Source organism: Elgaria multicarinata, chromosome 10, assembly GCF_023053635.1.
Source record: "Elgaria multicarinata webbii isolate HBS135686 ecotype San Diego chromosome 10, rElgMul1.1.pri, whole genome shotgun sequence".
In the NCBI taxonomy this organism is placed as follows: Eukaryota; Metazoa; Chordata; class Lepidosauria; order Squamata; family Anguidae; genus Elgaria; species Elgaria multicarinata.
Genome location: NC_086180.1, coordinates 19,593,510 through 19,737,688, shown reverse-complemented (window position 1 = coordinate 19,737,688; position 144,179 = coordinate 19,593,510). Strand labels below are relative to the sequence as shown.

Sequence of the window (144,179 nt, the reverse complement as noted above, 5' to 3'; positions counted from 1 at the left end):
ATTATGTTGTATTTCCCTTGTGTTATGATCACCTGTGTGAACATTAGACCCTTGCCTATAATTTTTGTTTACTAACACTGGAAGTGGTTGCATGCATGCTTAGATCTAATTATGCAAATGACCCCCTTAGAAAACAGCTCAGCAGTGGCAATGTGTTGCTAACGATAGTTGAAGCCAACTGTTTTTAATGGAAAGGATCCCTATTAAGTCCTGATTTCGAGGCCCTGAACTCCCTTAACACCTGGCAAATTGCTGCATAATTTCAAGCAGTGTAAACTGTGTACTTTTACTATTGCCATACCCTCAAAACGCCAGGGGAAATATCTTCTACAATGAATTGTGGGTGCATAGTTTTGAAGCAAGGGGTATATGTCTTCATTAGGCAGGGTTGTGTGTTTTAACTGAACTGCCCATTAAATAGAGACATATGAACAGTTTTTTTGTTTTCAGAGCGCTGGAAGTGTACGATAGCATCATTATGGCGTGCATCAGCATGGGCCAAAATGGCGGACTGTAGAGTACTGGTGAGTTGCATCTTGAACCAAGGTTCCCAACACCAGGAGCTTAACTACAATGCTCTGTTGCCCTCCAAAGTCCTGTGCTTCAAGGATGCAATACTAGACTATGTGAGCATGCAATCAGTTGATACCAAAGGCCAATCCCTGTCCAGATTGTACAGGTTTTCATAGTGTTTCAAAAACCTGCAATATCTGTTTGACCAGAAATGGTGGTGAGACAAAAGAAATGGAAAAATGTACCATGGGGAGTAATACATCTTCCTTACCATCATGAACTCTTACCTTCTGCTCCAATTCCCCTCATTCTAATCCAATTCTCCAATTCTTTCCGTATCAGAAGCATCTTACTAGTATGTTTAAGCTGGCATGTTTAAAAATACACATGCCTGTACAAAAAAATGTCCCAAAGTCCAACTGTATGTATAGAAGTCTTTCTTCCCAGTTGCTTCCCTCAGGTTTTAGAAATAAGTTCAAACATTTTTCTGCTCTGAATCAAATCTACATTTATGTGTCTTCTTCATTCCTTATATGTCACATCGGCCCAGTCAAATATGTTTAACACAGTGCTATTCTTTTTCCCCTGACAGCACATTTGTTGTGTGTTCTCAGCAATGCAAATTGGGAAAAGGTTTCCATTAAGGAATGGAGCTTATTATTGTTCAACAAAGGTATCATTTGGTTAAATGATGAGTTCCGGTTAGTCTGCATAGTTTTGTGCATAGCATAATATTCCTGGCAGAATGATAGCTGAGCTCTTCAAAATGCAGATTATAATTAAAATGGGAACCACTGAGAGATAATTTTTTTAAAATTCAGTCACTGCAAGCTTCAGTAATTGGATAGATAGAATTTCAAATTGGAAAGTATTGCAGTCATTACAAAGAAAGGTTTTGATTATACATATTTATTCCGTGAAGGTCGCTAGGCCAGAGAAAAGCTTTTTCGGATTGCTTGCCACACACACAGAGGACAATAGAAAATTTGAAGCATAATTGTGATTGATAGATGACATTCAAAAAGTCTTTTACCAAACTTCAGAGACTTGATTTTTCATAATTTCCAAAGGTCACAATTATTTATCTCTTCCTAATTGCTCATTCTACACCAGAGGGACTTCACAGTTTCCAAGGCTTGCATCCATATGTGAACTTGGTCTGTTTCCAGTTTTGAGCTTTAGCACCAAGGTGAGTTGAAACTTCCACCTTCCTTCCATAAAGAAGGAACCATTGATGCTGGTTCCAACGGGAGCCTGTGAACAAGCCCTCCTCGTGAGATACCTCCAGATAACTTTAGCAGCTGTCCATTCTGACAGCTACTATAGCCAACCACAGCCAACCCCCTGATCACATTCTGTCTGCTGGCTTCTTCTTGCAGCAGCAGCAGGTGACTTGATGACAGTGGCATTGCTGAAAGCACTAGAAGGGGGCTTCCCATAAATGTCTATGCAAAGTTGTCTTGAATACTCTCCCTGATGAGCAGTAAAATACAAAGGCAGTCAAACCTGATGGCTGCCCACTGACATACAGCATTAAACAAATGTGAACTGCCATTGCAAATCTTTAAACCTACTGCAACCCCCAACCCATGTAGCTGTCTTTTCCTCCGAGGTGACTGTCCAACATACTCCAGACCATTGTCAAATACACACTCAGAGACCCTTTTGATATGTCAGAACTGTCCAAAATAACCAATGAAGTCTCTTTTAAAATTAACAGTCTCCTAGGCAAAACTACTGGCTCCAACAGGTGCAAGGAAGGTCTTCCTACTTATGTGCCCTTCATCTGATTGGTGGAACATGTTAAGCAGCCTCGCCCCTGACTACACAGGACAGATTTAGGGCAGTATCCAAACACTGCCACAATGCAACCAGAAACTGGCCCAAATTAGCACTTCCAGAATAAGATGTCAGCATAGCTCCGGTAGCTTGTCCCAATCCAGAAATGCCAGTTTGGGCTACTTTCCAAGTGCTAGTTCCTGTTGTGTAGTGTTTGCTTCCACTAGCACAATGTGTTTAGCACTGGTGGATTGCCAGAATTGGATACTGCCCAGAATAAATATAAAACAGTTATTTTTCCTTTGTCACTTCATTATCACCCCTCTAGCCATCCAAGGATGTTGTGCATTGAATCCACCCAGCTGATCCCTACATTAGTGTGACTATTCTCCTCCAAGAATTTAGTGTAGGTTAGCAAGCTTTTTTAATGTTCATTTTATTTTCCAAAGTACCTCTGGTTTTTTCCCCGTTTTTTCCTTATTTCTTCCTTTTAATAAAGTCTTTCTTTCAGTTTAGACCTAAGGTTTGAGAGCAAGTTACTAAAACCCAAGAGAGATGTCTCTTCCCACAAACATTACTTTAAATCTGTATCTACCACCTTCTTCTCCTTCTTCTTCCAATGTTACTCTACTGGGCTCCAATCTGAACCTTAAAAGTGCCGCTGTCCCCCATGCTAGTTCCTCATGTGAAGTAGCCCCCCTGCACCTATTCTAGAGTAAAAATGAAATAAAGGGGGGAGTAGCTGCTAGACACACATTTAATGTAGGACTTTTCTAAATAATAATAATAATAATAATAATAATAATAACAACAACAACAACAACAACAACAACAACAACAACAACAACAACTTCTTACCCACCTCTCCATTTTGATCGAGGCGGGTACATGAGGCTTTTAAACTGCCACTTTACCGAGGCATCTGCTTCTGGATTTTTTGAGGAATTAAGATCATCTCTTTTATATATTTTTTCCTTGAGGGTTTTCTTTCTCTGTTTTTCTATATGTTCAAGTACACAGCCACTAGATGGTGCTGTGGTATAGTGGAATTGCAGAAATACATGAGACTTTCATGCTGCCATTCATGGATGTACCAGACATCCTTGTTAGAAAAGATAATGCTAAAATGGGTGCAAAGAACAGGAGAGGCCCTAGAGGATGACAGCACCTTGTAAAGCACCTGCAAACTATCATCTGTAAAGAATCATAAGCACACCATAAATACCTTGTGCAGAAAGGTTTGTAATGCCTGTACTGGCATTAAGCAGCTTGGAGTTATTCTGATTACTTTCAAGATGTGCAAATCAGCAAAACTTGAGCTCACAAAGTTTTCCAAATTCTTTTTGTGAACCGCCCAGAGAGCTTCGGCTATTGGGCGGTATAAAAATGTAATAAATAAAATAAATAAAATAAATAAATAAATCTCAAAGCTCATTCCAAGTCAAATTCATATCAGATTGTGAGTTTTGTTTTGCATGAAAATCCATGTGTGTTTTCATGTACATTTTTGAAACATATGCATGAATTGTGCACATTCTTCTCCCATTGATTAAAGCATGCATTTTTCAGAAGTACATATTTTTTCAAATGTATGCATGCTGTCAAACACATTTGGGGGGGCGGGGTCCGCAAATCACATGTCAGGCTAGGAAATGTATGGACTTTGACTGCAGATTGCATCGGAGCCTGCAACCAGTCTGGAAGGTGCGAATTGTGTAAATGCCAATCAAAAACAAACCGAAACTAATTTCTCATACATCCCCAACCTACTTATGTCTAATGAGGCATAAGAGGAAAGCAAGCTGCCTTTCCACCATAGTGACAGCTGGTCACTCTCTCTCCTAGGCAGTTAATTATCTTAGAGTTCTGGATTTCCTCCCTGGCCAAAGCTAGAAAGGAAAAAGGAGGTGTTGTCAGAAACCTACTGATTAGATAAAAAGCACAAACAACTCACAAAGCAATTGCAGCACCAGTGGTGAACCAGCACCATAACAAACAGAAATGCATTTCCTCACAGTGAAAACACAACCAAAGAAACAATGGAGGAAAAGACTAACCACATATATACATTACTCCTGTATCCATGGAAGCTTCCCACACAATTTAGAACCAGATTGTGCAGGTTTTGAAAAATTGCACAAGATGCCTCCGCAGGGCTTTTGATTTTGTTAGTCACTTTGGAAAATGAAGGAAAGGCTGGGTATCAATCTTCCCCGTAAGTTACTGTGCTGCCCTCAAGAGTTCTGTCACCATGCTTGAAGTAAGATTTGACTACCAGTTCAGTCAGCTCTTAGAGTATACATGGAGGGTGGGGTCACACATACCCAGCACTGACAGAGTTCAAAACGCACCTGAGGGGTAGAAGAAATGGCAGCAGCGAGATCATATGCAGTTTGTTGTTGTTTTTTAACAAGGTGTGACAATTTGTTTCTTAGCCTGAAAGGTTCAGAGAACCTTCTAAACAGGCCCAACATCTCACCTCACAGCTGCTAGTGATGTTGGCTTTAAATTTGTCCGGGTTTTTGATGGCAAATCCAGGAGGGGGAGGGAAATCCGGATTTTTTTCAAAGAGCAGCTCTAATGGGAATTAACAAAAATGCTTATAACTCCGTCATTTTTTAAGATAAAGACATGAAACTTGGCACAATGGTAGTTCTTAGGAAGGGCTTTAGTCATACCAAATTTGAAACAGATCCGTTCATCCATTGATTTTTTAGGAATTTTTTTAAAAATTGAGGTTTTAAAATTATTATTTTTAAAATTGTCATTTTTAAAGAAAAAGAGATGAAACTTTGCACTATGAAAGGATTTAGCTAGAGCTTTAGCCACACCAAATTTGAAACAGATCTGTTCATCCATTGATTTTTTAGGATTTTTTTAAAAAATTGAGGTTTTAAAATTATTATTTTTAAAGATAAAGAGATGAAACTTTGTAACATGATAGGATTTAGGTAGAGCTTTAGCCACACCAAATTTGAAACAGATCCGTTCATCCATTGATTTTTTAGGAATTTTTTAAAAATTGAGGTTTTAAAATTATTATTTTTAAAATTGTCATTTTTAAAGATAAAGAGATGAAACTTTGCACCATGAAAGGATTTAGGTAGAGCTTTAGCCACGCCAAATTTGAAACAGATCTGTTCATCCATTGATTTTTTAGGATTTTTTTAAAAATTGAGGATTTAAAATTATTATTTTTAAAGATAAAGAGATGAAACTTTGCACCATGAAAGGATTTAGGTAGAGCTTTAGCCGCACCAAATTTGAAACAGATCTGTTCATCCATTGATTTTTTAGGATTTTTTTTAAAAAATGAGGTTTTAAAATTATTATTTTTTAAACTGACATTTTTAAAGATAAAGAGCTGAAAGTTGGCACCATGATAGCTTTCAGGTAGAGCTTTAGCCATACCAAATTTGAAAATGATCTGGGGCCAGTACCAAACCCTGTTAACAACAACAGCAGCTTGCAATGAGTGAAGATACAGTCAGAAAAGATATTTGAGGGAAGGGGAGAATGTAGCACAAAGAGTATAGCGAAAGCTTCAAAGTACAGCAAAACCTACAAAAGTAGGAGTGAGTGAAGTTAATTTCAGATACATTGAATCTCTCACTTGTTCTTTATTTCAGTGATGTTAACATTAAGATGTTATGTAGAACAGATTTGTCTTAAATGTGTGCTGTAAAATCAGACATCTGACCAAGGCTATGTTCGGCTGGGCACGCCCCCTTGGTACTGGACACGCCCCCTTGGGGGCAACCATGTTGTCCTCCTTTTTGGTTTCCAAAATATGGTCACCCTATTTAAAAGGCAGGCTGACAAAATTGTTGCTGCATTTCGTGAATTTTCTCTAAACCTGAGATGATTCACATGGTTACGAGCTTGTGAAAAGATCAATGTTGTACAGCTGGGCTGAGTCAGACACAATAGATGTCTATTTAATTTTTAACTGGATAGATGGAGGCATAGGAAAAACTCACTGTCAAAATACCTGACTGTTTTAAGACCTCAATTAAGGCAACAAAAAGCTCTTTTTGTACTGGTATATAATAGAAGCTGCTCTGCATTCCTTTACATTTGAGGTAATGTCAGCTGCAGAAAATGCATGTTTTCACAGTGAGTATCTGCCATCAATGGAGGCTGGTGTCAGTGAGGTACTGAATCCACTCCAGGTTTCAGTCAGAACCCTAAAGGAGATATCCTAGGTGCACCTTCGATAGCTCCTTTAGAGTTCTAACTGTTTCTGACAGAAACCCGGAGTAGATTCACTACTCCACTGACTTTGGAGCCACCAGCCTACACTGCCTGTCTTATGCCTACTGAGGGAAGTGGGAAGCAAAATACAGTATTTTGATATTTTCTCGTAAATCTGTTTCTTATTTAGAAAACTCTTGGATACTGTATTCTCCACCATCAGGTAAAATCCCAGAAGGAACCCAAATGAATTATCTGGGACCAGCAGTGAAGCCCTCAGCCATTTAGTCAGCAGGACAGGCCTAGAGCAAGATGGCTGACCTGTAGGGCTCAGAGCAAGTAGCTGACCCAGTTGAGATTAGTGGTTCCAACTTCGGCAGGGCTTTGATTCCCTTCTGGGTTTCAGTCAGAACCAGCCAGAACTATCCAAGATGCTGAATCTATTGGGGGGTTAAGGTTCAGCACCTTGGATTGCTCCTTTAGAGTTATGGCAGGTTCTGACTGAAACCCAGAAGGGATTCACAGCCCCACCAAAATCGGAGCCACCAGCTCTGCTGGGTTGACTTGAAGGGAATCTGTCACAAAGCCAAGCCCTCAGCAATCAATAGTGAAGGTGGTCAATGAGTTATTCTGCTATACCACAATGCCATGTAGAGGTTATATAGCAGAAAAGAAGGAAAGGAAACATTGCTCATGTAACCTGTGATCATGTAGCAGAATAACACAAATACACACATGGAAACAGTATTATTATTATTATTATTATTATTATTATTATTATTATTATTGCAATCAGAAATAATACCCCATTTTCCCTTTTCTAAAAAAACCCACCAAAAGTACTGTTTATTAACAGAAGCAAAACTAGTGGGTTATGACATTGTCTAAATAACCCATAAACAACTATGAGTAGGGAATCATGAGCACACAATAAATGCCTCACATAGAAAAGCTCCCTGAGTCTTGTGTGCACTGATAGAGTTACCAATTCTCAGATATTTTCCCAGTATATCAAATAATATATGTAATGTATTAATATATCTAATAATTAGTATTTTTGTCTTGGCGTGGGTAACAGGCATTTTGTTGAATAATACATGTATTTTGAGCCAGGCACACAAAATGCATTTTTTCCATTGACATTTCATCCTGATCCACCAGACCCTATCTCAGACCTGCCCAAATCCCACCTCACTAACCAGTAAAGATTCCAAACCCATCTCTGGTCCCAAGCATTGATCAGGTACTCTTAAAATCATGAGCTGATGCACTCTATGTAGAAGACTTGAAAAACTCACAATGTAGACAAAGCTTTACTTCCTCAGCAACAGTACTACTTTTCATAAATTACATAGTAGAGGGTGACTTCTTTTCAGCTGTAATGCCTGTGAATGTGTCTGAGAAAATCCACAGTTATGATTTTCTTAGCAGCTGATTCCATCAAATATGCCATTCTAAAGTATCTCCTAGTTTTTCTTCATTGTGTAAAGCCAGTGTGGTGTAGCAGTTAAGAGTGTTGGAGTGTCTTGAGATCCGGGTTCTAGTCTCCCCTCAGCCATGAAACTCATAGAGTGACTTTGGGCCAGTCACTGACTCTCAGCCTAACCTACCTCACAGGGCTGTTGTGAGGATAAAATGGTGGTGGTGGGGAAACATGTAAGCCACCTTGGCTGCCTTGCGAGAGGAAAAGAGGTGAGACATAATAAATGTAATACTAAAAGTAAAAAAGCATTCAGTTCTGAACCCCAAATACATTCTGTGCTTTTATTCTGGGTAGTTCTGTGTGATCAGCAGCAGATACTACAGTAAGAACGACTGCAGTTTATCTTTTCCGACAGCATACAGTTTGAATTGATTTCCCATGGACAGCTGCTGATGCCAATTCCACTGACAGCATATTTCATCATTTTCTTACCACCAGTAGCACCTAACCAATTCTTTCTCCGCTGCTGGTGAAAGGTCAAACAGTTATCCACTACTTCCATTCCATAGAAGGGAAGCACATCAGATGCAGCATGGAGAGACCTGCCTGAGATTTAGATTGCAAAACAAATCAAATCCTTTTACTGCTGGAAAGATATTTCCTACCATTCATGAGTAGTCTTGTCTTGGAGAGAGAGTCAGTGTTTCAAAAAGTATTCCCTCTCAGTTTGATATGCAGTGCGGCAATTTAGCCATGATGCCGGTGACCCTTTTTTTTTCTCTCTAGCAGAAATTGTTTGAGAATGACAGTAGGCTCCACACAGAATATCAAATGAAGTATGATTTATTGAACTCAAGATGAATGAACAGGATATGACTCACAATAAGGATGTGTAAGCTAGATAAAAGTTTCTCTTTCTCACACTGAGCTCCAATCAACAAGCGTTTTATTGCACGCTCATTACTGGGCACTCACGGATTTCTCGGAGGTCCCTCACATGACGTTGCCTACCTCCCGCAACCCTTCTGTCCTTCCTTGCGCCACAAGAAAAACCAGAAAACTCCAGAATATTTTTTAAACTGAAGTTGCTGCTCTCTCCTGCTGTGTGTGGGAGAAGGTCCGGGCCCGATTCAAAGTGCTAGTATTAACATTTTAAGCCCTAAACGGCTTGGGGCCAGGCTAAGGTCATCCTCAGGGGTCCTTCTCTGTGAGCCCCTGCCAAAGGAAGTGAGGCAGGTGGCTACCAGAAGGAGGGCCTTCTCTGCTGTGGCACCCCAGCTGTGGAATGAGCTCCCTAAGGAGGTTCGCTTGGCACCTACATTATATGCTTTTAGACGCCAGGTGAAGACCTTTTTATTCTCTGTGAGAAATAAAGAGATATGTTACTTTTTCAATAAAGTTAATGCCAATATATATTCAATAAAGCTAATGCCAAAATGTATATTATGATTTTGTTAGAGTGTGGGCCAATGGGGCAGGGTCTTGCTACTGAGAATATATGGTTGAAAATAGCTTCAGCCTGGAAACACTGATCTTCGCTGAGGCATAATTAATGGACAGGGAAGGGCCCAAACAGGTGCAAAGCGCCGTTAGACTATTCAGTTGAAGTAAAAGAGAATAATACGGAACTTGTGGTTAGACTAGTGGTCAGAAGAAGTGACAAAACTGAAACATACATCTGTTGTTTTTGAACTTATGACTTTTGTGGTTACCTGATGGGTGGAGGGATGATCAAGAGCAATAAAGTGGGTAGGCCCAGATAAATCAAACCTATATTTGGGCATAAGTAAATAGAGATGCGTGGAATATTAAATGAAATGAAAAAGCAAGTAATCAAAGGCGGGACAAAGCTGCGTGCCGGGATAGGCTGTAACCCCACAAGTCTCTGACCAATCACGAGACGGGGAGGGACCTCTTCGGCCGGGTGTAGGGTATAAGATGTCTTGACATGTGCTTAGAGGGTGTGCCTACTTTGCTGGACACCCAGACTTGCAATTCTGTATCAATAAAGGTAACAGAGTGCTTTCACCATTGTCCTTGAATCTTTATTTCAAATCGCATTTCTAACAATTTGGGGGCTCGTCCGGGATCAAGCCATCGTGGCTGCTGGCCATCGGTGCCAGACACAGGGAAGACGCGTCCTGCTGAAGTTTTGGCAGCCCCTCTGGCCAACACCGAGGGTCAGTGGTCTGACTGGCAAAATCCTGGAACATTTGGACTGGTGAAACCACTTAGGGATTCAGGTGTAGGCACTGGATCGACCAGGCAACTTCGTGCACGAACCAAGGTAAGAAAATTGACTATTAAGTATTACCTTGGTGGTCGGGATGGTGGGTGGATGGGGGAGTGGAGAGTCCTGACTGATGTTTGAGACGTGCCCAAGAGGCACGAAGCGAATGTGGAGTCTCGGATCCGCGGTTCCATTTCTTCGCGAGAAGTATGGCCGGAGAGAGACGAAGCGATTGAAAGATTGACTGTTGTGTGACATCTCCACGTTTCTTGGGTAGATGGTTTGTGGTTCGCGCTTAGCCCCATTTGGGTTGACTTTTGGCGACTCGCACTTAGTGGTTCGTGCTTAGCCCCATTCATTGGGTTGACTTTTGGCGATTCCCACTTAGTGGTTCGTGCTTAGCCCCACTTGGGAGACAGTTGGCGGTTCGCACTTAGCCCCAAGGAATATCCACACCCTGAGTGGACTATTTGCAGGAGTTGCTTAGTCCAGGGTCCGGGGTTTTACCATGGGAAATAAAGTGCCTAAAAAGGAGAAAGGACCATGTAACGATGAGTCTTCTCCAGGCCCACGACATTCCTCTCGATAGTCCGTTGGGGAGGATGCTAATGTCCTGGGAATATTTATCTTGTACAAAAGGAAAAGATAGGAAGAAGATGATTAAATATTGTTGTTTGGAATGGCCAAAGAAAACCATAGAACCCCCTAGTGTTTTCTGGCCAAAATATGGGTCTGATGAAGCCTGGGTGTCAGACTTTAAACTTCTATGTTAACAATAAAACTCCAGGATCACAAGAAAACGTATGCCTCTTGTTGGATGACTAAGGATAATAAGGAGCAGTTGATACCCCTAAAAATCCACAGGAAGAAGAAGCAAGTCAAAATACCAAAGACTCCTGAATTTAAAATCCTGAATTTAAAATAGGAACCGTTAAATTGCCTGCCTCCTCCTTATGTATTTCTGCCTAACCAAGCTAGTAACATGGTGTCAAATGCACCATGAACAAAGGGGGGGCGGCAGAAGAGGAGGGAGAAAAATAGAAGAGAAAGAAATAGAAACTCCAGGTGTGTGTCTGTGTCAAAACCTGGAAATTGCCATATGCATAAGCCCTGTATGTGGCTTGATTGTGGTTATAAGAACATTGCAGTTAGATTCACCAAGTTAAAATCAGACTGCCCAGAAATAGTAAAAACATTACTATTAACATTACTTATAAAGAAAACATGTAAAATTTATAAGATGCCATCTAAGTTAAAGTTAAAAAGATTAGTGACTTTGAGTCAAGAAGATTGGCCACTCTTCACCAGAGTAACCTACATTACCGTGGCCTGCCGAAGGTTTATTTGAAACAGATAGGCTCACGCACTTGAAATATTATTTAGAAGGAGTGGGGGGAAACCCTCTCCTTTTCCTGTACTAGCAGCAGTTGTGGTTAGACGGCCAGAGGTAAAAAGACTTCAAGCCAACATGCCAACTCCCAGAAATAAAAGTGCTAGGTTATTTGCTATCCCTTCGTCCATAAGAATTCGAAGGTTAAGCATACCCGATTTGAGTAGAGCAGATACAGAACGTAGAAAACTTTATTTGTCTAGACAGGTGGCCCAACCAAATGTGATGGGCTACTTGAACAGTGAGCTTGAAAAGACTTTGAAAAGCAAATGCAAGCTTTCTATTTGGACTTGTCATTTAGGAGTCCTTGGCCAAGATCCAAAGAGTCAGAATAGAAAAAGTGAGAAGTTTATTAGACTCTAGCATTAATAATAAATGCTCCCTGTAAATTGTTTCCTGTGCTAAAATTTTGCTGCCCCAAATCAAGCTCCAGTCAGAGCTTACCAGCTTTAGAATTCAGCTGATAATTAGAATTTTTGAACAGAAATTACTTAGGCCTTATGGTCTAGCTAGAAAACCCTTCCCCACTGGAGAACTTGTTTTAACAGAAGCAGACCTCCAGTTGTCAGATTTGTGAAAAGAAGAATAAAAAAAGCCACACCTAAAACCCAAAATTTCTCCAGCGTTCGAGAGAAAGAATGAGACAATATTCTTTTTTTTTAAAAAAAAAAAATTAATTTTGTCACCAAGAATTGGCAAGACGTGGCTAAGAAATTACAAAAAGTTGAAAGATAGAATGATCTAAAGCAGCCACCTGAAGCGGCAGATCTCGCCAGCCTGGCCCCCCTTCTCATGCAGCGGGGTGGGGGGCTCTCGAGACAGACGCTGGCTGGCTGGCTGGCTGCACGGCTCTGCCTCCTTGGGAGGGGAGGGGAACTCACTAGACCCGATCTGAAGAGAAAAAGAGGAAGAGGAGAAACGCTTAAAACACCGCGTGTGCGTGCGCAAGAAGCAGGATGGCGGGGGATGCTTGCCCTCTACGCCTGAGCTGGTCTCCTTAGGAACAGGGGTTGTCTAGGTCTGGGGGACTAGCTCCCGAGGAGACATCCCCCTTCGCAGATCGAAGGCGAAGGGACTGGCGTTACCCGACACCCCCTGCCCTTGTCGGTCTCCCTAAGAGCAAGACTTTGAGGAGTTAGATTCTTTTCTTGGAAGTGAGGGAAAGTCACCATGACTCTTTTTGTTTTTAAGGAGGGAAATGGAGTAAGAAGAAAAAAGCAGAGCCACCCCTTTTTCCCTTCTAAAGTGTTCAAGGAGAAGCAGACACCACTAAGGAAATGCCTGCTCCCCTGATATGTTTCCTGCCAAAAATGCAGAGAAGGGCAACTAAAATGATGAAGGGTCTGAAGCGTCTCCCTTACGAGGGAAGGTTGCATCAACTGGGATTGTTTAGTTTAGAAAAGGGAAAAGGGAAAGGGGAGGCTGAGGAGAGATAGGATAGAGGTGTATAAAATGACGCATGGTATAGAAAATATGGATAGAGAGACATTTCTCTCTCTCTAAAAATATTAGAACCCAGTGGAGTCATCCCATGAAGCTGAGTGGTGGGAGATCCAAGATAGAACTCACTACCACAAGATGTATTGATAGCCACCAATTTGGATAGTTTCAAAAGCAGGTTGAATAAATTCCTGGAAGTAAATAATAATAATAATAATAATAATAATAATATATCAATAGCTACTAACCCTGATGGTTGTGTGCTATCTCTAATATTCAAGACAATGAGCCTGTGTGCACCAGTTGCTGGGGAACATGGGTAGGAGGGTGCTGTTGCACTGTGTCCTGCTTGTTCATCCCTGGCTGATGGCTGGTTGGCCACTGTGTGAACAGAAGTGCTGCTGGATGGACCCTTGGTCTGATCTAGCATGGCTCTAGATCTTCAATGTTCTTATGTTTTAAATTTTGTGTTTTTTATTTTTTTCTATAAAACATCTGTTCTTAAAAATCAAAGTTACCAATTGGGGGGGGGGGTGCCAGTAGCTCTCTTTGCCTAAGGCGCAAATTAGTCTGGCACCAGCCCTGACTAGATACAAAATGGTTTAAAAATGAAAGTACTTCTAAGAACAGATCTAGATGAAATGTACTATCAAGCAAATAACTGATTTGCTCCTGAATGAGCCTTTCAGTGAAATTTTAGAGAAATCTGCACTGCTGCTTTTAAGGCATTTTGAAGCGCTTTGAAAACGTTCATTTGAAAACTGTATGTGCAGTGTGTCCTGGGCCCCAGCAGTTGTCAGAACTGTTGGGGAACACTTTTAGAATGCTTTGGAGCAGTGGTGTAGATCCTGCCCAGGTGCTAGGATGACATGCGAGGAGAGAGAGAGCAGTTAGAGCTGTGAACTAGGCGGTTGCAGCGGCTTCAGGCTTTTGGGGAGAAACCTCAAAGAAGCCAAGGAGATGCCTAAATGTTATTAGTGTAAAAAAAGAAAAAGAAAAGCCATTTCTAAAACCAGTGCTGGCTGGGGCAGAGAAGTGGGGTCAAAGTAAATACTGTCCTGAGACACAAGCCCCAGAGCCTAGAGATGAATAATCCCGAACCCCAAAAACTACACCCTCCAGTTTGGAGTGTTAGCATTTAACGAGGTTAAAGTGAAATCGAAGTTGAAATAAAACAACCCAAACCCCTACAATGAGCTTACCAACTTGCAGAGAATGATTTATTGAAATGGCTGCGGTGTGATTGTTCAGCAGCAGCCAGTGGCAAGTTTCCGCCTTGTCTGGGAGCAGGTACTGCATCTGCTTTGTATGTAGAAAGTTTTTTTTTATCAAATCAGAGATTGAATAGATATTGCATGGAGAATCCAGATAAATCTATTACCTTGAATCCAGGTATCTTGTTTTCTTTGTTGAGAGCAACATATCTGAGATCCACATGATTGAAAAGTTGAAACTTAAAAACCACTCCCAGGCAAGAGTGAGGTTGCCTTGATAACACCAGATTGCAAACAGGAAATGTTGTAGTTTCGTCAAGCTGACAGAAAAGAGGAAGTAGATACTTGTAATAGAGAATCATAGAATAGCAGAGTTGGAAGGGGCCTACAAGGCCATCGAGTCCAACCCCCTGCTCAGTGCAGGAATTCACCCTAAAGCATCTCTGACAGATGGTTGTCCAGCTGCCTCTTGAATACCTCTAATGAGGGAGAGACCACAGCCTCCCTAATAGAGGTTGTGTTTGTTCTGTCCCAGGTATGAAGCATAAAATAGATTATTTTTGATAAAGCAAAGGGCTTGTCTATAAATATCCACACTAACGTTCAATGTTCCTTTTCAATTTGCTACGTAGCTAGACTAATTTGTAAACCTAAGAATTTCAAGACAGCTGTGGGAGGCCCAAGGGCCAAATAGCCCTCTCATTGAGAAATTGTTTGAAAGAATCTTAATTTCAAAAATATAGTTGTCAAAGAAAGATGGAAAAATAGTGTGTGGATATCTTATGGTGTTAAGCCAATTGCATCCTGAGACTTAATTAAGAATTATGTAATATGTATAGAGTTTTTAAAAGTAATTGAATTTACTAATGCTGTAGAGAGACTTGAATGTTCAGTTACCTTAACTACTTTTGTTATGGTAAAATAACTGATTTCCCCTTACCCCCTTCGCCCAATCTCTTCTCTCCCGTCCTTCTTCCAAGATTCCTCATTTTCCTTTCCCAAAATGCCACCCTTGGGTGATTTCTAAGTGATTTAAAATGAATAAAATAGACCCCCTGCTCCCAGGTGGGAGAGAGGGGTCCCATTTGCCTATTTGGGTGGGGTCGGTTGCTCAGGGTTGGGGACAGGCCCTAGCTGCTGGTTAAAAAAAACCAGGCGCTTGACACACACACACACACACCTCTTGTTTCTCCTTCCCCACAGCTCAGTGGGAAACCGGGAAGAGAAATAAGAGGTAGGAAGCATGCCCATTGGAAAGAATGTCAAGCACCAAAAAGGGAAACCGGGGAGGGAGTGGTTAACAGGTATTGGTTGAGGATGGTGGAGTATGTGACAAGAAGGTCTCAAGATTCATTGCTAGGAGAATCATGTAATGGTGAAGTTTGCAAGGTTGATGGGTTCATGCACCCATCTGGGCATGTTGGGAGGGCAGGGAAGAAGGATCAGTTGTGACGATCTAAACAAGCACTGTTCTGAGTCTTTTCCCTTACATTGCCAAGGGGGGAGAGAGACCTTTGTATAAAGTGATTTTTTTTAGTACCACCTTGAATCTAAGAAACTAGTTTTAATTCTTTCCTGTCTTAAAATAGACTGAATAGAAGACAGAGTGATTTATAATTAGAACCATAAGATTGTTTGATGAGAAATCCCAAACTAATGAGTGTGCAAGAAGATTTCTTCACAGGTTTTCACAGCACCAGACCTAGAAGCCACAGGTCTGCTGCCTGATACCAAATTAAAACAACAGAAGTTATGAGCTGGAAGCAAGAGAGTTTGGACCCTTGTTCCTGACTGACCACTGTAATTGTTCAAAGCACTTGAACAACTGGCAAGTATTTGACTGTCCAACACATATAGAAATGTTTGGAGAATCTATAGCTGTAAGACTGTCTCTATCAAGGAAGAAATAATCTGTTGTGTTCTAAGCCTACACAGACTGATAGCCCAAATCTAAAAAGTCCAAGCAACATATGTGAAAAGCTGAACCTTGGATGCCATGGAAGTGATCCAGATGACCCATTTGTACCAGAGACTGAGAGTTGTCCAAATCTGATCGAGAAGTTAAAAGACGAAGCAAGCTGCCAGGAGGAAGTTGGAAAGCCCCCTGTGAGCACTAAAGACAGGTGTCCAGTGGAAGGAGATTGCTGAAGAGCCCCCTCCATGGAACGACATCTGGTCAATCAGCATGGCTGTCTTTGTAAACTCAGATCAGAGATATTCCTGAGATAACGAGGCATAAAAATCCTCGCAACGAAAAGTAAAACGACTTAGGACAACGCCATGGCATTCTTTAACAGTGAGAGTGTGTGCATAGAGATAAGAAATGGTCTAAGAACATGTGGTCCAGTCAAGAATACATCTTTATATACTGTGGTGAAAAAGATAACACAGGGTGAATAAAGAGGAGGGATTTGTGAGAAATAAAGAGATATGTTACTTTTTCAATAAAGTTAATGCCAATATATATTCAATAAAGCTAATGCCAAAATGTATATTATGATTTTGTTAGAGTGTGGGCCAATGGGGCAGGGTCTTGCTACTGAGAATATATGGTTGAAAATAGCTTCAGCCTGGAAACACTGATCTTCGCTGAGGCATAATTAATGGACAGGGAAGGGCCCAAACAGGTGCAAAGCGCCGTTAGACTATTCAGTTGAAGTAAAAGAGAATAATACGGAACTTGTGGTTAGACTAGTGGTCAGAAGAAGTGACAAAACTGAAACATACATCTGTTGTTTTTGAACTTATGACTTTTGTGGTTACCTGATGGGTGGAGGGATGATCAAGAGCAATAAAGTGGGTAGGCCCAGATAAATCAAACCTATATTTGGGCATAAGTAAATAGAGATGCGTGGAATATTAAATGAAATGAAAAAGCAAGTAATCAAAGGCGGGACAAAGCTGCGTGCCGGGATAGGCTGTAACCCCACAAGTCTCTGACCAATCACGAGACGGGGAGGGACCTCTTCGGCCGGGTGTAGGGTATAAGATGTCTTGACATGTGCTTAGAGGGTGTGCCTACTTTGCTGGACACCCAGACTTGCAATTCTGTATCAATAAAGGTAACAGAGTGCTTTCACCATTGTCCTTGAATCTTTATTTCAAATCGCATTTCTAACATTCTCCCAGCATTTTAACAGTCTATAAATAAATTTTAACTTGGTGTTCTAAATTTGTAATTTTGCATTGCTGCTGTTTTTATCTGGTTGAGCTTTTATATTGTATTTTATATTATGGTTTTATACTGTTGTTTTATACTTTGAATGTTTTTAATTTTTGTGAACCTCCCAGAAAGCTCCGGCTATTGGGCGGTATAGAAATGTAATAAATAAATGAATAAAGAAATAATAAGCAGCATGATTACAACGCCCAACTGTATGGGCCTCGTGCTCCTTCTTTACTTCCTGTTTTCAATGCCGCAATCTTGCTCTAACTAAGCAAGTCTCGGTCTGATCAGTGCTTGGATGGGAGATGATCTGGGAACCTTATTTTGTATGTCAATTGAGTTCCTTGGAGAAAAAATTGATATATTTAGAAAACAAAATTAAGATAATTAAATTGTAGTTCCATATGAACAAGTCCTGGGTTTGCTGTTGTGTTTCAGTGGTATTTGAAATGTAACAGAGAAGATAGGTCCACCCTATGTGCCTCTGGATGTTACTCATTGGTTGCTTCTGTTACTTACACAGCTATCGTACATATCTATAGGTTGTGGTTGCCACAAAAAAGCTCCTGGCTTTTCTTTCTTTCCACTCCCAGCAACCATTAATTACTGCACATTTTCATTCATTTATATTTTTCTTCCAGCATTCAGCCAAGGAGCTCAGACTAGTGTATATGGCTAACCCACCCACCAACCCGGTTTTCCTCACAACATCTCTATAAGGTAGGGTGACCGTATAAAAAGGAGGACAGGGTTCTTGTATCTTTAACAGTTGCATAGAAAAGGGAATTCCAGCAGGTGTCATTTTTATGCATGCAGCACCTGGTGAAATTCCCCCTTCATCAAGCTGCTGCAACCCTGCCCTCTTCTGTATCTGGTCACTCTAGTATAGTTCCTGCAGCTTTAACTGTTGTGATGAAGAGGGAATTTCAGCGGGTGCTGCATACATACAAAGGACACCTGCTGAAATTCCCTTTTCTATGCAATTGTTAAAGATATAAGAACCCTGTACTCCTTTTCATATGGTCACCCTAATCATGGCTGAGTGGGATTTGAATCCAGGTCTCCCACACCTTAGTCCAATGCTCTATTCACTACGCCAGACTGGCTGTCATACATAAGTACTAAATGCAATGTCTAGCTCACTCCATCAAAGGAGGAAAACACAAGAACCCCTCCTCACCACTATGCAGGTATTGTAACAAGAAGTGCTTGACATAAATGTCTGTAAACACGCAAGCCCAATTCATGTGATTGCTACCCTCTCTGTGCTAACAAAAGGACGGAGGAGATGTACGTGCCTTGTCCACCACATAGAGAGGATCTCCAGCTTAATAATTATATAAACTGGGCCAAAAAAATACACGAGCATGAGGTAATTAACCGCTGGAGAATCTCTCTCTCTCTCTCTCTCTCTCTCTCTCTCTCTCTCTCTCTCTCTCTCTCTCTCTCTCTCTCTCTCTCTCTCTCTCTCTCTCTCTCTCTCTTCCCCCCCACCAAACCTGGAAGATGGAAGGCTGAGATTGTTTTGACAGGCTGATTTATTTTATGAGTACATGCCAGGAAGCAAGAGGCAGAGAACACGCTCGTCTTACCAATGAGCCTGGATGCAATGATGCATTTCTCTATTGTACACAACAGCAACAAGCCATGCATCAAAGTCAACAGATTCCAGACTTGTCCTGTAGCGAGGTGTTGGCAGCTAATTTCACTGGTGGGCCAATCGAGGTCTGCTCACAGGAAAGTATGGATTAACAGCACAATCCTAAGCATGTCTACTCAGAAGTAAACCCTAGGTAAGCAGACATGTGTGGCCCAGAGGCAGTCATAGAATCACAGAAACATAGAATAGTAGAGTTGGAAGGGGCCTATAAGGCCATCGAGTCCAACCCCAGCTCAATGCTGGAATCTACCTTAAAGCATACCTGACAGGTGGTTGTCCAGCCGCATCTTGAATGCCTCTAGTGTGGGAGAGCCCACAACCTCCCTAGGTAACTGGTTCCATTGTCATACTGCTCTAACAGTCAGGAAGTTTTTCCTGATGTCCATCCGGAATCTGGCTTCCTGTCACTTGAGCCTGTTATTCCATGTCCTGCACTCTGGGATGATCGAGAAGAGATCCTGGCCCTCCTCTGTGTGACAACCTTTCAAGTATTTGAAGAGTGCTATCATGTCTCCCCTCATTCTTCTCTTCTCCAGGCTAAACATGCCCAGTTCTTTCAGTCTCTCCTCATAAGGCTTTATTTCCAGACCCCTGATCATCCTTGTTGCCCTCCTCTAAACTCCCTCCAGTTTGTCTGCATCCTTCTTGAAATGTGGTGCCCAGAACTGGACACAATACTCAAGATCAGGCCTAACCAGCGCTGAATAGAGGGGCCACTGGAAAAGAAGATGGTAGCATATCAAGGATCTCACTTTGGTTTGAAGCAACCCCAGCGCCCAGTAAGAATTTTTGTTATTTAAAGAAAAAGAAAAATCATGGCACCTTAGATAAGGCACCACTGCAGATGCCAAAAAAAAGGTATCTGTGCCACATTGCCCACCCCTGGTTTACGAGAAATGTGTGAAAAATGGGAAAAGATTGTACAAAAACACATGGGAAATCACTTGGAAAAAATGTGCATCATTGGAAAATGAGTACAAAAATGTGTATATTAAGAGAAATGCACACAAAATATGTATGGACCTTTTAAGAAAAGAAATCACAAAGTGATGCAGAAACGGGACAGAACAAACTCAGTGTTGGGGGGAAATGAGAAACTGAGCAGAATCAAAATTTAACATTATATCTAATCAGCTACTTTGCTTACATAGTTATCCAGAAGAAACAGACACACACACACACTTACACCTGTGGCTTATAAACTGAAGGCCAAACACATGTTTTGCCATTCTCCATTTCCACCTTCCTTTTCCTTCCTTCAATTGAAAACAAAGGGAAATTCCATTTTTTTCACCCTCAGGTGACCTTTTCTTCATTTTTTTATTATCCCATTTTTCTTTCTGTTATTATTGTGCAGGGTTCCATGGCCCTTACTATTCACCATGAGATTTGATCCTCCAGGATGCAGTGACTGAAGCAAGTGCTTGGTCTTAAACCAAATAGGTTGCTTCTTCAGTGGGCCTTTATCTTTAGGTGAGCCATTTCAACAAGTTCATCTTGTAATGTAACCAGGACCCAATGCTTCCTAGGGACACATGAGGAGTTCCAACTCACACAGCAGGTTAGGCTTGTTTTACATGACTCACTATCCTTGTATAGGGCTACCCACTGGTAACTTATTCAATCTTCTGTTTTTGCTGCCTCCCTGGGAGTGCAAAAGAATGACAGGGGGGGATGTCGAACATCTGGCAGGCGAGTTGCATTTAACTTGGCGAATTACAAGGTAAATCCAATAGGTGACTCAAATGATGAAGAGTAAACATGCTTTCAGCTCCCTGACACAACAGCTGTAGGAAGCATTAGCAACAGGTCCTCAGGGCTAGTGCTAGCGCCAGGAATGGGGTGCGGCCTTGGGCACTGCACTCTCAATGGGACCCCTAACCTGGAAGAGATGGCACATGGAAAACTGAGTATTCACCTAGGCTTCATCAGAAGTGAAAATGGCAGCACTGTTCAGGCAGTGGGCCCCCTACTGGTCTTGGGATCCTGGCAAATGCCCAACCTTGCCAACTTCTGGATCCAGCCCTGCTCAGGGATGACTCCAAGGGGCAGCAGGTGTTCTCCCCAAATAGCTCCCACTACCTCATTGTTTTGGTCCCACATTTTGGTCACAGGGATAAAATTCCTCCTCTTCTAGTAATAATGAAAAATGCCTCCCCTAAAACTTGTTTTGGAGTCACCCCTCAGGGCCTGCTTCTTTCCGGAAGGCCAGCAAATCAGGTTTCTGACAGATGCAGCAGAAAGAGAAGCTCCAGAGTTGGGCCACTGTGGAGCATGTCCCACCTCCAGCTATTAATTCTCATGAAGTAGCTAAAGGGAGACAGGATGCCTAAGGCAATTGTGTTCTATAGCAGCACATGACATGACAAGCTGTCTATTAACTAAGAATGATACTTCAAATTCCACCCCGAAGCAAACAGCAAAGCCAGTTCAGGCGAGGAAGCACAAGGATCAATGTAAGCAAGTGTAAAGTGATGTGCATGGGGACAAAAAATCCCAACTTCAAATATAACCTGATGGGATCTGAGCTAGCGGTGAACAACCAAGAAAAAGATCTTGGGGGTTGATGAAAGTGTCGGCCCAGTGTGCAGCTGCTGTAAAAAAAAGGCAAACTTTATGTTAGGCATAATTTGGGGCGGGGAAGGCTGAGAATAAATCTGCCAGTATCATACTTATATAAATCTATGGTGTGACCACACTTAGAATACTAGGCACCAAGACTCCCAACAAGTTTCATAACGGGGAGCTGGAGATTTCGTTCTGGTTTATGTACTGATCTAGTTCCCCACTCGTGAGTTCTTAACGTATGTTAATACGATTTTTATCTTTATATTACATTTGTGTTCATTATTTTCATTTTACTTTATATTATCCATTTTTAACCTACTTATTTATTTTAGCTTATCTTTTTACTTGTTTTTATTATTTAATTTATTATTTATTTATTACATTTTTATACCGCCCAATAGCCTCTCTGGGCAGTTCACAAAAATTAAAACCATAATAAAACAACCAACAGGTTAAAAGCACAAATACAAAATACAGTATAAAAAGCACAACCAGGATAAAACCACGCAGCAAAATTGATATAAGATTAAAATACAGAGTTAAAACAGTAAAATTTAAATTTAAATTAAAATTAAGTGTTAAAATACTGAGAGAATAAAAAGGTCTTCAGCCGTCGACGAAAGGAGTACAGTGTAGGCGCCAGGCGGACCTCTCTGGGGAGCTCATTCCACAACCGGGGCGCCACAGCAGAGAAAGCCCTCCTCCTAGTAGCCACCTGCCTCACTTCCTTTGGCAGGGGCTCACGGAGAAAGGCCCCTGTAGATGATCCTAAGGTCCGGGCAGGTACATATGGGTACACATACCCATACAGGTACACGTTATGCCGAAATGTGATGGCTTATCACTTTTAGCAATAAAGATTTCATTCATACTGTTCTGGTCACTAAGGCAGGATCTACACTACTGCTTTATAACAGTTTATAACAGTTTTGACAACCGTTCAGGCACAGGGCACACTACATATACCTTTTTCAATGTGTTATATTCTGCTTGGTGTAGATCTGGCCTAAACCTCAGATATTGAAGAGCTGGAAAAAGTGCAGAAAGGGGTATGTGTGTTTTTCCATGTGTATATTTTCCAGAACGCCGTATGTCTCAGCAGAAACTTTCGTATTTTCCTATGAATAAATATATTTCAGGAAAGTTTTTTTTAAAAAGTTCCGAAAGTCCACAGGTTCCACGTGTGGAGGCCAGTCTGCAGTGGATTCCATAGGTCAGATTCTTAGAAATCCAAACTCATTTTAATGTCTCCTGATTTCCCAAGCATCCCTAGTGGTGGGCAGAGCCTAGGTTCCCCCTCCCCTTCTCCTCTCTCTCTCGCACGCATAAACATACACATAACCACTCAAGCCTTCTCCCCAGTTTCTGGTACACACACACACACACACACACACACACACACACACACACACACACACACACACACACACTTCCCCGTACAGGAATGGAGAGAATTCACCCTCAAACAGTTGTGCGTATCCAATGAAAAAGTGGGGAAATGAGCAAGATGTAATGAACATACTTGGAGTGCAAATCATTTTGTTTTTCCTTGCAGCCTAGATGTACCCTAAACTGATCCTCCACTATAATTGCATTGCTACATTATATATCCTTCTCCCTCCTGTTCTTTCATTAGCGATAATTATTTCAAGGCAACAGAGATATTTGCCTTCTCTTTCCTTTACGTCACAAGACAATCGCCTATATCTCATGCGAACGACAGCCATAGCTGGAAATGGAATGTCTCCTTTGGCCAGCGGAGCTGAACAAGTATAATTAAATCCCAAGGACCTTCTGCCAGAAAGCCATGGAATTTATTTCATACCCTCAAGGTCATACTAATGAAATTCATTGGCTTTTCCAGATTAGGTCGCTTGCAGCGCCGTCGCACATGCACACGGTTGTGGCCAAACACCACTCTAATCCTCTCTATATCTTTTTTTCATTATCTCAAAGCCACAAAGGTGTGGAGTGTCACATAGCTCTTGTTTTCTCAATTGCACAGTTGTTGTGAGAACCCAGAACCTGAATCAGGTAGTCAGAGATGTGGCTAGCTCAGCTGCATCATTCCAAGGCTGTGAGTTCAAGGCCCACACTGGCCATATGGGGTGGGTGGAAGCCAGCAGAATGTCCTTTTTTATATGGGGAGGGGACATATCTCATGGATGCATGTGGTTCCAGGTCCGATCCGTGGCAACTCCGAGTAGGACTGGGAAAGACCTGCCAGAAACCCTGGAGTGCTGCTGCTGGTCAGTGTGTAGACCAGTATTCCCCAACCTGGTGCCCCCGGATGTTTTGGACTACATCTCCCAGCATTCCTGACCATTAGCCATGCCAAAACATGGTCCCAAACATCTGGAGGTTCGTGCCCCAGCTGGAAGAATCCTCTTCAGAGGACGAGATAGCGATTCCAGGGACAAACATCAAGGAGCAGAGACCCAGAAAGTGCCTGCCTTCAGGGGTCCACCCCCACAAGAGGAGGTAAACTCTGCCTCTGGGACAGAGGCTGAGTGACCACTTGGCCCCAGTGAAATATCTGCTCTGAGAAGAAATGCCCATTTTCAAAAGAAGGCTCCTCATATATAAAGGGCTCCTTATGAGGAAAGCCCTCCTCATGAGGAGGAAGTCTCCCAGAAGCCTTCAATGTGCTGCAGCTGAGTTCTGGGTAGCCACTGGAAGGTCCAGCTCTTCCTTTGAAGAGGTTTCTTCCAGTGGGGGCGTGACATGGAGGGCACCAGGGTGGGAAAGGCTGGTGTAGATAATCCTGAGTGGGATGTACCAATGGTTTGATTTAATATATGTTCCTAAGTCTACTCAATGCCTGATTTGGCTTTCAGGTGGCATCGGCAGGCTTGGGAAGGAGGGGTGTTTGCCATGATGCACCAAGAAAAGCCAAATCCTATATACAGTGGTGGGAAAACAAGAGACTGAAAGAGGTGGTCCGTAAAGAAGTATTTAATTATTGCTGAACTGTATTTAGTGCATTAGAATGTAAGCCTATGCGGCAGGGTCTTGCTATTTACTGTTTTACTCTGTACAGCACCATGTACATTGATGGTGCTATATAAATAAATAATAATAAATAATAATAGAGGTGGGCAACTTGTGGCCCATGGACCACATACAGCCAACAGCGCCCTCTGCTGCACCCCCATTGCCTCCTCCCATTTTTAACACACACATATGGCATCTGGAGCAATTACAGATCAAGCCAAGTTTGACCCTTTGGGTGTTCCATAGCTGCTCCAGATAGCATTTTAAATTGCTTTTGGTATTTTTGAGCAGAAGACCTCACAACCACACCTACACAACTGAGTTCAAGCAGTTTGTCAGCACGTCCATTCAGTAATATATATACACTGCCTTTTTCAGATAGCAGGCAGGTGCTACATCATCATCACACGGGCCCAGGAGTGAACTAGACCTGAGCGATAAGCCGAAATGAAAAGGATTTGTTGTAGTGCACAGAACCAGAGACATTGTAACAGACCAATAGTTCTTCGTTAAGCATTGGAGTATCTAAGATTGTTGAGACATCTGAGGGTGGACAGGAATACACTATTTGATTGGTTGGTGAATCAGGAGAACTAGTCTCTCATTCATAAATTGTATGGATTTTCCAGTGCTTCAGTTATGGAAGAAAATGTAGGGAGGAATCTATATGGATTGTGTCATTATATGGATTTGTCAGTAGGTGGCATTGGCTTAGTTGTATCTGAGTAGAGTAGGAGTTTCCTTTTCCTATTCTTCTTTGAGACTAAGGCCAGATCTACACTAAGCAAGATATAACACTTTGAAAATGTTTTGAAGACTAGGGAGTGTGTCCTGGGCCCCAACAGTTGTCACTACTGTTATAAACCATTTTAAAGCAGTAGTGTAGATCCTGCCTAAGAGTGTCTATACATTAAGGAAAAAGAACCTGCACCCTCACCATTTCATCTTCTTCTAGGGTCTTTCCATGTTGACTATGTCTCCTTTAGATGACAACCACGTGATTTGTAATTGAAAACTTCCTCTCTTGGCATAAGATTAAATGAAACACCACCATCCTGGGACCCACAATATCCCGTTGTAACAGCCCGCCAGGACTCACCAGCCCAAGTCATTTTCCTTCAGTTGCTAAAGACTCGCAGGCAGAGAAGCAGCAAACACAGGAGCCTGTGCATAAAGTTAAAAGGGAGCCCTGTGTGGGAAGGGCTAGAGCTGATAAGGGCATCCCAGCTCTGCTGTGGGAGAATGAAGCCTTAGCAACAACAGCTGGGTCTCATGAAGGTGCTGCTATAAGGCTCAAGGAAGGAGCAAGCAGAGGGGGAAAGGGGAGGGTATTTTGTACCAATGTGGATGTGTGGCTTACTTGTAGCTACCCCCAAGTCTTCCTTTGTGAGGAGACTTGGAAATTCCTGGCTGGCAATCCCAGTGCCTTAGAGCCTGGGGTTAACATCTCTAAGGCACTGGAAGAACCTAACCTGCTACTTGGACAACTTCCTATGAAGGAAGATGAGGAACAGTTTCCAACTGAAAGGCCAGTAGTGAAAAAGGGGAGACTTGGACATTTTTGTAATTTAAAGCTGGGAAGGAAGAATGCATACTTCCTTGCCCTGATTTGGAAAAACTGTTGTTTTTATACTGTTTTTATGTGTGTGTGTGTGTTTTTAAATTGTGTACTTTTAATGTTTACTATTTTTAAATGTTGTAAACCGCCCAGAGAGCTTCGGCTGTGGGGCGGTATATAAATGTAATTAAATAAATAAATAAATAAATAATTTATGCTTGCTTTGCCTCAGTGTTGTAACTGGAGGCAAAGACTTACAAATAAAAACTTCCTGTGCTTATAGGTGGACTCTTGTGATTATGGAGGCTATGGATGAAGGTAGGTTCAATGTACCCCTTCCAAAAGACCTGTGCACACCTGTGAAAATTTTAAATAGTGCATTATCTCTGATCTTTCTCAAAGCGAGATTATCAGAGGACAGTGCAGGAGATGTCCTGAATGTTGACAGCATCATGTAGAGGACCTGCAAACTTCTTTGAGTGACCAATCATGAGCATGCAATAAATCACTCACGTAGAGAAGCTCACAATAACATTCTTGTTTAGTTTCCTTATTAGTGTTTCCTTTAAACTTCCATGGCAAGAGTCTTAAGGCCCCCCAACCCCCCCCCCCCAGTTTTAATAAACTCATGTTCTGCTTGTCCTTCTAAAAACAATAACTAAGGGGTCTATCACAAAAGGTGAGGGATATCCCCAGCCCCTCTTTCACCATTCAAGCACTGGGATAGTATATAATTAGGGGATTCTGTCCATAATGCATAGAAAAGGTTACTGATGGCTACGTCTCATAAGAAATGAAATCTCAATAAATAACAGCAAGAGTTTACATAGATGATGGGTGAATCACAGATAATGTGTTTGCCACTTTGATAGATGGCATGAATCAATATGTCCTCTACTGATATAGATTGACATTGCCATCAATCTAACACCGTTTCAATTCAGCATTATCTGATGGGGAAATGCTCATAAGCTGAGATTCATGACATTAGTGTCCTATTTTCCCATGCTTGCTATATTTAGTTATGAAAATCACTGGTTTGATCATCAAAATAAATCAACTGTTATCTCCCCGTCTCCAAAACACACACACCTTCCAACCCATTTAGAACAGTATTTCACAAACTTCTAACAAAAGGCATGTGTGTTTGTTTTTCTACTGAAGGAGGCATCCTTCACTTTAAACTGTTCAAGTTTATTGTGCAGAATGTGTAGGAGCAAGGCTCCACAAATTTGCTTACAAGCCAAAGCGGCCAGCTGGGACTGGCCCTCATAGCCAAAGTGATAAGAACATAAGAAGAGCTGTGCTGGCCAGACCAAGGGTCCATCTAGTCTAGCATTCTATTCATACAGTGAATTCTATTCAAGCAGCTGCCTGTGGGAAGTCCACCAGCAGGACATGAGTGCAACAGCACCGTCCCACCCATGTTCTCCAGCAACTGGTGTACGTAGGCATACTGCCTCTGATATTTATTTATTTATTTATTTATTTATTTATTACATTTTTATACCGCCCAATAGCCGAAGCTCTCTGGGCAGTTCACAAAAATTAAAACCATCATAAAACAACCAACAGGTTAAAAACACAAATACAAAATACAGTATAAAAAGCACAACCAGGATAAAACCACGCAGCAAAATTGATATAAGGTTAAAATACAGAGTTAAAACAGTATAATTTAAATTTAAGTTAAAATTAAGTGTTAAAATACTGAGTGAATAAAAAGGTCTTCAGCTGGTGATGAAAGCAGTACAGTGTAGGTGCCAGGCGGACCTCTCTGGGGAGCTCATTCCACAACCGGGGTGCCACAGCGGAGAAAGCCCTCCTCCTAGTAGCCACCTGCCTCACTTCCTTTGGCAGGGGCTCACGGAGAAGGGTCCCTGTAGATGATCTTAAGGTCCGGGTAGGTACATATGGGAGGAGGCGTTCCTTCAAATAACCTGGCCCCAAACCGTTTAGGGCTTCAAATGTCAATACCAGCATTTTGAATCAGGCCCGGACCTGGACTGGCAGCCAATGAAGTTGTAAAAGGACTGGTGCAATGTGATCTCGCCAGCCAGTCCCTGTTAGTAAACGGGCTGCCCTGTTTTGTACCAGCTGAAGCTTCCGGACCGTTTTCAAAGGCAGCCCCACGTATAACGCATTGCAGTAATCCAAACGAGAGGTTATCAGAGCATGGATAATATATATAAAGATATACTGATGATAAAAGATATACTGTATAAACATAAGGACTAGTAGCCATTGATAACCTTCTCCTCCATGAATTTGTCCAATCCCATTTGAAATCCATTCAAATCGGTGGCCATCACTACTTCTCATGGAAGTGAATTCCCTAGTTTAACTAGGTGCTGTGTGAAGACGTGCTTCTTTTTATCTGTCCCGAAGCTCCCATCTGTTTCATGAGATGACTTCGGGTTCTGAGAGAAGGAGAACAGCGTCCCCCTATCTACTTTCTCCACACCATGCACAATTTTGTGCACCTCTCTCATGTCTCCCCTTATTCACCTCTTTTCCAAGCTAAACAATCCCAGATGCCGTATCCTTTCCGTGGCCAGATCTACATCAAGCAGGATATAACACTCTGAAAATGGTTTGAAAACTGAATATGGAGTGTGTCCTGGACCCCAACAGTTGTCAATACCATTTTAAAGCAGTAGTGTAGATCCTGCCTTTGGTAGAGGAGTTTCTCCAACCCCTTGATCATTGCGTTACCCTTTTCTGCAGCTTTCCCAACCCTGCAACATCCTTTTTAGTGTGTTGATTAGACCTTTTCACGGTATTCCAGGGACGTCCAACTGAGGTTATACCTTCAAGTATAACCTGAGCTAATGGTGACTGACCGAGCAAGAAATCTTGGGTGGACAGCTGGATGAAAATGTCCACCCAGTGTGCAGCTGTTGTAAGGAAGGCAAACTCCATGTTAGGCATAATTAGAAAAGGAATTGAGAGTAAAACTGTCAGTATGATACTGCTTTTATGCAAATCGATGGTAGGACCACACACAGAGTACTGTGTATAATTCTGGTCACCCTACCTAAAAAAAGATATTGACTAGCTGGAAAAAGTAAAGAAAGGGGCAATTAAAATGATCCAGGGGCTGGAGCAGCTCCCCAATGAGGAAAAGTTATAACAGATAAATAACTGGAATAAATTAGTAAAGTTCCCAGAAATTTGAATGTACTTCTTCACTAATATTTGTATGTATTAGCCATAATCCTGTGCATGCTTAGGCAGAAAAAAGGGCCTACAATTTCAGAATGCCCCAGCCAGCATCCTAAGTCTCCTAAGTAAACTTGCCACAGTAATCTTTCTCCCTCTGACTTCATAACAGGGTCTTCTTGGTGGCTGCTCCAGGGCTCTGGATCTCTCTTCCCAGGGAAGCTAGACTGGTTCCCTCCTTGATGTGCTTTAGGAGGCAGGCAAATACTTTTTTGTTCGGACAGGCCTTTGGTGAATAATTGGGACCTCTGTCTGTGCCAACGACTTTTACAACTGTCATTTTGTATGTTTAAATGTTTTAATATTGGAATATATTTAATATATTTTTAACTTTATATATTTCTATTTATAGGTTTTTAATGTATGTGTTTTAAATTTTGTAATGTCGCCTTGAGGCCCAGTATTGGACAAAAGGCGGGATATAAATTAATAATAATAATAATAATAATAATAATAATAATAATAATAATAAATATGGGAATCCTGCCATGACTTTACCGGGACAAGGAGTTCCTGCCTTCTGGAGTGCCAAGCATGGCTATGAAAGCTTAGACTTTTGCTAAAATTGGGCTTCTCCCCCCCCCCCCATGATTCATGTGCCTTCCCAAAGCTCTTCCTTGCATTTGGAGAGAGAGGTCAAAGCGTGGTGGATTTCCATTGGGTTGCATTAAAAACAACACATTTCCATTGCTGTACAAAGAATAATGGGACCATGCTCAGTACTGGAAAGAGAGCCAATTTGAACAGATTGTTTCTTTGTCTCCGGGATAGCCTTCAGCAGCAGGCATCCAACACATTTCTGTTTCCTGTATATTGTGTATAATTCCCCTTCCAGCTGCCTTCACACCACACACATGTGCACAAACCAGCTTAGCAGGCCAGCCCACAACTTTTTTCCTCCATATTTCATTAGACGGTGCCCTGATGCAATGGTTCAGTCAAGTATGTTTAGACCCTCGACTCAATGGTCTTATGTGGGAGCGGGGGGAGGTTAGATGGCCACGTGTGCTACTTCAGTTGTGAAGCACACAACACACACTCCTCTTCTCTGCCTCGTGCATTTGCCATTCCATCCTTGACAGCTGCTTCTACATCCCTGATACATTAGAGCAAAAAGCAATAGTTTGCCCATCCTGATTTGTTTGTTTTTTAAAAAGCAATACTCTGGGCATGTGCCGATTTTCATTTTAAACTCCCCTAAATCCTAGCACCATCCTGGGCTGCAAGAACAAAAAGGAGCTTGCTTTTGCTGCCCTGATGCTAAATGCATTTATTTGGGAACAAGCACCATTTTGTCATAGTGAAGGATAATATCTCTTTAAAGTAAATGATAAAATGAGAATCTGTCACCATGTACATGCCCAATGAGCTGGTTCTCTGCCTGCCCACCCCCAACTATAAAGTCCTTTTTAAAAAAATACCTAAAAAAGGATGCTGTGGGTGAGCAGCATCAGGCCCAATGGACTCCAGCATGGCCATCAGGCCCAGGTGCTGATGCCAGGCCTGTTTGCCATCACCTGCTATTCTCTGGATGATCATTGGGGGGGGGGGGGTCCCCTGGACTTTGCCCCCAAGCACCATCTCTAGCTGCACTACTTCCCTTATGCTAAATACTTATTTTTCTCAAGCAATGCTGGCCATTTCATCCCCTCCCCCTTTCATGCCCTCCCTCCATCTCTTCTGGCTCCACAGAGCACATCTCTAATTTACTAGGCCACCGCCGTTTTTGTTTCTTAAAAGCGGAGGGGTGAATTTGCGTTAGTTCACAGCTAACATAAAAGCATAAGAGCCCTGATGGAGCAGAGCAAGGGTCCATCTAGTCCAGCAGTCTGGTCACACGGTGGCCAACCAGCTGTCGGCCAGAGATCCACAAGCAGGACATGAGTGCTTCCCCCATTTTCCCCCCCTAGGTATTTCCTTTCTCTGCCAGTTCTCTGTGTTTATTTATACAGCCACTAGATGGCACTGTGATGTAGCTGCAGTTATAGTGTAACTCTGTAATTACACAGACTGATTCAACCCGCCATTTTAAAATAATGCATTTTTCCCCGAGACAATTAAAGCCGCTGAAATGATCACAAAGCTCAGGAGAGGCCCTGGAGGTTGATGGCATGATAAAAAGAACCCACAAACCTCTGATCAACCAATCTTGATCGAAGGATAAAAGCCTGGTGTAGAGAAGCTCTTCGGCTCCCCCTATGAAATCAGGCAGTGTAGGCTGGTGGCTCTGATTTTGGTGGGGCTTTGAATCAGAACCAGCCAGTATTCTGAAGGTGCTATCCAAGGTGCTGAACCCAGTAGGAGATAATGATCTAGCTCCCACCCCGCCGCAATGCCATCTGCCTTTTTTGGCAGTGTCATGTTCAGGCGGGGTGTGTGTGTGTGGAATTGAGCACTTGCCTATACCCAGAAAACGTGCACACATGAAAACATCTTTAGCTGGCATCTAAATGACAGCAGCATGGAGGATTGTCAAATGTCTGACAGAAGTGAGTTCCACAGCTGGAGTGCCACCACCAAAAAGAATGTGGTAGCCCCACATTCCTCAAGGATACCACAAACAAAGCCACAAAGATGACAGGGTTTGCACTATTCCACACTTGGGGGTGGGACCACTGTGAAGGCTCTGTCCCTTGTCCTTTTTCATAATTTCCCCAGCAGTACACATTTCCTACCAAGTTTCCTTACCAGGGGGCAGAATTTGAAACCTGGTGTTTTAATCCCTTCTTTTACTGTTGGCCTTTATTCTATTGAGATTTTTTTAAAAAAAGTGTTCGAAGAAAAAGTACAAATAGATTGAGGGATGTTTAAATGCCTTTCTGGATATCAGTCTATGCCCTTAACCTTGTTGGTTTTTCCCCTTTCTTTCTTTGCGTGCTTTCTGAAAGGGCAAATTACCAGGAAGCTCAGGAGGTGGAGTTCTAGCTTCATCATGCAGTGATAATTTTAGGGGATTACGCTATTTATGTAGTTAACTGCTCATGCTGGTCAAAGATTATTGATGCTTTTAAAAGCTTAATAAATAGAGCTTGTCAGGAAATGCTCAGCTGATCTTCCTACAGGGGCAAGGTGTCAGCTGAAGTTGCCACTGCAATTTTGCCTGGAGGAAAATTTATTACAACAAGAAAATATCACCTCACGTTGCTGCCATAGGGGAAAGAATCAGACATAAAGGAAAACCGTGTGAGTCACTATCACTCTCGAATTCAGAATGGCAAAAGCCTACTTGCCTGTGACAATGAGGAAGTCATCCTCTACCCCAAAAATGGACTGAAGCGTAATGGTATTTTTTTCCCCAAACCAGAGCTGGATCAAGCCTTTATTCATGTTATTTACTCCAAACTAATTTTACTTTTCCATAACTGATGTTGAGCTAGAACTGCAACAGGATCTAAATAAATAATTCTCAGTACAGGTTCAGAATAAGGATGGGGGGGTCATTTATTTATTTATTTAAAGCACTTTTACTCCACTATACAGCTGAAAAGGCTATGCTGGTGTGCTACACATAAAAAGGAGCATGATTTTTATCCAAAACTCTTAATCACATACATTCATATGCTATATAATATCCTGCAAGGTCATACAAAATAAGAACACCCAGAAGTCCAAAAAGTCTCTCTCTGCATACTGCACATCCTCTGCCAGCTATTATTATTTATTTCTATATCATTACATATATTCCACCTTTTTTCCTCCTTAAGGTACTCAAGTGTAGTGTACATAATCCTCTTCTCCATTTTATCCTCACAACAACAACCCTGTGAGGTAGGTTGGGCTGACAGTCTGACTGGCCCTAAGTCATCCAGAGAGCTTCATGTCCGAGTGCGGACTAGCACCCGGATCTCCCAACTCCCACTCTAACCACTACACCACACTGGTCATTTCTGGGCAGAAACCAGCAATCATTAACTCAATATTAGCAGGTGAAAAGCAGAGATGGACAAATCTGTAATTTTGAGCTCTCTCCCTTATTGCAATCTTAAATTCAGTTGTTCTCAAACTTTGAGAATTTCTCCAGTCATATATTCAGTTTGAGATTTATTTATTTTTAAAATTGGCATGAAACATCACAAGCATTTTTGTGTACATTTCTCCTAATATTATTTATTTGTTTGTTTATTACATTTATATGCTGCCCCATAGCTGAAGCTTTCTGGGCAGTTTACAAAGATTAAAATCAGGGAACATTAAAAACAAATATTATTATTTATTTATTATTTATTAAATTTGTATACCACCCCATAGCCGAAGCTCTCTGGGCAGTTTACAAAAGTTTAAACCCATAAAAAGCATAAAAACAGACAATACCCATTTAAAAACTATTCTAGGGTCAGTTAAGAAAAAAAAACTCAGCATATGCCTGGTATAAGACAAAAGTCTTGACCTGGTGCCAAAAAGATAACAATGTTGGCATCAGGCAAGGCTCGTCACGGAAATTGTTCCATAATTGGGGGGCCACCACTGAAAAGGCCCTCTCCCTTGTTGCCATCCTCCGAGCAGGCACCCAGAGGAGGACCTTAGATGTTGAGTGTAGTGTACGGGTAGGTTCATGTCAGGAGAGACATTCTGTCAGGTAGTGTGGTCCCAAGCCGTGTAATGCTTTATAGGTTAAAACCAGCACCTTGAATCGGGCTCGGAAACATACAGGTAGCCAGTACATGTATTTTGTATGCATTTTTGCCTAATATATGCAGCCCTTGAAAAATTCTGCACAATTCAGCCCTTGGGCTGAAAGTTGTTCTCCACCCCTGTCCTAGACAAACTTCTAATCGGATTGCATTTCCTGTCTTCCTATTGTCTGCTTCCAAGCAGAAAAAGAGTACAGTTTGACTGAGATTTCTGCTGCTCTGAATTTGGTTTGGGGTAACCCATCGAAGAGTGCTTCTAAACAGAGGGTTCTGAGCACTACCAATCAAAAAGCATTGGGCAGCTCTTCAGTCTTTTCCTACTTAATCGGTAAGAGAAAAGATGTAAGACACAGAGGGAAAAGCACAGGAAGAATGTAAGGCCAGAGTCTCTATCCCTATAAAATCCCATTAATGAGACAGGGCACTTGCACAATCAAAGCCTCATTTGGAAACACCCCAAGAATCAAATGTTCGAAGGGCCCTCATAAAATGGAACCAGCGCTTCTCTGAAAAACGTCTGAAGGGCCTTCACAAAATGTCTGAAGGGCCTCCATCAAAGGGGACCCACCTCTGAAAACTCCATCGTTCCCGACAGTAGCCAGAGAAAAATAGCCAATAAAAAAAGCCAGAGAAGATTCAAAGAAATTGTATGCCTGTGTTGGTTTTGTGACATACTTACCGGCAATAGTGACCCACGGGCTGTCTATACACAGCCAAAACCCCACAGTGGCTGTGAATCTGCATCGCATTCATTATATGACACAGCCGCAGATTCGCAGCCACCGCGGGAATTTCCCACGAAGCTGCGCAGAAAAAAAAGTCAGGCACTTATCCCAATTTTTTCAGTGGAAGCAAAGTCACCCCAGCTCTTCCACCGTGGCCGATCCGAGGGGACAGTCCTGGTGAAAGGAGACTGGCAGTTGGTCATCGGAAACCAAAAAGAGGGCATTAGGATTACTTGATTCCATCCCAGGTAAATAAAAATGCGAGATTTAGGGGGAAGGCAGCACCAACTCAGCACCATGAAGTGTGGTATAGTGGAGAAACAAGACTATAAGCTCCATCACACCTAGGAAGAAGCGCTGGCTACCGTCGCTTCTCCGTCGTCACTCAGTTACTTCCTGTTTGAAAACAGGAAGTAAACAAGGAGCGCGAGGCCCATTCAGTTGGGTGTTGTAATCACACTGCTTCTCCCACACACAGCAGGAGAGAGCAGTAACTGGACTTTTTCGGGGGGGGGTGTTGTGGTGCAAGGAAGGCCAGAAGGGGCAGAAGGTGAGAGGGAGGCAGACGATGTCACGTGAGGGAACTCCAAGAAATCAGTGAGTGCCCAGTAACGAGCGTGCAAGAAAACACTCATCAGATGGAGCTCTATGTTAGGGCAATTGGGTTCAAATCACCCATGAAGCTTAGCTCTCACAGGGCTGAAGTAGAGATAAAATGGGATGGCTCCCACACATGCCACTGTGAGGGCCGTACTAGACACTCTTCAAATCACGCAAAGCAGAGCTATGCACTGATTCCAAGGGGCTTTCTTTCCTTTCGTTCTTTCTTTCTTTCGCTCTTCCCCTCACCCCACAGACAGTGTGGAATTACAGGATGAAAATGATAGGGGGGGAGCTTAAATCCTCCCTCCTGCAATGCCATAGTCCTGATCCGAATCAGGGCCACATGCACTTACACTCTCGTAAGTAAGCTAATCATGCACAGCCAATAACTCAGCTAAGTATGCATAGCTCTGCTCTGCATGGTTAGCAGAACATTTAGTTTAGCCCTGAGTGCTTTGGAAGAAAGGCCAGGATGCAAATGTGATTCATAATAAAAACAAAGGGTAGTATCCAGTGTTATCTGTCCATTAGTGCTAATGACATTGCGCTAGTAGAAACTAATTTCCTATTGCACTACCAACAAGCATTAGTTACGGTTGGTTTCCGCTAATGCAATGTCATTAGCGCTAGTGGACAGACCCCGTTTAATATTAGCCAAAGTAATCACGTTCTGAAAGGGGGAGTTCAAAACCTTTTTGAACTATTTTATGGACAGTCTCTCCCCAAAATATCCTTCAGTAGCTGCCTAAAAACAGACCAACTTTTTTTTTTTTAGCATTATAATGGAAACATTGACATTATATAACCAGCAGAGCCAACAATAACTATGTTTTTCTCCTACTTGTCACATTAAATCTCAACAGAGCTGCAAGGCAGCCTTGCCAAACTAACCAGCTGTAGCACATCTTTAATTGTATAGTGTCACCTACAGTACAGTCAGGAAAGTGCCGCAAACAGATCTGCTTCTTTTTTTCCTTTCTTGACCGCTTTCATATGTATGTCAAAACCCAATAGCTGCAGGCATACAATTTTAACTGTCTCTTACCTATAAAAGCTGCCCCCTTAGGGGAGATTCTCATATTGCATTCCTGATCTTAATCATTTGCACAAGCATTTGAGCAATATTCATGTCGCATGACTAAAAGCTAGCATACTATTTTTAGACATTGTTCTGGGCTGGCATTGCTGTTTATATGCATTATCATAGATAAGAGCTTACTGAACAGATCAATGTTCTGCTTTTATCCAGATAATGTTTTTCTTCTGCAATTACGATGCTCCTCATTATGGAATTTTATGGGGAAGTCCAGAATATCATTGCCTTCCATTTGTAACTCTCCTGCGTTTTCCCATTGCTTCTCCCATCTTTTTTCTTAACAGGTAAAAAAAAACTCGTTAAGGAAGAAAAGTCAGAATCGACTTTTGTTCATTAGCTCTAGGAACCCTCCAATTGGAAGCTCCTTATATGTCCACATCAGAAATAGCAAGGCTGTCACTCCGTTGACAGTGAAACCATGGCTCCCAAGAGGATTGTTTTTTAAAAAAGAGTTTTCTCTGATCATAGTCACGTTAACAATTAGAGAAAATACTAAAATCTTCGAATAAACCTGAAAAAGAAGAGATAACGACATTCACTTATAAAATATATCAACCACTTCCAACCTAGAACCTTCCAGATGAGTTGGACTGCATTTTCCATGGCTGCCAGCCTGCCAATGGCCATGTTGGCTAGGAATTATGGGAGATGCAGTCCAACACATCTGGAGAGCACCAAATTGGGGAAGGCTGAAACACACACACACACACACACACACAGAGAGAGAGAGAGAGAGAGAGAGAGAGAGAGAGAGAGATCAGAACAAGTCTTCTTTAAAAAAAATCTGAATTCAGAACGGGAAACTAAATAATCAGAAATGAAAACATGACAATGCCATAGATGCTGAGTTGATCTCACACTATTCCCAAGGGTCCTTAACTCTCAGGAGCAGATGGGGGGCTGGGGGGGGGGCTGCTTAAGGAAGGGGGCGGCCAACAAGCCCAGTTATGTTTTTTCTGTTGGAAGTTAGGATCCAAGCCAAAATCTACAAAGAAAAGCTAATGGCAAGTAACAAACCAATGATCATTTCAAGAATGATCAGTTTCATGTGCATAAGATTCCCTTTTTATATTCTATTAAGAGAGAATATCAGACCACATCCCTTGAAGAGGCTTGAAATACATTCCATAAATTACAGGAGATACATTTTTTCCTACACCTACTAAAATGTGTATCTGTGTGGTTTTTCTTTTCTTTTTCTTCATTCTAGGGGCCACCGCATGTTCCATCCATAACTATAAGCATGCTGTAACCCAAAAGGGATTCATGAGTTATCAATGATGGTCATCATTGTTGTCCATTAATACTAGACCTGTGTCTTCAGCTTGACATATTTCTTTGTCTTGTGACCTGATGTTCTTTCACAGAGGTGCAGTCTCACATTCAACTAACCGCAAAGTCTTTGGTGTGAGGACATCTAAAACTAATCTGCCTTTGAGCCAGAGCAGCTTTTGTTCTCTAAAAATGGATCCCAGCTCGTTTCTCAACCAACTATCTGACATGTCAGCACACATCTGCCCTTGATCTAGGGACGCCACTTGTGAATCAAAGAAGACGTGCATCATTTAAAAGAAGAAGAAAAAAGGTCAAAAGAGGGTACTGATTTGCATAAAAATTGCATATGCTAACTTATATGTATGGATCCAAATGTAGAAATTATGATGATGATTTAAACAGAAATATACTACATCTCACCACAGTATGGAAAACTATGACCAACCTGTATGCTTTGCTCAGCCTGCTGTCCAGGTGCTATCAATGGACAATTTCAAGGCTCCTGTACTTTTCCTTCTTTTGGTTCTTTATCTTTCAAGCAGACTTGGAATGCACATTACTTCAGATAGAGGAAACCTTCAAAATAGAGGACAGTCCTCTGTAAAGGGGGTAAATGGCCACCCTATGCTAGGATATCCTAATAACGAAGCCAAAATACCATTGTCAAGCCTAACTACTTTTAAGGGCCTCAAAATGGCCGAGATGCCTTCCCAGGTAATAACACTCCAGCGTACATATTGTACAAATGTCGTTTGGCTTATCCATTCAAGCAAATAAATGGGTAAGTTCCAATTCCCCCAAAAAGCACTATTTCACACCAAGAGGCTAAAATAAATGCTACATTTTGCAGGGTGCCATTTTGAAAATTGTCCCATTTGCTGGGAATGGAGCCATTTCGAACTCTTTGCACCCCACTTTCCTGTGTAAGACATTTTACACACAGAGAGGAAGAAATAAAATAAAGCTGGGAGAGAGACAGCTTGAAAATAAACACCTTCCAGTGCTTGCCAAGCGTGGACAAAATTGCCTCCTGAAAAGAACAGCAGGGTCCAAGGAGGATATTTATTAGAGGCTGGCCTTTTTGACTCAAAAAGCAGAGGGTTTCTTTAAAAAAATAATCAACCTGGAATATGGTTAATGTACAGTAGCACATAACTCATAATCATTTTAAATTCAAGTGAAGCTATTCAAGTGTTTTCATGCTTTTTACGGTTTTAAATTTTGTATATTTGTTGTTAATGTTCCTGTTTTAATCTTTGTAAACCGCCCAGAGAGCCTTGGCTATGGAGCGGTATATATAAATGCAATAAATAAATAAATAAATAAATAAATAAATAAATAACATTAGATGAGGCAACTGTGAAGCTATCATAAGCATAGTAGCTTAGCCTGCCCAAAATACTTCGCTATACATTTCAATTGCAATCTTTGTCAAGGATATACTACAAGTGAGAAGGATCTTGAAATTATTGTAGAACACTAGCTGAATATGAGTCAACAGTGTGATGTGGCTGCAAAAAAAGTAAATGCTATTCTGGGCTGCATTAATAGAAGTATAGCTTCCAAATCGTCTGAGGTACTGGTTCCCCTCTATTTAGCACTGGTTAGACCTTATTTTATTATTATTATTATGTGTTGCATCCAGTTCTGTGCACCACACTTCAAAAGGATGAAGACAAGCTGTAGCGTGTTCATCGGAGGGCAGCCAGGATGATCAGGGGTCTGGAAACAAAGCCCTGTGAAGAGAGATTGAAAGAACTGGGCATGTTTAGCCTGCAGAAGAGAAGATTGAGGGGAGACATGATAGCACTCTTGAAATAGTCGAAAGGTTGTCAAACAGAGGAGGGCCAGGATCTCTCCTTGATCATCCTAGAGTGCAGGACACAGAATAACGGGCTTAAGTTACAGGAAGCCAAATTCGGGCTGGACATCAGGAAAAACTTCCTGACCGTTAGAGCAGTATGACAATGGAACCAATTACCGAGGGAAGTGGTGGGCTCTCCCACACTAGAGCCTTCAAGGGGCACCTGGACAACCATCTGTCAGGTATGCTTTAAGGTAGGTTCCTGCATTGAGCAAGGGGTTGGACTCGATGGCCTTATAGGCCCCTTCCAACTCTACTATTCTATGATTCTTTGATTCTATTATATTATAAAACAAGCAGACGTAAATTACCATTACTGATATAGGTGTGAGGTTGGTCTGCCTGATTCTTCAGGGGTTCCTTACAGCCTGCCTTAATGCAGATTTGGGGATTTTGGCCCCAGGTGGTGCATAGCCCTAGCCAATAACATTAGCTGCCCTGCTAATCATGACTACAACCTACCAGGGTCTGCTGAGTGCTGACCTGAGAGGGAAACCCTTTGGGGTATGGAAGCCTGTATAAGTACCCCACCCTGGAACTGACAGGTAAATATTATGCCTCTCATTGGCACCATTGACAGTTCAGGCAAAAGGACTGGAAGGGGTGGAAAGTATTGCTGAACAGTTGTGAAAGGAGAGTTCTCAACTGGGCTTCCAAGGTGAGAAGAGGAATGTAAAGCCTTTGCAAAGAGCATCTCTAGAGAGGAGAAAGCCTTATCATACCCCACTATCAGGAGCTTTCTCACACAGTGGTGAGGCTAGACAGAGATAAACACCAGCCAAAGATCTAGGAGAGTCAAGACAGTGGTGGGCAGGCGTCAGAGCTTGCCACCTAGACGGGTCTGTAAGCATTTTTGCATATCCTCGCTTATCGTAACATGTGGTTCCAATTCTTCCCTTGCGGTTTCCAAGCCTTCTGCATCAGTGTGAAGGGATGACTAATGAGTTAAGAGATGAGTAATGATTTGCAGTAATTTGCTCACGTTAAAGTTTTTTTGCAGGGATCTGCAGATAGTTTAAGACAATGGCTACTAGATTTTGTGTTTCTCATTCAAGTAATTTCTCAGAACAGTTGTGAAAGAAGGGCTGAAAAGAACTCACATCCTTTTTCGTGTTCAGCCCTCAGTCATCTGGCCCAACTGTCTGGTGAAATAAGCCAAATACTTTTGATTGCATTGCCACGCTCTTAACATCTGCTTCCCATACATCTGGAGAACAAATGTGGCACGTTAAGATGGCATAAATCAGAATTGGTCTTGAACTGGGCCAGTTTGTACAATGCAAAATTACCTTTTGAACTGAATCAGGTATTCCTTTGTCACTCCTAAGACTCAGGAGGATGGGCTGATCAGCTCCTTGCTATGCAAATACACGTACACAGAGTCAATTAAGCAAGCCAAGAGTGAAGCAGATTTTTTTTGCCAGCAAAGAAGGATTTTCCAGAGATAAGTCAGGGATGGAGCCAAGGTCAAGCACACAGAACAGCAGATGAGTATAATCAGAATCCAGAGACAAAGTCAGGCAGAAGTCCTTGGTCAGTAATACGAAGGTCCAAACATGAGCTAAGGTCAGGATACAATAAACTGGAGCTGAGAACCACTGCTGTTCTCAAGTCCAGATAGAAAATGCAGGTTATTTCCAGGGCCTCCTGAGCCCCACCTATGGCTCAGCTGCTGTATATTACCATACATACTCCTGAAAAGTTCTTTCTTGAAGCTGGGCACTTCATCTTAAAAGAGTGTTACTAATCTGCCTCTTATGGCGACAGCACTCTCTGGAACTTGATGGCTGTTTAGTCTCTGCCTCTGACGCAGAACTCTCCTCTTCTACCCTGAGAGCCCAGGCGGCCCCATGTTTTCTGACAAAGATGGCGTCATCAGTATCAGGGAGTTCCAGCTCTTCAGAAGAAGATGGCCTTTTAGGCCCCTTCCAACTCTACTATTCTATGAAGAGGAGGATACCTCCATTGGGGCCATGACACCTAAATCTATTATCAGTGCTAGATCCAATGCCTTGGACATAATGTTTTGGATCTAGATTTATTCCTACTTGGAGTAGGCCCATTGAAATCAATAGAACTTGGTCATAACTCAAGTCCCACTAATTTCAAGGGTCAACTCTAATTATAAGTAAATCTGGATCCAACCACATACATTTTAAAATGTATTTTGTGCCTTTATCTTACCAAATTAGAGGCAGACTATCACAATAACAGGATACACCAGAGGTGGAGAAATTGTGGCCCTCCAGATGTCAGGGATGATGGATGTTGTGGTCCAACAACATTTGAAGGTTCCTCACCCTGGGCTATGCCATTAAAGTCTTTAAGATATTAGAAACAGCTAAAAAGCACCGATATAAGGCATACTATAGACCTAGATCTACACTACTGCTTTATAGCAGTATTGAAGTGCACTGATAACTGTTGCGGCACAATCCACATTCCATATACTGCTTTCATAGTGTTATATCCTACATTCATAATGATTTGACACAAAGTGTAGATCTAGACAGATTTTCCCTCTGAACTATTGTGCTGTGGGGAGGGGATGCTAGGGGTCTCTACTAGATAAAGCTCAGTACTTGGTCAAATTACAGTTACCAGGATTCTTTGAAGGAAGGCGAGATGGTCTAATGGAGTAGAAAACAGGTATGCGTTTCGAGTGTGTAGGTCACCCAACACAATAGCAGTCATCAGATACCCTGGAAAGCCTGCTTATCATCATCAACAACAACAGCAGGATTGTATAACTTCCAAAAAGCCTTCAGAGCCAAAGTGTATTCTTGGCAGCTGCCAGCACTCCAGCACTTGGAAAAAGCCCATGATTGACATCTGCCCTGAGTACCTCTAAGCACATTTTCCACCATTTTAATTTCCCACAATGCCCCAGAACAATACTATGTTGGGGGCATTGTGCAAAGTTTAAATGGTGACTCCCAGATCTTCACTGAGAGCTGCCTGGCACTGATTGGAGTGCCACTACTAGGGATACCCAATGCCACCGCCAGATAAGTCCACCAAGAGGTGGCCCACCATAAGACATTTTGCTGAGGGCCACCTCAAACTTGGCTGAAATTAGCCATGAACCTATTTTGGAGGTCAGTGCGTAGTACCACAAAAGTTCAGTCCAACTGGACAACTTGAGTAGTGCCCTGACTTCATATTTAGAATGTACCCCAAAGAGTTGTATTCATGGCCTGCTGTGCCACAAGAGTATCCATTTAACTGATGTAACCTAGCAATACATTCTGTCATCATCCTAAGGAACCAGCAAGGAACAAGACACTGATTGATGCCGTCTCAGATATCTGTAGACAGGAAATAAGGGATTATGCTGTGTCCTATTTTCTTTTTTTGGCCTGAAAACTTTTGTGACTATATTGTACAGCTCCATGATTGACAGCGAGACTGTCTTTTCTACATTGCAAGTTCCTATCAGCACCTGAGATTTATTTGAATTCATTGTCCAATATTCATTGTCCCGGCAGCCTGTGATCATTTTGCACAATCTAACCTAATTCATCTTCACAGAGTTTCTTGAATGTCCAATTTAAGACCACATTCTGGAGACTGGGCTTTTGGACTTCTACCATGCTCTGAATCACGAATGGGTTTTTTTCCCCTCCTACCCCCCACCCACCCTCCTGTTTGTTTGCTTAACATTAAGCCCGTTGCTTTGTCCTTTCTTTATGAGTTTTGGTATCTTCCTTTGTTCACTCAGTCTCTACAGAAATCCATTGCCAGACTGTTGCAAGCCACAGGGTTTTTTTTATGTTACTCTATCTTTGTTCAGAACTGATTTGTCACCATTTTAAAAAAACATTTAAAATGCAACTGGAACACCATGCAGTCCAGTATGGACTGGCAAGATGCATATGGAGGACTTTCTTTAATTATCAACTTCCTGCTTGCAGCTTTTGCCCCTTTTATTTCTTCCTGTTCAGCGTGGAAGCAGTATTACTGATGAATAGTCCCTTAATTAATCTGTTCATGTTCCCTGTGGAAGAGCAGCTTTAATTACTGGTTTCCTCTTTGTTTATTTTAGCACTACTTTGCAATAAATATGAAAAGAAGAAAATGAGTGGAAATCAATCATTTAAGCATACCCGCACCACTGCAGGGTACTGGACCCAAGTACTTAAGGTGCAATTTAGAGTGCTTCCAGACAAGGCTTATATTGTGCAACGGCCATGTCACATTCATGGACTTTTATAGCGCATGGGAGGAGGGGGCAGATCATACATGGTCATCTTCCATGTATAACCTTCCTATATTTTCCCATCACTTCTTCCATCTTTTTTCCTACCACAAAAATAGCACATAGAGTCTATTAATCAGTAAGCCTGCTGACATACTGAATAGGAAGTAATAAAAGGACCAGAATCTTGAAGGAGAGGAGAAAGCTACTAATTGCAGATGATCTTTGCGAAACACAATTTACTTCTGAGTTCGCATTATGGAAAGATCTTGGCCTCAGGGAAGGGTATGATGGATAACTTTGAATTAAGGTAACTGCTATATGAAGCCACCATTTCAATTCTGCTTCCAGTTGATTGCAGGAAAGCAGTGCGGAAACTGGTGCAGAAGCTACCAAAGCTGTTGTCCTGTTAGGGGATTCACATGAACCCCTCACACATTGAAAGCACATATGAAGGCGTCATATGGCTAACCCTGCCCTTCCCACACATTAGCCATGCACTTGGTGGCTGAGTGAAGCAGACTTACAAGCATGCTTACATCCAGGGGTAAAGGTCTTCCATGTGAGAGGGAACACTGGACCAATCAGCAATACTACAAATGAGAAGGATCTTGAAATTGTTGTAGATTGCAAGCTGAATATGAGCCAACAGTGTGATATGGCTGCAAGAAAGGCAAATGCTATTTTGGGCTGCATTAATAGAAGTATAGCTTCCAAATCACGTGAGGTACTGGTTCCTCTCTATTCGGCCCTGGTTAGGCCTCATCTAGAGTATTGCGTCCAGTTCTGGGCTCCACAATTCAAGAAGGACGCAGACAAGCTGGAGCGTGTTCAGAGGAGGGCAACCAGGATGATCAGGGGTCTGGAAACAAAGCCCTATGAAGAGAGACTGAAAGAACTGGGCATGTTAGCCTGGAGAAGAGAAGATTGAGGGGAGACATGATAGCATTCTTCAAATACTTAAAAGGTTGTCACACAGAGGAGGGCCAGGATCTCTTCTCGATCCTCCCAGAGTGCAGGACATGGAATAACGGACTCAAGTTAAAGGAAGCCAGATTCCAGCTGGACATCAGGAAAAACTTCCTGACTGTTAGAGCAGTACGACAATGGAATCAGTTACCTAGGGAGGTTGTGGGCTCTCCCACCTTCAAGAGACAGCTGGACAACCATCTGTCAGGGATGCTTTAGGGTGGATTCCTGCATTGTAAACCGCCCAGAGAGCTTCGGCTGGGGGGCGGTATATAAACGTAATAAAATAAATAAAATAAATACATTGAGCAGGGGGTTGGACTCAATGGCCTTGTAGGCCCCTTCCAACTCTGCTATTCTGTGATTCTATGATTTTTCTCCCAAAGGAGGAGCCCTATATCTGTATATTAGGGATCTGCTCCGCTTCTAATCGGACCGGCGAATTAGAAGCGGAGCGGGGTGCTTCGCCTCCCCTTAAGGCGGAGGCGAAGAGGATTGGGGGGCCGGCGGAGCATGGCGAAGAGGATCGAGGTGAAGGCGGATCCTTCGCCTCGATCTGGAGCTCCGCTGGAAAGGTAAGTGGGGTTTACCGGGCCCTGCCACTGTCGCTCATGCGGCAACAGCGGCAATGCCCGGTTGTTAGGAACTGTGAGGTATCTTATGAGGAGGAGTCTGAGGATGAAGAGCCGCAGGCTGGACCCAGTACCAGCATGGCTGGGCAGCAGCCAGCAGAGGCTCCCTCCAGCTCAGCCTTAGAGGAAGAGCAAACAAACATCTTACCGGTGCCATCGTTCAAACAACAAAGGTCGGAGAAGGAGGCGTTACGCAGATCCAAACGTATTGCTACTAAACGCCAGATAAACAGGGAACAGCTGTGATTCTGGGCTTGGGTATTTAAGTAACAGTGAGCAGGCCAGGATCTTGTCAGACTTAATCTGGTTTGCCTGAGAAAGCTCTGGACCTTGAAACCTTGGCCTTGTCGTGTTCCTGCTATACCGGTTGAACTACGGACTTCTTGGACTCTGTGACTCTCTCCTGCCCTTTGGAACTCGGACTGGCTTTGTGGACTTTCGTGACCCTCTCTCCCGGACCCCTTATGACAACTGGATGGATTTATGGACTGGCTTTGACTTCGGCGTAAGCACAGAAAGACTGTTCTGTTTCTTTATGTTTTGAACTGTGTGAGAAATACAAATTGTTATCTCTTCATTTGGTGTGTTTGCTGGTACCTGGCGGTCTTCCCAGTCTGGGCACACCGCCCATGTAGATAAGTTAAAAAGTGGCTGGTTGCAAAGCTGCTTCCGCAGGACACTGGTAACCCCCCCTCCTCTCCCTTACCTGCCTCCGTCCGCAGTCCGTCGTCTTCTTCAATTGAGCCCGCGGTTCAACCAGGAAGTCTGGGCCGCAGTGCGGCCCAGACTTCCTGGTTGAACCGCGGGCTCAATTGAAGAAGACGACGGACTGCGGACGGAGGCAAGTAAGGCCCCCCTCCCCCTTGGTCCCTTATCGGGCTCTGCCACCATCGCCGCATGGGCGGCGACAGCGGCAGGGCCCGGTAACCCCCCCGCTCTCCTCTCCCGGCCTTACCTGGCGCCACTCCCCTCCACTGCGGAGCTCTGATTCGGAGCCGGAGCTCCGCAGCGAAGAGGAGCGGAGTACAGGCGGAGCGGCGCGGAGCGGGCCGATCTGAAATTTTCAGATCAGCCCGCGGGGCGGAGCGGGAGGTCCGTGCACACCCCTACTGTATATATTGGTATGCCTGGAGAAGCCCAGTGCATACACATCAATATGCATGGAGGGCCACTTCATACAGCCACTGAATGCTTGGCTGGCTGGCAGCATGGCTAGTGTGCACATCACCAGGAGCAAAACTAGCTGGCATGACTTGTGACCCTTTCATGCATTGGAGAATTTGCCTATGCCTTCTCCTGTTGGTAAGCTATTTAATTGGTCATAGTTACCATGCACACCGGGGCTAGATCTACACTATTGCTTTAAAGCACTTTATAACAGTTTTATAGCGCTTTAAAGCAGTTGTAAACCGCCCAGAGAGCTTCGGCTGTGGGGCGGTATATAAATGTAATTAAATAAATAAATAAATAAATAAATAAATAAATAAATAGTGTAGATCCGGCCCGAGAGTGCCAGATTCCATTTCAGAGAAGCTTTCAGGGGGCACATTCCAGCAGTGGGTGGAGCCAAAGACAAAATGGGTGGGGTTAAAAGTAACAAAAATACCAGCAATCTTTAGCTTAATGTTTTTGCTGCCAGTTACTAAACCTTAGGGGAGGCATTTCATCCTTTTCTAATGGGGAAAGAATTGCACAAAAGTTCACCCTATCTACACCAAGCAGGATATAACACTTTTTAAAAGGTATGAAAAGAGTATATGTAATGTGTCCTGGGCCTGAACAGTTGTCATAACCCTTATAAAACCGTTATAAGCAGTAGTGTAGATCCTGCCCAGATGGTTGGGGTAGAAAGGGGGGCATCTAGAGAAGCTCGGAGGGCCAAATTGGGACCCTTGAAGGGCCGAATTTTCTCCCTGGGCTGAAGGTTCTGCACCCCTGATATGCATTGTCATAGCTCCAAGAGTTCAGACAGATAATAGATTTTGCAGAGTTTTGAAGTGCAGCAACAATCTTTTTGACCGGAGACAATAATGACACAGAAGAGCAGGTGAAGGAGAGGTATAGAAGCCACACTCAATGCAGGTTCAGGCATACCATCTTCAACTCTCAATTATTTAGATAGAAATATAAGCATTTATAAATCTCCATATAAAGAATTATATATCGCTATATAGAAATAGATCTTTATATAGGGCCTGTTCAGACAACAAGCTAAGCCATGATTAAACCGTCAACGCTTTTGCCGCAAATGGTTAGTGAGGATGTTTATGTAGCCACCATGGTTAAGAATGGTTCACATGACACACTAAGTCATATTTCACACGACATGCTAAGCCATAAAGTTTCGCTCAAAATGCTTAACCACTGTGGCTTAGTGTGTCATCTGAACAGGGTCATAAATATTTTTTTATAAAAGATCAATTTCTATATAGATGCATATTAAATGTATACTTTCTTGTCTTCAGTCTAAATTGGGATCATGTTTTCATAAAACCACTAAGTGGCACTGCATTCCAATGTTGAGGAAATGGTGAATGCTGAAAGCATTCTTGGGCGCTTCATCCCCGTGAATTACAGCTGGAAGAAGAGAAGAGGCTCATTTGCTATGAACTATTAAGCGGCTGGAGTCGTCAAGGCCCAGGTGGAGCCCTTTCATCCTTCCATGCCTGGGATGAAGGCAGGCTGGCACTAGAGAGCAGCAAGGTTGAGCATTTGCCAGGGTCCCAAGATGAACAGAGGGCCCACTGCCCTAACATTTCTACTTTGTGCACAGTGTACATGCAAGAAGATTGGCCTAAGAGCTTTCTCAGTTTGTGTACCCAGGTTAGATGCTATGCTCAAGGTTCTCACAATCCTGTAGCCAACACCGGGGGACTCCAAATATTTCACACTCACTTTCCCCATATGCTCCCCCAGCTTTCAGTCACAGTATATTCAGATTTACATAGCATGGATAAAAACTTTTCTCGTCTGATAAAGTTGTTTGCTCTACCTTTATTCCCCCAAAGTAATTTTCTGAAATCGCTCCTGTTCCAATCTTGCAATGCTCTACGAATAAAGGGGTGTGTGGGTGTTGTGGGTGTGTGTGAGAGAGAGGGGGTTTATGGGGCCCAAGCATATCAAAAAGACCAGGGATTCTTAGTTCTATGTTTGACTGCCAAACTTTGCATACCATGTGTTGCTGTATTTTGCTTTGAATTTTGTTGCTGATGTTAATCTACTGGTGCATTTTGAAACCTTTGTTTTGAATCATGTGAAAACATCATCATCATCATCATCATCATCACCATAATTTTTCCTTTACTAAAAATCTTGCCTGAAGTGAGATTAGGAAAACATTGTGTCTATTTGGAAGTAGGGGTGTGCACGGACCCCCCGCTCTGCCCTGTGAGCCAATCCGAAAATTTCGGATCGGCCCGCTCCGCACCGCTCCGCCCATACTCCGCTCCTCTTCGCCGCGGAGCTCTGGCTCCGAATCGGAGCTCCACAGTGGAGGGGAGTGGTGCCAGGTAAAGCCAGGAGAGGAGGGCGGGGGGGTTACCGGGCCCTGCCGCCGTCGCCGCCTGTGCGGCGACGGCGGCAGAGCCCGATAAGGGACCGAGGGGGGCCTTACCTGCCATAGGCAAGTGCCGCCTAGACTTCCTGGTTGAACCGCGGGCTCAATTGAAGAAGCCGACGGACTGCGGACAGAGGCAGGTAAGGGAGAGAAGGGGGGTTTACCGGGCCCTGCCGCTGTCGCCGCATGGGCGACAGCGGAAGGGCCCGGTAAACCCCACTTACCTTTCCGGCGGAACTCCGGATCGAGGCGAAGAATCCGCCTTCACCTCGATCCTCTTCGCCATGCTCCGCCGGCCCCCCAATCCTCTTCGCTTCCGCCTTAAGGGGAGGCGAAGCACCCCGCTCCGCTTCTAATTCGCTGGTCCGATTAGAAGCGGAGCACATCCCTATTTGGAAGAACCATATTCTTAACACATGGGTTCGCCAATAAAGAATTCTCAGTTCCTTCAACGTTCCCAGAATACTTTGGGGTGGGGGGCATGATAGTTTAAATGGTTTTACCAATGGTTACAAAGTAGACAGGAGGTTTGAGGCTGCGTGGTGTGTGTGTGTGTGTGTGTGTGTGTGTGTATATATATATATATTACAAATAGTGAGTACATATTGACATGCACTTCAAAATGTTTCACCTTTCTTATGGGTTTCTCTCAGCCACAGGAAACAGGAGTGAAAATTAGGTAAAAAGGAGCAGCCAGCCTGATTCTAGGCAAAGTAAGAAAGTACATTGTGTGTTTCCCTGTGTAGGTATGAGACAGACACAGACAGACAGACAGACAGACAGACAGACAGACACACACACACACACACACACACACACACACACACACACACACAAAGAGAGAGAGAGAGAGAGAGAAAGAGAAGCAGAAATAAAATGTCGTGTATATTTTGAAATTCGCAGGTATGGGGGTTGTAATGAAGAGTTGGTTTTGAAACTGGACTCACAAATGCTTGAAACAGCAGACAGTTCTTATTACCAGTATATTCCCCTCACATCATATATGGTTCATAGGGTCATTTCAGGATCATGGACAGGGTGTGCACTGGTGAATAAGGTCGTTTCCAAGCACAATCCCTCCCCCTCAGCATGAGTGGTGCTCACAGTAACACCATTATTAAAAAGCCAGGAGATGAGTCACATCTTAGATTCTGATTTCTAAGAACGTAAAAGGAGCCCTGCTGGATCAGAACAAGAGCCATCTAGTCCAGCACTTTGTTCACATAGTGGCTAACCAACTACAAGCAGGACACAGTGCAACAGCACCCTCCCACTCATGTTCCCCAATAATTGGTGTACATAGGCATAGTATCTCTGATACTGGAGGAAGCATAGCCATCAGGACTAGTAGCGATTGGATAGCCTTCTCCAGGGATTTATCCAAACCCCTTTTAAAACCATCCAAACTGGTGGTCATCACTACATCTTGTGGTAGTGAATTCCATAGTTTAACCATGTGCTGTGTGATGAAGGACTTCCTTTTCTCTGTCCTGAATCTCCCACCAATCAACTTCATGAGATGACTCGGGGTTCTAGTGTTATGGGAGAGGGAGAAAAATGTCTCCCTATAATCTGTTTAGACTTCTACATCCAATATCCTTTTAGTCGGAAAAATCCAGACATTCATTATGAAAGCGTTTATCTGAACAGTGGGAACTTTTTCTTTCCTGCCTCTCCTCCCTGGTCATTCATCCCTTTAAATCTTGTTCGAGGAACGTTGCTCAGCTCTTCCGTTGCTACCAACACTAGGCCAGGAGGCATAAGTTGTTGCCAGAAACAAAGAAGGAGCATTCAAAAGCTATCGACAGGTGTCATATACAGTACATAATGTTCTGGATTTCCCATTCCACCTTCACTGTGAATCTTGTATTGGTTTTTCCCCTTATGAAATGGGGAAATGAAATTAAAAATTCAATACTGAACGTACACACAGCGTTTCGCTTATACTTTGTTTGCCAACGTCTCGTGTTTACTTTACCGATATAAACCTTTCCAGACACTGGCCGCTCCTGGCGTGATACCTAAACATTATCTTTAAATGGAAGGTCTACATCATTGCAAACGTAATACTGTGAAATAAAAGACAACTCATAATCGCCATAAATAACAAACAATGGTTTATCAGTGTAGGGCTGTCAATCACGCAGTATGCTTTCAAGTGATTGAGTGGGAGTGTTTTGACCTCAAACTGTATGTAGATGAATAATCTTCTCAGACAGCTGATAAAGTCTACTTGAAACGAAATCTGGTTTTGTCGCTTCTACTATATTTTGTAGAGTTCCATTTCCTAGTTTTTCCCCAAAATTAATTCCCATGTAAGGTTGTGAAAGATGCATGAGAACATGGTCCCATTCCTACCACTCATGAAACAGGGTGAGACACCTGTATGAGGCTGCAGAGCTGGGAGGGTGGTGAATTGTGCTGTTCCCCCAACTCCAGCCTGGGGAGACCACAAAGCTTCATCCCACGTACCTGTTTCTCTTGAATTATCCCCTACAGTGCTAAGCTGTTGGCGTTGTTGTTGCTGTTGCTAAATCACACCCCGGGCGGCAGCGCTCCTAAGATCCTTTGCAAAGGGTTTAAGGGGGGAAAGGTAAAAAAAATCATAAAAAATCAACGGATGACCCAATCCGATTCAAATTTGGTATGCTTAAAGCTCTCCTTAATATCTATTACTGTGCCAATTTTGAAGTCTTTACCTTTAAAGCTTACACAGATGTAATCATTTATTTAATTCATATCAAATCGTGCTCCTGCGCCCCAGTGGCCGCTTGGAAAACACGCTCGGAAACTAGTAGAAAATAGGGCGGGTCTAGTAGAAAATAGGGCGGGTCTTTTCCCTTTATAGCACAATTAAAGCAGGATGCATGGGAGTACTTCACAGTCAAGCAGATTATAAACTGGAAAACTTTGGAGTCCTTTGCACGCAATTCGCAGTGATTACACAGTATAACGCTGGTGTAATAAAGCTCTACCTCCACCTCCAGTGGGTGCTCCACAGAGGTTATTATTATTATTATTATTATTATTATTATTATTATTATTATTATTTATATAGCACCATCAATGTACATGGTGCTGTACAGAGTAAAACAGTAAATAGCAAGACTCTGCCGCATAGGCATACAATCTAATAAAATCCTAGTAAAACAATAAGGAGGGGAAGAGAATGCAAACAGGCACAGGGTAGGGTAAAACTAACAGTATAAAGTCTGCACAACATCAAGTTTTAAAAGCTTTAGGAAAAAGAAAAGTTTTTAGTTGAGCTTTAAAAGCTGCGATTGAACTTGTAGTTCTCAAATGTTCTGGAAGAGCGTTCCAGGCATAAGTCTGCCAGCTGCTTTCGCGCCGTGGCATTTGCTGCAGCGAGAAAGCAGCTGGCGGGATTGTTTGTAGCAGCTGTGGGCCCTCTGTTCCTATGGGGCTACAGGGCTCTCCTGAGATCTCAGCACATGGCTGACACCTTACAATATGTTGGCTGTGTGCTGAGATCTTGCAAGAGCCTGGAACCACCAAGATCTCAACCCTCCCTGCCTGCCTCCCGCTGCTGCTACACAACCCTCCCTTTCTGCTGCTTCCGGTCCCAGCCCAGACAGCCCACCACCTTTCCTTTGTTGCCAGGTTTTTTTCTTTTCTCCAGGCTGGGGTTGGTAATGGTAGCAGGGAGGGGGGTTGTGCTGCAGAGGTATGGAGGCTTATGTGGCAGTGGAAAGAGGGAGGGAAGGAGCGTGTTATGGGTGGGTGGGCGGGCGGGCAGGCAGGGAGGGAGGGAGGGAGGGTTGCACAGCGGCACCATGGGTCCTTCTGGTTCAGGCAGCAAAGGGGCTCACGCTGGGCCTAGGCATGTCACGAGGAATAGAAAAGGGGGTTCAGGGAGGGATGGAGAGTTGCCCGGCGGCGGAAGGAGGGTTGCACAGCCATGGCACAAGTCCTGCTTCAGGCGGCAAGGGAATGTCACAAAGAATAGAAAAGGGGTGCACATGAAAGCTAACGCCCCTGTTCAACTCAATTTCTCATGCAAGGAGGAATTGGTCAGGGCAAGGAGGGCCCTCCTCAAAGCCCCCACACGCCCCACTGACCCCAGCTCAACACCAATGCACATAGCGGCCTCCCCAGCCTCCTTCCTTCCCACTCCGCAGAGCTCTAACTAGGCAGGCAAAAATGCCTGCCAAGCAAAAGTCGTCACCTCCATGCTTCTCTCACTCTGCATAACATAGTCGTCAGCCTCAGAGTTTGGAGGCTGATGGGCGTCCAGATAGAATTGCGCCCTTAGAATGCCAAAATCTGGATCCAACTCAATAATTTCTGTCACACACATATCGATCCATATGCACATCCATCCACTTAAAAATGACACTGACTCTCCTGAGACAGTTTGACAGATGTGACTGCCCCCTCCAATGTGATAACATTTTAAACACACACATTATCTAGAAATTGGACAGAGAGAGACCTTAAGGTATAAATCCCAAACTTCCGGCCATTCTTCTTCTGTCAGAGTTGAGGCCAAACCTATCTCCCAGTGCGTCATGCAGCTTGTTTTGTTGTCAAGTATTGAGCTTTATCACACCAGCGTTATACTGTGCAATCACTGCGAATTGCATGCAAAGGACACAGTTTTCCACCTTATAATCTGCCTTGATTGTGAAGTACTCTCATGCATCCTGCCTTAATTGTGCTATCAGAGTCAGCTGAGGAAGTGAAGGTGCTGGACCAGTGCCTAGAGACTGTAATGGGCTGGATGAGGGCCAATAAACTGAAGATGAATCCTTATAAGATAGAAGCTCTGTGGATTGGTGGTTCCCGAGTCTGGGAATTGGGTAAGCGGCCTGTTCTGGATGAGGTGGTGCTTCTTTTGAAGGAGCAGGTGCCTAGCTTGGGAGTACTCCTAGATCCGTCTTTGTCACTGGAGGCCCAGGTTGACTCCGTGGCACGGAGTACTTGGGGTCAGCTTCGGCTGATCCACCAGCTACGCCCTTTCCTGGACAGAGACAACATAGCCACAGTAGTGCATGCACTGGTAACTTCCCGATTAGACTACTGCAATACACTCTACGTAGGTCTGCCCTTGAAGACGACTCAGAAGTTGCAGCTAGTGCAAAATGCAGCAGCTAGACTGCTGGTGATTACATCTTATAGAGACCACATAACACCGGTCTTAAAGGAATTGCACTGGCTGCCTATATGCTTCCGGTCGGAATTCAAGGTGTTGGTAATGACGTTTAAAGCCCTCAACGGCTTGGGACCGCAATACTTGAGGGAGCGCCTCTCCTTATATATGCCTGCCTGAGACTTGAGATCTGTTGGAGGAGCCCTTCTCCACATCCCACCAGCACAACGCATTCACTATGATGGGACAAGGGAGAGGGCTTTCTCTGTTGTGGCACCCCGAGGGAATCTACACGTCGTACTGAAGGCGCTTGCATGCGCCCCCAGTACGCCCCCAAAACGATGGTGTAGATTCTTGCCTACCTGCAGCCCAGAAGAGACGGAGGAGGCATCTACAGTGAGAGCGACCCGGGTCGGAGAGCTTGGCGGAAGCAGAAGCCGAGCTCTCCGACCCGGGTAGCTCTCACCCCAGCAGCAGGAGGCCGGCGGGGAGGCGGCGGCGGCAAGGACGCGGCCGGATTCCCCAGCCGCTGCCTCTTCCGTCTCTTCTGGGCTGCAGGTAGGCAAGAATCTACACAATCGTTTTGGGGGCGTACTGGGGGTGCATGCAAGCGCCTTCAGTACGACGTGTAGATTCCCTCCCTGACTGTGGAATGCCCTACCCTTGGAGGCTCGACTGGCGCCAATGCTGATTTTATTCCGGCGCCAAGTGAAAACATGGATTCTTAACAAAGCTTTTAATGGTTGAATTTACTAGGCACATTGTTTTAACTGTTTTAATAGTTTTACTGCTTTTAAATTATATATTGTTTTAACTTGATTTATGGTTTAATTTGTTTCTAGCTGTGTATATTTACTGTTTTTATACTGTATGCTTTTATCTGTACGCTGCCCTGAGATCTTCTTGATATACGGTGGTATTTAAATGTTTTAAATAAATAAAATATAAAGCAAAAAAATTCGCCATATTTAGCCCCTACTTTTTGAGCATATCTTCTGAGCCGCCGCTGGAGCGCAGAGCAGGATTTTAAAGAAATGCTTACATCTGCGTAAGCTTTAAAGATAAAGACACCAAAATTGGCACAGTAATAGATATTAGGGAGAGCTTTAAGCATACCAAATTTGAATTGAATTGGGTCATCTGTTGATTTTTAATGATTTTTTTACATTTTCCTCCTTAAACTCACTTCCTGGTCTGCAAAGGATCGCTGTCACCCGGTTGCAAAAACAACAACCATGAAAGCTTAGCGCTACGAGGATAATCCGAGGGAAGCAGGTACGTGGGATGAAGCTCATTATCTGTAGTAACACACGATACATAGTCAAAAGCGAATCTTTTGTGTCAACTTGAATGGTTTAAACTCAAGTAGATTCTCAAAAGGGTCTGCTGGCTATCTTGGCTCTTCTGTTAATACTCTTAGTGTAAATGTGGGGTGTAGGAAACTGCAAACTTCAGAATACTGAAAATTCAAGATTTGTTCCAGCCTGTTTGCTTCTCTGATTTAGTGGTATGGCCCAATTTGCATGTCACAACAACTCAGTGTCGCCGTCCCCACTTCATCATCATCATCATCATCATCATCATCACCATAATGCTGTAACTATCACAGGTAAGGCTTGTGAGGTTTGGGGAAGGGGCACAATGTTGGGATAATAGTGGCAGGATTTCACACCAAATAAAGGTGCAAGCCAAGGGTTCCTTTGTTCTTGAAATTACAGCAGGTAAAATAGCAACTTTCACTGGGGTTGCAGAGCTAATAAACAGCTCTGCATGCTCAAAGAGCCTTGAGCATAAACAGGGGTCACAAAGGGGGGGGGTGTTTCCTTGCAGCCAGGTGGAGCCAAATAAATTTCCCTTTTAGCCTAGGTTTCTTGTGTAGAAAAAGACTAGCATGTTCAGTATGATCTGTAGTAGTAGCAGTTTCATTCTGTTAGAAGCCTGGCCAGATTTGCTCTGTTGTTTAATACTTCTGGCTGCTTAACCAAGAGGACTTATATACTATTATTTTTACATCCAACCTATTGTAGCAGTTTTGTTCAGCCCATCTGTTTATGACTCAGTAAAGCTCACCAAACCCTACTGAGACAAGCCCATTCAAACCCAGAAAAGTTTGTGTTGTTTTCATTTTGTTTGTCTTTCATGTTCTGAGCGTCTTCTCTGGGACCTCTTTGAGGAAGTATGCAGTGGGATAACAATCTTAAAATAAATAAACTATGGGGGAAATGTGCTGGTGGATATCATCATTTAATCTTTGTTTTGAAACCTGGAATAATTTATGGTGCTGTAGTTTAAGTATTAACCATCAAATCTCAAAAGAAGAAGCATGGCTTCTTCTTGTTCCCGTTTCTCACCAAACTTTGCCCAGTTCAGTCTCGGGGTGGGGGACAGGCAGGGTGAAAACTGTGGGCTGGTTGAAAGTCCTCAGTAGTTCAGTTACTTCAGATGTATTTACGGAGCATAGGTAATGCCCCACAAAGGCAAGGTCTATACTACTGCTTTATATTGGTATTTACAACTATTGAGGCTCAGGACACATTCATATACCGTTTTCAAACCGCTTTCAAAGTGTTATATCCTGCTGGGTGTAGATCTACCTGACAAGTAGCTCTGTCCTTAGGGTGACCATATGAAGAGGAAGACAGGGCTATTTATTAAAGGGAAATCAGCAATGCAAGGGCAAATTACATCACAAGTGCCTTTTCAGTCTATTTAACTTGTGTTGGTTGGTTGTTGCTTTTATTGTTTTTATTATTATGTATTTTTGCATCTTTTATTCTAAACCACCCTGAATATTTTATAGAAAGGTGGAGTATACATTTTGTTTTATGATGATGTCATACTGATAACGATAATAATACATTTGGGGCAGTATCCAGTTGTGTCATTTCGCTAGCGCAAATGATGTTGCACTGGTGTAAACAAGGTTCTGAACTATTCACAAGGGAACAATCTAACTAAAGTTACATTTCTGCAAGTGGGGTTGCACAATTTGTTGCAAAAGAGTTTGTGCAACGTAAAGATTCAACAGAGTTTCACTAGCGCTACTTGAGTTTGTGAAATGACACCCAAAATGACTGTCCAAAATAGGCTAGGTTACTAAAAGATAGTAAAATATAATAGCAAGAGTCTTCGTGCACCTTAACGACTAACAAATTCTGGCAGAAGCTTTCGTGGACACTGTCCACTCCATCATCAGATAAATTAATGGTTCATCTCAAATTGATAGATTTACATTGGTAGTTTCACATACGTGTGCTGGGGGAGGGAATATAAACTACATCGTCAGAGGGAATTGAAATGCAAGAAGTACAGACAGTGATAATTACCTTAACAGCTGCCCTTCAGAAGTTGAGTGATGTGAAACAGATATTGCAAAGGTGAGCAGATTAGTTGTGTAAAAAGACAGGGTTGTATGTCCGCACCACCATAAAATGACTGGTGTTTCTCTCTGCCGGACCAGCAGCAGCCCGTCCGTCTCTTGGCAGCAGATATAAACCACACTGATGCCACACTTTTGGCATTTCTGGAGAGGCTAGGCTTCGAAACCGTGGCTCTCACTCAAGGCTGTCCTGCCACAGTGTCCATATCCAGAGACCTTCATGAGTTGCCGTTGACAAGACAGTGTTTTCATGGCCCACAGCAACTGTGTCTTTCCTCATTAGCACTTCGGTAGGATAATATGCCTTTGGTTCCCTTTTGTTGTTGTTTTGTAATATTGGGATGAGTTTGTCTTTTGAAACATTGACGGTCAAGGGGTTGGGAAGTGAATTACGGTGCAATCCTATTCATGTTTAGACAAAAATAAAGTCCTACAACCCCCAGCATGGCTGGCTGGGGAATGCTGAGAGTTGTAGGACTATTTTTCTATCTCAACATGCATAGGATTGCACTCTTAATTTGAATCACAAATGTGATTTATTTTTTAAGACGTGTCCTCTACCGCACGAATTCCCAAACTGCATGAGAAATACATTCATTTTTTTAAAAAAATGAGAGTTTCCTGTGAACCTGACCTACCTACAGAAGAGATTCCCCGTTTTGTTTCTGCACTGCTCGGCCACGTCTCCTTCCAGCCAGCTTCCTTTGAGGGGGAATAAGCTATATGCCTTGGGAAGGAGTTGGCAGGATCCTGAGGTGCAGAATGGATTGTACCACTTTAGACTCCAGGTGGGGGGATACCACATTTGAATGCTCCCTATATTCAAAGAAACAAACACTTATCTCCCTGACAGGAGAAAACTAGCATATCAGGCAGAAGGTGGGGAAGGAAAGGTTCTACCCCTATTCTCTTCCTGTTTATCTAGTTTTCTATTTGCAGGGAATTTGCTTGTTTAAAAAGATGATCTCCCCGCTTGAGATCTGTAATGGTGACTCCGTTCAGGACTGTACCGCCTCATTCTGCTGCAGGTGTAAACCAACCCATGGTCACCAGCCCTGCAAAAGACTCTTCCAGTGTTTTGAGCGGTTGGTTGCATTCGCGGGGTGAAGTCAATGCAGAGTCATTTTTTGCTGCCAAAGACAGAGCAGCAAATAGTGCTTCTCTGCTTACCGCCACCCCTGAGGCAGAAAATCCCATCAGCTCCTCTCCCCATCCCTCTTAGTAAAAATGCAGCCACCACAACAATCCTGTAACCTAACTACCTGGGAGCAAGCTCCATTGAACACAATGGGAGTGGACATGTGAGCATCGTGCTGTAAAAAAATTAACACCTGACACCCAAACCCAGTGGCCTGACGGCACGACCACTTGGCTCCGCCTAACAGTAGGGCCGGCCCTGCATTCCTTGGCCCAGCTGTTTGATTCCAAATATCTAAATCCTGCCCTGCCCCTTCTCTTAATGTTCTGGCACTAAGGAGACATCATGGCTGTAGTGGCAGGCCAGGAGTTATTTTTATATCTTTTTATGAATTGCAAAAATAAATAAATATGAAGACTCTGCACCGGAAGCGTCTCCCAGCTACAGCATAGAGTCTTTCACTCCCAATGAAGCCAGACAGTTGCCTCAAAAGGCTCCTTGCTTTCCCCCACTCCATTTGTATGCAGCACACTACACCCGTTCACGCTCTTAAGAGTGTGACCTACACGAGAGTGTGTGAGAGCGCAGCCAATCCCTGAGCTGCCTTGGAGGGAGAGGGGGCCAATCAGGAGCCTGTGCTGGTGTTTCTAAATTAAGCAACAAAACTGGAGCTAGAACAGACGTAGGAGCAGAGCTCCATAAATCAAATTTCCCTGCTGTGATGGGGCCATGATGCAGTGGAGGAGGCAACTGCAGCCCCTCACGAATCCATTCACATGTTTCTGGCCTCGTGTCTCATCTCCTCGGCACAGGCACTCTCTCCAGAAACTAACACTGCAGCAAGCCACGTTTGCTCAGAGAATGTGGCAGGTGTATTATTAGCCCTGAGCTCGTCAATGAAGGCAGTTGATCTTGCTTAATGTGTTCTCGCTATATCCTCAGGCAGCGCTGTAGCGAGACACGTCGATGCCTGGGGCAAGGTCCCAATCCGGCATCTCGGCCCCTTCTGGGATGCGGTGCTTGGGACAAAAGGAAGATACGCAGTTGCCACCTTTTAAAGCAAGTGGGGAAAACTTCACCGGGGGGGGGAGGATTTCCACCCCCTGAATCACTGGGGGCTGCAGACCCGCCCCTCGGTTGAAATTGTCGCTTCCAAAATTTGGTGGCAGTTCAGCGGCAGCAGAAAAGCCACGTCTTCACTTCCAATTGCCTTGTTTTAATGCATAATTGTGCTTTTAGAAGTCACCAAAGTTCAGTGATAATTCAGTGGAAGCAGCTTGGATGTGGCAGGGGCTATGAAAACATTGGGGGGGGGGAGGGTTGTGTTGCCTACCTCTTTTCTAATGAATGTCTCAGAACCAGTGTCCATGAAGCAGAATGAGGTGGAAGAATGGACTTCCATCTGCAGGTGGATGTGATATTATGGAATGTTTTCCTATGGCGGTAACTCTGCAAATAGAAAAACTGGCAAAGGGAACAGATAGTTTGCTGCCTGAAGTGAAGGACAATATGGCTCCCTTCCCCCATTCCACATACAGAAGGCAACTGGACTGGGGCCCTTCTACACGTCGTCCCCAGAGCGCATCTATTCAACCCCAGTGCACTCTGAGGACGATCGTGAAACTTCCCTGTAAAAGAAACGATGAAAAGACGTCCTCCGCGCCGGCGCCGCTACCCAGCTTCCTGCTTCCCGCCCGGAATGATAGCTCGGCGGAAGAAGGCGGAGGAGAGAGTGGGAGAAGCTCTCTCTCCCAACGTCTTCAAGCAAGCTTAAGGGGCATAGGGCAGGCTGTGAAGGAAACAGAGCTCTGCCCTCCAACAGACAACCAGGAGGAACAGCTGGGAAGGGGTACCAACATTGCCTCACAAGCACACAGAACATTCACAATGTAAGATGGCTGCCTCACTCTGCCTTACGGTAGGGCTGGCCTTGGATGTACCCAGTGGAACATTGTTCAGCTGGCTGCCATTTTTAATTTTCCAAATTGTCCCTATAGGGCACCATCGATGCCTACCCTGGTGCTCCATTCAGCGCCAAGGGTAAAATCCAACATAAATCCTACTTAAAGTAGACCCATTGTAAAGAATCGGACTTACGTTAATCACAAACAAACTTAAATCCTGTTCAATTCAATGGGTCTATTCTAAGTACACCTCGTGTTGGGTTTTACCTCACATAAATGCTATTTTATTTGCCTGCAATGCGCCAAGAAAGATGAGGGCATTGTGGGAAAATAAAATAGGAGCCATGTGAGGTAAAATCAACATGAGACATACTTAGAGTAGACCCATTGTAAAGAATGAGACTAGAATTAGGCTGGGACAGAGCAGTTATTAAGTCACGATTAACTTAACTCCCATTCATTTTGTCTACTTTAAGTAGGACTTATGTTGGATTTTACCCTTGGTACTAATTGGAGCACCAGTGCGGGCATCAATGCTGCCCTATTAGGATGTGGTCGCCCTGGCAGCTGCTCAAGAATACTGCATGTTGGTGCCCCTTGTGGGAGCCAAAATGCTCTTTTTAATCCCAAAGTTATTTATCTGTCTGAAGCCAACCCATGAAGACAAGGCCTAAAACTCCAAGGCGGGGTCAACGTAACACTGTTCATTGGCTTCAGAGAATCGACATGAGATCCTGTGATTTGAGGAAACAATGAACTGTCATCCCTCAAGTCATTCATTCATCTCCAAACATGTCACTGAAGGGGACCTGAAAATGTATTCATTCAAGTGGATTGCTCTGCAACCCCTTGTCGTATAAATGGCTTTGCATTGAACCTAGCCATGTGCAGCATATATATTCCCTCCCAGAAACTTGTCAGAAATAAATCACTGCAGTTTATCAAATAACTCCTTTTTCCACCTGACGAGCACTTAATAGCTACCAATCAGGGGAATCTACACGTCATTGTGAGGGCGCTTGCATGCGCCCCCAGTGCGCCAACACAACGACTGTGTAGACCGAGAAAGAAGAGACGGAGGAAGAGGCGGAGGAGGAGGAGGCGGCTGGGGAACCTATAGGGCACCATCTAGATCCATTTCAATCGGGCTTCAGGCCTGGTTTTGGAACGGAAACTGCCTTGGTCGCCCTGTGGGATGACCTCTGTCGGGAGAGAGACAGGGGGAGTGCGACCCTGTTGGTTCTCCTGGACCTCTCAGCGGCCTTCGATACCATCGACCATGGTATCCTTCTGGATAGGTTGTCTGAGCTGGGAGTTGGAGGTACTGCGTTGCAGTGGTTCCGCTCCTACTTGGATGGCCGATTCCAGAAGGTGGTGCTGGGGGATTATTGCTCTGTGCCGTGGCACCTAAGCCATGGGGTTCCACAGGGCTCTATCTTATCCCCTATGCTGTTTAACATATACATGAAGCCGCTGGGGGAGGTTATCCGGAGATGTGGACTGAGGTGTCATCAATATGCGGATGATACCCAGCTCTACCTTTCCTTTTCATCAAACCCAGGTGAGGCAGTGGCTGTTCTGAACCAGTGCCTGGGCACGGTAATGGACTGGATGAGGGCTAATAAACTGAAACTCAATCCAGACAAGACGGAGGTACTGTTAGCGGGTGGTTCTTCTGTCCGGCGAGGTGATGTTTGCCCTGTCCTGGACGGGGTTGCACTCCCCCTAAAGGATCGGGTCCGTAGTTTGGGGGTGCTCTTGGATCCAGAACTGTCACTTGAGGCACAGGTGAACTCAGTGGCAAAGAGCACCTTTTATAAGCTCAGGCTGATATACCAGCTGCGCCCTTATCTGGACAGAGATAGCTTAGCTACAGTTATCCATGCTCTGATAACCTCTCGTTTGGATTACTGCAATGCGTTATACGTGGGGCTGCCTTTGAAAACGGTCCGGAAACTTCAACTGGTGCAAAACAGGGCAGCAAGGTTATTAACAGGGACTGGCCGGCGAGATCACATTACGCCAGTCCTTTTACAACTTCATTGGCTGCCAGTCCAGGTCCGGGCCCAATTCAAAGTGCTGGTATTAACATTTAAAGCCCTAAACGGTTTGGGGCCAGGTTATCTGAAGGAACGCCTCCTCCCATATGTACCTACCCGGACCTTAAGATCATCTACAGGGGGCCTTCTCCATGAGCCCCTGCCAAAGGAAGTGAGGCAGGTGGCTACTAGGAGGAGGGCTTTCTCCGCTGTGGCACCCCGGTTGTGGAACGAGCTCCCCAGAGAGGTCCGCTTGGCGCCTACACTGTACTGTTTTCGTCGCCAGCTGAAGACCTTTTTATTCACTCAGTATTTTAACACTTAATTTTAACTTAAATTTAAATTTTACTGTTTTAACTCTGTATTTTAATCCTATATCAACTTTGCTGTGTGGTTTTATCCTGGTTGCACTTTTTATACTGTATTTTGTAATTGTGTTTTAAACTGTTGGGTGTTTTACTGTGGTTTTAATTTTTGTGAACCGCCCAGAGAGCTTCGGCTATTGGGCGGTATAAAAATGTAATAAATAAATAAATAAAATAAATAAGGCAGTCCCTGGGATTGAATCTGGAATCATCTGCTTTACCACTGACCTGACATATTATCCTTCAAAACATGCTGTGAGAGTCCCTCAGAAGCTCTACCACTTCAGTCTCAAGGGAGAATTCCATTTTTATATACTCACTCCTTTAAAATCATCATCATCATCATCATCATCATCATCATCATCTCCCTGCATATAGAAAACTAGCACCTCAGGGGGAGGGCTAAGCTTGCACTTTCTCCCAAGATGGGCTAATATTTTTGAATGAAGAGCACCATTTTTGCAGAAAAACATACAATACAATCCCCTACTTGCCTACTTCCCATCTGAAGTGGTGCATTGCTGGAAGGCCTCTACCATATGATTTTGCTGAATGTGCTGCTTAGCTCTAGATGTCCCATAGCTAGGATGTTGTCTTCATTTTCTTCAGTTAGGGTCTCCAGAATATAACTCTGCAATGTCATTTAATTGCAACAGAGTGAAATGACATAAAATGTATGTTTATTTAGCATTAGCATCCATTATGTACATTAATGTCTAAATGTGAATGGAGAGAATGTCCAAATACCTGGAGAAAACGTCTTCAGTTTCCTCCTCACTTTAAGACCAGTATGGCATAAAGGTGGTGTTATTTAGACTGAATTGTGCATTCATTTGTGAGATGCCTGAAACACTCTTTTAAGTATGTGGAAAGCAAAAGGAACCAGGAGACCTGGTGCAGCATGTGGAATGAATATTTACTGTGTACTCAGGTTGCACGGAGAGAATGCGTGATCGGGGGCAGGGGGAATGCGCACGCACACACGTCGTTGTCACATTACTTTCTATTTTCATCGTCAATACCGCTGAATCTCTAACTGTCCAATTAACCACATCTTCTGAAAGAGCTATGTAATCTGAGAGGACTCTGTCATCCTCTGAGGGCACAGGAAAACAAAGTGGTTTATTTATTTGTTGATATTTTTCTGGAATTAAAAACTATGAATACAACAAAATGCCTATTCTTTGGGGATGTCTGCATGCATACTACAATCCTGTGCAGATCTACTCAAAAATATCTTCCATTGGGTTAAATGGTACTTACTCCCAGGTAAGTGCCGATTTTTGCATCTTTCTCTAACAAGATGTCTATTGATTATAAAAAGGGGGAGGGGGGAGAATAAGGTTGGAAGCCTGTGCACATTTACCTGGCAGTAAGTTCCATTAAACTCAGTGGAACGTACTTCTGAGTAGATATGCACAGGATTGAGCTGTTTATCTTTACAGGCATACCATAGTTCAGCCATGATCATACCTCCAAAATTACTCTATACTACTTGTTCATAAAACAACCTACCATACATACATATTTCCTTTCCATGAAAAAATAGCAATATTCTCATAATAATATATCCAGTGGTTCATTTTGATTGAAACATATAGAAGATTCAATTTCCAATAAAAGTTCAGAAATTATTATTATTATTAATAATAATAATAATAATAATTCCTGCTACACATGCTTCACTAAATAGCATAAACAAAAGTCTGGTCCCTTATGTGGAACATACAATCTACTTAAAGGACCACCTCCACCCACTTGAACCTCCATGTCAGTTCAGTTGTTCATCTGAGGCACTTCTCCAGGTGAGGCAGGCTGCAACCAGAGTCTTTTTTGTGGTTGCCCCCAATTGTGGAATTTCTTCCTTGGAAAAGTTCTCCTGGGATTGTCATTCTGTCATTTAGAAACTAGGCTACATCCATACTGTTTGCCTGTGCTTTTAATCACATCTTGAGTTTTCTTGGGCTGTTCTGCTTCTTTTTTATGTTTTGTTTTCATTGTTTTTATCATTGTTATTTACAATGTTTTTATTAATCTTGTGAGCTGCTTTAAGAGCTTTCTACAGTGGGAAGGTGGGGAGAAAGTCCTAAATACTACAGTTAGACAATTGGATGGAAGAAAAAAGACAGCAGAGAAGAAAAGAGAAAGTGTGAAGGTTAATAAGAAATGGATGTGAGCAAATGGAGTCACACAACCTCATTTTATACCTGGGCCTCACCAGCATCAGATGACTTGTGTCTGGGAAACACCACTAGAGACTCACATCATTGAATACTTATACGTATATTAAAAAGGACTCTACCCCTGACTTGGTCAGTTTTCAATGTGTAGGAATCTTTATGTGGGGGATATTCCCATTGTGAGCCCTCACCAGCAGTTTGAAGCCCAGAGATTTTGAGTTATTTCAGGGCAGGTGGGGTGGGGCGAAAATGCCCCCTTAAGATTAGATTGATTTGCGGGGAGAATTACAATTAAGTATTTTCAGATGGAGTAAGACTCACCTTTAAAAACAAGGTGGCTAAGGGTTATTTCTTTTTTCTTTTAACAGTGATCAGTGGAGACAGCCATTTTTTCCACCAAAGAGGGCCCATGTGAATAACACATGATGATGATGATGATGATGATGATGATGATGATGATGATGATTATGATTCCCATCTTTATTTTTAACTTGCAAGGAACCCAAGGCGGCTTACATGATCCTCCTCTTCCTAATTTTTATCCTCACAACAACCCTATGAGATAGGCTATGTCGAAAGTCAGTAACTGGCCCAAAGTCACCCAGTGAGCTTCACGGCCAACTGGAGACAAGACCCTGGATCTTCTGAGTCCCTGTCCAACACTCTAACTACGATACCATGCTGACCCCACCACACCATTGGGATGATGACCTAGCATTGTTCCAATGGGGCATTCAGTGGTACCCAGTTTTAAAGGGGATGCAGCTGGACTGCTGAGGGCAGCCAAGCCACAAACATCTGGAAGCAGCAGCAAAGCTTTTTTCTACTTAAAAATGATAAAAAGAACCCATGGCCACCTCATCTTTAAATGTAAGCCCATCCCACCTGAAAATTCTTTCATTCTTCCCAGGTCCACCCCACCCCGCAAAAAATATCAATATTCCCTCCTCTCTCCACCCCCCACATTTTCATGGCAGACAAATCGTTTCACCACACAGGTGGGAGATGTTCGACCTAGCTAGGGCTGAGTCTGAAGTGCCACAGTCAAGATGCAGTTTCTCATCTTTTGACCTCATTTGGGGTGGGTGGGTTCATAAGAGATTTTTATTTTATTTTGCTGAGGAAAGAGAGAGGTGACACTGTGTTAGGTGTCCTGGGAGAGAGTTTGAGGTAGAACAGGCAGCAAAAGAGCATACTAGTTCATTTCCTCCACCACCCCTGAGAATATTTAAAAGCAGAAGCAAAGAGACGGAAGAAAGTGAAAATATTCAAAATGAGAGCCCTAGGGAATATAAAGATGTCAGAAACCATCCTGTTAAGAGACTACAACGTACCATGCTCTCACAGAGCATCCACATCAAAGAACTTGGATTGTTTCTGCTTGAATAGCAGATGAATGACTGTTATGGTGTTTGCAGTTGTAAATTAATATTTAAATTAGAATATCATGAGAAGCTGTGCTGAGGGCTGGCCCTTTTGACTGAAAAGCAACCTAAAAATTCTAAATAAAATCTCAGAGGGGCTAGTGTAGGATGTCCTGGTGGATTGGATCCTTATCAATTATCAAGCACTTTTCATTTCCAAATGCACTGTAATTGTAAGAGAGAAAGGGGGGAGTATGAATTCGCAGAAGGCACCTTGAGGGGATAGGGCTTGTCTCCGGAGAACTGCATTGTACAAGTGTCATCATGCTCTAGTTGTATATTAGTAAGGTGACTATATGAAAAGGAGGACTGGGCTCCTGTATCTTTAACAGTTGCATAGAAAAGGGAATTTCAGCAGGTGTTGTTTGTATGCATGCAGCACCTGGTGAAATTCCCTCTCCATCACAACAGTTAAAGCTGCATGAGCTATTCTATAATGACCAGATACAAAAGAGACAAGGGTGACAGCAGCTGGTGACAATGACAGTCAGAAGGTAGATCCACTTAGGGAAGAGAACCGCTGAGGTTGTCTTGTCCAGGGGGCCCTCAAAAACCTGGAGCCGGCATGCAGCACCTGGTGAAATTCCCTCTTCATCACAACAGTTAAAGCTGCAGGAGCTATTCTATAATGACCAGATACAAAAGAGACAAGGGTGATAGCAGCTGGTGACAATGACAGTCAGAAGGTAGATCCACTTAGGGAAGAGAGCCGCTGAGGTTGTCTTGTCCAGGGGCCCCTCAAAAACCTGGAGCTGGCATGCAGCACCTGGTGAAATTCCCTCTTCATCACAACAGTTAAAGCTGCATGAGCTATATTATAATGACCAGATACAAAAGAGACAAGGGTGATAGCAGCTGGTGACAATGACAGTCAGAAGGTAGATCCACTTAGGGAAGAGAGCCGTTGAGGTTGTCTTGTCCAAGGGGCCCTCAAAAACCTGGAGCCGGCACTGGCCAACCATCCCAGTTGTGTTCCCTAATAATTTTATTTATTTATTTATTTATTTATTTATTTATTTATTTATTACATTTTTATACCGCCCAATAGCCGAAGCTCTCTAGTAAACTCTCTAGAACTAGTAAACAAAGTCACACTACCTTTAATACTGAAGGTAATATTTATTTATTTATTTATTTATTGCATTTATATCCCACCTTTTTCCTCCAAGGAACCCAAGGCAGCATACATAATCCTCCTCCTCTACATTTTATCCTCACAACAACAACCCTGTGAGGTAGGTTGGGCTGTGAGTCTGTGACTGGCCCAAAGTCACCCAGTGGGTTTCCATTAGGGTGACCATATGAAAAGGAGGACAGGGCTCCTGTATCTTTAACAGTTGCATAGAAAAGGGAAATTCAGCAGGTGTCATTTGTATATATGGAGAACTTGGTGAAATTCCCTCTTCATCACAACAGTTAAAGCTGCAGGAGCTATACTACAGTGACCAGATTTAAAAGCGGGCAGGGCACCTGCAGCTATAACTGGTGTGATGAAGAGGAAATTTTACCAGGTTCCCCATATATAAAAAAATGACACCTGAAATTTCCTTTTCAATACAACTCTTAAAGATACAGGAGCCCTGTCCTCCTTTTCATATGGTCACCCCATGGCTGAGTGGGAACTAGAACCCAGATCTCCTGACTCCCAGTCTGACACTTTAGCCACTATACCACACTCCGAACAGCCCTGCTGGCCGCTTTGTTGCTGCAGCTAATGCTATGGCAAGAAAGCAGCTGACAGGGCTCTCTGGAGCACCCGTTGGAGGTGGCGGTGGCGGGGGCATGGCATGACTTGCCACTCTGTGGGCACGTTACTCTCTTTCATGGGTGGGCCAGACCTTTGAATTAGGCTAATACCCTTTTAAATCTTTCCGAATCAGTAGCTATCACTACATCTTGTGGTAATAAATTCCATAGTTTAACTATGTGGTGTGTGAAGAACAACGTCCTTCTACTTTCAGCTAAAGGAAACCAGGTCTGAGTAGTAACTGACACTGGAACTTCTTGACATTTGGAGAAGTGGAGGTCACACAACGAACAGAACTCTTTCAGAGCATATTCATTAGTGACTTACAAATATTGTGCCTAATGTCTCTTTCCTGTTCCACCCATTCCCCTTACAGCTGACCTAGCTTCTCAGATGTTGATCCCCAATTCCTCTCTTGTGAGACCTACCAAACACAACCTCAACTGATTTGATGTGGAAGGGAGAACCCACTGATCTCTCCTAGCAGGTAGGTCTTAATACCTTTCTTCTTGTTGTTTACAGAACCACCTATTGACCTGGCTCCTTGCAGCTTAATGTGGCTGATGCAATTGCAAGATTGAGCTCATAATGCTACATCCCCCACATTGGAGCTTCATTAATCCCCCCCCCCATTCCAAATACCACAAGGCTGTAATGTTACACATGTTTAGACAGAAAAAAATTCCTACAACTCCCATCCTTACTCAGCCAGTCATGCAGGCTGGGGAATGCTGGAAGCTGTAGGACTTTTTTCTGTCTAAATATGCATAGGATTGCACCCTAGGACATGCAATATATTTCCAAGAATTAGCTACATCTTTCTTAATCCTGTGAGGTCTTTCTGGTCAATTAGACATCTGCCATTGAAAGTAGAGAGCTTTAAAAGCAGAAATGTTCACAGAACTGACTGTTCTGGCCATGTTACAATAGCTCCATTCCTACATAAACCGGAAGCTGCTCTAAGTCAGGCTATTTGTCCATCTAGTCGGAGTAAACAATACTGGGCAAAGTAGCAGCTCTCCAGGGTTTCAGGCAGAGGGCTTTTCCTTCGCCTGGTATCTGATCCATTTTTACTGGGGATGTCAGGATTTCTGCATGCAAAACATCCACTCTACCTCTGAGCTACAAACAAACACAGACATAGAATCATCCCCAGTGAATTCTCAGCTGGTGTAATCTCCTCCTCCTCTTCAGATGTTTAGTAATGGAAATAGTGCCCAAACGTTTGCACCGGAGAGTTATAAGAACATAAGACGAGCCCTGCTGGATCAGACCAAGGGTCCATCTAGTCCAGCACTCTGTTCACACAGTGGCCAACCAGCTGTTGACCAAGGAACCCACAAGCAGGACATAAGTGCAACAGCACCCTCCTACCCATATTCCCCAGCAACTGGTGTATATAGGCTGGCTGCCTCAGATACTGGAGGTAGCACATAGCCATCACAACTAGTAGCCCTTGATAGCCTTCTCCTCCAGGAATTTATCTAACCTCCTTTTAAAGACCAAATTAGTGGCCATCACAACTTGTTGCAATAGTGAATTCCATAGTTTAACTATGCGCTGTGTGAAGAAGTACTTCCTTTTATCTGTCCTGGATCTCCCACCCATCAGCTTCATGGGATGACCCCATCCATGTTCTAGTATCATGGGAGAGGGAGAAAAATGTTTCCCTATCCACATTCTCCAGACCATGCATCGTTTTGTACACCTCTCTTCCATTACCCTCCTTTTTTCCATGCTAAACAATCCCAGCTGTTGCAGCTTTCCCTCTAAGGGAAGATGCTCCAGTCCCTTGATCATTACAGTCTGATGCTGTACGCACTGAACATATGTGGAGCTTCCTTTAGAATGCCGTGTGAAAATGTACTCAATTAAGAGAAGCGAAATGAGAATAAAAGTGGGGAAACACCCAGGCATGCTGGAAATAGAAGACAGATTGTGCCAAAACATTTGAGCATGTGTGCGCTGTGTGGGCCTCAGAGAAAAAGAGATCAGGAACATTCTCTTCTAAGATCCTGCCTCATCTTGCAGGATTCACGGGCAGAGCCTTCCTTCCACCTATTACTGGTGTGCTCAATTGCACTGCAGGGAAGAGAGAGGTGAAAAAGAAATTGAGTATATTCTGTAGCTGTACCTACAAACAGAGATCCTAAAATATCATGCTGTTACTCCATCACAGCTATGCTCAAATCCAGCTCTGCCCCAGGAAGACCAACAAACCAAACCAAATGAACCTGGAAGTTGGGCAATGTGTATGAATCTAATGATTACAAGTCTCTGTTTTCTATACTGGTTTCTGATCATGATTAATATGCACTTACTTACACACACACACACACACCATGTTTCTTGTGAAATCTCAAGATCAGATGTAGAAAAACACACACACAGGTTCTATTCCCCTCCCTCTCTCTACACACACACACACACACACACACTACTCTTTCTTTCTCTTGATAGGTCCAGATGTAGAAACAGAGAGAGAGACAGAGAGAGAGACAAAATGATCACCTGAAAAAAACTTGTGTCTGAAATGTCTCTGGTAATCTCTCTGTGTGTTTGAATGATATAGGAAAAGACCATCATAGAGGAAAGGCATTTTTAGTCATTGGTATGTTTTTGAATAAACAGAAGGAGATATTGTGTTTGATATTACTTTGTTAAATTCATCTCTGTTACCCAAATCCTAGATGAGACTCTACTACATAAAACAGAAGCTGATGTTTATGGATGCTGCTGAGATATAAATAGATTTCTGATGCCAAGCTGTGTAATAGGTTTTCCATTTTCATAATTCAGAGACAGTCAAAGAACTTGAAAGTGAAGAAACTCAGAAGCAAATCCAAGGCCGTTACTAGACGAGGCCCGGGCTCCCTGCTGTGTGTGCAGACGACGCACAGGGGATCCTGGGGTCAGGCCGGGCTAAACCCTCCCTTGACCCGGGATAACCAGATCCATTTATGGCTCGGTTTTTCTGCAGCCCCGGGCTGAGCCCAGGGCTGCAGAAGGTCTAGTTACTTCCTTGACTTCTCGCGAGTAGCTGGGAGGAGGGGGAGATCACGGATGGGGGGGGCGGAGGGGGCATCAGCGAGTCGGCGAGCGAGAGGGGAGTGGTGGACAGGTGAGCGGGGGTGGACGGGCGAGCGGGACGGTGGACGGGCGAGCGGGACGGTGGATGGGCGAGCAGGGGGTGGACATGGCAAGCGCGGGGGTGGACATGGTGAGTGGGGGGTGGATGGGCAAGCGAGTGGGTGAGCGAGCAAGGGGGCGACTGAGGGGCGAGAGGACGGGCGAGTGAGGGGGCGAGCTGGGGGCATCATACATTGTGGGGGGGAATCGGGGGCAGGGGGAGCGGGGAACCCTTTTTTTAAAAAAACAAGGACTTACCTTTTCGTTGGTGCGCTCCTGCGCACATGGCCCTTTAAGGTTTTTTTTAAAATGCAGGACGCAACGGGGCTTTCCTTTCCCCGTCGTGTCTTACGTGTAGAAAAGGGCGACGGCCCGCGCTAGCTGTAGTGCGGCCCCGCTCCTTCTCTCTGCATTCACTGGTAGGTCTAGCAAGGCCCCAAGTGTGACTCAAGGTCACATGTGCAATGTTGGAACAATGTATCGAAGTTCATAGAATAGTAGACCTGGAAGGTGCCTAGAAGGCCATCGAGTCCAACCCCCTGCTCAGTGCAGGAATCTACCTTAAAGCTTACCTGAAAGATGGCTGTCCTGCTGCCTCTTGAATGCCTCCAGTGTGGGAGAGCCCACAACCTTATTTATTTATTTATTTATTCATTCATTTATTCATTCATTTATTACATTTCTATACCACCCAATAGCCGGAGCTTGTCAGGAAGTTTTTCCTGATGTCCAGCCGGAATCTGGCTTCCTGTCACTTGAGCCCATTATTCTGTGTCCTGCACTCTGGAAGGATAGAGAAGAGATCCTGGCCCTCCTCTGTGTGACAACCTTTTAAGTATTTGAAGAGTGCTATCATGTCTCCCCTCAATCTTCTTTTCTCCAGGCTAAAATTAACAGTTTACATTGTAGATTTTTAAAAGAACACCCAAATTCCATGATAATAACAGTAGATTTTGCAAGTTTGCCACACATAAAACAAATTAGGAAAGTTACATAGATTGGGTGTGATGAATTAGTCAGGGAGTGATTGATCTATTATACTGTGAATGCAAACTATACAGCATCAGTCTCTGCCATCTGAAGGTTTCCTGCTCCCACAAATTTATTTATTTATTTATTTATTTATTACATTTCTATACCGCCCAATAGCCGGAGCTCTCTGGGCGGTTCACAAAAATTAAAACCATTCAAAGTATAAAACAACAGTATAAAACCATAATATAAAATACAATATAAAAGCTCAACCAGATAAAAACAGCAGCAATGCAAAATTACAAAAGACTCCACCCTTTCACTTTTGCCACCTTGTATGCTTGAAACTGGCTCCCAGAACACCTGAGTGATGCCACTCATACTGGCTGGGGATTGCTGGGAGTTGTAGGACTTTTTTTCTGTCTAAACATGCACAGCACTGAACCCTTAACAGCATTCACTCGGCAGCTTACAATATCAATTTTAAAAGTGTTAAAATACAACAATCAGTCATAAAACAAAACACCAGATCTAAACAGAATTTAAGAAGTTAATGACATTTTAAGACCTTAAAGCGTAATCCTGTGTCGATAGCCGGCAGCTTCTGAACTCAGAGCTTCATCACACCAGCGTTATACTGTGCATTCACTGCGAATTACATGCAAAGGACTCCGATGTTTTCTACTTTACAATCTGCTTTTATTGTGAAGTACTCCGATGCATTCTGCTGTGATTGTGCGGCTTCCCTAAAAGAAGCGCCGAAAATAGAATCGCGGAAAGAGCGACTCTTCTTACTCCCCCACAATCCCAAGGCTAATTTTAACATACTTCCTTGTCCTTCTCCGAGCGGCCACTGGGGGTGCAGAAGGATGATTTTTAAACTTCAAATTAAACAAATGCTTACATCTGTGTAGGTTTTAAAGCTAAAGACATCAAAATCAGCACAGTAATAGATTTTAAGGAGGGCTTTCAGCATACCAAATTTGAATTGGATTGGGTCATCCGTTGATTTTTAAATGATTTTTTACATTCCCCCCCAAACCCTTTTCCTGGTATGCAAAGGATCTTAGCTAAATCGGGATGTGATTTAGCTAACTACTACTACTACTACTACAATGACAGCTTTACACTATGGGGATAATTCAATGGAAATAGGTACATGGGATGAAGCTCTCAAAGGCTACAGAGTATCCAATGCAGGGTGGCCAAAGCGTGGTGGTGATCCTTGCCTCCACACTCTGGCCACCCTTCATTTCTGTTAGATGGGCAATTTCGCCCATCTAGCAGCAGTGCTTCAGAGGGAGTGAAGGAACCTGGGGCAGCCATAGGGTTCAACATAACGCAGCTACCCTGTTCTTGTCTCCTCCCCTCCCTATCCCTGGGAACACTCCCTTTTCCCCATCTCTGCACTCCAATATATAAGCACAGAGAGGTAGATGGCGCAGAGTTCTCTCCATGTTGGCTACGTGGAGAAGGGGGAGGGAAGCACAGCTATGAGCTTGGAGCCAGGGCTTTGACCTCGTAGCCAGGTAAACAAACAATCCTATGCCCCCTTCCCCCAACCACTGTCTAGGGCCATAGGATTGATCTCTATAGGGCCTAAGAAAATAAAAAGCGTATTGCCTGGTGCCAGTCAAACTTCTTTGGGGAGATCATTCCACAACTCAAATGCCACCACCACAAAGGCCCCGTTTCTAGTAGCCACGCATCTCAACTGGTGGGGGCACTTGGAAAAGAGCCTCTGAAAGATGGTCTCAAGGTTTAGGCAGGTACATATGGGAAGTCACAAGAGAGTAATGAAATGACCCAAGAGAATGGCTGAATTGACAGAATTTTAACAGGAAGTGGGAGAGAGCTGGAGTTTCAAATGGAAGAACAGGAAGTTATGAAGAGTGAAATGCCAACTTCAGGAAACCTCACTGATAGAGAAATCCTATCCATACCTACTCAAATCATGGGTTCAGGGGTGCTTGCTCCCAGGTCAGTGGGTATAGGATTGCAGCTTGAGCCCCCCTGCTAGAAACCTCCTCCCCCCAAGCAATATGAAGGCCTTCCATCCATATCCAATTTGCCTCCCTTGTCATAGACTTACTTAACTCATTATGAATAACAAAGATGTATTTGTGGAAGCAAAGTGCCATGTACATTGATGGAATAATAATAAATAAATATTATTTTGTGCTAGTTTCTTTGCCATGTACATGGTAATTTGTCTTACAAAGCTTTCACTTTCCCGCAGGGAACACCGCTATTGTAGTACTATAACATTTACTAATCATTATTGTTATTACATAATGCAGAACCCTCCACATCATTTAATTTTATCAAAAGAGCTTCAGGGCTCCAATCTGACTCTGGAAGCTGCTATTCTGAATTGAAAGTGCCGTCTCACAAATTCAGATGCATTTAGGCCAGCTACAGTCATTATATGGGGGAGGGAGGGGAAACACTCTGCACGTGGGCAGAGATGCGGCCTTCTTTACTTTTCATTTATGCATGTTTCAGGGCCAATCTTTAATGTTCTCGAAAGGTATCAAGTGAGCTCAGATGCTTTCTTCTAAAATGGGGTGCATTTACGGGAGGGAATAGAGGGAGACAGGCTTATTTGACATTTGTTGGGGACAAGAGGAGACACAGAGATATAGAGAAGCAGAGCAGTGTTGCAGCTAGGTAATTTTAGACCCTGGATTTAAGGGTCCTATATGGACCTCCTTTAAGATCGCCATGTGGTATTACTTCAGTAGTGAAGCACACATCATTTCTCTCATGCACACATACAGCTGTTCTATGCTTCACAACTGTTTCTCCATTCCTGATCTGTTACACCAACACGACTTTTGCCAACTCTGATTAAAAATCTTATATAAGAATAAGGTAGCGTAAGTCTTATTACTTGAGATCTACCAGACCGATTTTGCTCATTTTTGTTTTAAACTGAAGCTTGAGCAGCATAGACATGCAGAAAATTTTGAAAGCTCAAAGAAGTTCAAAGCTCAAGCTTTAATAGCAATTAATTTCCTCCACACCAAGCAGGCTGGGCAGCCCCTATGCAAGTGTGATGACAGACTGCCCCACTTGACCAATCAGTGTGGTGCAAAGGTGGGTCCGGGGCTGGTTAGTCTGCAGTGGCCAATGGGGGGAGGGGTAAGGGGATGGCCAATCAGGATGCATGAGGAAGGGGGAGGGGCCGTGCTGCATGCACATTTTGGAGATGATTCACTATGCATGAGCCAAATTTATATTATCCATGAGCCTATCTGTGGTGAAGTGGAAATGGAACAGGCCTACTAGGGGCAAAAAAGCAGGAATGGAAAAGGCCTACTAGAGCCCATGGTGACATGGGCTTTACACTATCAATAATAATCTGAACGTCGGCAGTTTTGCATTTTTCTTTTTTTTATTACTATTTTTAATGATTTTCAAGTAAGGACAAATACAATAAACACACAGAGTAAAAGAAAATACTCAACAACAATATAAATGTTCCCACAGCACCACTATAAAAAAGCATGGGTGTTCATTCCTTCAATAAGCACTTGGTACCAGAAAAAGATGCAGGTTAAGTTAGAACCTCTGACCAAAAGGATTCCTGAGTCATTGGGGGGGGCAGTTTTGCATTTTAAACTCACTTAAATCCTAGCACCATACTGGAATTAAAAATAAAACAGAACTTTTGCCCGAAGGTCTGACCCTAGTTGCACAGTACGGTAGCTTTCTCCTGCATCAGGAAGCTTTTCAAAACGTGACTGGAGATGGGATAAGGGACCGGACAATCGCCCCACCCCTCCGTTCCCCCACCCCAACCAGCAGGGCTCCTGCCCGACCGTCGGGGCTGCTTTGCCTCCCTTTCTATTCCTCCCGCCGGCAGTGCGCGCCTATGACGCGCCGGTGCGTTTCGCCTTGCTCTGCTCCAGCTCGAGAGAGCGAGCTCAGAGCGGCGGCGGTTCCGAACGAAGCCAGCCCGCTTCGGGAGCTGCCAGCTGCGGAAAACCCCAGCGCCACCTCCGCCCTGCCCGGATCGGGGAGAAACGCCCCCCCCCCGGGGAGGCACCTGCACCGCCCCCAACAGCGCCCAACCCTGGCTGGGAGAAGCCGGAGCGGCGGCGGCGGCGGCTGCAGCAGCGGCGGCGGCGCGTCCGACTTGTGGCTCCTTCTGCTCCTCCTTCCTCGGTGGGTTTCTGGAAGCGGCGAGGCGCCTCGTTTCGCCCGCAGAGCGGCCGGTGAGCTCTGGCTGGAGGCATCTTCTCGAGATCCTGGGCTGGATGGTTGGGTGTTTTGCTTGCGCGCCAGGCTGCGAGAGGGGAGAGGCGGCTCGCTTCCTGCTCCGGCGAGGGATTTCTCTGCAAGGTCATCTCTGTTTTTGCCTCTCTGCTGTTGCTGCAGCCGAGTCCTGCGGGCTGCTGGCGAGGTAGGGGGACCCGCGGCGGCTTGCAGACAGTCGGGTTGCGTTGTGCGTCTGGGAGCGCGGAGGGTAGACACAATACATTAGAACGGTAATAATAAGAATAATCATAGGCGTCGTGTGTGTCTTGGTAGAAAGGCGAGATTTATACATGGCCAGAAGGTTGCATCCAGTATCAGCCCCTACCTAGAGTAGACCCATTGAAATAATAAAGCCTAGCACTGGATGCAACCCTGCGGTAGCAATCCGATGGCGGCCATCCCCGGTTGGATTCCGGCTTACTCCCGAGTAAACATGCAATGCGATCTCACGACACGGCTGCAATCCGTAACCCACCTACCCACCCTTTACTTCGGGAGCCGGCGCCATTGAACTCGGTGGGATTGACACCTGAAACGAGAAGACGTTTCGAAACCCAGCCTGGTTGTTTCCCGCCTTGCTCGTTCTCCCCCCCCCCCCCGCCCGTTTTCAGCGTGTAAACAGCTCCTTTTTCGAAGTAGCCCTGGCTTGATCGGAAGCAGTCGCTGGCGTCCTAGAGGTGAACTTTGCAAAGAAGTTCATTCGTCCTTGCATTGCTTGTTCACCTCTTCTTTATTCTTCGCATTATTGGCTTTCGCGTGGTGAGGCGCAGAAAAAGGGTTGCCCAGGCTGTGTTGGGGAGTTGGGACTGGAGAGGTAAATATCTTTAATCTATTTCTTATTTTTCTTCTCTGCTGATCTAATTTGCATGAGCTGCAAATTCGATCAGGCAAATATACAAGCCATCATTATTATTAATAATAATTTTGGTTCCACTCCATCCGTGCGTTCCCCATCCGGTGGTGCCTTTAGGGTTATTATTTTCCCCTGGAAGGAGTTTGAGGGCAATTATAAATACGCGGACTACCGCAGGGAAAAATAAATAAACGGAACAGATTCGATTGAGGCCCAGATGCGTGAGATGTGTACAAACTGTTTATGAATAACTTCGATGGCTGGATAATTTATTCTGAAAACGAAGCACACGAGGGAACTTTTCCCAGACGCAAGGTCAGGGTGAGAGGCCCTGACGCCTTCAAGAGGCCAGTCGCTTCTTAGGCTCTGTCCACACAAAGCGGTGCTCCGGGGACTTGAAGATCTGAACTCGCTTTAATTCTGCTTCAGCTGTAAAAGAGAAGTAAATCCAGGCCTGCATGGTGTTATTTTGAGGACATGCCACCATTCTGCATTCTCCATTCATAAGTGCACGTGTGTGTGTGTGTGTGTGTGTGTGTGTGTGTGTGTGTGTGTGTGTACAATGCAAGGGAAAGATTTTTAACTCCTAAGTAGGCTTTTACAGGAGTGGTTAATAGCTTTGCCTTTGTTTGTGTGAACGTAGCTTTGCTGTAGTTATATATTTAGTTTGGTCACAAGCACCTGTTTCCGTATGCATGCTGAATCCTACTAAAGTAAAATCACCACTTTCTCTGGTGCAAACCTTCTGCTTTATTAATTTTGCCCCTTTACCCACCAAAACTATTTAATTTAGGAACATGAATAGAGCTTGGGGGAGGAGAGGAATTTTGCTCAGAATGAGTAGGGGAGGGGTTCAATTGGGTGCAAAGTTTTGCATCTTTATCTTTAAACAAACACGTTGGTTTCCTCTTCCTGTTTCCAAGGGTGTTTTGTCTAGAGACAGACCTGACCAGCGCAAAGCAAGGTAGGTGGGGCGAGAAGTCAATTAGCTTTTGGTTTATGGACTTCCTGTTTATTCCAGAGGGTGTTTTTCAGTGCTGTCTTCAGGATGGTTTAAATACACACACACACACAACAAACTAATAGGTGAAAGTCAGATTTATTTATTAACAGTAATAACAGCAACATGGCCAGAGTTTGGGCTGTATCGTTAAAGGATCTGCATCCTTAAAATGTCTGGTCGGACCATCTCCTGTAAATACCCCCATTGAAATGAATGGGAGCTGCACATGAGCATTGTGCAGGAGAGGTTTCCATTAGAATGTGCTCTTTGTCATTTTGCTGCAGTGTGTTTTGGGTTTGGTGGTGGTGTGGGTTTTGGGGGAGTTTTTTGGGCCATCCAGTAGAGAAGAGTCATTACCATAGCAACACCACTATCACAACGTAGAAATACTTCCCCTGCACAGGTGATGGGGGAAACAAGGCAACAGCCTCAGAAAAACAAAATGAGGTCTTGTGGAATCTTTCATTAATTCTCACATGTGTTATTGGTAGTTTCAGACCTTGATTGAATGGGGAGATTTGTGTGTTGGGTGTGTGTGTGAAAACAGGAAAAGCTGTGTCTATATTTATGCCCCACAAGTATTCTGTTTTCTCCTGTCAGTCCGTATATCTCTTGGCACATTGCTATTATTTTTGCCCTGTGCGAAATTTACCCTTTACCAAGACCATTCATTCATTTTAATTTGTTCATATTTCGGACTGCCCTGCTTAAGCATTTTGTGAAATTCCCTAGAAGTGTGGTTGGGTCATAGGAAGACCTAAGCAGGGCGATAAGGTACAAAACTGTTGGATAGGCCTATGGGATATTTGAGTTGGGGAGGGGCTATGGCTAACGGGTAGAGCATATTTTTGTATGCAGAAAGTCCCAGGTTCAATCCTCGGCATCTCCAGGTAGGGCAGGAAAAACTCCTGCCTGAAATCCTGGGGAGCCGCTGCCAGCCTGTGTTGACAATACTGGGCTTGATGGACCAATGGTCTGACTCAGTATAAGGCAGCTTCCTGTGTTCCTATGTCTCTGCTCAGCTAAGAAGCTTGCTTGAGTGACATTGGTCAAGTTAATGGCTTGTCATGCTCACCGACCTCACAGGGTTGCTAAGAGAATAAATAGATTCCCTCCCCCCCTTCCTGGCAGTTTTGTGCTGAAAGGAGGGTGAAGAACATTAAAAAAAAAAGACATTGCACCAGACTGTTTGTTCATCTAACCTAGCCTTCCCCAAACTGGCACTGTCCAGATGTGTTGCACTACAGTTCTCAGAATCCCCTAGCAGAGATGCTATGGTCTCCATAATTTCTGACTGGGGATTCTGAGAAGTGCAGTCCAATACATCTGGAGAAGTCTGCTCTAACCAAATGTTGTCTCTTCGCAGTGGCTCTCTAGGGTCTCAGACAGTGGCAAAAACCTAAGAAGTGCTATGCTAGCTCAGACCATCTAGTCCACCACTCTGTTCACACAGTGGCCAACCAGCTGTCGACCAGGGAACCATAGACAGGACAAGGTGCAACAGCACCCTCCCACCCATGTTCCCCAGCAACTGGTGCACGTAGGCTTGCTGCCTCGGATACTGGAGGCAGCACATAACCATCAGGGCTAGTAGCCATTGATAGGCTTTGCCTCCAGGAATTTATCCAATGAACATAACATAAGAACAGCCGTGCTGGATCAGGCCAACGTTCATCTAGTCCAGCATTCCGGGTCTTTCCCATTGCCTCCTACCAGAGATTCAACTGGGGCCTTTTGCATGCAAAGCATGTGCTCTACCACTTAGAACTTTAGAAGAGCCACCATGCTGGATCAGGCTAAGGCCACAGCTAGACCTAAGGTTTATCCTGGGATCATCCAGGGTTCACCCCTGCCTGAGCACTGGATCCCCTGTGTGTCACCTAGATGAACAGGTTTGACCCCTGGACGATCCAGGGATAAACCTTAGGTCTAGCTATGGCCTAAAAGTCTAACAAGTCCAGCAATCTGTTCACACATGGGTCAACCAGCTGCCTGAGGGAAACCCACAAGCAAGACGTAAGTGCAAGAGCACCTTCCCACCCATGTTCCCCATCAACTAGTGCACACAGGCATATTGCCTCTGATACTGGAGGTAGCATATAAACATCAGGGCTAATAGCCACTGAAAGCTTTCTCCATGAATTTGCTTAAGCCCCTTCTAAAGCCATCCAGATTGGTGGCCATCACTGCATCTTATGGAATACATTAATTCCATAGTTTAACAATGCAGTGTGTGAAGAAGTATTTCCTTTTATCTGTCCTGAATTATGAGAGAGAGAGAGGGAAGTATTTCCTTTTATCTGTCCTAGCATTATGAGAGAGGGAGAGAAATGTCTCCTTATCCACTTTCTCTGCACCAGAGCTCCTCCTCTAAGGATAGTCGAGAAATGTTTAAATGCTTATGAAGTTGAGCTTGTTGGTCCTTTATGCATCTCTACTGGTGCTCACAGCCCTCCTTCCAACTTAGCTCTCTACTCATGCTAAAATGAACAATCAAAATGATTCATGGAAATGCTCCAGTGGCTTCTTCTAACCCTTTTCTGCAGCTGGTAATAAATTCATTAAAACAGTGATGGGGAGAGGGTTCATCCGGATCTACTGGCAGATTTCTGGGTAGTTTGCAAGGGTTTTTGACTCCCAATAGTAACATTTTTAAAACTCCCCTGCTCAGTTATGTTCCTGAAAAAGACCTGGTGTGTTGGGGGGGGGGGTACTAGGGGTGGATTTTTGTGTGAATGGACTTGTGAGCTTTGTTCTGCTACTGTTCACAAATTATTGGGCTGAGCATGTGCTCAGAGGCATCCTGTTCCTCGGTTTTTAGCATATGCCTGTCCGTCAAGGCCAGTATTTTGCACATAGCTCCAGTTGGTGGACCTCAGAGTTCTAGTAAAAGTAAAGTCGATCCAGCAAACCTGACATCAGCTCACCCAACCCTACATCAATGTGTGTGTGTGTTGTGTGTATGTTGTATTCATAATATTGTATATTGTATGTCTATTGTGTCTATTTTATAATTTTTCATATTTTTTCTCCCACTGTGGTTCTCAAACACTTTACCAGCTCCCCTCCCAGACATGTTTATCAGGTATGACCACAAAGTAAGCTAATTGTAGTTTCTTGCTAATACATCTCCTTCCGGGTAGGATGGGGCTATTGCGCCAAGAAGGGCTGGAGGAAAGGTGATGGGCCTCTCCTATTGCCCAACTTTTAGCTTTGGGTGGCCTGATCCTGCAGCAATACTTGCACTGCAGGAAGATGAGGCAGACAATCCTTTCCCAGGCCCTCTTTCAGAGCTGGGGGGGAAAGTAACTTCTCTAGGGTGACCATATGGAAAGGAGGACAGGGCTCCTGTAGCTTTAACAGTTGTACAGAAAAGGGAATTTCAGCAGGTGCAATTTGTATGCATGCAGCACCTGGTGAAATGCCCTCTTCATCACAACAGTTAAAGCTGCAGGAACCCTGCCCTCTTGCATCTGGTAACTCTACAAAAGAGGGCGGGGCTGCAGCAACTTGAACTGTTGTGATGAAGAGGGAATTTCATCAGGTGCTGCATGCCTACAAATGACACCTGCTGAAATTCCCTTTTCAATACAACTGTTAAAGATGCTGGAGCCCTGTCCTCCTTTCCATATGGTCACCATATCCTTCACCTTTTCCTGCAGTACTAGAATATTTTGCAGGTGACAATGGAAATGACTCATTGTTTATTTAATTCTTTGACAGCCCTAAAACAGCTTCTGGTGCAGTGGGCAGGATGTTGAGAAGGGAGAGCTAGTTTCAGATCACTACTCAGTTGTAACGCCCAGTGCATGACCTTGGGCCAGTCACTCTGTCTCAGCCTAACCTACTTCACAGAATTGTTGGGAGGAGAAAATGCAGGATTGTGTATAGAGGGGAGAAAAGTGCATTGAGCGATTTTATATTTATTTATTTATTTACTTATTTATTAAGAAAAACTTCCTACATTTAAAAATTGCACTTTAGGAAAAAGGGTCCCAGTGTGGTGTAGTGGCTAGAGTGTTAGAGTTGGGAGATCCAGTTTCTAGTCCCCACTCAGCCCTGGAAACCCACTGGGTGACTTTGGGCCAGTCACAGACTCTTAGCCCAACCTACCTCACAAAGTTGTTGTTGTGAGGATAAAATGGAGAGGAGGGGGGTTATGTACGCCGCCTTGAGTTCCTTGGAGGGAAAAAGGGTGGGATATAAATGCAATCAATCTTACTAATTCATGAAATCTGAGTCACTTGTGTGTTTACAATAGGTAGGCAACACGCAGCGCACAAGCTGAATGTGGCCGCTTTTGCCACCTGCTATGAAAAAAGATAGAGAGGGGGAGTACAGTTTGCTGCTGAAATTGGGCAGCAAAGTGCTTTGGAGGCTTAGAGTAGATCAATTTAACTTGAAAACCAGCTACATTTGTCCATTCTAAGCCTCTGTAGCAAGGAAGCATTAGAGCAGACAAATGTAGCTCAATTTCAAAGTACATCTGTCCATTCTGAGGATCCTTAATGGCTTGCCATTGACGTTCAGTAGCAGACTGCTAGCTTTTTTTGCCACTGTTGCCACCAGATCTTGGTGGTGATGGTGGGAATGTGGCCCATGGCAGGTCCGGTGGGGGCACGGGTTTGCTTCCTGCACCGCCTGAAGTTGTCCACCCCTGGTTTACAGCAATCAAAGCAACTTAAATTCCATTGAATGAAAAGCCAATCCTTCCCTTGCTGCATATGCAAAAATGCCCACCCCCACCCCTGCCAGGAACCATTCAAGTATGTAATATATGTACCCTCCCCTTTTCCACACATGTATCAGAGACATGAATTGATGGAATCTGGAACAACTATGCCATATTTGTGTAGTACAGCCCCCTCCAGCCTGATGCCCTCCAGATATGACTACAATTCTATCCCTGTCCTGCACTGCTTGCAGATGATGGGAGTTGTAGTCCATCACAGCTGGGGGTGCCGGTTGGGTAAGGCAGTTGTAGTGGACTGACCCTTGATTGGTTTATAAGGATGCTTTGTTGTCCTGTCTAGATAACGATGCTATAGCAGTGTAACACTGGTACTTGTTCAGTGCGCTAGCAATTTCCTGCTGTCTTAGAGCAGCCTTAGATGGTGGACCAGGGACATGTTTTCCCCCAAAAGCTGCCAGTCGAGGGCTATCGCTCATAACCAAATTGGCATCTGAGCTGAGTGGATCCATGCAGGTTTTGGCACACGGCGAAACCATCCAGCTTTCGCTGTGTGCTCAACCTGCAACGCAATGAGCTTTCAGCCACTCTCTGTAAAGGAGAGTGATTTGCCAGCTGGCGGCCCAGAGAAAACACAGCTGCTTCGCTGTGTGTTGAGTTCTGCCCAGAATTGGAGATTCACTGACTCTGTGTTGTAAAAGAACATGCTGATTTTGATCACGTGAATTGGCTCAAAACAGCGGCTTTTCTGGTACTGATGGATGATGGTGAAAGAGTAAATAAGCACATGGGGGACTGGAAAAGAAATGACGCACTGTGGGTGTGCCTGAGCAAATAAAATGTAAACAAAAACAGGACAGCATCCTGTTCTTATAAGTAAGCAAATTGTGGTTGTGCCACAGGACAGTTGGAAGGAATGGTTAGTTCAGGGGTCCCCAACACAGGGCCCACGGGAGCCATCGTGCCCGCGGGCACCTCCAGTAGCACCCACAAATGGCTACCCAACATAGTACCCAGGAGCCCCTGAAGTTTGTCTTCAAAGTTGTGTCTGATAAAGAAAAGTACACACAAAAATGCATATATTACACAGAAATGCATGCAAAAATGCTTTATAATGGGAAAAATAGCTTGCAAGAAATACATGTAATTTGAAGAAATATGTAGGAAAAGCATACATTTTACAAAAGACACGTGAAAATACATATGAATTTTCATGCAGACTGAAAAATAAATTGTAGACTGATACAGAAGGAGCTTAACGTTGAAGAAATGAGTGAAATCAAACTTGATAGATTTGTGCATCCCTAGACAGCTATAGCCTTGCTACATTCCCCATGCCATAGTCATATACAGACTTGATTGCTGCAATGTGTTGTTCATGAGGCTACCTTTGAAGATTACTCAGAATTTGATTGAAAATGCAGTTGCCAGTTGGAACATATCTCGTTGCTATTAAAATATCTCTTCGCCGGCTTCTAGTTGCTTCTGGGGATAATGCAAGGTGCTGGTTTTGATATATATATATATATATAAAGCTTTAAATGCCTTGGGACCAGGGGCTTGTCTGTATGCCCTGTATACCCCTTTGAGGCTGTGCAGTGGCGTTGCATTGTTTAATTAACACAGCTGCCAACTCACAGCCACCTTGGGCTCACCCCCCCCCCCAAACTGTGCCTTTTCACAGTGTTGTTTCAAGAGCTTCGGCTATTGGGCAGTATAGAAATGCAATAAATAAATAAATAATTGTTTTCCTGTGACTTTTTCAGTTGCTCCGAAGCATCCCGGGCAGCCAGCAAGTCGAAGTCACAGCATGCTTCTGCTCTCCGTTCAAAATGGAGCAAAGGTTTTAGAAACTTTTGCCCCGCCCCATATGTGTGCCCCCCCCCCCGGCTAAATCTGACTCTCTCCCCCACCACTGGGGGGAAAAGATGAGGCTCCAGCTGAAAACAACTTTCTGCTATGTATAGGGTGACCATATGAAAAGGAGGACAGGGCTCCTGTATTTTTAACGGTTGTATTGAAAAGAAAATTTCTGCAGGTGTCATTTGTATATATGGAGAAGGAAAGGAAAGGAACCTCTCATGCAAGCACTGAGTCATTACTGACTCTTGGAGGGACTCCAGCTTTTGCTGTCGTTTTCTTGGTAGGCCTTATAGTGGTGGTTTGCCATTGCCTTCCCCGGCCGTTATTACCTTTCCCCCAGCTAGCTGGGTACTCATTTTACCGACCTCAGGAGGATGGAAGGCTGAGTCGATCCAAGCTGGCTACCTGAAACCAGCTTCCGCTGGGATCGAACTCAGGCCGTGGGGAGAGTTTCAGCTGCAGAAACTCCTGCTTTACCTCTCCGCGCCACAAGAACCTGGTGAAATTTCCTCTTTATCACAACAGTTAAAGCTGTAGGTGCCCTGCCCTCTTTTAAATCTGGTCACAGTATAGCTGCAGAATAGCTCCTGCGGCTTTAACTGTTATGATGAAGAGGAAATTTCACCAGGTGCGACATGCATACAAATGACACCTGCTGAAATTCCCTTTTCTATGCAACTGTTAAAGCTACAGGAGACCTGTCCTCCTTTTCATATGGTCACCCTAGCCATGTAACTCAATTGGTGCTACTTCGCAGTAGCAATGCTGTGGGATTTGGGGGGAAAGGGGAGGCAAAGTGGCGTTGTATAGACACGGTCCGAATCAGTTATAGAATTGGCTACTCCCTATACAGATCTGTCCATGTCAAAGATTTATATTTGCTGTGTTTGTGGATGGGAGTAGGGGATGTTGCTTCAGGTAATCCTGCCTTTAGAAGTTAAGTGAGTGCTGACTCGTCACAGGGCCTTTTCAGTGGTAGCATCTTGGTTGTAAGCACTCCCCTCAAGGACACTAGACAGACAATAGCTGTGCTGGCTGGGAATGATGGAAATTGCAATCCAACACATCTGGAGAACACCAGGTTGGGTAGGGCTGCTCTGTTCCATGGGTTTATAGGTAGGGTGTCCATATGAAAAGGAGGACAGGGCTCCTGTATCTTTAACAGTTGTATTGAAAAGGGAATTTCAGCAGGTGCCATTTGTATATATGGAGAACCTGATGAAATTTCCTCTTTATCACAACAGTTAAAGCTGCAGGTGCCCTGCCCTCTTTTACATCTGGTCACTCTAGTATAGCTCCTGCACTTTAACTATTGTGATGAAGACGGAATTTCATCAGGTTCTCCATATATACGAATGACACCTGCTGAAATTCCCTTTTCTATGCTGTTAAAGAGAGCTCCGGCTATTGGGTGGTATAGAAATGAAATGAAATAAGTAAATAAATAAATAAATGATACAGGAGCCCTGTCCTCCTTTTCATATGTTCAGCCCATTCTCTGGAAGATTCTTTATTATCATTACCCCATTCATTTTTAACTTTATTCCATTTTTTAAAACAATTTTTTCTTTTTCTTGCCAGCAGCCAAATGCGAATATATTTCCTAGCTCCACAGCTTCCTTGAATGCTGTAGGCACACTCTCCAATATCCCTCATTTTTCCTTTGTTTAAAATACTGAGTGGGCAACAGGCCTCCTAATTTGCTGAGGTGAGCACAGCAGGTCTCCAAGTTCTGAGCTTAAAAGATTCCAAGCAACTGAGGCACCAATGCGTTCGTTCCCCTGGGTTTTATTTTATCCATTAGCTAATTAGGCCTGGTTAAAAATCTACATCTCATATCCACTTTGAACATCACTTCAGTAATTTCCATCCATTTGATCTTAATCTGCCTTTGTCTGCCAGATAGGAGCAGGTCTCTCTCAGGTATGGTACTTTCTCCCTGCACAGGTAGACCATGATTAAATTGTTTCAGAACCATCAGTTTGAATCCGTCAAGGAAACAGTTTGGGGACAGGCTGTAATTTTGATTGCTTTTTTCCAGTTGTCCTTTTGAAAGTTCTGTCCCCAAGACAGGGCAAAATGGTGGGGGTGGGGGGCAGGGTAAAATGCTTATTTTTCTCTCTGCATAATAAAAGTCCCCACTAGCCATTTGGTCATCCGCTTATGGTCCGGCTTTTCCGCAGCCCCGGGCTGAGGCTGCGGAAGGTCTAGCAGGGTCCGTGGCTTTTCCCAGCTGTTCGCTTACTCGCGAGTAGCCAGGAGAAGTCACGCACTGGGCACAGCATTCCATAGGAGCGCTGTGCCCATCGGGCCGGGGGGGGGGGGGAGATGGGGGCCAGGGGAAAGAGCGGACCCGGCAGGAGAGGGGGTGGAAGAGGAACGGGGACAGGCATGGCGGACAGGGACAGGGCATGGTGAGCGGGGACGGCATGGCGGACGGGATAGGGCATGGCGAATGGGGACAGGCATGGCGGATGGGGGATGGGCATGGCGAGCGGGGGGAGGACGGGTGAGCGAGCGGGCAGGGGGGAATCAGGCATTGTGGGGGGAAATCAGGAGGAGCGGGGAACCCTTTATTTTTTTAAAAAAATACTTACTGTTCCGTTGGTGAGCTCCTACGCATATGGCCCTTTAAGGGGAAAAAAATGGAGGATGCAACGAGCCTTCCCTCGGCCCCGTCGCATCTTACGTGTGGACGGGGCCTACAGGCCGCGCTACTTCTAGCGCGGCCTGGCGCCTCCTCCCACATGGATTATCTGGTAGGTCTAGCAAGGCCCTGTAACATCAAGTAACGATTCTCATGAGCTATCATAGATTTTCCAGCCTCCAGTCTGCAGTTTGCAATTTGAAGAGCAGCTGCAAGTAAGCTCTGCAGAGAAGCAACATTGATTGGTCTGTTTGAATTTCAGCATCTGCTCCGCCTCTTTTAGGTTTTCCAGCCTCCAGTCTGCTGGAGGCGCGAGCCTTCGGCGTGAGCACAAGGGCTCTCGGCCTGAGGCTCTCTGCCGTGGGCGCGAAGCCGGTCAAGCGGAACTTCTACTCCGGAGGAAAATCCCAGCCGCGTTCCGGTCGCTGCTACTTTCTGATTCAGGACACAATCTTCTCATTTCCTCCTCTCAATTCTTCTCTCCTCATATCTGTTCCTTATGGCTCGTTCCAAGTTCGTCTCTCCCAACTTAGTTCCTATTCAGTGTCTCCCCTCTTCTCAGCTGCCTTTTTTGTGTTCCTTATGGAACTGTCGCTCTGTTGCTTCTAAGGCCCCTGTCATTCAGGACTTGTTTATCTCTAGGTCTCTCCACCTCCTTGCTCTTACTGAAACCTGGCTTCCTGCCCATGATACCGCCATCTCTGCTGCCCTCTCTCTTGGAGGACTCTCTTTCTCTTACACTAGTCGCCCAGAGGGTCGGGGTGGTGGTGTGGGTCTTTTATTATCTAGTTTGTGCCAGTTCCAGATTCTTTCCATTCTACCTTCACATTGTTTTTCCTCCTTTGAGGTACATGTGGTGAGGCTTTTCGCTCCATTGCGACTGCGGATTGCAGTTCTGTATCGCCCCCCAGGGTCGTCCTCAAAATTTATCTCTGATTTTGATTCGTGGCTGTCCTTTTTCATCTCTGATAACTGTCCTACTCTTATTTTGGGTGATTTCAATATTCATGTGGATGACCCTCAAGACGCTGCAGCTCTACGATTCCGCTCCTTATCTTCCTCTTATGATCTTAAGCTTTGGTCTGATGTACCCACACATTCCCTTGGACACTGTCTGGATCTTGTTCTCACTCGGAATTGCTCTGTTTTGGACTTTTCTACTGCTCACTTTCCGTTGTCAGATCATCATCTAGTTTCTTTCAATATTACTCATAATCCTCCTCCTTCACGTCCCGCTTCTTGCTCTTGTCGTGACTTGCAATCTATCAATTATGAGGCTTTTTCTCAGTCTCTAGCCTCCTCTCTTCCTTCTGTCTTTTCGGCTGTCTCCTTGGACTCAGCTGTCTCCTTCTTTAATTCCTCCTTATCTTCAACTCTTGATACTCTTGCTCCATCTACAACTCGGATAGTTCGCCCTTCTCAACCCCAACCGTGGCTCACCTCTTTCCTCCGCTACCTTCGCTCTTGTTCCCGGGCAGCTGAATGCCTTTCAAATTTGTACTCTCCTCTTTCTCTTCTGCCATTTCATTGGCCAAACAGCAGTATTACTCAACGTTGATCCAGTCAAATGCTAGACATCCTCAGCGGCTCTTTGCGTCCTTCAATTCTCTCCTGAAGCCTAATCCATCATCTCTCCCCGCCTCTCTGTCTGCTAATAACTTTGCCTCTTTTTTCAATGCTAAAATCCAAACTATTCGCTCTAATCTGGCCAGCTCTGCTCCTCTTCCAGTTCCTGTTCCTCATCTGTCAGTTCCTCCTGCAAATTTCTCTACGTTTCCTTCGGTCTCAGCTGATGAACTGTCTACAATACTGCGCTCCTCGAAGCCCTCCACTTGTTCTCGTGATCCGATTCCCTCTCACGTCTTTATTAACCTTATCCCTGCTATCCTCCCTTCCTTGCTTCATATTATTAATTTTTCTCTGTCCTCTGGTTCATTTCCTTCTGCTTTTAAACATGCTACAGTCTCTCCTATTCTCAAGAAACCTACTCTCGATAGGCTATCTCTGTCTAACTACCGACCTGTCTCTTTGTTGCCTTTTGTTTCAAAGATCCTGGATCGTGTGGTCTACTCTCGTTGTCTTGATTTTCTTTCTAGTAACTCTGCTCTGGATCCTTTTCAATCTGGATTCCGTCCTTTGCATTCCACTGAAACAGCCCTTACTAAGATCACCAATGATCTTCTTACTGCCAAGTCTAAAGGCCATTATTCCGTTCTTATTCTCCTTGATCTAACTGCAGCCTTTGACACGGTTGATCATGATCTTCTTTTAGATTCCCTTCATGACCTTGGATTTTGTGGCTCTGTCTATAACTGGTTTGCCTCCTATCTAGCGGGTCGCTCTTTCAGCGTGTTGGCTAATGGCAGCTCGTCTTCTTCTTTTCCCCTTTCTGTAGGGGTTCCGCAAGGCTCGGTGCTTGGTCCGCTGTTGTTTTCTTTATACATGTTGCCCTTGGGTAATCTTATTCAATCTCATGGCCTTCAATATCATCTGTATGCCGATGATACACAATTATATCTTTCTTCTCCGGATCTTTCTCCTGATGTTCACGATCGTATCTCGGCATGTCTCTCAGATATCTCAGCTTGGTTGCTTCATCGTCGTTTGAAACTTAATATGGCAAAGACTGAATTGCTTGTTTTTCCTCCTAAACCTTCTCCTCATCTCTCATTCTCTCTTACTGTCAATGATGTTACACTTACTCCAGTCAAGGAAGCTCGTAGTCTTGGCTTTATATTTGATTCCTCGCTCTCCTTTATTCCTCATATTGAGGCAGTAGCTAAATCCTGTCGTTTTTTCCTGTATAATATTGCCAGGATTCGATCATTTTTGTCTGTCTCTTCTGCCAAGACTCTTGTTCATGCATTGGTTATTTCTCGGTTGGACTACTGCAACCTTCTTCTCTCTGGCCTTCCTTCTTCTCACATCAGTCCGTTGGTTTCTGTTCACCACTCTGCTGCTAAGATCATCTTCTTGGCTCGCCGCTCTGACCATGTTACTCCACTTCTGAAATCTCTTCATTGGCTTCCAATTCACTTCAGAATCCAATATAAACTTCTCCTATTGACCTACAAAGCTTTTCACTGTCTAGCTCCTTCCTATCTCTCGTCTCTCATCTCACACTATTGCCCCGCTCGTGCTCTTCGCTCCTCTGATGCCATGTTTCTCGCCTGCCCAAGGGTCTCTACTTCCCTTGCTTGGCTTCGTCCATTCTCTTCTGCTGCCCCTTATGCCTGGAACGCTCTTCCAGAACATTTGAGAACTACAAGTTCAACCGCAGCTTTTAAAGCTCAGCTAAAAACTTTTCTTTTTCCTAAAGCTTTTAAAACTTGATTTTGTTCTGACTTTATACTGTTAGTTTTACCCTACCCAGTGCCTGTTTACCCTACCCTGTGCCTGTTTGCATTCTCTTCCCCTCCTTATTGTTTTATTATGATTTTATTAGAATGTAAGCCTATGCGGCAGGGTCTTGCTATTTACTGTTTTACTCTGTACAGCACCATGTACATTGATGGTGCTATATAAATAATAATAATAATAACTCCTTCCTCCACCTAATTCACTCGTATAATCACCGATACAGTGCTTTTGCTTAAGAATTAAGTGCAAAGAAATCAAGTGCATGCATGAACCAGCATGTGTGAACCAGCCTTCAGTGTGCCATATCTAAGGACCAGGGAATTTTGTGGCTGGGGGAACCTGGTACCCCATAGAAAGTCTTGCAGTTTCTTCTCTGCCCCACTTTATTTTATTTTATTATTTTTATTTATACATTTTTATACCGCCCAATAGCCGAAGCTCTCTGGGCGGTTCACAAAAATTAAAACCACAATAAAACAACCAACAGGTTAAAAGCACAATTAGAAAATACAGTATAAAAAGCACAACCAGGATAAAACCACACAGCAAAATTGATATAAGATTAAAATACAGAGTTAAAACAGTAAGATTTAAATTTAAGTTAAAATTAAGTGTTAAAATATTGAGAGAATAAAAACTTCGCTTCTGCCTGCTAAACAGGAAGGATTAGAGTGCTGTGGTATGCCACTGGGTGGACTGATACAAAAGAGAACAGGACCTCTTGCACTTTTAATAGTTGCTTAGAAGAGGGACTTCCTCCTTTTTAAAAAAAGTTCATTATTAAACTATTAAAAGTGCAGGAGCCCTGTCCTCGTTTGTGTCAGGCCACCCTGTAAGGGCTGATGCATTGCATGTAGAAGATCCCAGGTATAATCTCTGGGCTCTCAACTTAAAAATATAAAGATCAGAAGTAGCAAGTAATGGCAAAGACATCTCTGTAAGATCCTGGAGCACTTCTGTCGTTAAGGATGAGCAGTACTGGGTTAGCTAAACAAATAGTTTGACCTGGTATAAGGCAGCTTCCTTTGAAAAGTATTTCCTCTCTGTGTGGAATCTTTGGGAGGAAATGTAGATGCACATCTTTAATAGCTTTGTGGCAGGAGGAGGTTCAACAGATATTGGTATTTCTCCTATAGTGACAGAAGCTGCAACCTATTAAAAGCATTAGCAGTCTATGTGTACTCTATACCTAAAATAAAATAAAACAAGGTTCCTTTCCTTGTGGTAATAGTATTGAAAGGAGGCAGTCCTAGGGGTGTGGTGTGAAGCTTCTCTGCTCTGTATGGCTAATAGAGGCTGTTTGTACATCTTAGTGACATTCAATGGCAGATTGAGAGTTGTTGAACACACGCAAGCCGCTTCCCATTTCCAGCAACAACCTACGAATGCAGTAAACATATGTTATAACTGTGATGTCCAAACCCAGACATTTTATGTTGTTTGTGGGTTAAACAATCCAAGGCTAACCCATGGTTTGCTCTTGATTTAACCTTGGATTGTTTAACCCACAAACAACCCAAAGTGCCCAGATATGCCACATTCATAGGCTGTGGCTGGAAATGTCCCTACAGTTAGTTAACCTATGTTTTTGCCCTGAATGCCTCTGTTACATGCAAGCAAGGTCTACATCTCTCTTACTCAGGGCCTCCATTCATTTATCTCACTGTTCACGCATCTATACCTCTATTTATCTATACCTCTCTATTTATCTATACCTCCATTTATCTATACCTCTCTTCCTATGAACACATATCCTATGGCTGAAAAAATTCCAAGTTTGTACTCATTATTTTTTTAAAAAAATGCATATAAGGAGAGAAAATAGTTTCAAAATGTTTGCACAAGTTTTTTAAATTATTTATTTAATTAATTGTTTTTGAATTTCCCTCAAATAAAGTTTTCCTTGTTTATAGAGTAGCAATTGAGCACGAAGGAAAGAAATTTCAAATATATAGGAACTTAGGAGGATTCCTTATATTGAATCAGATGTGTGCAGCTCAGGGTTGTCTGCACTGAATGGGTCTTTCCCAGCCCAGAGATGGCAGTATCGAACCCGAGAGAGACCTTTGCATGCAAAGCATGCGCTCAGCTGCTGACCCAGGGGCTTTCCCCTGTGCAGAACTGATCCTCTCTGAGTTGTTAGGTGCTTCTAAATGAGGTTTTTATTCTGCAATTGCCTGCTTCATTCATAGAATTTATTTATTTTATTTATTTTATTTATTTATTGCATTTGTATACCGCCCCATAGCCAAAGCTCTCTGGGCGGTTCACATAAGATAAAAACACTTAAAAACAATATACAAAGATTAAAAAAACAGAAAAACAAGCAAAATACACATACATTTAAAACTACTATAACAACTTTAAAAACAATGAGCCAAAAAACAAACAAAAAACAGACCCACGGTCATTACACATTGCTAAATGCCTGGGAGAAGAGAAAAGTCTTGACCTGCTGAAAGATGACAGTGTCGGTGCCAGGCGGGCCTCATATTGTACTGAATTGTACAGCATCTCCCATTTGTAAATTTCTTCTGTTTTCCCATCATTTCAATTTATTTTTTCTGACCAACAGAAACATCTGTTAAGGAGGGAAAGACAGAATAGCTGCAGAATACCTTTTGATCAGAGCAATCCATCTGGAAGCACCCTTTGTGTTATGCATAGAAAATACTACCACTTTACCCAATAGTACAGCATAAGCTGCCTTCCTGTGTGGATTTACTGCAGAGACTCTTCTTATTTGGGGCTCATTTGCATTGTTCAACAGTAAAGCAATCCTCTCCCCCATTAGTGCTTGTTTTTTAAACCATTGTTAAAGCCAGCATGGGGTAGTGGCTAGAGTGTTGGACTGGTAGTCGGGCGATCCGGGTTCTTGTCCCCACCCGCCCATGGAAACCCACTGGGTGAATTTGGGCCAGTCATAGACTCTCAGTCCAACCTACCTCGTAGGGTTGTTGTTGTGAGGATAAAATGGAGAGGAGGGGGATTATGTACACCGCCTTGGGTTTCTTAAGGTGGGATATAAATGGAATAAATAAATGTAATGAAGAAATAATGAAATAATGAAATGAAATGAAATGTGGCAACTTCAGAGTGGCACATTTCATTCCTTTCTGAGAACATAAACATTTGCCTTTCTGAAACTCACCAAGGGTCTGTTCCTGCAGCATTGTATGTTGAACAGTGGCCAGCCAGCTGCTTATTTATGTATTTATCTATTAGCAATATTTATACACTGTTTCTCATTTGAAGCAAATCCTGAAGCAGTTTACAAAAGAATAAAAACAAACAGAAACTGTACACACATAGCACACGTACAGAATAGTATAATGAGGCTGGTAACAAAGATAGCTCATGGCTGGGGAAAAGGCAAAGTAAACAGATAACTTAGAAGCAAGAGTGGTGCAAAATCTCCAGCTGTCTGAGAGCATGCGCTGCCCATTCCTTCCACCTACCCTGCTGCCACCATTTCTCAGCTCAGTGCTTCTTTCTGAGGGGTCTTTCCACAGAGCAGGACATTGTTGACAAGGTGGCCCTGGAAACCACCTGCATTGTCGTGGCCCAGGCAGTCTCTAGGGCAGTGGTTCTCAACCTGGGGCGCTCCAGATGTGTTGGACTGCATCTCCCAGAATGCCCCAGCCAGCAGAGCTGGCTGGGGCATTCTGGGAGTTGTAGTCCAACACATCTGGAGCGCCCCAGGTTGAGAAAGGCTGCTCTAGGGCCTCCTTTCCCATAATGCCTCTCTCTGTGGAAGGGACCCCCTTAGAGCAAGACATTTGGCTCTGGAGAGCTGCTCTGGCTACTTTCCTGTCATGGCATTGCCACAGTAGAAGAGCTGCCAGCATGGCTCTCCAGGAGAGCCTGCTCATCTGATATTTCTGTGGCCTAATCTACACCATTTATTTATTTATTTTATTTATTTATTACACTTATATACCGCCCCCATAGCCAGAGCTCTCTGGGCGGTTTACAGAAATTCTAAAATTGAGATAAAAATGAGTATACAAAATTTAAAATTCTAAAACGCAGAACATACACACATAAAGCATTAAAAACCGTTAAAAAACTAAACATGTGGGTGATTTAAGATGTGCTGCCATATGCCTGGGCAAGAGGAAAGTCTTAACCTGGCGCCGGAAGGATAGCAGCATTGGTGCCAGGCGAGCCTCCTCAGGGAGATCGTTCCACAGTCTGGGGGCCACCACTGACAAGGCCCTGTCCCTCGTTGCCACACTCTGAGCCTCTCTTGGAGTAGGCACCTGGAGGAGGACCTTAGATGTTGAACGTAGTGACCGGGTATATTCACGTCGGGAGAGGCGTTCTGTCAGGTATTGTGGTCCCAAGCTGTGCAGGATATTGCACTATGAAAGTGGTATATAAAGGCAGGAGCCACACCAAGCAGGATATAGCGATATGAAAGTGGTATATGTGATATGTGTCAATGGGCCCCAGCAGTTGTCGGTGCACTTCAGTACTGCTATAAAGCAGTAGTGTGGCTCCTGCCTTTTATATACCGTTTTCATACTGCAATATCCTGCTTGGTGTAGATTAGGTGTCTCCCAGCTTGGCAGATGGAAGTTTTGCCTCTTGCTGTAGAGGTGGTCTTAGACAAGCTAATAACCTATTATGGTTTTAATTTTTGTGAACCGCCCTGAGAGCTTTGGCTATTGGCCGTATAAAAATGTAATAAATAAATAAACAAACAAATAAACCTTCATTTGGTGACCACATATTACCTGCACAGGTTGAGTGTGGAATTAGGCAATGCGTTATAGTGAATATTAGGCTGCCGTGAAGCAAGAAGCCCTTTTAATGTAGCTGGAATCCTTAAACCCTCAGGGAGGACTGGATAAAAATGCTGTCTTTCATAGCTGTTTTGTATGTCAAGGACAAACTGTTAATAGATACTCCATTTTATATCTTGAGCCCAGAGTGCAGAGGGATTGGAATTCTTAATTTTATTTTAATGAGGGGTAGAGCACAGGCGCAGTGGGGGAATTATGCAGATGGCTACAAAAATAGGCTTTAATGAGTCCATTCAGGCATACAACCATGCAGTTGATATTAAAGTTATCTTGGCTTGTTTTGCTGATTTTTGCAAAGAGGCAAATTGTGCTGATTTTCTTTTTTCATGTAGAAATGGATGAGTTTACAGGGTTTGGAGGTTTTTTGAGAGGGATATCCTAAAAGAAAAACAGTTAAAAAGAAAGAAGCAATATATATTGACTATTTGGGTTTATAAATCCCACAATTCCAGGGGCGCAAAACAGACTAAGGCCTTCGCTAGACCTACCTGTTACTGCACGACGGAGGGGTGAAGATCTCGCGATGTGTTTATCACGAGATCCCCTCTCTGTTTACAAGCGGCGCGCGATGGCCTCGGAATGAAAGGATGTCACGCCCGCCATTTTTTTTAAAGACAGAGAAGATGCGCACGAGCGCTCATGCGCAAAAGGTAATTTAAAACAAAACCTTTTCCTGCTCACCTCACCCCCGATGAGCGCTGAGCTCCTGAGGAGCTCTGCTCCCCGTGTGTGGGTCCTGGCTCCTCATGAGGAGCCGGGACAAAGCGCAGTGCCCAGCCACACATAAAAACCGGGTCTAAAGTGTAGGGTGAGATCCCAGGGCAAGGGAGCGATCATCCCTCCCTGATCCCGGGATCCCCTGTGCGTCATGTGGACACACAGGGACAATCCCAGGGATCGCCCCTGGATTTTGCCCCGTTCTAGTGAAAGGCTGCAATCCTCTAAACACTCGATTTGGAAGTAAGTTCCATTGAACTCTTGCTTCTGAGTAGATATGCATAGAATTGTGCTATAAAGCTGCAGTCCTGAAAACAAGCTGCACTGAACATAGTACAACTTACTTTGGACTGTAGATATATAGCAGGGGCGAGCAACTTATGGTCCCCCCAGATGTGGCGAGGGCTGATGGAAGTTTAAGCCAAAACATCTGGAGGACCACAACTTTTCTACCCCTGATGTATAGGATTGCAGTGTTGATTAATTGTGTGCATTTTAGTTGATTGGTCAAATTACATTCACATGTGAACAAATGTGTGTGTGTTTGCATCCCTATTTATAAATGAAGCCAAAGTAAGAACCTGATTCTAATTATGTCGGCCTAGAAGTAAATCCCTCTAATTTTCAAAGATTCCTTGGACTGCTTCATTAATGTGTATGCAATGAAAAGCACCATGTTGTGCCTTTGCTGCATGGCAGAAATTAGATTTTGAGGCTAAAGGCAACAAGCAGATGCTAGATACCAAAACAGCAAGTTGAAAACATTTTGGATAGCTTTAGCATCATCATCATCATCATCATCATAATAATAATAATAATAATAATATATTTTTTACCCGCCTCTCCCTCTGGATTGAGGCGAGGAACAACATCAAATACAAAAATACTATAAAATACATAAAACTGATTAAAAATATATAAAACTAACACATTATTAAATTAACAGCCAGACATCTTAAAATTCGACTGGGTAGGCCTGCCGGAAGAGATCCATCTTTATAGTTTTTTAAAAAAATTCAGAAAGACTTTTAAGTTGGCAGATCTCTCCTGGCAGGCCATTCCACAGTCTGGGTGCAGCAGAAGAGAAGGTCCTCTGTGTAATGGTTGTCAGCTATCACTTTATCCACATGCTGAGTTTGGCTAGGTTAGAAAGACCATTCAAAGCCTGTGCTGGTATGGTATAGTATAGTAAATGGAGTAGAAGTCAGTGTCATCCCATGGTGAGCAACTTGTGGTCTTCCAGATGTTCCCAGGACATGGTCTGAAGGCACATGAGGCGGCCAGCACCTTGCTGAAGCTCAGCAGGCCTGGGTCTGGCCAGTGCTTGAAGGGGATATCGCTTTGGATTCCCACGTAGACACCTTGAGTTCCATGATGGAAGGAAGGTGGGATATGAAGATGTTGTTGGACTGCAGCTTCCACCAGCCCTGGCCAGCATAGCCAATGGTAAGGGATGATGGGAGATGCAGTCCAACAACATCTAGGGGTCCACAAGTTGCCCACCCTTTCTGTAGTTAGTCTCAGTGACACGGTTCACTTAAGAGTAGGCCAGATGAATACATTTCAAGGCTAAAGTAGGCCAGAGCATAACTGACTGTGACATTAATGTGACTGGTGCCAGGGTGAGTGTGAACGTTTTGAAGGACAAAATGAATAAAATGTAGAAATAAAATGTAGAGTTTGATGTTTCCGCACACCTTTTGGCTCCCATCTTGGGAAGCTGCCTTAAACCAAGCCAGATCATTGGTCTGTCTAGCTCAGCCTTTCCTAACCTGGTGCCCTCCAGATGTGTTGGGCTGCAATTCCCATCATTCCCAGTCTAGCACATCTGGAGAACGAGATAATGGGTGTTGCAGTCCAACACATCTGGAGGGCACCAGGTTGGGGAAGGCTGGTCGTGGTCATTGTCCATTAACTGGAATATTTCAGAAAGGAGTCTTTCCCAGAAATTGAGACTTGAGACTTTTTGCAAACAATGGATGGGCTCTATCACTGAGCTGCGGATAACCCTTGTATAAACATAAGATGAGTCTTTCTGCACACTACATGATTGTTCGTCCCATGACAGGAATAACTTGAGTGTGAGGGCCGGTGGGATGCCCTCAGGTCTTCCCCTACCTTCTTTCATTGTGTCCGTCACTCCCAATATGTGATGTGGTGAATTCTTAGTCCTTAGTTCTCTCTGCTTCTGACACACATTCATCATAGGGCTCATCTACACCAAGCAGGATATTCCACTATGAAAGCCGTATTTAATAGGGATAAATGCCAAGTTCTACATTTAGGAAATAGAAACCAAAGGCACAGTTACAAGATGAGGGATACTTGGCTCAGCAATACTACAAACGAGAAAGATCTTGGAATTGTTGTAGATTGCAAGCTGAATATGAGCCAACAGTGCGATATAGCTGCAAGAAAGGCAAATGCTATTTTGGGCTGCATTAATAGAAGTATAGCTTCCAAATCATGTGAGGTACTGGTTCCTCTCTATTCGGCCCTGGTTAGGCCTCATCTAGAGTATTGCGTCCAGTTCTGGGCTCCACAATTCAAGAAGGACGCAGACATGCTGGAGCGTGTTCAGAGGAGGGCAACCAGGATGATCAGGGGTCTGGAAACAAAGTCCTATGAAGAGAGACTGAAAGAACTGGGCATGTTTAGCCTGGAGAAGAGAAGATTGAGGGGAGACATGATAGCACTCTTCAAATACTTAAAAGGTTGTCACACAGAGGAGGGCCAGGATCTCTTCTCGATCCTCCCAGAGTGCAGGACATGGAATAACGGACTCAAGTTAAAGGAAGCCAGATTCCGGCTGGACATCAGGAAAAACTTCCTGACTGTTAGAGCAGTGCGACAATGGAATCAGTTACCTAGGGAGGTTGTGGGCTCTCCCACACTAGAGGCCTTCAAGAGGCAGCTGGACAAGCATCTGTCAGGGATGCTTTAGGGTGGATTCCTGCATTGAGCAGGGGGTTGGACTCGATGGCCTTGTAGGCCCCTTCCAACTCTGCTATTCTATGATTCTATATAAAAGGCAGGAGCCACAACACTGCTTTATAGTGATATTGAAGTGCACTGCAGGATCTACACTACTGCCTTATAGTGGTAATGAAGTGCACTGACAACTGTTGTGGCCCATGACACATCTACACCAAGCAGGATATAACACTATGAAAGTGCTATGTGTCATGGACCCCAACACTTGTCAGTGCACTTCAATACCATTATAAAGCAGTAGTGTGGCTCCTGCATTTTATATACCGCTTTCATACCACTTCATAGTGGAATATCTACTTGGATGAGCCCATAGGCTTGTATTCTGTCATATGGACTAGCCTGTTAGGAGCAGTTTTGTGTGAAGGATCTGCATTAGTGACAGGGATTGGATTAAACCAGCAGTTCTTAAACATTTTCTTCCTAAAGAAGCATTTTAAAAATGCCAGTGGTCTCAGGGCCAAATTGAACATTTCTTTAAGCATTCAAAGTAGCTAAGCATTCTACTTTTATTTACTCTCAGGTAAGTGCACAGAACCCCAATTTCGATTGGGCCTACAGCACTCCAGAAAAGGGGGAAGGTTAGACTTCCTCCACTCTTTGGGGGTGGGGGTGGGGATTCCATCTGCAACCCTTATAGCGGAGTTTAAAATAAAAGAAGAAATATTGGCGTGGGGAAAGAATTTCACAATGAGAAGGTTTAAACTCTACTCCTGGAGTCTTGTGGTCTTGATCTGAATTGGGCCCCCATGCACTTACAGGAGAGTAGGGAAAGGTAGCACACATTAATCCACTATGTGTGCCTTACCGAACATTTAGTTTGGCCCTCAGCAAACCATTTGATAAATGTTTTGGCTCTACAAATTAGAGCACATGCATAATGGTAGGGTTGTTTTTCTACTTTGATGGATGCCCTGTTTTCGTAGACTGTATCAGTGCCAGTGAGTAAAATAAAAGATTTCTTATACCAAGGCCTTGCTCGCCTTTTCAACAATCTAGTCCTGGGGCCTTGCTAGACCTGCCGGATAATCCGGCAGGGAGGAGGGGTGACAGCACGCTACAGCTAGCGCGCGCCGTCTTCTACACGTAACACGCGACAGGGCAAGGGGAAGCCCCGTCGCGTCGGCCATTTTTTTTTGCCTTAAAGGAGCCATGTGCGCCGGAGCACCGCCGGAGAAGGTAAGTGGTTTTTTTTACAAAAATAAAGCCCCCCCTGCTCCCCCTGCCCCTGATTCCTCACCTGCCTGCTCGCTTGTCCTCCCCTCATCCGCCAGGCCTGTCCCCGTCCCCGATCTTCTCCTCCCCCCCCCTTGCCAGGCCCGATGCCCATGTCCGTCCTTCTTCCCTTCCCCCCTTGCCATCCCCGGGTTAAGGCAGGTTTTAGCGTGGCCTGACCCCGGATTCTCCTGTGCATCATCTGGATGCACAGGAGGGAAACCGGGCCTCACACCGCGCTAACGCCTGGTCTAGCAACGGCCCTGGTCAAAATGGCCTTAATCTCCATCATCAGAAAAAAATAAATCAAGTGCAGGGCCAAGTGCAGATATTCTCAGTTGTTCCGCATCCTTTCCAGAGACTACTTGAATGGAACTTGCAGATCACCTGTCCAAGCACACAGTCATTAGCAGTAGCTTCCCTTTTCATCCAAACTGGTAAATCACTGTTAACAGCTTTAGAACTATCATGGTTTGAAGCTGGCTTAATATCCTGGCTTGTTCTGAAGCATGTGACCATAGTTTCCTAGTTTAGACAAAATGGGAAAATATGCTTAAGTTGGTTCGTTTTTAGTTTGTGCAAAAAGAAGAGTGAAGTGGCTGTGTTTGAACCCAAAGGCTAGCTGATATCTAGGCTTATTAAGCTGAGATATTGATCTTCCAAGCAGGATCCATGTGCACATATTGACAAGATTATATGCATTTTGAATAAATACAATATGCATATTGTAGGCTAGCAAACAGACTTCAATCACAATGGATGCAGGCAATGGTAAAAAGGAATATTTAAACAAAATAATGAAAATAATGCATGGCTCGAATGAAAATGCATGTGTTTTAACAAAATCACCTTGCAGAGAATGCTTAAGGTAGATTATCGGTTGATGAAACTGTTATCAGTCAAGTGAAATCAGTGTGTGTGTGTGTGTGTGTGTGTTTTTGTGTGTGTGTGCGCACTTATATTCTAATCTGTTCCTGGACTTTGAACTGTGCAGCTATTTTGCAGAAACAAAGGCTTGTGAAGGCTGGTATTCTAATCACAGATATTTAGTTACTTATTAAATCTGCAAAACTCTTGCACCAAAGTTAGTCTCTGTGTGAGTATGTGTGGCAGGAATAAGCATTTTGAAAATGTGATTTGTTTACATAGAAATGTATGTCCTGTACCTGCCCTTCAAAGCGGAGGTGCCTCAGTCAAATAAAAACAGTAAACCAGCAGTCAACATCTTAAAAAAAAAACCTAAGCAAAAACAGGCCACTAAAACACAGAAAACAGCAATAAAACATAAAACTGACAAAGCTAAGAAGGACCAGGCCTAAAGAAAATAAATCTGGACTGCAGATAGATCAAAGCCTCTTTGGAAAAGAAGTGGGTTTTTTTCAGAGAGCAATGGAACACTTGCTAAGAGAAAACATAAGCTCTTTGGTCAGGGAGGTCCTACATTCCTGGTGCCACAGCAGAAAAGGCCCTAACAGTTGCTGGGGATACATAAATCTCTGAAGATAAAGGGGCAGTTCAAAGGACCCCACCAGATGGCTTCAGAGAGTGTCTATATTCATATGTGGAGGAAAAGAGGGATCCTTTAGGAACAGTAGTCTTAAGCCATCTTTTTGACTTCTTCAGTGCTGGCTTTTAAACAGACCTTGAAAACCCATTTATTCTGAGCTGCATTTAATTAAGTTGCGGAATCTTTTAATGTTTTATATTGCTCCTGGTTTTAAACTGTTGGTTTTAAACTACTCTTCCTACCTGTTTAAATTAATAATGAGTGCTGGCTTTTGAAATGTTTCAAGTGCTGCATCAACTCGGATTGCATCTTATTGGAATGATGTTTTATCCTCTTTATGGAAGCCGCCTAGAGAGGGCTTTGGGTTTTTTAAAAAGTTTAAAATAAATAATTTAATTCAGTATGATCGCCATTAGCCGGCATGTTGAATTGAACAAGGAAACAATCCAGTAAGGGAATATTACATCTACATTCTCAAATAGCAGGCTGGTAAGATGGTTGACTCCCCATGGACTGCAGATCTGAAAACTCCATTGAAAGAGCTGCTGGGATGGTGTTCTACCAAATAGGTACAATATTTATTTATTTATTAATTTAAAACATTTATATCCCGCCCTATATCAGTAAGATCTCAGAGTGGCGTACAGATAAAAACACACAGTATAAAATAATAAATATGCACAGTTGAAAACAAATTAAACCATGATCCAAGTTAAAACAATATATAATTTAAAAGCAGTAAAAGCAATACAAGTTCATTTATATATATCACGAGTGTTAAACCTCTTTCAGCCAGAGAGCTAAATTCAGTTTTGGAGACGATCTCAGGGACCTCATTTACAGTGTTGGTCTGGGAGTCGGGAGATCCGGGTCCTAGTCCTCACTCGGCCGTGGAAGCTCACTGGGTGACTTTGGGCCAGTCACAGACTCTCAGCCCAACCTAACTCACAGGGTTGTCATTGTGAGGATTAAATGGAGAGGAAGAGGATTATGTTTGCCGCCTTGGGTTCCTTGGAGGAAAAAAGTCAAGAAATCAATGCAATAATTTATTATTATTTTTTTAAAAAAAGGTGAAATGGGTGGGGCCAGAATTCCAAAAACACCAGCATATTTTAGCTTAAAGCTCTTACTGTCAGTAACTAAGGCCTAATCTACACCAAGCAGGATATTGCACTATGAAAGTGGTATATAAAAGGCAAGAGCCACACCAAGCAGGATATAGAGATATGAAAGCAGTATATGGTATGTGTCAATGGGCCCCAACAGTTGTTAGTGCCGTTCAATACCGCTATATAGCAGTAGTGTGGCTCCTGCCTTTTATATGCCACCTGCTTTCATAGCGCTATATCGTGCTTGGTGTAGATTAAACCTAAGTCTTAGGAGATACATTTCAAGCTTGTAAAATGGGGGAAACTGCACAAAAGGTGGGAAACCACCAAATGATAGTTAGGGGGAAGAGGTAGGGCCATCTGTGGAATCCCAGCAAACCAGATTTGGATCTGAAGTGGACCAGATTTGGCCCACGGACCAGAGGTTCAACACTGCTGATATAAATGGTTTGGGCTGAATTGAAAGTCAAGGGGTGTTCCTTCCTCTCTTTTTCCAAATTCAGTGATTAAAGCATATGGAAACATTCCTGCTTTTAATTCTTCCATACACGGCAACTGAGACATCCACAAGCACACGACAGGACTGTGCTAATGACGTGTTTGAGGGTTTAGGTCTACTGCTGCTGCTCCTGTCTCGCCTTTATTCTTTAGGCCCCACAGCTCCACAGCACAACAACCTAGCCCTCAGTTTCCCATTCCGCTGCCACCATTTGCTTTCTCCTCAGACACCTCCACAGACCACACCAGTTGTTTGTAAATATAATTGGAATTTATTAACTCAAGTAAATGCATGTATAAGCTTAATGGTTTCCTCAGTTCAAATGCGTATGGTTACAAGGTTAAAAGTGTATTGGTTTCAGTCACTTCTTTATTACTAGGTTTCACTATATAGTCCTAAAATCTTCTACTTCTCTCTACCTCACAGAATTCTAACCTACACACTGTGGGCCTTGCTAGACCTACCGCCGAATCCGGCGGTGAGGAGGGGCCAGGCCGCGCTAGAAGTAGCGCGGCCTGTCGGCCCCGTCTACACCTGAGGCGTGACGGGGCCGAGGGAAGCCCCGTCGCGTCCTCCATTTCCCCCCCACCTTAAAGCGGCCACGTGCGCAGGAGCGCACCAACGGCCAGGTAAGTATATATATATATATATATATATATATATATATTAAAAAAGCCCCCCCACCTCCCCTGGCCTTTGATCCCCCCTCTCCCCCCCATGTCCCCACCTGCTATATGCCGCCGATGTCCCCAGCCACTGTGTGCCGCCACCGCCAATGAGGATGATGTCCCCAGCTGGCGTTTCCTGCTGTCTGTCCCCCGGCCTGTGATGCCTGCAGGCCAGGGGACATGACGACAGCAGGAAACGCCGGCTGGGGACATCGTCCTCATCGGCGGCGGTGGCGGCACACAGCGGCTGGGGACATCGGTGGCAAATAGCAGGTGGGGACATTGGGGGGAGGGGGGATCGAAGGCCAGGGGAGGTGGGGGGATGGGGGGCAAGAGCGCTGTGGCCCATCCACTGCTTTTCCCGGCTGCTCGCACATAAGTGCGGTAGCCAGGAAAAGCAGCGGAACGGTCCACACGCCCGCGGTTCCGGCCTCAGGGAGTGGATCAAGGGAGGGTTTAGCCCAGCCTGACCCCGGGATCCCCTGTGCGTCATCTGCACGCACAGCAGGGAGCCTGGGCCTCGCACCGGGCTAAACCCTCATCTAGCAACGGCCCCAATCTCTCACTCTTTTCACAGACCATCTCATAACACTCAAACTCTCACACTCTACTGACTCATCTCACCCCCGCCTCTCACTAAACTATAGATAGATACATTTCTCTAGCTCCTCCCACTCATACTCAGCCGATCTGCACTCCCCCTCAACCATCCAATCAACATGCAAACATTCAACCCCCTCTACTAATTGTAAATACCTTGAGGCCTATTCAATACTGGGCCAGGTTTAAGGTTCTAGTACTAGTGTACAAAGCCCTAAACAACTTGGGACCAGGATAACTGAGAGAGTGCCTTTCTCCCTTGCCAACCAGCCTGGTAATCTGAGGGCATGTTCCTGGTGGTTCCACATGGAGCTATGGTCTGATTGGAGTCCACCAGGAGAAGAGCCTTCAGTGTGGTGGCCCCCTTCCTATAGAATTCCCTAATTTTGGAGGTCAGGCAGGTTTCGGCACCTCCTGAAAACATTGTTGTTCCAGGAAGCTTTCCCTGAATGATCGACTACAGTTTTATCTGAACCTTGTTCTTTAAAGTGTAATTTTAATTGTGTTTTTATTGTTTTTATTCTTTTATTCTATTTGTTCACCGCTCCAAAACCCTGAGCAGGGTATAAATACTCTTAGGCCTAATCTACACAAAGCAGGATATTACACTATGAAAGTGGTATGAAAGTGATATATAAAAGGCAGGAGCCACACTACTGCTCTATTGAAGTGCACTGACAACTGTTGGGGCCCGTTGACACATACCATATACTGCTTTCATACCGCTTTCGTAGTACTGTATCCTGCTTGGTGTAGATTAGGCCTTAGTCCCCTTAATGGAAGATTAGTGTTAAAGCTTCAATATAGCGCATGGTAAACTGCCATGGAGGAGAGTGGTGCAGAGATTCTCCAGCATGCTTGTTGAACCCATTGGTATACAAATTTTGTTCAGGTGGAGATTTGTTTTTTCAGCTGAGTCTTGCCTAGGACTCTTTGTCAGATTAAGACTGTATATAATTAAGAGTCTGTTAGCTCCGTATAGCATGGGAACTCCTATGCTGTTAACCTTGTGCTTGCATGCGGTAAGAGAAAAGGATGTAACGCAACCACCACAAGTGTTGAAAGTTTTGATTGCTTTCCTGTATGTAGCAGGCCGAGTTGAGAAACCAGCTGCAATGCCAGTATTACCTGCTGGTTTTCTGCTCTGATTTCTCCTCAGGCTTGCTGATCCTTAACCTTTGGAACCTCCATTTCAGGGGAGGAGTGCTCAGTCTATAATGAGAGAGGCTGAAATTCCTAGAAGATGCACACAGATCCCTCCCTAAGCCTTGTCCACCGGTTGCTACCGCTTTTCCTGCCCCATCAGCTGCTTCTGCCTTGCTGTCTTCTGCTCGATCAGTGGTGCCTCCTCCCATCATATCCTTGTATTCAAAACTGCAAAAGCAAGGGAACCACCAGATTATTGCTGATTGAGAGAAAGGGGGTCTGACCAAGAGAAAGGAGCACGGCCATCTAGAGACCCCCAGAGACCTGAGGTTTTCCCAACACTGATTTAAAGAATACATTGGGGGGGGGGAATTAGGACAAGCATGCATCACACTCCATGATTTGAGGGGAAAGGATGATATTGCAAGGAGCAATATCAATCTGTGTAGGTTCCCCACATAATTTAGGGCCAAAACAGACATTACTTTAAACACGTGTTTAGTAACTGTCTTCTTGCTTTCCATTTTACTTTAGAAATTGTGCTGGGGGCCCATTCCGGATCTTTAAAATGCCCCTCCTATTCCCCACAGTAGGAACCCAGTCTGGATTGGGGGGCCTTATGCCTACTCTACAGTAAAAATAAAAAAATGAAGCTGCTAGACACACATTTAAAGTACTTGAAAAATCACTTCATTTCCTTTTTGTGAGGGCTAGGCGTATGAATAAATTTTAAAGTGGAACGTCCTGATCCAGATCTGCCTCAATTTCCCTTTGGCAGTATGGGGATACCTACCTTGCAGGGCTGTTGAATGGGTAATTGAGATGAAGTTTATTTGCAGCTAAATGAGGATTTGAAGATGAATATTCTGCTGATCTCAGTGTTACCTGCGCACACTTATTTTTATCTAGATTGCACCATATTGTCTCAAGTTACAAAGGGCAGAGATAATTGTTAGATTTTGGTAGTCATGTCATACTGTTGACGCCTAGCTGTGAGGGAAGATATCTCTCAACTCTTAGCACCCACACTAAAATGCAAACAAACAATTTCAAGTTGAATCGTCCCCAACATCCATATTTGATTTGTTTCCAGTAAGGTCACTTAGTGAGGCAGAAATGTTTAAGATTATGCATCAGCAGTTTGTCCATCCATCATATTCTAGACATCTTATGAATTTCGTGTTGGCAGAAAACAAATTTCTGATAGATAGGCCCAGAATATCATGCTATTAATGCCTTCCCATACTGTATTTTTAATAGATGGAATATTAATTGGAAAAACTGAGTTTGTGTTTTCCATGGAAGCAGTGATGGATGACGTCTGTGCATACCCATTCAGTGGCTGGTGGAAATATTGAGTGTTTGTAAAGGAGCAGCATCCTATTTTGGAGAAGGAAAGAGAGAGAGAGAGAGAGATTATTTTTAAGAACTGTGTTTTCCCCGTAGCACAGGTCTGTACAACCTATGAGCCACTAAGCCAAAAGCAGTCTTCCACACACAGGTTGCGGCTGGCCAGGTACTTGACAACTCCCTGTTTTTCAGTCCCAGACAATTAGCAGAATTGAATGGTAGCCCTAAACAACTGGGGTACCTGATTATATGAAGGAAGGAGCCTCCACAAGTATAGATGACTCCGCCTTCATACCTTTTCTAGCTATTTCTTATTCCTAGGCAAGTGTAGTTCAGAGCAGTTGGGGAGGATACCTGTCAACAGAATTCTTAGAGTCAAATGAAACGTTCTTCTGTTCACATAGCGAAGCTATGATAAGTTTATTTGCTGCAATGTTCGTTTGCATGGCCCTGATTCAGACCAGGTTTACGGAGCTCGCAGGGTGGGTGGATTAAACCTTCCTGTCACCTGTTGTCCCAAAATTACACAGACACGATGGATGGTATTTTTAACACCACACGCACACACACATACACACACACAGGGAGGTGGAATCTCAAGACAAAAATAGGTGGGGAAAGATTTAATCCCTTTCTTGGACAGCCAGGGTTTTGATCAGAATCGAGCTGTGTGTGCTTACACTGGACTAAAGAAATGTCATGCATAGCTTCATTGAGCGTCATCAGACAAGTGTTTTATCATATGCTCATTACTCCCCACTTACAGATGTTTGCGGGTCCTTTTGACACCGCCATCAGCCTCCCATTGCCTTCTTTCTGTCACAAAATAGACCCCTTTAAATCTAATTATTTTTTAAAACAAAATGTGTTGCCATTTCCTGCTGTGTGCAGGAAAAGCAGTGTGATAAAAACAGCCACTGAATGGGCCATGTGGTCACTGTTTACTTCCTCTTTCTTTCTTCCTCTGTGTGAAGTTAAAGGAAGTATTGTGGGACAGAAGCGGGGGGAAGCGACAGCAAGGAAACACCATTTTTCCTTGTCTGATGATGCTCATTATGTATAATTAGAAGAATGTTTAGTTTGGCCCTCATCACCTGCACTAAACTGCAATTCTCAGGATTTTTTTTAGGGAAGCCGTGATAGTTCAACTAGTGTAGAACTGCTATACATTTTGGGATATATTCTCATTCACATCCTTTCACCTTCTTTCCCACCCTGTTTTCCTAAAATAACAAGTGTCCTTGTGATGCCACTGAGAAGGTTGATGGCCAGTTATGTAAAAGACTTGTATGAACTCACCAGGAGTTACATTCTGCCACCTGAATGTGTGTAAAGAGGCCAGGAAAGAACATGGTGGTCCAAAATTTTGTAAAATGGGACACTTATATAACAGAGAAGTATTGTTTAGGGTTTTTACTCAGTGACTGTAAACAAAAAACTTACATGCACTTGTTTCTCTTATTTTTCCTCCCTCACTATTCCAAACAGTATTACCCATTTTTGTTCCACAGTTGGGGGTAATGGGAATTGTAGTCTCACGTATTAGGGAGGCACCAGGTTTAGGGGAGGCTGCCTCAGGTATTCCTGTAGCATGCAACAGAACAGCTCTGAATGAGCCAGGTTGAGTAATATTTCTTGGCCTTTTGTTTCTGAAGTGTTCAGAGTGGAATATTGTCTAGTTATGGATAGAAAACCTGTCTTCCCTTTAAATTACTGGTCCCAAATTTAAAAAGTGGATATAGACTTTTTGTGTGGGGGGTGAATAGTGAATAGCTAGCATTATGTAAATCAAGGGACTGTGAGGTACTGCCATCCGTTTTCCATTCAGCAACCTCCTTTTAGTCTTGCTTTACATTGAGTAGGTTGTCGAGCGCAGATGAGCAGAAGAATTAAAAATGAGTTTTAAATTGAGCAGGCATCTTAGTTGATAAGTACAGAGATGTACGTGACTGTGTGAGAGAGATGGGGTGGGTGAGGAGAAAAGGACAGTTTAAACTCTTCGTCCTTCACGATGGATACTGAAGAAGAGGATCAATGTAGTATAATAGCGAATAATTTGATCTGAGAAATCTCCAGTATAAATCCAACTTCTAGATATGAACTTGCCAGGTAGATTTAGGCTTGGACAAGAAGCAGCAATTCTCTCTTTTTATGGGGAGAACAAAGCTCACCTTTCTTACAGGGTTGGGTTGTGGTGGGGGTAGGGTACTCTTTTAAACTCAAAAAGTGCTTTGTAATGCAGATGTTTTTGTTTCTCTCTGTCTCCACTTCTAAGGGGCAACTTTTCTTTTTCATTTAATCAGTTCTGTAGGACTTTGGTAGACCGTATTCTTAAAACCCTTCTCTCCTGCCCACAATACCCATAATTTTCATCCATTGTTACACTTCCCTATATTTTGTATAAATGGATGAAGAGACGGACTGAAGATATGCCCCCTTCCTTTCTTCTTCTAAACACAGAAATTCGAAGTGCTGGCTTTAACCTATAAAGCCCTACATAACTTGGGAACCCAGGTACATCAAGGACTGCCCAGTATGAACCTACCCAGTCCCTGAGGTCAGTTTCCGAGGGCTTGCTCTGAGAGAACCTCGATGGAGGTGACAGTTCAGGAATGGGTCTTTTCTGTGGTAGCCCCATGTTTATGGAAGCCTACCTGGTGCTGAAAATATGACACTTATTTTTCCAGGCATTTGGACATCAGTTATGGCCTGACTGTTGTGGATTGCTTTTGTGGTGTTCATTCTATGCTGTGAGGAGATGAGGGAGTTTTTGTGTATTGTGGATAAACACTTCCCATATTGTATTGCTTTTAGCTTATGTATTCATGGCGTTAATTGTTATTCGCATTATTGCACTGAAATACTAGAACCCAGGGTCATCCCATGAAACTGATTGGTGGGAGATCCAGGACAAATAAAAGGAAGTACTTCTTCACACAGTGCGTAGTTAAGTTATGGAACTCACTACCACAGGATGTGGTGATGGCCACCAATCTGGATGGCTTTAAAAGGGGTTGGATAAGTTCCTGGAGGCAAAGGCTATCAATGGCTACTAGCCCTGATGGTTGTGTGCTATCTCCAGTATTCGAGGCAATAAGCCTGTGTGCACCAGTTGCTGGGGAACATGGGTGGGAGGGTGCTGTGTTGCACCTTGTCCTGCTTGTTCATCCCTGGTTGATGGCTGGTTGGCCACTGTGTGAATAGAGTGGTGGACTAGATGGACCCTCGGTCTGATCCAGCATCAGGGCACTTCTTATGTTCTTCTTATGTTCTTCTTATGTTTTATATAGACTTGGTTTCCCCCTCTGTGCTATTAATTATGTATTCGCTTGGAGACGGTTGTTTTGCAGTGGGAAGCAACACCAACACCAACACCACAACAATACAAGTATAAAGTTAACCACACAAGCCTTGTGCATGCGTTGGAACCCACTGTACTGGATACAACTCTCCAGCTTTGTATGTCGTACTACTAGAGGCTGATGTTTTCGAGACTGCAAAAACTGGGGTGAGGGTGGAGAGTCCAAGCATCTGACAGGCCACGCAATACATAGCTAGCTGGCTGGCCGGTCTATGGTCTGCATAGTGTATCTGTCATGATTCCAACCCCTCCCACCGAGATGTGAAACAATAAAGAGGTCTGTTGTGCAATCCACACTAAGCTTTCAGTAAAGAATGAAAAGAGTGTGAATGCTAAGAACTTAATTAGCTTAACAAAGCAAGGCAGTTGCTTATTAACTAAATGGATGGATTCCTGCCCTGCCCAATAGGCTTTTACTGGACCTCTCCTTCAGGGAGGTTCTTCAAGCTGTAACCTCTGCCATGTGGCTAGTCCAGCGGTCCGCCTCCCTCTTCCTTATAATTCCACCCACTTGATCCTGCGGCAGACTCTGGGATCTATCAATTCTGGTGCTCCCTCTCCCTCTGACAAAGACTGTGTCCCCAGGGCAGGGAGTATGATCTCTGAGCCTGGGCCTCCTATCTGATAAGCTCCTGGGAAGATTCCTCCTTAACTTCTGGACAGGGTAGATAAAAATCAATTATTTTTTTAAAAAAAAATAAAAAATGGATTTTTTAATTTAAATCGATTTTTTTATTTAAATCAGGTTTTTTAATTTAAATCAATATTTTTTTTAATAAAATGCTTTTTGAATATAGTTTTCTATTGAAGATACATTACAGTCCAAAGGTTATTCATCATGAAATAAGGATTAGTTTTTAATTATGTAGCATGAGGCTGTATATTCATGCAATGTTTAAATTTTTTGGTAAATGAATACCATTAATCCATTCACAATGTCATGATCTTCCAGAGGTTTCTGTAAGATTATTGGGCAGTTTTTCTATCCAGAAGATATTATCACAGATGCTTGGTTTTACAGTTCTCAAACTGTGAATTTGTGTCTGCAGAGATCACAATCCCATTGTTCCTTTTCAGATCTATGTACACAGAATCAACCCCTTACCTCTTAACTGCAAAGTTTCAAAAAATTCAATGAATAGAGTGCACTTGGGGGGGGGAGTCACATGATTAAATCGAGTCTTTCTGAGTAGTGATTTAAATCGTGATTTAAATCAAATCCACCCTGCTCCTGGAAAGTCTCGGAGTATTTTCATCCCCACTTCCTGTCTTGCCTGGTCATCTTCTTCAGCCTCCAAGTCTGATTTGGGATGCACACCAGGGAGAGCAGGCCTGATTCTGACAGTATCATGGTTTGCACAGGTCTGCTCTAAGATGGCCATGATGCACTTGCATGTAACATGTGGTTGCTGCCTTTCTTTTACTAAAATGCTCCCTCCTCCTGCCACATATGCCAAACATCTTTGACAACAGCCTTTTTTCCTCTGTCCAGACAACAGGCAGGTAGGTGCTGTTGGATCCAGAATCACACACTGCATTCTGCCTGCCTCTGTTGACAACAGACTTGTGAACATAGGAATACATGGGAACAAGGTCAGACTATTAGTCCTTCTAGCTTAGAATTGTCTGCTCTGCCTAGCAGCTGCTGGACAGAAAATATATGGATTTCCCTTCCAAATGTGGCAGCACAGTGCATTCACAACACACCCCTTGTGTATCATACCCATGTGCATTACACTACAAATACAGCCATTGCTTCCCATGTGATGCCTTGATCCACATGCTTTTGCTATGACAGTTCAAGTTTTTACTCTGACAGCAAGAATGGATTGACCAGAATGGCTGTTATTTATTTATTTAATTAATTTTATTTCTACCCAAAAATGGCACTCAAAGGAGCTTATAGAACCATTTAAAAGTCGATTAAAACAATAGATTAAAATGCAATAAAAGCATAACAATTACAGAAACACTATTTTTAAAAACAGCCCCCCAAGCCACCAGAACTACTTACAGATTAAAGCCATCCTTAAATAAAGCAGTCTTTGCCTGCTAGTGGAAGGACATCAAAGACGGAGCAAACCTAACCTCCCTTGGGAAGGAGTTCCTTAGCCTTGGAGTGGCCACTGAAAACACCCTGTTGCAGGTCACCACCAAACGCACTTCTAAAGATGATGGTTTCAAAAGAAGGGTCTCTCCAGAATATCTCAGGAACTGGGCAGGCTCATATGGGAGAAGGCAGTCTCAAGCCACGTAGGGCTTTATAGGTCATAACCAGCTGATTTCTGCCTAGAAACAGACCAGGAGCCAATGAAGCTGTTGTAACAAGTGAGTTGCCACCAGTCTGGCTACAGCATTCTGAACAGTTTTCGAAAGCAACCCCATGCAGACTGAACTATAGTGGTCCAAACAGAATGTAACTAAGGTATGCATGTGACCATGGTCAGATCAAGCATCTCTTTTAAATCCTCTGATTCCTAAAATAGGCCAAAATGATACAATTCTGTCAAGCCAATAAAATCCTGGCTAGGTGGCAACCAGAATCAGGTTCTACCTAACATTATGAAGTTGACCTTTTCATCTGGCTCCTTTTTCCACATCTGTTTTCAAAACACAAATAGAGAAATGTCATGCTGCACATGTTCTATAGATGCCAATGCCACACAGTACCCAAGTGGATTTGGGTCTAAGTTCAGATTTTAACCTGGCTTTCTCCCTGTCTATATCTCTCTTAACTCGACCACTCCAATATTCACAAGTCCTGAATTCTCATTATGTAATATACAGTAGAGGTCAAAGTTGTCCAACGTTAGGATTTTAAATCTTGTATTTAGGCTCCCAAACAAAACGACGCCAATCTCTTCACTCAACAGCAATTTTATTAACTTCCTCAGGGCCTTTCATTGACATAAAAGAAATGAGCAGCCGGGTGTTTTGCAAACGTTATTGATTTTTATCTTCAAAGCAACTCTGAGAGGTTGAGCACCGTCATTTATTCCCAGTTTACAGATGAAAACCAAGGTATACTTACAGGATTGAGGTGAAGGTGTGTGGGGGCAGGATGGTTAAAAGTGCCACTAATCTGGGGTGGGTGGGTGATTTTGTAGGTAGTTGAAAACCACTTCACAACTTACTTACAGACACCATTCCTGCTGTCTGCAGTAGCAGTGCACTCAGTGCTTTTGAAATTCAGTCTCAGCGTGGTTTAAAATGCAAAACTGACATGCTCAGATTATTTATTTTCTTTCTTTCTTTCAGGGCACCAAACAGTTTGGGTGGGGTGGGGTGGCTCTAATGTATTAGGAATGTTGAAGCAGTTGTAAAGCATGGAATGGAGGAGAACAGAAATGTTAGCTGTGTGCTTTAGAGCTGGAGTATTACTCATGGCCATCTGAGGGCTCATCTACACCAAGCAGATATTCCACTATGAAAGTGGTATGAAAGCAGTATATAAAAGGCAGGAGCCACACTACTGCTTTATAGTGGTATTGAAGTGCACTGAAAACTGCTGGGGCCCATGACACATACCATATAACACTTTCATTGTCTTATATCCTGCTTGGTGTAGATGTGTTATGGGCCCCAACAGTTGTCAGTGCACTTCATTACCACTATAAGGCAGTAGTGTAGATCCTGCAGTGCACTTCAATATCACTATAAAGCAATAGTGTGGCTCCTGCCTTTTATATACAGCTTTCATACTGCTTTCATAGTAGAATATCCTACCTGGTATAGATGAGCCCTGAAAGGGCAACCCATAAGTCCATTACATCCAGGGGTTGTGTGTATATTTTTCAGCTGCAGCATGGAAACACACAGCTGGGTATTGAATCATCATTCTGAATGACCTGATGCAGATGTATCATTCCGGTCTCCTAATCATGCTTAGGAAATTAGGAACTGGTCACTGGCTTGTGACCTCTCTCCCCTTCCCTTGTCCGCCCATGCATGAATTATTCTCTTTCTTCTCTTTAATATAGCATTACATCTTCATGGCTACACCTGATGGCAACATCTGCACATTTCTGCTTTTAAAAAAAGAAGAAAACCCTAACTTCCATTTGATTGGAGGGGGGGTTGCATGGGCAGGGGGAAGGTATTAAAAAAGCATAGCAGAACAACTGAAATTATCACCTGCCCAAAAAATGCTTTTTGGTCCTTCCAGACCTGTATTTTCAATGTACTGTCAGTGCTGACTCCGTTGTCTCTCCTTTTCCTCTCCTTTCCTTGGCAGATCACTGTGTAGCTTAATACATCTCACTGTCAAGGAACCTATCAGAATATTGAATATAAATACACGATTTTCTCATTCTCAGCCAACTCATTATTTTTAATCATACTGATTTGAAACACATTGAGAGCTTTTTCACATATGTGACACTTTCCCTACTAAATTATAAGGACGTTTTTTCAGGATGTGGCCACGCTGGCTGGGGAGAATGGGAGTTGTAGCTCAGCATATCTGGAGGGTATCAGGTTGGGAAAGGCTGCTTTAGGTATTCTGCACTCATCGGATACCATCCAGAATTAGATCAGCTTTTGTTTGAAGTATAGTGCAAATGCTCCTGTCCAGTTCGATATGGTTCCTAAAGCTTATGGGCTAACTAGATTCAGGAGCAATCAGGATTAGAACCGGGCCCCTACTTATATGTGTTACGGTGCATCCCTTGCGCTGGTTTGCTCAAGGCCAGAGAGAGGTGGGGGGGGGGGGAGTGTTAGAACACTAGCATTATCTTCCTGAGTTCTACCATAGCTCCATCGATTGTAATAAGCCATTGGTTACTCTGGGCCTGGCTATAATAGTTGTGGACTTAGTCAGAGTCATGACTTGGGCAACAGCAACATTCTGCCCTCTGTTGTTCTCAAGGTGCTTTCCAAGTTTGATTTAGTTGTTTACAACATTTGGATGCTGCCCCGTAACATAAGGTTCTTTTTGTGGCTTGTATGAAATCAGTTTAAATACAAAAACAAGACATAAAAACCATAAAATCAAAAAGAGCATAAATACTACTACTACAACAACAACAAACCCAGATTTTTACAATTCAGAGGCCCAAACTTTAAAAGACCTGAGTTGGACAGAAAGGTCTTCACTAACACTAAAAAAGCCACAAAGATGGCTACAGATGAATCTCTCTTGGAAGGTGTTTTAGTCTGGGGATCCTGATCCTATCAGGTCCCAGTCAAACCAGATTCATGGGTTGCCAAAGTGAGACAAAGTCACAGATATGTCAGATTAACAGTTTATTGATTACACAGAGGTGATAAATGGATGCGCAAAGAAAGCTCACACGTCCCTTCAGTTGACAAGAGCAGTCCTTGTGTTGATTGTGCGCTGGGATCCCCACAGCACATGATACGCCACCCCACAGACCAACAGGCTTCTATAGACTGGTAGTGGTTTTCCCCCTTGGAGCGAGACCAAAGAGCAAAACCAGTCTGCTAGATTGCATAGATGTCTTTCTCTAGTTCAAGAGCTCACAAGCTGGCACACAACTTTTCCCCATTCAGGAGAAGGGGGGCTTTCCTTCCCACGGGAAGCAAAACTTATCTTGTCTCACACAATGAGATCATGCAGCTAACAAAAGCAGTTTCAAGGTAAAGCTGTAAATTACTGGCCTGCGTAAGAGCCTTTCCTAATTAACTATAAAGCTGCCAGTTAGGCCAAACATGTCTCTGTGCATTCAAACAGCATATAGGACACTATCTGTTAAACATCAGATTCCTCGCCATTTCTTCCAGTATGAAACTTACTACAGAAGACTGCTCGATAAACAAGGTGCCACTGCCAAAAAGACCCTTTCCCTGGTGGTTACCTGCCTCATTACATTTTACAGAGCACTTCGAGCAGGGCTTCTAAAGAACCTCAGGTTCCGCAAGATACATATGGGAGAAGATGTTCTTTCAGGTTACCTGGGCAGGATCTACACTACTGCTTTAAAGCGCTTTATAACAGTTTTGACAACTGTTGGGGCCCAGGACACACTGCATATACAGTTTTCAAAACGTTTTAAAAGTGCTTTAAAGCCGTAGTGTAGATCCCCCCCGGTCTAAGTTGTTTAGGGCTTTAAACGTAAAAAAACCAGCACTTTAAACAGACTGGAAGCCAGTGCAGCTGACAAAGCACAGACTTCTCGGTTATTTTCCTCCTAGCATAGGTTACTTCTTGTCTGAGAGCCTGGCGGGGGGTGGGGGAGAGGTGAGAAGTGGTTATGAGGGGAGGAAGTAGGCAGAATAATGGTTCAGTAACCTACCTACCTCCTGACAATACAATTTAATTTCCCCATCCTTCCCCACCCCACTTTACAGGGACACATCATTTCTAGCAAATAAGTCCACCACAACCATGCCAACTTTGACTCACAGCTAGCTTGCCTTTCTGTAATATCTAGGACTACTACAGGATCTATTTCCTTCTGAGCCACCTAAATCTACTGGGATTTATACCTCCATCACTCTGCCCTCTTGGCCACCCACACTCCAGTGTTGAAAGTCTCAGGTGTATGGTCTGAGGTGGCTGCAAAGAAGATAGTATCCCAGTTTAATCTGGGACTCTTCTAATTAAAAAAAATTACAGTGGTATACATCATAAGATTGCAAAAGTGTTTGTGGGAAAGCATTTAAAGGTATGTACAGTAGTAAAACTCATCTGTTCACAAGATCTTCCCAGTAGGAATGAGGAGGCATCTAACTATAAATTCGATTTTAGGCTCATTTTGGTTAGGTCTTAACCCAATAGAAGGCTCTTCCTAATGTCTGCATCCAGTTTAAAAGAGTATTTATCAAAGTCTGTTTTCCTGGGAAAGTTTTAACCTTGTGAAGAGACAGCATTTATTATCTTTTAAGGAAGGCAGTAGTTTCCAATGATGAATGGTTACCCAAAGGATGATGAATTGGGAGCTGGGATTAATGATTCATGAAGCTCTCTCTTTGCCATACAACATGAATTCAGCAATGGCTTCGGACGTGGGCTGGATGGAGCATGCCAAGGAATAAAGTAAGCAATGCTAAGTAAGAAAACCTTGTCACCCGGAAGAGATAGTAGTGGCATTGGTAAAACTGCAGACTTGGGCCCTTTCTACCCCTAAGGATTATCCCAGGAAAATGGAGGGATCGTCCCTGCCTGCTCCCGGGATCCCCTGTGTGTCATTTGCATGCACAGGGATGATCTCAGGACGATCCCTGGAAAAAAGGCAGGTGTAGAAACAGCCTTGGCTTCCTAAAATACCAGTGACCATCTTGCTAGACCTGCTAAATTAAACTAAACAATGGCTAGTTCTGAGCTTGGCCCTGGCAGCTACTTGAGTAGGAGAGATTGCCATGTGTACCACTACTCTAAGCTCTTGGAAGAAGGGCAGAATACAAATGTAGCACTCACGAAACGTGCTGTACATACTGTAGTCCAGTGGTGTTCAACTCCATTTTACTGCTCCTTGACACTTTTTACTGTAGTTGGAAGTGTTTTTAATGCTGAGTTTTAATATTGTATTTTTAATATTGTATTTTAATACTGTGAACTTTGAGAGATTTTATTATATTCAGTGGTATATAAATGTCACAAATAAATAAATATCTGAAGGGCTGTCATGTAGAAGAAGCAGATCCATTATCTGTTGTTTCAGAGGGCAGGACCAGTGGTGGAAATTGCAGAGAAGCAGATTTCTGCTAAATTTTAAGAAAAACAACCTACCAGTAAGAGCTGTTCAACAGTGGAGGTGGTGGATTCTCCTTCTCTGAGGGCATTTAAGCAGAGGCTGGACAGCCATCTATCAGAGTTGTTGTAGTTGCATCCTGCATTACGGATCCTGCATTGAAGAAGGGGTAGGACTAGATGACCTCCAGGGTACCTTCTAACTCTAAGACTCTATGAAGTCTTCAGGCTTGCAGGAACTCTATTTTTACTAGAATCCCAAGGTCCACCTCCAAGAGTCATGTGCCAAAATGTGTCTCACAGAGAGGGGGCACATGCTTTCAGTACAAACATGCAGCATGTTTACTTAGAAGTCATAATAAATGCGCTTACAATTGCAGTCTTAAGAAGCACAAGCTGAGCTTGCAATCCTTTCGCTCAATTCAAGTCCTGTTTTATTTTTCTCACAGTGTCTTTGTTTCAGCAGCCCAATTTAGGGGGAGGGAAGCTTTTTGGGGGGGGGGTGTTACTGTTGAAAAAATAGGATTCACAAAGCCTTGTCGATCTACAGCAAATCACCCAGAGATTGGCCTGTAAATCATGATCTAATTCTGCTCAGTCCCTTTAGGCAAATCAGGTTTTGTACTCTGAAGAAAATGAGGAAGAGATTCAGTTAATGTTATGTCCATCAGCCAATGGACTTCCTAATCCAGTGGACCATGTCAGCTCTGGGCATAAGACAGCTGAGTGTAGAGAGAACTGCAGTGTGAATCTTGCTGGAATAGAACACACAGCAGAGGCATAGAAAGGTCAATCCAGATACAGAATTGATGGCAAGCTAGAATTGAGAGTTTTATTACAATAAACAATGATCTCAGACTTGGAATTCTGTTCAGAAATTGCTACATCATTATACATTGAAAAATCACCGTCCTTCATTTCTTTAACACATAATTTACAAATAGAACAAAAAGTGGTTATGTGAAGGTTCTTGACGCAGTGTTGCCATTAAGTCTGGCCACTTGCTGAAGTGAAGATGCAGGTTGCATGCAAATATTTGCCAATGCAAGAGTGACAACCCACCCCCACCCCCGGGCAAGCTGGATAGGCAAGTTTTGTGCAAAACAAGAAATGGGTTTAAAAAAAACAAAAAACAAAAAAAACAGTTTTGCTGGGTCACACGGAGGATTCTAACTGGAAGAAAATGTTTTAGACATTTAGATTTGTAAAAAGGTTTTGTAAACCTGTACTAAAGAGAGATAGTAAACTTACTGACTAGGAATGAGGAAATCAGCAAAAGCCGAGCATATCAAGGTTTTCCAAGTTTCACCTAGTCCAACTCATGACCATATCCATTTGCGAACTTTTTCTTTTCTTTTCAGATTAAAATTGCAAAGTACTTGGGTATGTATTTGGCTGCATACTTGAGTGCCAACTTCCTCCATTGATTAAAGCATATTTGTGCACACTTTTTTTTAAAAGGACACATTTTTCATGTGTACATTTCTAATGTACACATTCCCTCTACAAACAGTACTGCAAGCTCAAGAATGTATGAGCTTTCACTGCAGTTTGCACTCGGGTTTTGGAGTTGGGAATGGGGTAGATTTTAGTCATAAATGAACTTAAATATGTCTCATACATCCTTATTATCGACCACCTAATTCCAAGACAAAATAATTGTTTTTTCCACCCGCTGTGCTCCTTTCTCACAAGAAACACAAAGTTCTGGGCACATGATGAGTAACTAACAAATTCAAACAACTTTTTTCTGGGTCTATTTGACTCCTAGCTCTTTATGTGCATTCCCCCCCCCCCCAGTTTTCTCAGCCATTCCAATGGGGCAGAGATGGGGAATGTGGGGCCCTCCAGATGTTGTCGGACTGCAACGCCTATCATCCCTCACTACTAGATATGTTGGCAGAGCTGGTGGGAGTTGTGGTCCAACAACAAACATCAGGTGTGCCGTACGTTCCCCACCTCTGCACTAAAGGTATGTAACAGATCCAACCCTGCACCTCTTTCTGGAAAAACCTCTGAACAAAGGCCATGTCCAGACTGTGATAGACCCCCAAACGTACATCTCTACACATTCCTGGCTGACTCAGCATTATGTTTATTTGTTTATATTTTATTATTATTACATTTCTGTCCCACCTTTTTTCCTCTTGCAAGGAATTCAAGGCAGCTTACACAATCTTCCCCCTCTTCCATTTTATCCTCACAACAACCCTGTGAGGTAGGTTAGGTTAAGAGTGACTGGTCCAACGTCACCCGGTGAGCTTCATGGCCCAAGTGGGAGCCAGAACCGGGAACTCCAGAGTCCCAGTCCAATACTCTATCCACTACACCACCACACTGACCCTCTACACCACACTGGCACTCTTCTTAACATTATTATTTTATTGGTTACATTACATTAAATAAAACAACAGTTCACCCATCACCGGGACCAACTACACCTTCATCCCTTTTCCCAAAATTGTAATATTTCTTGTACAGGTGTACATCCTTTCCCTCTTAACAAAACAAATTCCAAAAACGGTTTCCATATAATCTCAAATTCATTATAATTGCACCTTCCTTTTTCTATTTTAATATTACATGTTAATTTATCATAGATAGCTATATCCCATACTTCCTTATACCATTCCTCAATCTGATATTCACTTTGTATCTTCCATTTCCTAGCTATTATTAATCTTGCTGCTGTTAATAAGTTCGTAATCAAATCCTTGATAGGTTGTATTCAGTTCACCCCATCATATATGGACAACAGTGCTACGCTTGGGGATAACTCTAAACTTATTCCAGTTATCTCTTTTATCTCTTTATACACCGATTGCCAGAATTTTTGTACACATTTACATGCCCACCACATATGAACATAAGTGTACACTGGCACTCTTAAGTCCGTTTCTACACCAGCCCTGGTCAATGATGCGCAGGGACTCCCTGGGGTGGGGTGGGGACGAGCATGGGTTTTCCCCAGGATAAATAATCCCTGGGAAAACCCAGCTTTTCCCACGGTTTCAGGATCGTCCCGAATCCACAGGAGGTGTGGGCGCCCATCCCAGCTTTTTCCCTCCTCCCTACAAGTAGCAGAGGGAAGGAGCTGAGCCAGGAGGAATGCAGGGATATCGGAGTTGCTGGGGGGGGGGGGTTTACCTTCGTTTTCGCTGGAGCACAAGTGCACTCCAGCTCCTCTTTTTTTAAAAAAATAAAAATAAAATGGCAGCCGTGAAGCCCCTCTCCCATTCCAGGATGTTGTGCTGCCATCTGGACCCCCTGGGATGATCCCGGAAGCAGGTAAATCCGGGATCACTCCCTCTACACGCTTAGGTGTAGAAAGGGCCTAAGTAGGCACTGTTGAAATCACCTGTTGTCCTCCCAGGCTATTGATTAGTCAATTTGAATTTTCTCTTTCTAGGAGCTGCCTAGACCTGCTGAGGAATACCTCTGTCTGTGCAGGAAACTTGCCTAGTCTTTGGGTCATTAGGTAAGACTCTTTCTTACTGTAAAGTCCCAGGTCCCTCCCCACCACCACCTGCAAGGGGTTTTGGTGAGTTATTCTTAGAATCCTGATAAGTGTGTGCAATAGCAGCACAGTCCAAACAAACATGTACAGAATTTTGCTAAGCACGTAGCTCAGCTCTCCAATATTTTATTGTTTTTCAGGGCACACAGCCTTTTTTGGTGTTGGGTCTTTGAGTTCAAATAGACAGCTTACCTTCGAAAAATTCTAAGGATTTAGAGTTTAACCAGGTTTTCACTGAGTTGCTGGGTAGAATCATTAAAACCACTGAACAATGGCTTCTTGGTGTTGTTTCTGATTGCTGTTTCTAACAAACGAAGCCATTTATTGAGATTGTACTGTGCTCATTGCCAATGCCCATGGCTGTGGTAGTGGGAACACAGTGAAAGTGTGAAGAAGCAGGAAGTCATTGATGAGAACCGCAGCAAAAGAGGGTGAATTTTTTGTTTTGTTTTTATTTTCTTCCAAGTCAATGAATTTGATTTGTTTCTGCTGCATGCTCTTTGGTCTCAACTTGTTTTACCCCTCCTTATGCGTAGAGCTCACTACTTCTGTGTAGTTGCTTGATTTCCTGCGGAGCCAATTTGTCTTAGAAAGTAGATCTAAGAATACCATGTTCATTCTCTCTCTCTCTCTCTCTCTCTCTCTCTCTGGCCTTAGCTAGACCAGGCTATATCCCGGGGTGATACCCGGGATCGTCCCTGTGCATCCACATGATGCACAGGGATCCTGGGATAAGTTAGCGATCATCTCTCCCTTGCCCTGGGATACAGCCCTACCCTTTGACCCCACTTTTTCTGCGGTCTCAGGCTGAGCCCGAGACTGCGGAGCGTGTGTCCCGTTTCCGCGGATTTACCTGGCTCCGCGCACAGAGCGCAGCGCTCCTCAGAAGCACTGCGCCCATCGGGGGTAAGGTGGGGGGAGCAGGGGAAATGATTTTTTCAAAAAAAACCTCCTGCACTCCTGTCTCTTTAAAAATTAAAAAATGGTGGGTGCGATGCCTCTCTTCCTGAGGTCATCGCACCTTACGTGTAAACAGGGGCGAGATCTCGCATTATTCACAACGCGAGGTCTCCCCTCCTCTCCCCCAGACTTTCAGGTAGGTCTAGCTAAGGCCTCTCTCTCTCTCTCTCTGGCCCTTTCTATACTATACGGGTGTGGAGGGAGAGGAGGGGATGCCGGACTTACCTTCTTCCGGGATCGTCCCCTGGGTCCAAATGGCCAGTGGGATGGGAGGAGGGATGTCGCGTGAGGGGAGGCGGCCATTTTTTAAAAAAGTTGCAGGACCTTGAGCACACTCACGCTGCAGTGAAATTTAAGGTAAAAAAATCATTTTTCAAAAGCCCCGCTGCCCACCCCCACCCCGATGACCCTAGACTACCCCGTCCCAGTTCTTTCCCTCTGATGACCCCCGCTACTCACGGGGAAGAGGGAAGAAGCCAGGATGGGCACCCACACTGTCCGCGGTCCTTGGATCATCCCGGGACTGCACATAAAACCGGGATAACTGAGGTCTCAGTTATCCCGGGGAAATGGAGGAATCATCCCTCCCTGATCCTGGGATCCCCTGTGGTCATTTGGAGGCACAGGGGTGATCCAGGAATGATCCCTGGAAAAATCCTAGGTGTAGAAAGGGCCTCTCTCGCTCCTTCTCTCTCTTTCTCTTTTGTTTTGAGAGAGCTGGATTTTATCATTGTTTTTATTTTAGAGAAGGAAGCAATTTGCAGAGTTTGTTCTATGCCCATTGCCACTGACCAGTAGCTGTGGCAGTGGGAACACCATGAAAGTGCAAGGAAGCAGAAAAGCCACTGATGGGGACAGCAAGAGAGGGAGAAATACGTTGTTTTTTAAATTGTCCTCCAAATCAATAATTGTAGCTTATTTCTGCTGCAAAATGCTGGAAATAACAAAGAATTGTGCGGAATAAGAGGAAATTATGCAAATTAGCTTAACGCCCATAATTTATATACACCACAGAACTTTAAGACTTTTCAATCACAGAATTCTGTTCAGACTTTTTTGAACATCCTGAAAAACCCACAGCAGTGTTTAAGGGTACCAAAAGAGCCTTGGGGTTTTGGTGAAAAATCTGCAGACAAACAGCTGGAGTGCAACACTGGACTGACACATTAGAAATTTTTATTTCATGCCAAATTCCACTTTGTGGAGGATAGTGTGGCCTCACTCATACATATGGTGACATCTTGTATGCAGATTCTGTTTCTCCCCCGCCCGGTGGCTTAATTCAGAAAACACCTTTTCGTTAGAATTATTTCTTCTCTGTTTTCAACCATCACTCAGTGCAGTCTTGTATTTAAGAGGCGTTGCCTTTTGCTGAACCTCTAAGCCCAGATATTAAACAAGATGGTTCAGATACGCAGACGAGCTGCCATAAGTAGTAGGTGTTATACAAAAAAGGAGTCCCACGGTTTGGCCTCGCTCCTGCTGAGGGAACAAGTGCCCAGAACTGCAGACGTAGGAACAACTTTTCCTAGGTCTGCAGCTTGAGCACAACAAATAACTCTTCATCGAGGTATTGTTTGACTTAACTACCATTTGTACTTCTAAGGCCTCTCTCCTTTCCTTTCACCTTGGGAAGAGGAATAAATCTGTTTGCGCTGTTGGATAACAGGCTTGGGTCTTGGCAAGTAGTAATACATGCCTTGCAAAAGGAAGGGTTTGTACTTTTAACACATGCTGTAGTTTTGAGAAGTAGCAATTGCAGATTTATTTATTTTTTAAAGCTGTGTGTGTTTCCTTTCCTGTTGAGGCACTAGAAATTGGAGTTGATGGGGCTTTTCTTTGTTTGTTACTCTCTGGCCTGTTTCCAGAATTAGATGCAAGACTAGATTTTTTTTAAAAAAAATCCAGCTGACCAGTTTTTACTGTTGTCCTAGCGGACATCTGCGCATGGCCTGTCTCCTGAGAAATGTCGGGAGATCCTATCGGAGATGTTCCTCGCTGTGTGGTGGAAGCTTCTGTTTTCATTTCCCATCATGTAATAATTGCCCTGAGAAGGCTTGACTGAAGTATGCAACACGTGAAATGGTCATATTAAAGTCACCGGATGGAAAAGAAACCCCATCACAAAGGAATGTGAGAATCGGGCCTCACTAACCACCATAATTGTGTGAGGGGTGGAAGGTCTTCCCCACTCCCAAGCCTCAGTAGGAGGATGTTTGAGGGCCAAAACAATGAAATGTGGGAGATTTGTAATAATATCGGCTGACATTTTTTTTAAAAATTATCTTAAGAGCACTTGCAATGGGTAGGTTGCAAATTAGATTGGGGTAAACCTCATGCTGTTTTCCTGATCTAAACCAGCCCCCTCAAAGGGTGCTACCAGCCCCACAGACCAAACCCCCCAAATCCTACATATGTACCACTATAGGATTAATAACAACCTGGGTGGAGGGAGGGGTTTGATCAGGGAAATGGTGTGTGTGTGTGTGTGTGTGTGAAATCCTCCCACAACACTGCTGCTGTAATGATCAAAGTGTTAGACTGGGACTCTGGAGTTCCAGGTTCGAGTTCTGACTAGGCCATGATGCTCTCCAGATGACTTTGGGCCTGTCACTGGCTCTCAGCCTAACCTACCTCACAGGTTATTGTGAATCTAAAATGAAGAGAAGAAGGACCATGTAAGCTGCCTCACAGGGTTCCTTGCAAGCGGAAAAAAGGGTTGGGAATAAATGTAATAATAAATCAATAAAAAACAAAAATTGGAACCCTGTGTAGCTCCTTTTAATTTAAAACAAAAATGTAGAGACATCAGATAATGAATCTCTTGCCTCTCTGGTATAGTTTGGCCCTTGGTTCTTTGGTCTGAGGTGTTTGGAATGAACAAACCCAACACCTGCTATTGCCACCATGTCCACCTGCATGATGAATAGCACATGTCTCAATGCATAGATGCTCCAATTCATTCATATTTCCTCTAAGAAATCGAGTTGACAGCTGTATCACAAATAAATGATCCAACGCTACCAGTACAAACCCCCCCCCATCCCCGAGAGGAGGCATGGTTCCCACCAGCACTAATAGCGCTAACCTTCTCATGTGTAGAAGGGCAATGAAGCTTTAAAAATGCTCCAAGCTTTCAGTTTCAGCTTTTTGTTGTTTCTGCTGCTATTTTTGGACAGGAATTTTTTTGGGGAAATCATACTGGACTTCAGACAAAAATGAAAGTAGATCGTTCTTCACTGGGCTGATCTGGCTGCAGTGAGTTCCAAAGCTCAGCAGAAGTAATGAGAGCCAATAGTATACGAAAGCTAGAGAGATGGTTTGCTCTGTTTCTGGCACCCAGTAAAGACATTTCTGTTTCAGTTAGCATTCATTGGCTTTTAAGGGCATTTAAAATGATTAAGAGGCTGGAACAACTCTCCTATGAGGGAAGGTTACAACAGCAGGGACTATTTAGCTTGTAAAAAAGGCAAGGATAGAGGTGTACAGAATTATATATGGTGTGGAGGAGGAGGTTTTCAGTGGCTGCTAGTCCTGATGGCTATATGCTACCTCCAGTACCAGAGGCAGTATGCCTATGTACACCAGTTGCTGGGGAACATGGGTGCACTAGTGTTGCACTTGTGTCCTGTTTGTGGGACAGCTGGTTGGCCACTGTGTGAATGGAATGCTGGACTGGATGGACTCTGGGTCTGATCCACCACAGCTTTTCTTATGTTTTTAAGGGGTTGTTAATGGGTTTTATACTTTTGCAGGTTTTTATTGCTTTCTTAATTTGTTGGTGTTTAAATTGTTTTGATATTTGTCTTGCACACTGCGTTCAGGTTGTTGTGGGTCAAAGCTAGGGTGACCATATGAAAAGGAGGACAGGGCTCCTGTATCTTTAACAGTTGTATTGAAAAGGAAATTTCAGCAGGTGTCATTTGTATATATGGGGAACCTGGGGAAATTTCCTCTTCATCACAACAGTTAAAGCTGCAGGTGCCCTGGCCTCTTTTAAATCTGGTCACTCTAGTATTGCTCCTGCAGCTTTAACTGTTGTGATGAAGACAGAATTTCATCAGGTTCTCCATATATTCAAATGACACCTGTTGAAATTCCCTTTTCTATGCAACTGTTAAAGATACAGGAGCCCTGTCCTCCTTTTCATATGGTCACCCTAAAAGCTGGTCTATACCTAAATAAATAAATGGGGCCGGGGCCAGTTCAGCAACAGGCAACTAATGGTGCATAAACTACATGGGGCCCATAGGCAGTAACTGTTGCAGGTGTGTGTTGTGGGTGGAGGATAGAATTTTCCAAGTCTTGTTGATGCTTTTAAAAACCAACAACACCTCCCTGCATGTACAAAACTAGCATATCAGGAAGAAGGCTAGCCTAGGGCCTTCTCCCTGACATGCTATTTTGCTATCTACATAGATGACGAGTGTATCTTTAGATGGCTTGTGTATTATTTCAGTTATGAAGCACGGAACTAACATTTCTCTTCTCTCCACCGCTACTTTTATAACTGCTTCTACATTCCTGATATGTTGTTAGAGCAAAAACCAATAACCACCTGTTTGCAAACCCGGATGAAAAGAAAGAAAGGCACTGAGTATCAACAGTTTTGCATTTGAAGTTCCCTTAAACCATAACTCCATCATAACTATAGGAATAAAATGGAGATTGCTTCTGCTGCCGTCATGGTAACCACGTTTACCTGGGAATGTTCTACAGAAGGAAAATATTTCTAAAGTAAAAGTAGTAAAATGAGCATCTGTAACCACATACATACTTGGCAGGCTTCCCCCTGACTATAACATGTTTTTAGAAACAATGAAAAGCTGATGCAACCAGCATCCATCCCAGTGGGCCCCAGGATAGTCTCATGCCGGCCCAGGTACCTACTCTGGGCCTGTTTTCCACTGCTATTACCTGTTGCTCTGTGGGTGGTCATTTGGTGGAGCCCTGGACTTCAGCTCCAAGTTTCAGCCCTAGCTGCACCACTGATGATGATTATGTTCCTAAAAGGAACCATTTTTTGTCCTAACCAGCCTTTTTAGAGTCCGTAGGACTCCGGTAGTATCTTCTAATCCTAGAATGTTGTTGTGGGACTTTCAGACTCTTATCAGCTGTGACTACGCCGATAACAGTAAATGAGTAATGAGGGAATAACAGTTGTGGCTCCAAACACCTGTGGCTTTAGCCCTTTGGATGTAGTCGCTACATAGAAAATTGTGTTTGCTTCCTGCACGCCTATCAAACATTGGTCAAAATGTGGGATCTTGATTTCTTGCTCCGATGCAAAATAGCTTTCTATAACTGCTTTTACAACACTTGGACTTTGAACATCAGACGTTTATGTGTTTTAGACCAGCTGAGATTTAGGAAGCAAACCATTACCGTACTTCCTTTCCCTAGCCCTGCGGGGTTTACGCTTAGCCACACTGGAAGAAAAGTAACATTGTCCAAGATTGTGGGAGAAGTTGCGTTAACAAAGGCCGTTCTTTGAGCACATGTGGGAGAAATTGCCCATTTATGTGTTGAGAGGTACCTTGCTTAGTCATTCTTTTGACTAAGGAGGCCGGACACAAAGTTTTATGAGAATGGGTTTGTTTTTTATGGAGCTCGGGAGTGTTGGTTGTAAAATTTATGCTTTAATTCAGCTGTTCCAGGGGCAACCTTTCTAATAAAACTAAGCCTCAAATGATTGCCCTAGACTATAAACACTGTGTGTACCTAGCTGGCAGTTCTTCTGGGAGGAGGTTTGTGGGTTTCATTTTGTTTTTTGTCCTCCTCCTCCTCCTCCTCCTCTTCTTCTTCTTCTTCTGCATTTTGCCTGTTTATGTCCCTTTCTCATGTAGTGCAATTATTATTATTATTATTATTATTATTATTATTATTATTATTATTTTATTTGTTACCCGCCTCTCCCTCCGGATTGAGGCGGGGTACAACACAAATGCAAACGCCATAAAATACGTATAATTGATTAAAACATTTAAAACTAATACATTATTAAAAGCAGCACGGTATTAAAAGGCATCTTAAAATTTAACTGGGTAGGCCTGCCTGAAGAGATCAGTCTTTATAGCTTTCTTAAAATCTGGAAGACTGTTAAGTTGACGATTCTCTTCCGGCAGGTCATTCCATACTCTGGGAGCAGCAGAAGAAAAGGTCCTCTGGGTAATAGTTGTCAGCCTTGTTTTTGTTGACTGGAGTAAATTCTTCCCAGAGGACCTGAGTGTACAGGGTGGATTGTACAGGAGAAGGCCCCCATTTGTGTGTGTGTTTAAATGATGAACTTGTTTATTTATGTATAAAGCACCTAAACATGTACAGAGATTTAAAAGCAAGAAAGTCCCTGTCCACAGTCCCACAATCAAATAGACATGACACGAAAAGAAAAAGGAATCGAGAGGGAAGAGAAAAAAGCAAGCAAGTTCAAGTACCAGTTCAAGTTGAAAGGGTGGGGTTTGAAGAAAGTAAGACAGCTGACACCACAGAGGCATCCTGGGATAACTATAAGCAGTGAAACAAATGTGAAGGAGCATAAATGGCATGAGGGATTCTATGAGTAGCCACAGGTAACCAAGAAACTACTTGCTTGCTTTCCATTCTCACCTTTCCGATTAATCTCCAAGTATCAATCCAAGAGTTTTGGAAGCCACTATCTGGGGTTGCCCTAAAACAAACTAATGGAAAACGCTGTGGTTGGCGCTCCTCACAATCACAGATGCACTGTACTTTATTTTTCCAAAGGATTTTTTCCCATTTCATAAGTTCACTAGTAACAATGACTGGATGCCAATTGCAAATACAATATTAGGCAAGCTTGGCAGTTTCGAAGTTATAAGTAATGTTTTTCAGGTGATTATTGCTAGCAGGTATGTGACATAGGGTGACCATATGGAAAGGAGGACAGGGCTCCTGTATCTTTAACACTTGTATAGAAAAGGGAATTTCAGCAGGTGTCATTTGTATGCATGCAGCACCTGGTGAAATTCCCTCTTCATCACAACAGTTAAAGCTGCAGGAAACCTGCCCTCTTGCATCTGGTAAGGCTACAAAAGAGGGCAGGGCTGCAGCAACTTGAACTGTTGTGCAGGAGCCCCGCCTTCTTTTGAATCTGGTCAAGCGGGTAGGGCTCCTGCAGTTTCAACTGTTGTGATGAAGGGGGGATTTCACCAAGCGCTGCATGCATAGAAATGACTAGGGCTGTGCATCGCCTCAGGACCAAACCCTGAATCCGAAGCAAATTGGAGTGATTCGGACCCTTCCGAAACGGTTCACGCGAAATCCAAGGCAACCCAAAGCCAATTGGCTCCGAAGCTTTGGCCCACCTCAGCACATCAGAGGGCCCCCGACCTTTCTCCTTACCTGCCTCTGCCATTTGCCGCCCTTGCGACTGGCAGCTTCCACTGCTGCCGACGCATAAAATGGGAAGTAGGCCTACTTCTTGTTTTATGCGGTGGCAGCAGTGGAAGCCGCCAAGCGCAAAGGCGGCGGCGGTGGACGGTGGAGCAGGTAAGGGGGGAGGGCGGCAGAGGCAACAGGTAAGTGGGGAGAGTTTTCTGGGTGCCGGCTGTGCAGCCTCATTGCGCAGCCGGCACCCAGAAAACTCTTGAGTCGTCTTGGAGGGTCCGAATTTTGCCTCGGCTTTGGCCTCAAGGCAGATCGGGAATCCTCGAGGCAGCCCCGAGGCAGATCGGGGCTGCTTCAGGGGCTCCGGATCGGCCTCTGAGGCGGATCAGGGGATGGGTACACAGCCCTAGAAATGATACCTGCTGAAATTCCCTTTTTTATACAACCGTTAAATATCGTGTGGTCACCCTACTGGAGGAAGCACATAGCCATCAGGACTAGTAGCCATTGATAGCCTTCTCCTCTAGGAATTTATCCATTAAATTAAAGCCATCCGAATTGGTGGCCATCACTACATCTTGTGGTAGGAAATTCTATAGATTAACTATGCGCTGTGTGAAGGACTTCCTTTTGTCTGTCCTGAATTTCTAACCAATCAGCTTCATGGGATGAACCCTTGTTCTAGTATCATGGGAGAAGGAGAAAATTGTCTCCCTATACACATTCTTCACATTATGCATAATTTTGTACACCAATAATGCCAATGGTTCCCCCTTCCATTTCCTCTAGGACAGCTGGCCCACAGATAAGCCACCTCCTGAAGGGGGCCATTGGGTTTGCAATAAGGGATAAACCCTGCTTAACTCCATCACAAGGCATACCCCTGCTGCAAACCCATCTTATCTTTGCTTGAGTTCAGAGCCTACATTGGATATTTTCATTGCTTTTTATCTGAATGTATTATTAACGTGCTTCCATGTCTTCCTCTGCTTTCACAGACTTGTTGTGAGGAAGATTCGCCTGTAGCTGTACCTCCAGCTGTGTAAGCTCCTTTTCGCCACAACTCGAACAGACACTGGGCAAAGCTGACTGGGGCTTGTAACGCATCGCATTTCCATGGGGACTGTACCAGATCCTCTAAGGTCTGCCAAGCTTTCGTTGGTCACAGCTTGCAAGGAGGAAAACAGCCTAAGAGAGCTGCAGTCCCCTGAACACCAGCACAAGCAAGCAAGCATCGAGAGGAACAGTAATGGCTACCCCTTCCCTGCCAAGGGGCAACCCTCTGGAGAGCACTTTTTTGAAGTGAAGTATGCAGCAGAAGCCAACATTCCAAGGGGTGAGCGGCATTGTGGTTATGACACTCATCAGCCCACCATGTTTTCTCCTGGATCCTTGAGTCTCTCCAAAGAAGGCTGCCGGGCAGCTCTGGAGCCAGTAGACCACTCTGAGCAGGAAGCCAGCCATGGGGACAAAGGCCAGGCCCCAGCAGAAGGCTGTACTTCAGTGCAAGCTGTAGCCAAGGTGCCTGCTAGCCAGGAGGCTGACCAGAACGTGCACAGCGGTGCTGGAGGGCAACTCTGTAGTGGCGTTGATCAGGCAAGCTCTCCCTCTGGAGATGTTACGGAGGATAAAGCCCATAATCCTCCTTCTTCTGCTCATCTAAATGCCCAGCAAGTAGCTCCAGCAGCAAAGGAAATTGTGGATGAAATGGTTGGTTTTGAAAAAACTCAAGCACTACCTTCAGCGAAGGAATTGGAATCTGTTTCTGATCTTGGGGTGAAGGCCCCTGCTTGCTCAGATGCAGAATTGAAGGTGACAAAGGATACAAGTTCCCAACCCAGTGCTAGGAGTGGGTCAGAGGTTGAATCCAAAACCAACCTTGAAAGCCCACCTCAGCCTTCGTGCAATGACGAGACAGCGGAGAAGGCAGTGCCGCAGCCGTCCAAGTTCAAGGACACAGGAACCATGACAGGGCCACCTGAAGATGGGTCAGCAGATGGGGAGGCGAGGAACAGGGCCCGTCGTGATGCTGAAGTCCAGGCTGTAGCCAGTGTGGAAAGTAAATCAGCTTCCACCAGCCCAAGTATCTTGACGGCGTTCTTAAGAGAAAGCATGCCTTCCGAGGCAAAACAGAAGCAAGAGCAGTTGCACATCATTTACACAGGAGCCGGAGGGAAGGAACAGTCTGAAATTGTTGACAATTTGGCGGCGCTTGTCCAAACAGTTCCGTCCATCCTGCCTGAAGTGCGTATTCAGGCACCAGCTGCAGTAGAGGGGTGGTTGGGAGCTCAGGGTGTCAGGCGTCAAGATGACCTGGCAGGCACGGGTGATGCCATCCACTCAGCTTTGGTGGACAACGCACAGCATCCATGCCCACCGGCATCTGGGAGTCCTCAAGAAACGGCGGTCCAGAGGACAGAAGTTCAAAGAGCAGACATGGCTGGAAGCCACAGTGATGTTCCTGTGGACAGTTCAATTCTGCTGAAGACAAGACCTGTTTACCAGATTACTGTCAACCCCAGTAATCAGTCTGTGGCTCCCTCACACCCTGTGAACATTGAAACCAAACTACCTCCATCTTCCACTCTCCCAGAAATCAACAGCAAACAACAGCACCTGGGGTCCTCTGCTATACAGAATCAACAGGCAGCCCCGTCGTGTCACAGAGTGTCTGAGAAGACCGACACTGTAACCACCATGGCCGGTGTTCATAGTAGCAATCAGGGGGAGCAGCTGCCAACCAAAACTGTTAGTGATTTTGAGATAGGCCCAGATCGTTCCCATGTGGATGTAAAACCAAAGAGGGAAGGCCAGCTCATCCATCTCGACCCTAAAGAGCAAGAAGCAAGCAATACAAGAGCTGCTGCTGGACCCCAGACCATGTGTGCTCCAGTGACAGCACAGAGAGCACTGAATGCATTTCCAGGGGATAAGAAAGAAGCAACAGCAGCTGGCAGCCGGAATCTTGCCATTGGGCTGGAAGCTGAGCCGAGCAGAAATTCTGTCCCCGGCCTGGGAACCCAGAACAACGAAACTAGGAAGGGACCAAAACTTGATCATGCTTCTGCTAAACCAGTGCCAAACCTTGGTGGAAAGAAGAAAGACCTCAAGTCTGCCACCGAGACTAAAGTGCAGTTGAAGCAATCCAAGCACGTCAGGGATGTTGTGTGGGATGAACAGGGCATGACCTGGGAGGTTTACGGGGCATCCCTGGACCCCGAATCGTTGGGGATCGCTATCCAGAACCACTTACAGAGGCAGATCAGAGAACACGAAAAACTGATTAAGGCCCAAAGCACCCAGACCCGTAAATCCATTTCTTCAGATACGTCTTCAAATAAAAAACTTAAAGGGAGGCACCAGAACGTTTTCCAGTCCATGCTGCAGAATTTCCGACGCCCAAATTGCTGTGTTCGCCCTGCTGCTTCTGCTGTGTTGGATTGAAAGGTTGCGAGATGCGGGTGGGAAGGCGATGCACATCCATTTGTAGCCATTTGTATAAATGTACACGGAAATCCATAGCAAGAAGGACCTAAAGCTCAGCGTTGTTGCTTGAGATTCTGATACAGTGACTGGGGGAGGCGGTGTGTGGGGTGGGAGGCAGGAAAGGGGAATGCTGACTACGTCTTATATTCCCTGTAGTCATCACATCTTACCTACCTTATTTCTGCAAATGGCACATGCAGATTTTATGTTTACGTAGAAGCCCGTGACCCCGTCTGTGGCCAAATGAAAATATAAGCACTTAAGGCGCAGTCCTACGCATGTTAAGACAGGGGGGGAAATCCTACAACTCCCAGCATTGCCCAGCCAATATGGCTAGCTGGGGAAGGCTGGGAACTGCAGGACATTTTTCTGTCTAAACATGCATAGGATTACGTCCTTAATGAAGCACAATTTTTAAAATGGCCGATTTACCGCAACAACCTATGGCAGTTTTATAGGCAGAAGAGAGGGAGGGTGTCAGACCCTTTCAAAAAAGTCTTTGCTCTTTTACAAGGTGTTTTAATAATGTAGATAATAGAAATTTCAGCAGCTGTCAGATAATGTAGCAAATATTCCCAAACTGAGGAGAACAATATATAAATAATTCGGAAAACCTAAGTTGGGTTGATCGTGAAAGGGAGCCATTTTTTCTTTAATTTATACATCGTTTGAGAGGTCTTAAAAAGGTGTCAGAGGATATTTGTTTGTAAGCTCTACTATTCCAGTAGAACGCAATTGCAGTAGAATAGCCTTCCCCATTCTGGTGTCTTCCAGATGCGCTGCACCACCACTTCCGAAATCCCCTGGCCAGCACAGCTATAGTTCCCAGAATTGCTGGCTGAGAATTATGGGAGTTGCATCTTAACATATCTTGAGGGCACTAGATTGAGGGAAGCTGTAGTAGAAGATCATTCCAAGTGCGCGGCCAGAGGAGGAAGTCCAGAGACAATCTGCCTCACACATAAAGGGGAATTGGAACTCCTGCACCAATAATCCATACAATACTAAATTAGGTTGTGCCGAAGGTCCTTCAGCTGGGTTCTGCTGTTGGGAAGCCTCTGACAGCCTTGCCCCAATAAAAGTGCATAGGACTGGAGTGTAAGGGGCTTAAAATACCCAATTCCCAACAAATTACAATTGTCTTTTACGCATTTGGGGACTCCTGTGTGAGATTTCGACTGTTATTTGTTCATTACTGCGCCTTTTTTTCCTTTTTCTTTCTGTGTAACTGGTGTTGTGAAATACTGTCTTTTTGAGATGGTACTTCCCCACCGCATAGTAGTGGAGAAATGGTTAGGATTTTCCATGACACATGGGAATGAGAGAGGATTACAAAGATTTAAAGTCTATTCATGCACGTCGTCATTTCCAGTGATAGGAGGAAAGCGACGTCAGCTTGCCTGAGGCAAAAACATGCGCTCACTTCCTGCAGGCTGCCTGCCATGAAGAGCGTTTAATGTCTCTTTCTTGGGAAGATTAAAAAAAAAGCTTTACTGCACATTCTAGAGCAGGGATAGGCAATATAGTGTGCATGGGCATCAGTGTGCCATTGGACATCTTTCTTGGCACCCACTAAGGCGCTGTACCCCTCCCCCCACTTTTTGTGTTTTAAATTAACACATTTTCTTCCCAGCAATGGGAATTGCTGTGAGATAGGTTTCTGATGGTATTGAAAATTGTGGGTTCAAAGAGCTGTTCAGTGTATTGGGGCTCAGGCCACGCCTTTACCTTGTGGCAGGTTACTCATCCTTTGCCACACCTCCCATGCTAGCCATTTTGGGGTGATGCCCAAGACCATTTCTCCAATAGCCAAATGTGCCCACAGGCCCGCAAAGATTGCCAAACCCTGTTCTAGAGCATGGTTGGGGAACTTGCGGCCTTCCAGATGTTAGGATACAGTGTCCATAATCCCTGCCCTGGGGCTGATAGGAATTGGAGTCGAACAACATCTGGAGCACCAGCCTTGTTCTAGAGCCAGGGTTCTCACTGTATGTGGTGGGCATCCCTAGAGACCTGATGTGGTGAAACTAAGACCAGTTGCCAAAGGAAATGAGTGTTGATTGCATCTTTGGTCCAAGCGTGCCAATCCATGACCATTCAACCAGTGCCAACTAGAAACTGTGCCTTGCCCCTGGTGTTGCTTGTCAGCCCTATGGGCCAACAGGACAATGTTGTTACATTTTTCTCAAGCATCGCGTTTCCCTACTAATGCTCCTGGAGCAAGGTGTGAGCAAAAATAGTTGCTTTGAGTCTCGTCACGACATCTGTCTAGGGTGGCCACTTAAGGCTTTGCCAAAAAAAGGAGGAAATGCACCACCAAAAAAGAAGACAAATGAGAACGCAGATTTGCATAAAATTTGTAGAGAGAGGTGCCAGTTTAGAAACAATTGCTATAACTTAATGAAAATGTAATACATCCCACCATAATGAGGAAGATTATAATCATGTCCTCTAGTTAAAAAAAAAAAGCTGCATGGCCAACTTACCTCTGTCTTTTTAACCTATTTGTTCCTAAGTCAAAGGCAAATGTGAGCACCTCTTCTGACGCTACCTTAGCTGCATGGATCCACTCCTACATCTTCCCCTGTACCACTCCAGTAATGTCACAAGATGAGTAACACCAGGTGGGAATCTCATTAATGCAGGTGGGAAGAGCCCATAATGAAGTTCCTACCAACATTTGGGTTGTCCCACTATCTGGAAGAAACAGTGCCAGGATCCACATTGCCAGCCATTCCTCCATGTTCTTGGAGTGACACAGAAAGGACATATGCTATGGGGCAGTTGCACTCAGTAGAATTTAGACATGTTTTTATTCTATAAGGAGGCACAGTGGCCCAGGTCTGAGAACCTATTATTGATATTGACCATTTTTTAAAAAAATCAATTCCAAATTATTTCCCTTTTCCGCCAGCTGGCAGTGGCGCCCTGCTGCAAGGACTCAGTAGATTAATTGTTTTTGTAACTCCAGTTGTATAACTGGCATTTTATAGATCTGGAAGCTGGACTAAGAAAGAAAAATAAGGGAGAAGGGAAATTGCAGCGTTCAGATCATTATCCAGCCTTCATCCAGCTGCCCACTTTAGAGAAGCAAACGTCATCATCCTAGGAGCTGTCTGTATGTGGGGAAAGCCCCAGGGTGGCTCCATGGTGGCCCTCTGTTACTTATACAACATAGCAACCACTACAGAGCCATTCCAGGGCTTTCTTCCAAAGTAAAAAAATCGGGGACTTACCCCAACTTTTTTCTCCAGATCGAGGCGAGGATGGCTAATCCACCGTCTATCGCCGCTCCGGAGGGAGGCAGAGGCATGGGTGGGTAGATGGTGACCCCTGATTGGTCGCTGCAGGAGGAAGGGGCAGGCCAGTGAGCTGAATGGCCACCAGAACGCCCCTGCCTCTGTTGTGGGGAGAAGAGTTTCCCTTTTTCTGGGGAGAAAGTTCTCTATTCCCTTGGCTTCAATGAGGTAAAGGGGGAGAAAGCCAAGGAAGGCTGGGTGGCAGCAGCTCCCGCTCCCCCAATGATCCATATAAATCCTTGGCATGGGGATAATTTATTTAGAATATTTATAATATGGCACAATCCTGCAGGAGCAAAACTGTGGGGGTTTGGGGGCTCGCAGCACCAATCCACCATCATCAAGACAGGCCCCTAGTGCAAGGTTGTAAGGTCCTTAAGCTCAGTAAAATCTGTTCTATGGGAATCCTTGCTCAAGGTGAGATAGATGCAAGGATTTAAGTGCCCCAATAACATCTGCTGGAGCAGGGTAGGAAGGAAGGAGCAAAATTGGGCTTTTTCCTAGCAAATTCCCACAAGTTTATTCTGAGGAATTTTCAGGGTGGAACCATACATTAAGAAAAACGCAAAAGGCTGCTGCCAACCATGACATCATTGTATTGAATTTTCCCCTTTCCGTCGTCAGACGTCATCCTGTTGTGTGTTTCTCCACTCCAACTTCACATAATCGGCTGGTGTGGTTGCAGAAATGCTTCATGTTACGATATCAGGAAACAAGGGGACTGTGAATGCACAGTACACGGGGAGAAGGGGATCACTGCATGGTGATTTCCATTTTTGACAGGAGCCCTGGGTTTATTATAATGTGTAGTTCCGGTCTCCTGTTCCAAGTTTTGCCTTCACACTGGAGTTCACTTGAGTTAATGTCTTCAGCTATTATTACCGTGTTACCATGTTCCAGAATTGAGAATCCAGTTCCAATCTCCCATGCCTCTCTGTCTTCCTGATCATGAGTACTTTCTGCAAAGCTTGAATACCCAGCTTTTGCTTGCACAGCAAAATCCACCTGCTTCCCCCCCAAAAAACCCAAAAAAACCCCCCACAAAAACAAAATCATAATAGGATAACGGGAATTCACATGGAATATATATTTAGCAAAATGCAGACTAAAATTTTCAAAGGTTCCTAAGAACCAAGTCCATAAATTGATTAAGGCTAACTCCTTTGGTTGTAGCCAACACAAGCCATCCGCCAGCAGAACGGAAAACCCTCCAGAGTGGATTAAGGGGTGTGTTTGTGTGCAAGCGGACGTCCCATTGTGTGAGCGGATGTCCACTCTTGCAGTGTTAGATTTAATCCTTTGGATTTAAATAGGTTGAGTCTCAGAAAAAGTCAGTGTGACTAAATCAGCATAAATCCAATTTTCACTACCTGGAATTTCATGACCACTGGTAATTTGTTCCATTGCCTAATAATTATGTCCTCCTAACATGGCTTTTTTTAGAAACAACAGTGATAGAAATCACTGACAATGAAGACCATTCGCTATAATTCTACCATTAAGCACTCATATATGTCATGACCTTCAAGAGACTAAGCGCATGTCTAGACCAGTGTTTATCCTAGGGATCATCCCAGGATCATCCCACATGACGCACAGGGGATCCCGGGAACAGGGAGGGATGAACCCTCCATTTCCCTAGGATAACGGACCACTTGTAGCCGAATTTTTCCTGCGGTCTTGGGATCGTCCCAAGACCATTGGAGGTGTGTAGGTGCCCATCCCGTCTTAGTTCCACCTCCTCATGAGTAAATGCGTGGTGGCGGGAATGAGGCCCAGAGCTCTTCAGGCACCCTGGGCCCAGAGAAGGGGGGCGGATTGGGTGTTGTTGTTTTAACTCTTTCATTGGAGCACACGTCCGCTCATCTTCTGTAAAAAAAATAAATAAATGGCAGGCGCGACATCTCTCCTTCCTCCTGGGATGTCGTGCTCACATATGGACAAAGGGAAGGATCTCACGAGCAGAATATCACAAGATCCTCCCTCCTCTCTCCCCTGGTCTAGACATGCCCTAAGCTTCCATATAATTATTTCCTATTGAAATCAAAAAGACCTTAAAAATACTTAACTTTGGCTGTACCATACCCCGTGGCTTTTTTTTAAAAAGCATGAGATCATTTTTCCCCACCTATTGTCATTTATTGTGTAGTCGTGTTCCATGAGTGTGTAAAACCAGTTTTTCTGTTTGCTTTTTTTCTTAAGAAGAGAGGGGGGAAAGATTTAAAAGCTCTGCTTTGGGATCATAATTGTTTATTGGCTTACAGCCATCAGCAGTAGTACTTTCGGAATGTACTCAGATGTACATCTTATCAGGCCTTGCTTTATTGTTTGCCTTGCAGCAAAACAGGCTGTTCTGGTGGCCATGCAAGACACATAATAATGATAGGAGGTAATTTCTTGTAAGGCATGCCAGTTATACAGCCTCTCCTTGAAAAGTCTGTGTTAAACAAAAGCCAAACAAAATACAAAAGAAACCCAAGTCTCTCAAAAACAATTATTTTAGTTGCATTTTTTTTAAAAAAAAAACCCAACAAGAATGGAGCTTTCACCATTGTATTTTTGGACAGATATTATCTGCATATTGTTTGAGTTGCATAGTCTTGCTTTTGGCTTTATCCATTGTATTTCCAGAGGACTCATACCTATCTATAGTTACTTAAGTGCCTGTAGATAGGAAAATAGAAGCTAAAGGAACTGTGTATGTGTTAAGCCTAGAGAAAAGCAGATCCTAGACATGCTTTTCTGAGAGTAAGCCCCATTAAACTCAGTGGAGTTTACTTCTGAGTAGATATGCATCAGATGGGAACAACCCACCCCTATGCAGGGCACAGCCGCCCATATTCAAAGGAAAAGGAAATAGTAGACCCCTTGTTTCTCTTACGTGTGCACAAAGCCCATTAAAAGGAAAGGAAGGTCCCATCTTCATCCAGCCCTCCTTGCTACCCATCCAAGTTGAAGGAGGATCTGTAGCTCAGTGGTAGGTCACATCTTTGCATGCAGAAGATTTCCGGTTCAATCCCTACCCTCTAGTTGAAAAAGTATGGATATATTACAAGTTGGATTCCTCCTTTTTTTTCTTTGCTTTTTGCTGGCCCTGATTCGGTTTAACACTAGGCATACTCATAAATTCAGCACATGAAGTTAGTTGTGACACAGGGCATGTCTACATGGGGCAATATTCCAGGAATCGTCCCTGTGCACAGGGGATCCCAGGAGCAGGAAGGGAAGATCCCTGCATTTTTCTGGGATATTGCCCTACACTTTTTTCCTGGTTTTTCCCGCAGTCCTGGGATGATCCCGAGACTGCTGGACATGTGGGCGGCTGTCCCATTTTGTCCCAGCTCCTCACGAGGAGCCAGGAATGGGGCACAGAGTTCTTCAGGAGCTCCGTGCCCATTGGGGGTGGGGTAGAGGGAACGGGATTATTATTTTTTGAAAAACACTGTTTGATGGAGCGCTCGTGCACTCATTTTATGTAAAAAATAATAATGGCGGACACAACGTCGTCCTTCCTCCCAGGACGTCACGCGCCACATGTGGACTGAGTGGGAGGATCTCGCAATTAGCATATCACGAGATCCTCCCCCCCCCCAGAAAGCCGGGAGGTCTAGACATGCCCTAACTTAGCTCCCATTCATTTCAATGGCTTTACTCTAAGTAGGACTAAGATTGAATACTACACCATGATTAGAAGGGAGTTGGGTGGACCCAGTGGTTTTAAACTTTAGGGACAGGTGCCTGCCCTTAATCCAGAGAAACCAATGCCTAAGGCTGGAATTCTATACACACTTGCCTGAGAGTAAATTCCATTGAACTCAATTGGGCTTGCTTCTGAGTAGATATGCAGAGGGCAGCACACTAAACTCCATTAAAATCAATAGGGCAAGCTAGCTGCAATGAACAAGACCCATACAGTTCAATGGGATTTAAGCACAACCAGCAACAGGTTCAGCTAGAAGCAAAATATAGGGTCAAAATGACTCCCTCTCAAAATCACTGTTTTATTCAGTAGTTGATCTGGCACCCTAATCTTAAAAATAGCTGCATACCTGGCCAAGAATACCAGCTCATTGCTCCAGCCTTCCAGTTTAAAGAAAAAAGATTTTAAAAATCTTAAGAAATACTAATAATTAAAAATAAATCAGGAGGTGCAGGGAGCCTGATGGGCACCAAGAGAGATGTATATGGGCACCACATTGGAGACCCCCGTCCTATAGCATCAGTGTAAATCTTAGTTTGGTTTGCGTGTGTTTTGAAATTGTATTGGTGTTGGTCAAAATGGTCTGGGGAGAAAGAAATGTAAGCAAGCTTTAACATAACCAAACAAACCAAGTGAATCCCATCAGTTCCCTTTCCCCTGTGTTTGCTGTGCACAGTATCAAACAAAAAGTAGTTGATATAACCTGCACTATCCTAAATATTTATTTGCTGAAGGAACATGGCTTAGGAATAGACCAGAGGGACATTGCAGCATACAGTAGAAGACACTGTTAGGTAACAGGCTCTCAGGTGTCCAAATCAGATGCTTGGATTATGACCAGTGAATTCACCTTTTATCTGCCAGACGGGCGTGTGAATTAGCTCCAAGAAATCTCTTTACAACCCTCCTCAGAAAGGTGAAGAGTCTGGCAGAAAATACACTGTTCGCACCAATCTTGTGTTTCCTGTAGCCACCTTGTTTATTTTTCCCAGGGTAGAGTAGGATGTCAGTATTGGGTTTCCATGTCGGTATTGGGTTTCCACCTCTAAAAGTACAGAAGAGGCTTGGATTGGCCAATCTAGTTGTCAACCATTGGAACAAAGTCTTAATTTGTCTTCTTTTTTGGTTTAGATTCTCCTCTCATATTTCACCTTGCTTCTAATTCACTTCCACCCTTCCAGTTGATATTTGAACTGCCATGTTAGGGCACTTGTCCTGTAGCTGTCTGGTAGCGAAAGAAGGCTCTAATGTTTACTTCCTTCCCATTATTGTCCAAAATGTGAACTTTATGTAGATTGTTTGAATGGTAGTAGACGTTGATGGTATTGTTAGGTAAGAGTTGCTGCCATTTGGCTTCTCCTTACTGACTTTTGTGTCTCTGTTGGCACCAAAGTGTGTTCCCTTCTCGTCTTGTGCTGCTGGGTTTGCAGCTATCTCCATGTTCAGATGACCTACAGTTCTTTGATGTTTATTCTTGTGCCTTCAGATCCTTTGTTTCCATCCAAATTGTCCTCACGGATTGTGAAGTGATGTCCATTAAGGAATCTTCTCTCATTTTGTGGGTTGTTCATTATGTGTCAGAAGAAAATAGGGAATAAACAAACGAGGGAAAACCTTCATATTTAGATGGACTTGAAGCTCATGAGAAAAGATCTGGATACATCTTTTCCCCACACTACACACACACACGCTTTTCATTTACAACAAATAGTGGATGAAGCCACACATGGGAAAAAGACATAGACAAAAGCAATGGAAGCTTTCTACTCCGTGAAGAAACTGTGAGATCCGTCTTAACGTTCTGCAACTGCTTTCAGCTGAGGAATTCAACTCACCTCGCCTCCCAGCTGACTTAACGCCTCTAATTATAGTGTTTCCAATACATATAGATAGATATTTTTTAAAAAACTGAATATTTGAAAAAAGGTAAGGCTTCCAGCAGAGCACGTAAGTGGACAGAGCTGTTATTAGACTGCAGCTACGGTACAGTTCTTTTAAAAGATATATAGATAATATATCATTGAAAGTTTGTTTTTAATGGGACTAATAGTGAATACAATACAATGGGCACATGAACCTGCTGAAATGTATTTGCAGTCAAGCAATGTGCCCTCTGTCGTCCCCGTCCCCCCAAAGGTCCATAACACCAGCACATGTCATATTAGGAAGTATTGTTTATTTTTAAAGATTTGATTAGGGCAGAATCTAAGCAGCTTTAACTGGCTAGTTTTATTTTATTGGTGTCCTTGACAAAGGCCTTTTCAGGGTGATCTCAAACAAGCTCTAAAATAGGTGGGCAGCTTGTGGCCTTCCAGATGTTTAGGCCAACAACTCCCAAGCATCCCTCACCATTGTTTATGCTGTCTAGGACTGATGGGGAGTTGTAGATCTCAATATATGGAGGGTCACAAGTTGCCCACCCCTGCTCTCAAAACAACCTGTCTGCTCTATCAGCCGGCTGTTTCTGCCCAAAAAACAATAGCATCCCAGGACCTGGAAGACGTTTTTGATGATTATCCAAATAGGATGAAGTTTTCACCCTATAAAATACAACCCATTAAATATTATATTGAAATGGTATAAATTGATTGTCGAGTAATGAAAAATCCCTGCCAAATGAACAAAAGAATTTAAATTTGAAGTGAGATGGAGTGAAACTATTTCTAAATACTACGGTTTCGATCTGTATACTGTACTACCCCCAGGGAATTGAATATCTGGAGATTATTTTATCCTCTTCTCTATGTAGTAGATTGGGCTGAGCTCCAACTCATCTAGTGAGTTCCATGACCAAAAGAGGGACATTAAGTCAGGTCTGTCCAGGCCAACCTCCTCCTCATCTTTCTACCCGTAATACTTTTCATCATGTTTTTCTGTTTTTGCTGGAGGTTTGGTGACTGGTTTTTGATGCTCATTGACTTCACATGGTAGGATGGCAATAGTATTTATTATTTATTTATTATTTATAAAACTGGCATGCCACTTAATACAATAAAATCTAAGAGCAGTTTATGCCACGATAACAATCATAATACAATATAAAAATAAATAATTAAAAACGTAGAGCTGAAACTGTAAAATAGAGCAATGTCCTTGTCGGGCAACGCTGTGTAAAGAAGTAAGTTCTCAAAAGGGATTTGAAACGTGACAGTTTCTGCCTCTCGTACATGTGTAGGAGAGTGTTCCAGGGAGTAGATGCCACAACTGAGGAGGCCTTGCTTTTCTGACATTGCATGGCAACATTCAGAAGGCCCCCAATTTCCTTCCTGCTTTGCTAGAATA

The 144,179-nt window shown here is 43.9% G+C and overlaps 1 protein-coding gene and 1 long non-coding RNA gene across 6 annotated transcripts; both read left to right on the top strand.

Moving 5' to 3' along the window:
- Positions 1-76,382: 76,382 nt before the first annotated feature.
- On the top strand, positions 76,383-137,001 carry GPRIN3 (GPRIN family member 3). 5 transcript variants are annotated; one of them, XM_063136235.1, is made up of 4 exons: positions 102,689-102,773; positions 104,239-104,441; positions 121,998-122,066; positions 131,411-137,001. In XM_063136235.1, exon 4 carries the CDS (start codon positions 131,529-131,531, stop codon positions 133,854-133,856), a length of 2,328 nt encoding a protein of 775 aa, XP_062992305.1. In that variant the 5' UTR covers positions 102,689-102,773; positions 104,239-104,441; positions 121,998-122,066; positions 131,411-131,528; the 3' UTR covers positions 133,857-137,001. The 5 variants fall into 5 exon arrangements, with proteins under 5 accessions (XP_062992309.1, XP_062992310.1, XP_062992305.1 ...); XM_063136237.1 differs by lacking the exons at positions 102,689-102,773; positions 104,239-104,441 and adding an exon at positions 117,856-117,934; XM_063136239.1 differs by lacking the exons at positions 102,689-102,773; positions 104,239-104,441; positions 121,998-122,066 and adding an exon at positions 76,383-76,457.
- A 1,918-nt stretch (positions 137,002-138,919) lies between these two features.
- On the top strand, positions 138,920-143,853 carry LOC134404685 (uncharacterized). Its single transcript, XR_010025897.1, has 2 exons — positions 138,920-140,341; positions 140,809-143,853. It is a non-coding gene; the product is annotated as an uncharacterized LOC134404685 (long non-coding RNA).
- The last annotated feature ends 326 nt before the right edge of the window (positions 143,854-144,179 follow it).

Coding starts and splice junctions, on each gene's coding strand:
- GPRIN3 (XM_063136239.1), top strand. CDS start 131,529: ATGGGGACTGTACCAGATCCTCTAAGGTCTGCCAAGCTTTCGTTGGTC.